This window comes from Aptenodytes patagonicus, chromosome 3, assembly GCF_965638725.1.
Source record: "Aptenodytes patagonicus chromosome 3, bAptPat1.pri.cur, whole genome shotgun sequence".
Lineage (NCBI taxonomy): Eukaryota > Metazoa > Chordata > Aves > Sphenisciformes > Spheniscidae > Aptenodytes > Aptenodytes patagonicus.
In genome coordinates, this window is record NC_134951.1 from 18,827,083 (window position 1) to 18,971,261 (window position 144,179).

General features: G+C 42.7%; 1 long non-coding RNA gene across 1 annotated transcript; it reads left to right on the forward strand.

Moving 5' to 3' along the window:
* The first annotated feature begins 45,226 nt into the window (after window positions 1-45,226).
* LOC143158969 (uncharacterized) lies at window positions 45,227-92,020 on the forward strand. Its single transcript, XR_012995081.1, has 4 exons — window positions 45,227-45,365; window positions 45,896-45,978; window positions 89,788-89,893; window positions 90,720-92,020. It is a non-coding gene; the product is annotated as an uncharacterized LOC143158969 (long non-coding RNA).
* Window positions 92,021-144,179: the final 52,159 nt, after the last annotated feature.

The window sequence follows — 144,179 nt, forward strand, 5'->3', positions numbered from 1 at the left end:
GCACTTAGATCGATGGTAAATTCTTCAGGGAGCGGCATCATCGTTTTGTTCCAGATTGTGTCCATGCTGTGCCTCCTGGGCTCAAAGACATTATAATGATACAGATGGATCCTCTCCACCTCTGCAAGTGACCTGAGAAGGCCAGGTCTGGCTGCTGCTGCTTGGGTGAGCCATGGGGGCAACGCCCATGCCTTCCTCCCTGTTACCCTCTTTACAGAGGTACTGGAATGAGAATGAGAAGAAACGCCAGTGCATCTGCCAGCCTGTCCTGCCTGGCTGGGCTTCATTGTTCTTCTCTTAATTTTATCCTGTAATTCATTCATAAAATCATAGAATCATAAAATCATAGAATCATTAAGGTTGGAAAAGACCTCTAAGATCATCGAGTCCAACCAGCAACCCAACACCACCAGGCCCACTAAACCATGTCCCTAAGCACCTCATCTACTCGTCTTTTAAATACTTCCAGGGATGGGGACTCCACCACTTCCCTGGGCAGCCTGTTCCAATGTTTAACCACTCTTTCAGTAAAGACATTTTTCCTCACGTCCAATCTAAACCTCCCCTGGCGCAACTTGAGGCCATTTCCTCTCGTCCTATCGCTTGTAACTTGGGAGAAGAGACCGACCCCCACCTCGCTACAACCTCCTTTCAGGTAGTTGTAGAGAGCGATGAGGTCTCCCCTCAGCCTCCTTTTCTCCAGGCTAAACAACCCCAGTTCCCTCAGCCGCTCCTCAGAAGACTTGTTCTCCAGACCCTTCACCAGCCTCGTTGCCCTTCTCTGGACATGCTCCAGCACCTCGACGTCCTTCTTGTAGTGAGGGGCCCAAAACTGAACACAGTATTCAAGGTGCAGCCTCACCAGTGCCGAGGACAGGGGCACGATCACTTCCCTGCTCCTGCTGGCCACACTATTTCTGATCCAGGCCAGGATGCCATTGGCCTTCTTGGCCGCCTGGGCACACTGCCGGCTCATGTTCAGCCGGCTGTTGACCAGCACCCCCAGGTCCTTTTCCGACAGGCAGCTTTCCAGCCACTCTTCCCCAAGCCTGTAGCGTTGCAGGGAACAGTAATGCGAAATTTAGCATCCTAGATGATTTCTCGCCCTCTTAGTAGGCCTCCATACCCTCGCCGGGGTCAGCATCCTCCAGCTATCCACAGCCTACTGCAATCTCCTGCCTCCCCCATCCGTTCCCCCAGCAGCTTGCTGTCCTTTAGCCAGGTTATACATATTTTTTCAATCCCAGTTGTTCATGGTCTCTGAGCACACGGCTTAGCAGAGAGCTACGCTGCCAGCGCTGCGAGACACCCCAAAGGGAGTTTGGCTGTGGCTCTGCCTGTTTTCACACCTCTCTGCAGATGGAGGCCGCGGACCCCGCTCCCATCCCTGGCGCTCCTGCAGGCATTCTGCCCGCCTTTGGCCTCCGCTGTCAGAACAACTTTGGCAACTGCCACTGCTGGATTGCATCACTGTGCATGTCTCCCAGGTGGCTGCAGCTTTAAAACTCGCCTATCATCCTGTCTATCTGGTATTAGGTTTGTATCTTGCCTGTCTATCCGGGGTATTGACTTCTGGGCTGCTTTTGCGGTTTTAATTGCAGTTTGGGCATGGCAGCACTGGGATGTGGGTGCTACGTCAGCAAACGTAAATCCCGTAGTTGTTCAGGCTTGGACTGTGTTTTTATGGCATTGCAGGAAATGGAGGTTCAGTGCGCCGGAGAACAGCGGGAATAGGTGACGTGGGAAGCAAGGCGAGCGCAGCATCCCCACAAGTGCCTCAGAAGCCCCTCGAGGGAAGGGAGCAATGTAGCTAACTGGCACCATCGAGGAGATGGCCAGCTTCCCCTCCCATGATTTATATGGGGTTTACGGTGGGGTGTGGCCAAGTAGGGTCGGTGGGAAGCAGGCACATACAGTTACATGGGATTAGTGAGGAGCAGACAGACGGCAGCGCAGGACCGTGCAGGGGAGCCCGCACGTGGGACGGCTCAGCCGCAGAGGCAGCTGGCACCGGAGCGCTGATAAGGAGGAGAAACAGATGGCCACGCAAGCCCTTACACACGCCTTCCTGGTAGGCCTGCTGGAGGCTGGTCCACATCCCTTATTCCCCAAACAAAAATAAATCTTTTCCCTTCCCTTGTTTGAAGACTTCATGTGGCTCATTAAAGTTTACTGCCATAAACATGCTCTTGCAGTCCTTGCCTGGGTACATCTCCGCCGCTTGTGAATGACACAGGATCAGTCCCATTTGAGCCTCTACCATGCTGTTGTGACACGGTTACAGAGCCCTTCCCTTGCTGCTGCAAGTCTGCAATGTAAAAACAAAAGGGGGAAAGAGGACAAAAGAAGGAGAAATACGTATTACATAAGATCTGCCCAAAACAATTCCAGAATTGGCCTTGATACCAAGGGGAGCGTGTAGCAACTCATAGGTGTGCAGAAGTTAACATGACAGACTGCTGAGCGAATTTCGTTTAAGAGGTGTTCTGTATCGCTGAGGTAAGAGCGGTGCGATGTGATGTGGCAGTTGCTGTGGAAACCCTTTGGCTATACTGCGGAGAGCAGAATACAGCGCAGAAGGTAAGTGGAGCCTAGGTAGTGCCTAGGTGTAGGAGGCAAAGCTCCAGCATTCAGCATCCCCTCTCTACTGCAGTTCATTGCTTGCAGGCTCGTGTTATGCAGCTTTGTCTGTTCTCTGTTACTACACAGGCACCACGGGGATGAGGTTTGGAAAAAGCACAGAATGTTTCTAGTAGTGCAGATGTTTTCAATGAATTCACCCTTCAGAACTGAAAGCGAAGGAGGCCTGGAAGGGGAAGAGTGTTTGTAGCGAAAAATACTCGGTTCCTCCATATGTAGACCCAACGTGAGCCTGGGAGACACTGAGTGCCCCCTGTGAAGTGACAAGTGCCCTCAGTCTTCACCAAAGTTCTGCTGAAGGCGGTGGGTACGTCGGCATGGCAGTTGCAGCAATGACTGCTTTTTGGCTCGGTAAATTAGCCTTTGTGGCTGCGCTCTGGCTTCTACAGTACGCACGATTCAGTATCTCTTTAGAGGCTTGTCTGATGAAAAGGGAAAACATTCAGCATCTTGCCAGATCAGGGCCTAGATTTTGAAATATTTTTGCAGGTTAAAATGAGAATGCATATGCATGGGCTTGTTTTCAGGCGAGCTGAGCACTTGTAGGTTGCAGAGTTGGGTGCAAATTTTAGATGTTCTGAGTCTCCAGAAATCAGTCTCAGAATGTTTTTTTCCCTGATACTATCCTTATTGCCCTTGCTTCCATCTCCTCTGCTGTTATATTGTCTTTTAGCTATGAAACTGTACTATTTAAACCATTTATAATACTGTTTGTTTGGGAAACAGCATAAAATCTGCTCTAACAATCCAATTTAGGATAGAGTGACTTCCATGTAAAATTAATCAACGGTAGTGAAATCAAGTGGAAAGGCTGTGAATGTCACTCAAAGTAAGGCCCCCTTTCCTCCACCATGGCTCTAACTCAGCCAGTGACCTGGAATCTGGCCTGTTTCACTCACTGTGAAGCCTTTGGGTGCAAATTTACCCTCTAACATGTTCCAAAAGAAGCCCCATGACCCAGCCCCCACAACTTTCATGTCTTAGGGAACTGGTAGGGATGGAAAATTTGTGTAAGGACCCTTGCCACTGTATTATCTCAAATGCTAACCTAATTCTAGAGAGTACCATCAATTGTAATCTTATGTGAATAGGCTTTCTAGTGTTACAATATTTTTGCAAATATTTAGAAAGGTGCCAATGTATATACAAAAAAGTGGGTATGGTTATAGGTCTATCTATCTGTACTTTTGATGCCCTCCCTCCTTATCCCCACATCTGTTTCCAAGAATGTCATACCTGGAAAAAATCATTTCAAATTAATTCAATTTGTTTCAAAGCAGCCTAAGCTTCATCCCGCACAAGGGCCACTCAATCATATTACTGCTCCTGTGAAACTCCTAATGGGACACAAAACAAGTAAAAGTAGATTCAGGTGATCTCACATATTAAACATACTAATTAAATCTGGCAGCAAAATGACTTTGTGAATTTTCTTTAATCCTGTTTTTAAATTAGGCCATATGTATTTTGGCTCCAGATTTCATGTGCTCTATTATCTATGAACTTCCTTTTAAGCATGTCCTGTGGCCAATTCGCATCCAATTGTTTGAAAATCAGTCTTAGGTGATAACTCTGGATGATTAAATACAAAGTGTCTAATTCGGCTTTCAAATCCACCTGTTCCTTTGAAAAGCTTAGTGGATATCTCATATGGGAGGTTCAAAGCTGTACCGATCTGACTATCTCTACTAAAAACCCAAATGTTATGGATCTCTGTGTTTTATGAGAAACTTTCCCTAGAGGAAAATTTGCTTTAGGAAAGTGGGGATGCTTGCTTTAAATCAGTAGTACTTTTCACATTGCTGCTTTATAACCTTACCTGTGGGGGAATATGAGCTTATTTATATAGTTTTGCAGTGACATGCTGACTAACAAGACTAACAAGGGACATACTAACAAGGGCTTCTTCCTGAAGTCCTCTTCTGTACAGTCTTGATATTGAACCCACCCTGTAGAAAGTTGGGCTTGCAGTTCAAGAGGTTTATGTTGTTAGCCAAAATGTTAGTGGTCAGTATCTACTTGAATAAATAATCGGCCATGATGGGTGCACTCTCCTGTTGTGCACATTTTAACTTCACAAAGCCAAAGCTCTAGGTGGCATCCAGTCTATATACCTGAATGGACTCTTTTTTAGGGAGTAGGAGCAAATTCTGTGTTACTTCTGGGACCTAGGATACTGGTGACACTTTGGTCTCTCATGCTTCCTGTGGTATGCTACGGTTTTTATCTATTTTAGTATTGTATCCTAACATTTTTAGTTTGTTCTCAGGTTGTTAGGAATGTTTTGTGGTCTGTGCTTTTTGTGTGTGCACGCGCAGAACATCTATTAATGTGATCTCGGAGGGACTAGACTTGGTGAGCTAGGTGGTCCTGCTCCTCTTCATTGTATACGGCACTCTCCTGATTGCACCAGTGACACAATATATGCAATAAATAATATTTCTATAGCAGCACAGCTTTCACATAACAGATATGGCAGCAAAATTCTTTTCTGGAGCAGCTTTCCAGAGCATCTGAGCCAACCATTTAGCTGGTGTAATCTGTTACAGCTCTGTCAAATTACACAGGACTCCATCAGTTCATTGCAGCAGAAGATTTGGCCACCCTTGTTCCATCAAGAATTAGTGGATGTGAAATCTACCTAGACATACACACAGACATGTAGCAGTGCACACCCAGAGTACATACCAGCATGTACTCATCAGAGCTCCTGTTTTGCTGGGATGACAATCTGGTCTGTTAGAACGAGTTTGTGTCAGCACAGTTCTCTTAATCTCCGTGCTCTTAGTGACTCCTGCACTGGGCAGTAACATCCGAGAGCAAGGAAAAGCTGCCAGAGATACACGTGTTTGTGGGTACGCACATGTGCACATAGCACAGAGACAATAAATGGTACTGTTGAATAAATGTCCTATCTGCAGAGGTGTGAGGTAGTTGCATTACTCAGGAGTGTGCCGAAATGATTGATGCTAAAAATGTTATACCGCTGCACTCCACACAGTGCACATTAAAGAAAAGCCAAGGCAGGGCATATTAAATTTTATTGAGAGTGGGTTTTGCAACTCTTTAAGAGGCCATGTGCCATGCTTCCTTTTTTAGGATCCGACTACCAAAATTAAAACCAGTAAATCTTTCTAAAAATAACCTGAGAAAAACTTTCCCCTATGCGAAAATGAAGCATGTTAATGTCCTCATGTGCCTTGATTTTCCAAAAAAATAGCGCCTTGTTGGAAACCGCAGTCTATTCCCTTTGCATGATACCAAGCTCCGTGTATCACCTCTTCACCTTGTTGCCGATGGTGTGAGACTGGATGTGACCAGTTCTGGGGTTCAAGCCAGTAACATCCGTAGGGATGGGAGGACGCTCTCCGCTAATGGAGACAGAAGACCCTGACTGCGACAGGTTGTCTGAAGAAGTGAACAGGATTTGGATCACTAGATCTGGGGAAGATGGAGTTGTGGGAAGGTGAAGGATTTAAAAGTCAATCAGATACAAATTTATTGCATGGATTTTAATGAGGAATGTGTGCTTTGTGGGCATGGCTGTACACATACGCACTGTTTGCATTCAGTGAGCAAAGACACATGTGAAAGGTGTTTGCATAACACGAATGGGAAGTAGGTAGGGTCATTCTTTCTCACAGTCATGCTCTTTCTGTTTATATATATATAATTTACATTTATTGCAAAATATTATGTACTCAGACTGTGGCATATGTTAGGCTTGCTATTTCACTATTGTATGTTGAATTCTTGGGGGGAGATGAGAGAGGCAGTAAAAATAAGTAGGTTCCTGGGGAGGTGATCATTTCCAGTTAAAGGGGCATATAGTTTGCATAAGCAACAAGGAAAGAGATTATCTTAGAGATTTTGGAGAATTTCCTCTCTGCGTACTTAGAGGCAGAAACAGAAGTGCTATTCAGATCTTTTAAGACTGTACCTTTGTGCCTTCCTCTGCATCTAGAAAGTGCCCTGCCCAATTTGTGCAACTGCAGTTTGAACAGAAGAGTAGCGACCATTCGGGCCCAACTGTGTCTGTTCAGTGGGGTCTAGTAGGTGGTGAAAGTGGAGGGAAGCTCCTTTGCTGTGGCTGGCTAGAACCAAAATGTGAAACCATGGGTGGCAAGGGCAGCCCTGTGCGAACTCAGATAGCTTTCTCATCTCTTAAAATCTCTGAGTCTAGATGTTGGAGACATCCTGATAAAATTGTGGGATACGTACTGCAAGTGCAGGCTGGAAACTTAATGCTTTCTGGAAAAGGTAATGAGTGAAGGCTGCAGCGAACACCAGAACAGCCTTTCCTTCCCTCAGCCCACTCTGCCCAAATGAGCTTTCTCTGCAACCATTGGCAGTAATAAATAATCTTCATCTAAAACATCTCTTGTTACAGCCTTTATTGTATTGGCAGTAAGTGCGTAACAAGCTGGTGCTATGCTAATAGTTTTGTACTGATAAAAATCCAGTCGAGCCAAACACAGAAAATAGTTTTTTAAAATATGTTCTGAAATGCTTTCTTGCAGTGCTAAAAACGGTTTACAGGAGATGTTGAAAACAAAGTGCAAGATGTAGATACCATGTGTTTGCTTTTTAAGACTGGGGTAATGCCTAGGAAAATCTTTGCTTTCGAAATGTGCTTTAAATGGAGGGCCAAATTCACTGCTGTATAGTTGTACAAAACTCCAGCGGAGCAAATGGGGCTGGACCCATTTGCACCAGTGGTCGGTGCAATCTCAAGCTAAGCTCGACGTGGCTGTCTGGCGTCAGTGGGACATTTGCCACGAACTGCGCTAGGAGCTAGAGCCAGGCCCCCACAGGGGCCAGGGCTTCTCAGGGATCTCTTTTTGTTCATCTGAGCCACTTCTGCCCATTTCAAACACTGTGGCCAATTAGCTGTAAAAACAGATGTGCCTGTGATATTTCTCTTCCTCTAAAGGTTACAGCCCAGATCGCTCTTGGTGCTTGCATGGCAGAAAGGCAGGAGGCGGGGAAGAGGGGAAGGAGCAAGAAACCTTTGCTGATGTGTTTGCACATCTACTGAGGCACAAATATGGGGCCTGAGGAGGAATCAGGCTTTTTTTTCAGTAGCAGCCCTTGCAGCATGGAGGATAGGGGGAAGGCTAGGGGAACAGTGGGGTGCTCTTTTCTTCCCCATGTCTCTGTACCCATCGGCCCAGGGAAGCCAGGCACACAAACAGCAACGCTCTTTCTTGGTTTTCACTTCAGACTGCTCCCTCTGGGAGCTGCTGGCAGCTTTGGGGGTTAACCTAGCCTTGAGAAGCAAGTCACCCCGGCAGCTCTCTTCAAGCTGAGGACGTCGGCTGGCAGGGTCCTCGGATGTGCACTGGGAAGGGGTCTCAGTGTGCTGGCTGTAGAGAGAGCCGGGGGAGATAAGCACCTCTGAGGTGAGGTTAGCCATCGCCGATTACACCGGATCGACCTTGGGTGGGCTGGGGCAAGGAAGAGGGCAGCCCTGCAGTGCTCCCTGCACCTCCCTCGCCGCCAGCAAGCCCCTCTGCTCAGGCTGCTGCACAGTGTGAAAACTCACCGTGCAGTTCGCACTCAGGGGATCTTTCCGGCGCTCCTCGGGAGTGCTCCCTGCCAACCCCCTGGGCGGTTCAGCTGGCTCCTCTGGAGAGCCGGCCTCTCAGTTCTTTCCTTGTGACCACCTCTTTTACTCTGTGTGTGGCATCAGAGCAGCCCGCAGGATGTAACTATAGACTCGGACTGTTTAGGGCTGTCATTGCTGCTGGCCAACACATACAGCAGGTTGACTCACGAAGAAGGGATTCTTTTTTTAAATGTAGTTTTTCAGGCTCAAGCTTTTGCACCACAGTGGACAGGGAGTGCCGCTTAACTAGAAAAGCTGCTTTAAAAGAAAGTTTCCTCATTTTGTTTTATGGTGGGCGAAAAAAGATCGTTCTCTTACATGAAATACTATAGGAAGGCCAGAATCCCCTGGGCAGGGCTGGTGGGACAGGGCAGCGGTGTGAGTGAGGAGGGTCAGGCCTCGGGCACTTCCACGCTGCGAGGGCTGGTGAAGCTTTGGATCCCCTCCTGACTGCAGATCTTCACAGCAGCATTCCTTGTGTGACAAGCCTTTTTCACATTTCCCCATTCAGCTGATTGTGGGTGCTGCGCTATTTTAAACCCACATGGAAGTATGTTTTTAGGACCATCTGCTACCGGCCCTAACCCAGATGATACAGTTAGAGCCTGCCCACAGCATCCTCCCCTCCTTCAGACAGTTCCAGGAACAAGCGGTGAGTCAGTCCCGCAGCTGAACTCATATTTAGCTAACCCTGATACCCTGCCTATTGGAGAGAAATGCACAACGGCCTTCCCAGGTGCAAAGCCCCGTCATTTCCATTAGTTAGAAGACGCTTGGAATTTAAAAAAAAAAACACCACCAAAGCAAATGTCATATTAGTGCATCGACTCCTCTTATTCTGCAGAGTGAGGAGAGAAAAGCCATTCGTTACTGCATGGCAGCTCGCCCCTCTTGCTTTTGCTTCAAGGCTGAAGGGCAGTTTCTGCCCTCAGCTGATGGGTGGGCTCGTAGGCCTCCCCTTGCTGTTACCTGTGGCAGTGCTGCCGAGGCAGTGGCTCTCCCTCATGCCAAAACGTCTTTGCACAGCTGGAGCGTGGTTAATTTTTCCTTCGGGCGCTGGGGGTGAGCATAGGCGTCTCCCAGAGCAGTCCAAAGGCCAGTGTTGCCTGTCAGGGTCCCTGCTTTCTCTCATCGAGCAAATGTTAAACACACATCTGTGGATTTGGATGAGGCTCTTTTCCCCCACCTTAGGAGCTTCCTGAGCCTGAAATAAGGTTTCGGCCAATGGATCATCTGAAATACCTTCCCAGAGAGCTGCGTGACTAAGAACCGGTGTTTATAAGCCATTACTCGGTGTATTTTAAACTCCTGCTCTTTGATCCCTGTATGATCCAGCAGCCGCTTTCTGGCCATTTGTCAAAGCCAGCAAAACGTGCCCGGCTCTGTCATCACATTTCTCCTGGATCCACTTAGCACGTCGCACCGTTTGCCACCCAGCAGGTTAATGACCCATAATTACCTTCTTCATATAATGAGGAAAGCTCAATATCTCCACAGTGGATATGCCAGCATCCATCCTGGGCACAGCCTTCCAATGTTAAATGATACCTGAGGCCCTGTCCTGCTCCCACTGAAGCGGCGGTAAATCCCTCACCGCCTCTGCACAGCCACCGACTTCCCAATTCTGTGACACGGAGAAAAAACCCTCCCTCATGCTGCTGGCAACGTTACCTGCAAAATGAGTATGAAACCTGAATGTTGTTCTATTTAGGCTACGAGGTAAGTATTTGTGTGCTTCCATGTATGCACAGATCAGGCCCGGCTCCGAGGAGCTTTCGCTGGTATGCTGTTTCGATCAATGCTGATTTAAATAAGCATCATGAACCTAATTATTTAGTGCTGCTCACATGACACTGAATTTGCTACAGTACCCTTGAGACAGACAGGCTTTATCCTGCTCAACAGAAACATCCGCAGCTGTACCACACTCTGCTTCGGGCTCCTTGGAGTTACTTCATCGTCGCCTGACAGCTGTGTCCCCTGACCATTATCTGGTGGCCGCATACTTCAATAGCGGACTGTATGTACTGTATGCACTAGACTACAGTGTGACCTGACAGCTTGGCTTCCTCTCCCAGAGTATATCTTCTGCTACTCTGTAGCATCCTACAGTTTATCTGTGGTCAGCTTTCTTACCCATTTCCTGCCAGCTGCTACTGGTCTTTTAGTCAGCTCCGTCAGGCATACAGGCAATGGTGAGCTTTCTGAGCCTTTCAATGCATTATTTCTTGGATGTAGGCTTTGCAAAGGCTGCTCTGCAGTTTTAAATACAGGATTTCTTCATATGTAGTGTCATGGCAATTAGGAATGTCACTCTAAGAAATACGCCTCCTGTTTATGACACAGTATTAATTTTATTTCAGTTCTTGCACTGTTGCAGTGTTATGGTTGAGGCTTGATGAGCACAAAATTGTTTCTAGCAACAATGATAACTCATTGCCTCAGCACAAGGATCCCAGTGTTTGGTACCTTCTTCCTTCCTTTGCTGAGTTGTCCCACAGAGATGTTAAAGCAGCTGAGGGCACAAGTCCCTGCTCTGGATCCAGAATTTGGTATTTTACAGGATGATAATTCCTCTGCCTAAGTGTTTTGGAAAATCGCTACTTCTCCAAGCTGTGACCGAGCTGACGGCATTGCAGCGTGGTTCACATGCTGAGCTCAGTTTGGAGGCGTCTCTGTTGCTGCAGCAGGGTGCAGAAACTGCGGAGGGTCAGTTATCGGTGGACGTGTCCCTTGCTCCTGTTGCTCCTGTCAGGTCAGGTCTTAGGTTTACTGTTGGGGCTATTTTGGGAAGCACCCACTCTGGGGCAACCAAGCATTTGGAGTTCAGGGCTATTAAGTGAGGGTTTTCTTTCCTCCCTGACTTCCCCTGGGTGGGAGCTCCCTTCCCGGGAGCGCCCCAGTCAGCCCCAAATGAGATGAGTGTTCAGTGAGGCAGAAATCAGCTCCCCAGTCTCTGGGGCTCCAGCCTACTGAAAAAAAATGGCTTTGAACAGTGAAAGGAGAAGAGCTCAAAGCCTTGCCCAAAGAATTTCCTTTTTTCTTTTCTTTTTTTAAAAGAAAAAAGAAATAATTTTAAACCTTTATGAGGTTTATGAGTCAACATGTAATAGATCCTTATACCGGGGCATGGGGCAGTGCGGAAGTTCCTGTGACTTATATGCTCCTTGCTAAGTCCTGATGCACACCATCAGTAGCTGCGTCCTCTGTGATTAAGCGTAGGGAGGGCATGGATAAGAGCATGGATAAGGCCATGACCATGTCCTGTTCAACCATGCAGGCTAACTGCATGCCTGGAAGCAGGAGTGCTTAGGCCAAAGGCAGAGACAGACCACATGGAAAATCAAAAGGAAGAAGAAATAGTGCTCACGCAGTGGAGTTCACTGCTGAGCTTCTGGGGGACTGAACGTTCATGGCACAGTTTCTCAAATGAGCAGCAAAGCAGAGATGTCTTCCTGCCATCTAAATGGTAGCAGAGATTGCTTCCGTCCTTTCCCTTTCCTTTCCATTCAGTGTTCATTCTGAAACCTAATGATGATAGCTAGGGGTAAGGGTTGTGTTCCTGTTCTGAAACACCTTTTGGAGGAGCCTGTCAATCTCAGCAATACGTTGAGGATGCCTGGAGAGGTTTGTCTCACTATCCTAGAGCCAGCATGTGTGACTACTCTGTGTTCAACGTCCATCATTGTTGCCAGCTTCTCTCCTGGTCACTTTAGTAGACATACCTAGGAAAAATCCAGTCCAACTGAGCACCACAGAATGCTAAGATGGAAATTGCTTGTTAGATCTTTCTGTGCCTGCTGTGTGGCTCCTGCCGTGTATTGAGGGAGTTATAGATTTTAAGGCATTGATACATTTGGCTTATTAAAACTCAGGTTCCAGTGAATCTACTTGACCCAATGATGCAGATCTACCAGTATAACTATTTGTCTCTCCATTATTTACCAGTCCCGCAATTTTTTTAATCAATCAGATCTAGCTTTCAGTAGCAACTTTTTTTTATTTTCTCCAGATAATTGCTAAGGATAGTGAGCAGCACTGGGCTAAGAAGAGGTTTCTGTGGGATCCCATTAGACATCTTCTGAAGATGGGGATGATTCTGTTAGGATTGCCTTTTTGAGCGCTACTGGCTCACCAGCTTTTAATTGATTTAATATGAGGTACATTCATTCTGGATAGTGCTAATTATTTTAATCAGAATGTCGTGTGGGACTGTGTTAAATGCCTCACAGATGTTGAAACCCACAACGTAGACACAGTTACCTTTATCAGCTAAACTTGTAATTTCACTAAAAAGCAACACCAAGCTCATTTGACAAGATTTTTCCACAAAGCCATGCTGATGACTATTAATTACGCTGCCATCTTTTAAGCCTTTTTCAACTCTGACCCACGTGAGCCTGTCTGAGCGGGATGAAGCTGCAATGCAAATGAGACATGGGGGCAGAGGGGACTTGCTGAGCCGTGTCATCTCCAGACCAGGAGCTGCACTGGGTAGTACTAGTCGAGAAAGTATAGGGGAAAAAAAGACTGTTACCTTGTTAACCCTTCCCGTCAATCCACTTGATTCCTTGGTCAGTGATTGCCCAGGCTGCTTTTTTATCCTCTGTAAATAGTGATGCCTCATGAGCTTTTTGCCAGTCTTCTGGAAGTTCTCCAGTGGTCCAGGATGTGCGAAAAATCAACACGAACATTTTGGAGAACTCTGGCACATTTCTTTAATATGCTGGGGTGCAACTTACCAAGTGCTGCTGATTGAAAAATGTTCAGTTTTGATAGCTGCTGTTTAACTTTCCCCTAAGTAACTGATGGAATAGAAAGTGTTTCCTTATCACTGTGAGATAAGAATACATCATCCTGCTACTTTCCAAACACAAACCTGAAATATTTATTGAATACTTCTGCTTTTATGAATCATGACTGACAATTTTGAGATTCCTATCTAGCTGTGGAGCTATCCCATTGTTAGGATTTTGTTTGTTCCTGATATGTTTAAACAGTTCCTCTTTATTGTTCTTACTGGCTGCAGATTTGTGTGTTGGTGCCTTTAATTTCCTATGGTAATTTCCTCACCGCTGATATATGTACACCCACACTGTCAAATCCAGATGCAAGTCCAAAGTCCAAACCACTGAAGTTTTGATGAATCCGGGCCCCTGTTTTTGTCTTGACCCAATACAAACAAGCAGCTATAAAGCTTGGATTGAGATTTAATTTCTGAATCCAGAAGAGCTGGCATGTTTCAAAGCCACTTCTTATTCAGTGGCTCTCAATCTTTTAGCATCAAGATGAGGAAAAAAAAAAAATCCCATTTGTTTCATTTGTGTGAACCAGGAATGAACTGGTTTGTACTACGACAAAAATATTTGGGTTATTTTTTCGGTGGTGAGTGTGGACTTGGCTACAGAGGTAATTGGTGGATGGGGCTGCTTGTCCTCTGCTCCCATGCAGGGCTCAAACCTGTTGCAGAACTGGCTGCAGAGACTAGAGGTTTTGTGCAGGTGGGGAGCAGCTATTGAGTGCGGAGGCCAAGCCCTTGCACTTTGGTCCAGTTGCTGCTGCAGTGTGTATAAATAAGGGAAGATGGGCAATAATGGGACAGTGGGGAGTAATTAATTCCTTGTAATGAATCAGGGCTGAGGCTGTGCACGTTACCTCCCTGTCCTGCTGAGCAGTCAGTCGCAGCAGTGCTCAGCCCTGGGTGTGTGAATAGGAGGGTAAGCCTAAGTGCTGCCCTGCTTTTGAGTTTGGAGGTGGGTGGCAGTGGCATCTGGAGGCATTTGGGTGGGATGACTGGGACTTTCTCATTGCTTCCTCCCAGCTGCTGTGGGAGGTGTGTGGTGTTTTCCCCCCTTCTTGCCACTGTCTCTGAACCAGTGTGCTGCCGTCCACTGCAGTTGCGTGTGGGATGTTGTGCCCCAGGGGCTTAGAAAAGTCCTTCTAGGTAACAGCAGGTGAGTTGTTATTTTTGATTGCAACTGGGTCACCATTTATTGACTCTTCGGCTGAGTAGAGTTATTTAGAAAGTTATGCAGCTGGAAGAACGCTGCAAGCCTGGCTTACAACTCTCCTCTCTTTCCCAGTAATAGACTTTGATTTGCTGTAGTTAATTTCCTTCTGAAGTCTGCTTTTTGTAGATAACATAAAGCACTTGGCATAGTGGTTGATAACTGAATGTATGAAGCATGACATTTTCCTAGTATGTCATATGAACACTTGTCTTTTGTATCGGACCCCATAAACAAGAGTTGACTGAGGGCAAATAGCTTGCTCAGGTCTTGTGGAGAGGCAGGGAGTGAGAGTCGGTGCTGAAGGGAGCATGATGTGGTCACAGCTGCTTGAGGAGAGCATGTGGCAAGAGGAGGCAAAGCCCAAGGGCAAATGATCCCTGTGAGCCAGCTGGTAGCAGCTGAGGTGCCTTATGATGTGGACAGAAAAAAAGTCTTTTGGAAACTTAATTTCCTCCTTACTTGTTCTTCTGTCCAGTGATTAAAATACTGACATGTTTTTCTGTCTCTGGAGCACAGCAATCCACCTCTCCTCCCACCTCCCCCAGACCAGTGAAACCTCATAAATTGGCATTAAGGACCAGGACACCCCTGCTGGGTTTGGTCCTGGACAGCCATGTGGGGCTAGATGACAGTGCCCATGCCGAACCCTCTGGCCAGGCAGTTAACCTCTTGGTTTCTCCCTCACCACCCACAGAGTCCCCATCCCTGGAAATATTTAAAAGACATGTAGATGAGGCGCTTAGGGACATGGTTTAGTGGGCCTGGTGGTGTTGGGTTGACGGTTGGACTCGATGATCTTAGAGGTCTTTTCCAACCTTAATGATTCTATGATTCTATGAAAGAGAAACTAAAAATGATAGCTGGTCTTACAGAGTTCTGGGAAACTTAATTCCTTAGTATGAATAAAGCACTGAGCTCGGTAGCTGGAAAGCATTCTGGGCTGTAAGATGGAGCATTATGTATACCAGTGAATATGCAGAACTGTGCAGTATATTTTAAAAGTAATGAAGCTTCACACCTTCAGCTTTGCTATTAAAGCTTTGCCGAGAGCTGGATTCACACTGCTGCGCTGCTGAGAGATATTAAGGGTGTGTGTGAACTGAGGGAAAATGACTGCCCTTTTCCTTAAAAGCCCTGAAGATTTTACACCAGCAGCCTGGCTCCAGCTAACACAGGACTTGACTTACCCAGAAAGGTAAAGGAGAGAGAAACTGGTCATGTCCTGAAGGGCAGCTGGAAGGATATGGGAAATACATAGCTCTGGTGAGTCAAGTTGAAGATACTTGGGGTTGAATTTTCAGGCCTCCTTTCCTGAACTGTGAATACAAGCTGCAGGCAGGCAAGTATAGGCCAGAGACAACTCAAAGAAATGCTGACTTGCTCATGAAAATGCAGATTTTACAGCTGTGTGTGTAAGAACATTCGCATAGCAAGTAAGAAGCTGTGAACTGCTTCCCTTGATGCAGACTGAGCTTAGCCATCTTCGGTTCAGGCTCAGTTTTAAGGGAAAGTAAGCTAATTACTGATTCTGGATGAGAATCAGGCGTCTGTTTGCATCGAGTTTTTGCATTCTGTTTCAGCTGTACATTTATGAGATATCCAGGGGCGCGGGAACTGAAACTGAAGAAAATATTTGTGGGATTCCACAGAGACGGAAGCTGCCACTGGTTTGCACGTGTGAATTTTGCCAGTGCATTTCGGTGGCTTAGAATGAAAGTCTGGTGCTTGCTCATAATGAAAGTTGAACCTAAAACTGGCCATATTACATTCCCAATGCCCAACAAACTGGAGTATGGGGGCTTAAGGCAGAAGAGAGGGGCAACACCAGGTAAAGATGCTGTTATATTTATTTCAGTGCTTAAAGTTGATTAGAGTTGGGTGAAAATGATTAGCTGAAAGGATTCTGAGTAAACCAATTTAAAATGTAATTATGAAGGGCTCAAGATAGCGTGTGCGTGTAATTATGTTTCTTGCCCGTGTGCACTGTACTTGGTGATTTTGTTCTGCAGCGAGTGGAAGGGGGAGGAAGGGATGTGCAGGGGAATAGCTGCATGGAGAGCAGCCGCTGTTGACGGGCTGCTTGTGCTGGGTTTATCCTGCAATCTGAAGGTGTGCTTTTAGCTGTGCCTTAGCTAGCGCTGAGCTGGGTATCAAACCTGGTGTAACCATAGCAATGTGTAGTTGTGTTTCAGCTGCTCAGAGCTGGGGACAAACAGCTGGGCAGGCGGTCGCAGCGAGCTCCGTGCTGCTCTCCTGGGACGCTCCCAGGCTGTGCCAGAGCGAGCTCCTACAAAACCAGCTTGGGGCCGCCCATGCAAGCTGCAGCGTAGCTTGGGACAAGACCGCTGACGTTCTGGCTAGCAGCATTTCAAGGTTGTCCATATCACCCATGTGACTGGCAGCGGGGAGTAAGTCCCGTCTGGTCAGCAAGTTATCACAGGCCAGCTTGCGTCCACGCTGTTGGGAGCGAAGTCACTCCGGGATGGGCACACAGCATCCGTACCACGTGCTCTGAAGTGAGCTGCATCCGTGGGAATTGGGTGTATGAGTCGGGGGACTTGTCTCCCTCGACTGTGCTTCACTCTCCTGCCAGATGCTGGCCCGGGGCTGGAGCCTGGGGTGAGCAGACCAGCGCAGCGTTGACACTGCACACATCCAGGAGCTGTGCAGGGCAAGTCACATGGACCATGCAGAGGCATCTTTTTGAGGCTGTTGCATCTGGGCTTTCCTCCAGCTGTTTCTCTTCTGTATTCTCATATTACTGAAGACACAAAAGGTCAGCAAATGTTCCTAGCATCCTTCTTACGTTAAACAGGGAAGACAGTGAGGGAGAGAAAGGAGAGAAGAAATCACCGGTGGAAGGTGGACTGTAACAGGGAAGTCATTAAGGGGGTGAAGTCAGGAGTGCTAAAATGCATTTTATCATCAGCGGTGAAGGGACATGATACCAAATGAGCCTGTCTGAGTTAGGTAGTGAGCTGTGCACAGAGGCACATTTAGGATAGAAAGTGAAAGGACACGCTCCGGCTGACTCATGCGCTCATCCATAGCGTGAGAGTTATCCCTTCTGTAAGAGATGCAGCCATAGCCGGGCAGCTGCTGTGCGGCACGTGACTCGCCTTCATCTTACATGGGAACAGAGGGCAGGAAGGAGCCTCCTGGGACAGCATGCTCAATCTCTGCTATTGCATCTTGTAATTCCTGATCAAGCACAATCTTGAAAAATAAAAAAGCGGTGTTGTGCCCACGTTGTTTCATCATTTCCTTATGCTCTCTGTATGTCTGCTTTCTGTAACTGGCCTTAATTAGGTTGTTAGCTGCTTGGGGCAGCAGTGCTCTTCTTGTCCTCTCATCATTTGCTGCAGTGGGCCAGTATCATACAGACTATCACATCGGCGCTTCAGACACATCCACTGACACTTTTTGGACATGGGCTGCAAGATAGAGATGTTCCATAGGGACAGCCACATTTTCACAGCGGGAAACCCATGTTTCTGTTTTGTCCTTTGATCAGTAGGTGCTGGTGTGTGTCTGAGGTTCCTGGTGATTTTTCAGCACAAACAACTAATCCTTCTCCTACTTAATCATTCAGTCAGCACCAATGTGCGCCTCTGAGTAATGGCCTAAAGACCAGAACTTCTAGCCAAATCTTGCATTTTGCTAAAACCACAAATCAAACTTCGAAAAATTGGCGCAATAAGAAATAAAGCTTCCCAATAAAGAGAAAGGAATATTTCAGCTGCTGTCATCTTAACTCTTAATACCTTCTTGCAGGAAAGAACTGTTTTTGGAAGATGGCAAGGGAAATGAAAAGGGGTAGCAGTGCCTACAGCTGATAACACTGACCTGTTTTCCTGGCATTCCTCCAAATGCAAGGCCAGCTTTGCTTGAAATATAGGTGATTCATCAGTTGAATTGCAAGCAGATAGCGTGGTGCAGAAGCACAGTCATAGACACGTTATTATTTCAATAACCTGAGTTTTAGCTGTTCCACTTTAAAAACTAATGAAGCAAATAGTGTTATGACACAGATGTAGGCAGTGAAAATGTGTCAGAGAAAGGCAATTAACCTCTGTACTAATAAAGTCTGTCAAATTAGTAAAATATTTTTGTATATTATAATAGGTAATAAGAAATATATAGGTCATGAGTATTCAATGCCGCAAGCCCTGTGGAATAATTTGTAACTTTGAAAAGTAGATGTAAAACTTCATCAAGGAAAAGCAGGAGGTTTTTATATCTTCTTTGCACAGGTGTAAATGACTAAAAAGTCACAGGGTGACTTTTGCTGGGGTGGGTTGTGGATTTCTCAGGTCCCACTGCCATCATGTCTCTCCTACTGCAGCTAGGGTTGGGCTTTTATTTCCACGTACAGGCATCCTTTAATCACTTACCTGTTATATTATCGGTTCTCTGCCGGACATTCACGGGGCATTCTGAGCTGAAACACGATTGATTAAAAACCAAAGCAAAATGGATTCTGTAATCCAGCTACGTGGCTGGAGAAATAGGATTATATGAGATGGTTGCCTGGAGCAGGAGAAGGTTCCCTCCAGTCCTTGTTCCCTCTCCCTGCCTCAGCATTTGTGGTTTCTCCCACTGAGAGATAGCATGAAGCTGATGTAGAATGTGAACCAAAGCTAGGTCAGTTAAACACAGGCTTGAAATCCTTTGCTAAATCATGTAAAAGTTATTGTGGACAAAACTGACTGCTCCCATGGGAGAAACAGCGATATTTCTGAAACCAAGTGAGCTTCCTAATGCATTAACTTTGTAGGTGTTGTGCTATAACCATCACTTAGCTGCTTCACATTGTATTTTGAACAACTTAGTCTATTGGTGAACATCACATCTGCAGTTCTGTCGGACTGTAATGTCACCAAAGTTGCTGGACGGTCAAACATTGATGGAACAAATACACTGAAAAACATAGCCTGACCTTGTGTATGTCTTTTAGGATACACAGTAGTAAAATATCCTTTTATCTTGTTTGCAAACACTTCAGACCAATGCATTAAGGCACTTCCAGATTAAAACCCCTTATTACTCCAACAACAGTCACCTGTCATCTTTTGTCTTAAAGTGAAAGCTTTACAGTGTTGTGTCTCATATTCACAATCCTCCACAGCCATACCTTGTGCTGGTATGTGTGTGATAAAAGCAAAATTTTATCAAAGGCTTTCATATCTTAACTGTGTCCTACCTCTATACCTACAGAAGTGTTACTGTTAAAGGTGTTAAATAATATTTAAATATAAATAATTAACAACAAACACCTCATATAAGTTATCGTTATTGAAGGGCACGTGCTCCTGATTATGGCCTCTGTCCTTGTGCTCCCCTACACTGTACCCTCTTACCTTTCCTGGCACAAAGGACCTTGTGTGTCTCCCGCACTCCCTACCATGGTCAAGACTTCTGGGATGGAACGTATTGCACTGAAGAGCAGGCGTGGACCTGAATGACAGCCTTTCCCGTGGACAGACAGGCTGTAACCCTCTCCCTTTGCATACGTGTCGTGGTTTAACCTCAGTCGGCAACTAAGCACCACGCAGCCACTTGCTCACTCCCCCCTACCCAGTGGGATGGGGGAGAGAATTGGAAGAGCACAAGTGAGAAAAAACTCGTGGGTTGAGATAAAAACAGTTTAATAATTGAAATAAAATGATAATAATAATAATAATATGATAATAATAATAATAATAATAATAATAATAATAATAATAATACACAAAGCAAGTGATGCACAGTACAATTGCTCACCACCCGCCGACCGATGCCCAGCCAGTCCCCGAGCAGCGGCCCCCCCGGCCAGCTTTCCCCAGTTTATGTACTGAGCATGACGTCCCATGGTATGGAATGTCCCTTTGGCCAGTTTGGCTGTGCCCCCTCCCAGCTTCTTGTGCACCTCCAGCCTTCTCAGTCGGTAGAGCATGGAAAACTAAAAAGTCCTTGGCTAGTGTGAGCACGGCTCACAAACAACTAAAACATCGGTGCGTTATCAACTTTGTTCTCATCCTAAATCCAAAACACAGCATTGTACCAGCTACTAGGAAGGAAATTAACTCTATCCCTGCTGAAACCAGGACAATACGTAAGTCCTTCTTCTGATTTCAATTGAGTTGATTCATATGACTTTGACTAATCAAGTGATTGATCTGATCACCTACATGACCACCCACCAGGGTGCACGTCACCTCTTGCACAGCATATGGGAGTGCCAGTAGTGTTAGCAACTGTGTCTCAATGACACAGTTTCTGGTGCAGCCACCTTTTGCCCAAGCCCTCATCTGGCTGGCTCTTGTCAAATTGTATTCAGAGGCTTAAGCAGCCCTCGACTGAATTAGTCGCTACAAAATATGAAATTTGGCTGAACTTGATTAAAAGAAATGGCAGAAACCATGTTATTTTAATCACAAGTGAGTTGTTGCCTTTGAATTTGTTCTAATTAAACATCAGGTCAGATTAACTACTCAAAGGGTCTTACTTTTTTACCAGGTCTTAAAGTAATGAATAGTTTGATAAGTTCTGAGTTCTTTTAAACAGGCTATTTATTGCTTGGGAAAACAGCTTTTTGTGCTTTTTTAATTACACAGTGAAAATTATATTAAAAGTTAGGTTTTTTACTTCTTATCTATGTTTTAAGAAGCTTTGAAAGGATTAATTAAGCATCCAAACTACCTGCTGAGGTAGGTAAATGTTACTATCATCTCCGCTCTTCTGATGGGAAATCTGAGGCACAATTCCGTGTAAAGCCTGAATCCACCATGTCTCCATTTCAGAAAAAGACAAGGAAGATCAGCACTTGCCAGGAAGCAATTAATAGATTAACAGAAGCAGGTGTGAGTGGCTTTCCCAAGGTCAAACTATAATGTTGTGGATAGACAGTTGCAAGTATTTGAGTTAATGAGTTACCTATGGTGAGCTGAAGTGTGAAAACTCACAGGATACGTGCTCCTAGTCACAAGTGATGTACATGACAGTACAAACTGCCATGAAACTTCGTGTTTGTGGTGCCTTAGGATAGCCTTGCCATGGCTCAGCTGATTTCCTAGGCCATCACAGCATCTTGATAGTTAGTGGTCCTGTGTCCCTGTGTCCTGCCTCCTATGGAGTGATCTGTAGGGATTCAGAAATCTGCTCTGCGGATCCAGGCATGGGAGAGCAGCTAAAAGAGCCCGTTCGGCTCTGGTTGTTCTTGGTAGTATCCGTGGACTTTGATGTTTTCCACACCTGAAATCTAAAACATTTTCTTATACTCAAGGAAGTTCATCACTTAAAAAACACCTCCATCAAATCCAGTCTTCCTGTTCGTTTAGTAGTTTTTACTAAAAATGTCAGAATTCACCATTTGTCTGTGTTTAATGATAAGCCCCTTCAAGAACCATCAGTCATCTGTGGGCTGAAAACAGCCCTTCATTGTGCACTCTTTCTGCTTTCTGTTCATCTGTATCCCAGTCCTCATCAACAGTTTCCCATGGGAATTGTTACATTAAAAATGTAATGACAGAAATGTTGTTTTGTACAGGACTGTTCAGGAAAACAACGAACGCTGTGCAGATGTGTGTATTAAAAGCTCTATATCTCTAGGAAATACACTGCCCTGTTTTGATAGGTTTTTCTCTAAAGCTGTAATTAACCACAGTCAGCAGCATGCTTGAAAGGGTTAAAGGAAAACAGGTTTGAGGAAATACTCAAAACCATGTGTAGGTGCTGCACATTTGGCAATGCAGTTGCATGCATGCTTGCAAAAAACGCAATGGGAAGTGTGTCAATCGCCTCTCTTTGCAGATGCACGTAAGCCTGTGTAAGCAAGATGCTCGTTGCCACATAATTAGAGCACAGGGCTGTGTCCCAATGCCCCAGTTTCTGTTTGTGACCCTGCAGTGGCCCGGCATGTGACAAAAGACAAAGCATTCAACTTCTCCAGGTCAGTGCCATCACAAACAGGGTGACCACACGTCTGTGTGAATCACCCGGTGCTGCAGTATTAAAAGTGCTATCAAGATGCCAAGTACAAAGCTCAGTGTTAGTCACGATGTTATCTTCCTCGCTGTTAAATTTGGATATCTGCTATGTCCAGTTTGAGATCTTGGAGCTTATCTGCAAAGTGCATTGCATGAACACCTGATAGATTGTCTGAGGCTGTGTAACAAATATTTCCCTTTTTTGCTTCTGCTAAAATTTCTCAGGCTCCTACACAAGTCTGTGGAATAAATTTCAGTAAGATATATGACCTACCAGAAACCTAGGTACTTTGCTAAGATGCATTTCTTCAACTCTGCCTTCAGTACTGAAAGCACAGATAATAGCAGACATCAATAACCACATTTTTTAAAAGTTATATATAATGTATGAAAGTATAAATGCATTATATAGCTATATTTGAAAAGTGAACTGCATATATTCATATTTATTTTCATCTATAAAGATTTCTCCCTGGGAGGAGAAGAGAGATAAAAAGAAAGATCAACATGTGACAGATGCACATCAGGGAAGTGGGTTGTCACACTGCAGGGAGGCGTTGAGATATCACAACGATGGGCATGCTACACAAACCTGAGCAGAACAAAATACGCTGTTTGGAAAATTGAGCAGACGTAGAAATCGTTAACTGACTTAGTGAGAAATGGTGCTGAGGTGAACTACAATTTTTAAATAATATGCAATCTGGAGGAGTCTCTGTAAAACAGGTGTTAGAGTTTCAAGTTGAACTTTTTACGTTTGTCCCTAAAGGCAGATCTGTTAAGTTTTTCTTTGTGAGGGTATAGGCTTGAGGGGAATCACCTGTACCACAGCGGTATCCTTTGCTTTTAGAAATGGAACTGCAATCTGCTGCCTGTGCTGCTCCAAACTGACCTTTGAGTCTGCTCTTGCAATCCAGTATCTGTTTTCTGAGCCTAAGCTTTATGTCACAGGCTTTGCAGCAGTCTCCCCAGAGAGCTTTGAGGCAGTTCATCAAAGCAGGTGGAAGGAAGAGTATGTTGTAATAGATCTTTCATTCTTGCATATGAGTAACGAGGAGGAACAAAACATGCTGTCTGTGGACATAATTTTTCTTTAGAAACCAATCATACCAGGACTATAAATATAAGCAATGTATTACAGGTGCTACGTACAGCCTTAAATATTCTTCTCTGGTGCCAAAGTGTGTGTATTGGTGTGATTCTGTTATGGATGGAGAGAAATACTGTCTTTTATTTTTGTGACAGCTCAAATACTGTGTTAAACAAATTACTCCCAGGACATCTCAAACGTTTTTATTGTCTGAGCAGCTCAATCCAAATGATTAGTTTGTGTTCAACTTCCTAGGTAAGTTAATAAGCTTTTTAGAGTACTTCATAATTGCAGTTTAACCGGTGTCTCAGAATTTATGCTTCTGTTTTACCTGCTCGGCATTAGTATTGCTCATTCACTAGTCAAGCACTTATTTCCTAAAGCAGCCCCTTCCCCTTCTCAGTACCTGCACTCTGTTCCCCCTCGAAGCTTCTGGTAGCTCTTGCATGTCCTGAAGGATGCGTACCTCTACCTGGGATAAATTATTCCTCACTGGGCCTATTCCATCAGCATTCAAGAACTTCCAGACACCGTTCAGAAATGAGTATGAAGTTGAAGCTAGCAGCTCTGCTGCCCAGGAGATTGAGTTGCTGTCATATTGCATCTGACTTGCATCAGATCAGAGTTTAGGATTTGGGTGATTTGTTCTTCAGATTAATGTCAATCTGTTTTAAATTAAAACACCCTGGGGCAAATCCTTTGCTATGATCAATGAACTGTCTGGCTGCAGTCAACCAACATTACAACAGACATGAATTTGGCCTCCTGGTTCATTGCCTCATCCCCTACAACATCACTTTCCTTATGTGATTCAGACATCAAGCCTTTGATCCTATAAGTTGTTGACCGTCTTCCACTGAAATCAGTGAGAATGGAGGGTGCTTTGGTGATCAACACCTTGTTCGTTTGGGCATAAGAAATGGACCACATATCTGCTCTACCTAAAATTTAATTATGGTGTATCTATGAGCAGGAAATCTGCTTTGCACCTGTTTTATCACAGGAACAAAAGGCACAGGAAGTATTTGGAAAATGAGGAACACACCTGTGTGTGAGTGTATAACAAAGCATCTTTATATATAATCATTTGCTATAAGTCATTTCAGAGTTGACAAGCTGTTTTTCAACTTCATGTCACCACTGCCTGATGCATCTAATTAGTCCTGTTCTCCAGCTGACAAATATCAGCTGCTCTTTCTAAAACATGGTTTCTCCCTTAAGTACATCCCTCTGGCAAAGTTAAATATTAATTATCCTTTTTTTTTATTTTATGATTATTCATGGGTGCTAATGTCACTACACAATGAATGGGTAAGTCAATACCACAAAATATTAAAAGTGTTGTTTCTGAACTTCTGCAGCAGCCAAAATGTACGGAGCCGTGCTAGAAATGAATGTGGCGGTTGTGGCTGGTCTGTGCCGACAGTCACCCACGTCAGTGGTGAGACTCAGAGCCCTGTGGTTTGGTGGATGGGGGCACTGGGCCTGGATGTGGGAAATGTACCTTCTCTTCCCAGCTCAGATGCTGGCCTGTTTTATAACTGCACAAATCATATCACCTTTTACTCTGCATATTGAAATTGCAAGGCACAGAACAGCACAGATACTGAGGTCCCCAGATACCTCCGCAGGCCTGAGTTGCGTGGACTTGTACTTTTGCTGAGTATTTGCGTGGTGCTAGTCTGCTGGAGCTTTTCGGGGTCCTGCTGTCCTCCCTTCCACCCTTTGTGCCAATGATTATGGGAGCTGGTGGTGGGCTCTACTCTTAACTCTCTGTTGTGCTTTGCCCTACAGCTTCAGTAATTCCCTCTTCCCTAGTCTGCTGCCACCCCTCAGACAGAAGAGCACAGTCCTTCACTGAGCAGATGTGCATCCTCCTCATTGCCACATCAGCAGGTAGCTATTTCACATGGATCCCATTTCTGTTTGTCTGCTTTCTCTCCAGCTGACCACAGCCAGTGTCTGTAAGCCTTCCTTTCAAAGCCAGCCTTCTTTGTATGCTGGTCCTCAGGAAGATCCATATCCATGCCCTGTGAAACGTGCTCAAAACCAGACACTAAGCAGGGAGATATGTTGTAATTGTGTTTCCTGATTATACCAGCTGTACCCACCCTATGACATCCTGAGCTGTTCCCACAAAAATAAAGTTGCCCATCTTGTCCACTTTGCTGCCACACTGACGTGAAGGCTGATGCAGTCATTTTCTTTCCTCCTGGAGGAGACTTTGTATTTGTTCTGTCCAGCTGGATTTGCAGCTGGACTCATTTGCTGGCCCCATGCAGGGGCTGATGTAGCTGTGCAAGCCCTTATCCTTTGTGCCTTTCAAAGCATTATGGGCAACTTTGAAGCTGTTCACTTCCTCAGGTGGCACTTCAGGGTATGCAGGCTCACTTTTATCTCAATGTCTTTTGCTCGCTGCAGCTCGATCCATCTGGCTCTCCATGTGGATCAGAAAGATGCTGAAATACAGGAGGATCTCCTGTAGCTGTTCCCTGCCTTATTCCAGTTTCTCACCTTGCCATTGACCTGACTTTCTGATCTAGCTTCTTTGTGAATGTTTTCTAGCATGACTAGCATTTTCTTACCCACATCACACAGCCCAGCATATCTGCAGGCCAGTGTGCTAGACTTGTCTTGCCTCCCTTTCTGTAGCCAGTGAAGTAGTTGGAGTTCAGACCATAGGACTGAAATAGCAACTGACAGTTGTTAGAGCTTGGGCTAACATTTTTGCAATATGTAGATGAAAAACTCAGTCCTAGAGCAGTATGTTTTAGAAGCCCGGAATGTTTGCAGATATATTCGTTGTAAAGATAAAAATTAATAACATCTGTTTGCATTGCGAGTGTCCTGCTTAGGAAATGGAGTGCAAATAACTATGCCTGGGTACCTGCCACATGTTTAGATTGTGGGTTTATTACATGAAAATTTGCATGTCTCTCTTGTGTTTTTAAGTGTCTAAAAAAAGTGACATCTGATGGAGGTTTTGAAGAATGCTAGTTTTTTTGCAGGTTAGATACCTGCTAAAGATCCAACTCCTGACCAAAAGAAACTGAGGTGCATAGAATCAATGTGAACAGGAAAGCTTCCAAACTGGCAGTCATGGAGACTATCCAATCATTATGATTATTTCCAAGTAATTTAGCATATCTCTAATTATAATATGAGGTCATCTTGATGCAGTATAATGTCTAATTAGACACAATCCCTTTTCAGATACTCGTAATAGATTCCAGAGAAAAACCTTTTGACTCCTCTTATTGGGAGCTTTTAATTCTTAATTTACAAATTTTTTTAAATTAATTTTTTGAGCAAACAGGGCAAATCAATCTATTTGAATTAATTAGCATTTCTTCCTTGGTTTCCTAGCCTTCCTCCCTGTTACTCCTCTTTTTCTTTCCCTTATTTGAATATTACTTTAATTTATTAATGTTTGTTTGCAACCAGTGCCTAATGATTTCAAGCCATAGGCGGGCAAGAGACTGCAGCACAGGAAAGGTTGCAGCTCTGGGAAGGAAGGCAGGCCTGCAGAAAGGTTGTGTTGGTCACCTTCATTTAATTACAAACACCTTCTTGCGTCAGGACTGGTAAGGGCAGCAGCAGAGTTAAGCAGGATTGTGGGGCTGAGGTGGGACAGGGTGGCAGAGTGGTGGAAGGAACCACCACAACCACAGAGAGGGAAAATGATAAGCACCCAAGCAGGAAAACTAACTGATCTGCATTTGCTAAAAAAACATTACAAGCTGAATATTGTTTCACCTTGATACGTTATAAGAAAGTCCCTATGAGATCAGATTTGCAAAGAACACCTGGGCAGTGTTCACAGAAACATATCTCATCTTTATTAGTCAGTGTTTGTCAGCCACTTGCTTTTTCCAATGTTTATACATACCTATTCTTTTACCTTACGCAGATGTACCATATGCTGTGTAGCAGGCAGATTTCTGCTCTAGTGTGCGCTCGCCCTTTCTCCCCTTGGAGCTGTGAATATCTCTAGCCGTGAGAGGCAATGCTGTCCAGTGGTTGGAGCTGTAGGCTGGGCGCCAGCAACTTCTCAGGTTTACTTGTCCTGGTTCCTTTCCTAACTTGTTCTGTATTTTGTGTGTCTGTCAAGCAGTGGAAACTTTTGTCAGGACAGTGGTGTCACAGTGTCATGGAAAAGTGACAAGAAAGCCGTGTTTTTCACATGGTTTATGATGTGAGACACTTTGGTTTTGTTTGGAATGGGAGTGCTCAAAAAACAAGGAACCCTAAGTTAGCAGGTGATTTTGTCTTCTTGTTTTCCTCATCCGTAAAAGATGCATAACAATGCTTATATACCTAACTCCTGTGGATTTTGCGAAGATTAATTCATGTTTGTAATGCACTTTGAAAATAGAAATTGCTAAGTAGCATTAACTCAATCAGAAATTGTTTTTCTGTTAAACAGGATCTTTATCTTTCCTATAACTTGCCTCTGCTGATCTCAGCTTGTACTTAATGTATTTGGAATCAAATCCAATAGGAGAAGCTTAGATTCAGGGACAGAATGACCATGAGAGAGGAGGAGGGTTTTGTAAGATAGTAGATTGCTGCTTGGAGATGCAATCTACAATCTCAGTTTGAGGGCCAGATCAAGGTGAAATAGTGCTCTGGCCTAATAGATGCATTCATCTAATTTTCTGGTCAATTAAAAATCAGCCCAGACAATGCATGAAGACTGGGGAGATTAAATAGAATCTACAGAAATATCTCAGGGAACAAAAAAATACAAAGAAACTAAGTCCTCTATGTTGGAGCAGTAGGGGCAGTCCTAGTAAGAGGCAGTGCCCATTCTGGGAACTTCTCTGTGCTGAATGAATTGTGGTATTCAAGATTACTTCTACACTAGTAAATAACAGGCCAGGGAACTGTTTGCTGGCCCCAAGGCCAGCTCGAGCGTCATGGCTTTTGACCATAAACTCTCTTCCTCTCCCACCCCAACAAGGTGGCCCATCCAAACTGTGTATTGGGAATGGTCCCTGGCTATTGCTGAAAAGTGTCTAGGCATTGTGTGAGGGAGAGCTGGTTGCTGTGGGACAAGTCTGTGCCAAGGACTGCACTGATAGTTGAGCAGCAGGGTGATGCTGTGCCAGTACTTGGGCTCACGCCCTGGCCCTCTTTGGTTGCCTAGTGCAGATAGCCCATATGTCTCTGACTCTCGGCCGCATCCTACTCTTTCTTCAGCCCTTCCTTGAATTCTTGGCTTGAATTCTTGTTTTATTTGTTTGTCTCAGAACAGCATTGCCAGGATCTGAACTGCCTTCTGGAATGGGTCAGATCACCCAGCCCATCGCTGGCTGCTTAATGAGCAGAGGGAGACATGCAGTCCTTTGGCACGGTGGGAAGCGCAGGGCTGTATGCTTGGCTGGATGGTGCGTGAAGATTAAAAGGGTCACTGCCCTGCCTCAACACACTGGTGCACGTACGGACCACGATGCGGATGCATTCACAGGGCAATTCTCCAAGCTGTCATTTCCCAGTCATAGCCAAGCTCTTAGGCTGTAATAACTTTGTAGCAAGGAAGTGGGTCTGAGCTAATAAAATGCCTTCTGTATGCAGAAGGTAATAGAAGTTTGGTAATGCTATAGCTTTGGAAAGTGGGATGGAAAGTGATTATCAAATCTAAATAACTTACTCTAGAAGAACTAACAACTTCTAATTTGCAAAGCTAGAGAGTGTCATGTAGATCATTTGTAGGTTTCCGTGCGTAGTTACACATACAAGTGTATTTACCTGACAAAACACTGGGAAAATGGGATGATGATCTCAAATTAGAGGCTGACTCAGATGACTGGAATTTAATTTGTCAGCAAGTGAAATTAGTAGCAATGACTAGAAGACGTAAAATGACTTTATCAAATTTCCTGCACAGATCTTGTTTTACAGAAGAAAGAATGTACAGCACATAAAAACAACTCAAAATATTACAATAAATGTAAAATGATAGTCACTTTTAGCATATGGCAGAAAGAAATGAAAAAAAAACCCAAACCCCATTGCTTTCTAGAAAAGTGCAGATTGTGTCATTCATGTTTAAGCTCTCCCAGTTCCCTTGAAGTATGGGAGGAGGCCTGAGTGCACAACCTTCTTGTCCTCTTTGCAAGAAAAGGTTTTCAGTACTGCAGATTATTATGTCACATGTGTAAATGAGGCACACACTTAACTGATCTCCTGAACTGGCCTGCCTTTTGCCACAGAAGCCAAAGGCAAGTTTTACATTATCCCAAACCAACCTTCGAATAACAATACCCATTGTATGGCAACTGTTGTTTTTCATTAGGAGAAAGGCGTTCTTCCTGATGAAAGAAAAACTTAACTTTTCAGTCTTGCAAGGACCTCAGAAAGGTTCTCCTCAGAAAGGAGAAATCACAAGATGAGGCCAAAACATTTAAAAGGCTTTGACAAGTTCTCTTTCAAGCTTTGGGGGACTTCTAGATAATTGTGAAATTCATAGACTCTTTCTCTTCTGCCTGTGACAATATAAATTGTTCTGTGATCCGTATTGATAATAGCAACTGAGAGACAGATGATCAGAAGTCTAGTAGAAATCTAGCAATTTTTAATTGCTTGTAATCTTCAATTGAGATAGAATAAATTTAAGGGGACAAATTTCTTAAATGCAAACTGAGCTGGAATGAGTATGATGTCTCCTACTGGGACAGCTAAAATGCAAAAGCCCATCTAGAAGCTAGGAAAAAGGGTTGGGCTATGGAAAAACAGAAACCAGCATTCCTTGGCCAGGGAAGCAGATATAATCATGAAATGATTGTAGACTAGAGAAGCGTTATTTCTCTGCAAGTATATGCCCTCTAATTCACCTGGAAGATTCTTATCTGTTTTCCCTCCTGAAGTGTGCATATCTATCTAGATTACTCATACAGATTATTTTGCTTCCCTTCATGCTTCAAAACCTATGTTTAGCTATTGAAAGGAGGCTTTTCACTTGTGGTTGCAAGTTGCTGTGGAGACTGTCCCAAAGTAGACCTGCTGGCTGTATCCGGACTGGAGTTCAGGCATGGAGATGGGTGTGATCATCGTATTGGAGACACAGACCCAAGCTGTGGGTAGTCACTGGCAGACCTCTGTGATGGGGGGCATTTAGTTTATCTCATTGGGGCTCTTATGTGACACCCTTGCAGCACTGGCTGAAACCTTTCTGCTGCATTGTGTATGGGAGGAAGAGGGGAAGGTGGCATGAACTTGTAAACTATGCAGTGCCCTAGGTCCAAGGCTTAACAAGCCCTCTCCCTGTCTGGCCCCACCTCTAGCACAAGAAATGTCTCCAGTTCCCTCATGCCTGAAATTTTCATGGCCTGGTTTGTACTCTGCTTTGGACATCAGAAAACCAGCCTGAAACCCAGACTGTGCTCCTTGAAAGGTGATCTTTTGAATCTATCCCATAGTGCTTATATGGGATCTACCCATAGAAGATCATGCTTCTATCATGCCTCTGAAGCCAGAACGAAGGAAGGTGCCAGGAATCTGGCTGGCTTTAACTCCTTAAAACTGCTGGTTGAGTGCTCCTTTATCAGATCCTGTAAGATGTTAAAGCTGGTGGTCCAGTGAGTACACAGGAAATCTCTGATGATTACAGAACCAAGGTTAAGGCACACAGAGTAAAATTCTGAGGAGCTCTTTGGGCCTGATGATGTGAGTGGGTAGCAAGCCAGGGGCCTTCCAGAGACCCACCCTGCTTCCCTGGCAAGGTGAAAGGGTGAGTAAGGAAAGAAGCTGGAGAAGGAAAAGGCACATATGTCCCTTTCATCCTGGTCTGCCTTTTTTTCCTTTTGGACATACCTCGAGGGGACAGGGTCTCTTTCTCCTCAAGAGCATGTACCTTGCTTAGGATGAGCAAAGACAGGAATGGTTTCTTCTGTCCAAAGGCTAAGAGCAATCTTGTTGTTTTAAGAACAACTTTATTAAACAAAGTGATGGAAAAATAGGCCTTTGATACAAAAGGCTTAGACCCTCATCCTGCTGTAGCCACTTCCCTATGATAGTATTGTGTGTGATACAGTCTGAGCTTCACATGGTTGCCAACCCTTTCCCTCTATTTTTTCATGTTTTTAAAGCCATTTCAAGTGTGCATGTGAAGATTCCAAAAATATTAATACAAATGACATTAAAAGATGTTTCTGGTGCTCCTATTTAGACTGTTCTTGGCAGAGGGCTGGGGAGTTCAGTTCGAGCTGCCCAGGCTTGCCAAAGCCAGCTGAGCAGCAGGTTCCCCCTCCTCCTTCCTCCACCACCAAGAAGGGGAAAAAAAGTCTGTCAAGCCCTAGATAAACTTTGAAAATGTTAAGAGAAAGAAGTGGAGAACAGTCTAGAAGCCAGATGTGGTGGGGAGAGATAGGAAAAGATCTGGGCTGTCGTGAAATGGTAGAAGGGAAGGGATTTATCATGGGATGGTAGGAAGGGCTGCAGAGGGGATTAAAAACAGGCAAGTGAACATTACTGGAGGCTGATGATATTACAAGGGAAATAGCTGCTTGCTGCTGGCTGTGTAGGAGGCTTGTCAGACTTGGGGAAGTAAAAGCATAGTGCTTACATAAACAGGATTTTATTTTTTTTTTAATGGCATCTGGTCCTGTGTTGCATTTGGGCATGATATTTAGTGACCTACCTACATGTGACATTTGCTGTAGGCAGTGTTGGTTGCTGCAGCTGGCAGGGACAGGAAAGCTTGCAGAGGGGAGCTCTGGAGCATGGGGGTCCAGTACTGTCCAAGCCCTGAACAGGTCCAAGCTGGGTACATCAGTGTCAGCACCAGAGGTGCCCCACTGGTGATTTAAGCCATGTGAGTTTCAATGTTCCAGCTTCAACTTTGGCTCTTGGGAACCACTGTAATGAAAAGAAAATGTGTATTTATTATGAGTGAAAAGGAGTGCCTGAGCCATCTTCAGCAATTTGAAAAAAAGGATTTGGTTTGGCCTTTTTGTTGCACAGAAAAGTGGGGCACAGGGAGGGAGGGAGGGAGAATCCCTGCCCTCTCCAGCTCCACAGTTGCAACCCGGGTGCAACCTGGAATTGCTGTGCCCATGCAAATGCCACAGCCTGAACTTCGGCTTGGCCACATTCAGTGTTGGCCAACTGCTGAGTTTTTCCCTGCGTAAAGAGCCCTGTGTGGCCACGAGGCATTTCATGAGTGAGGGAAGAGACCTAAGTTGTGCCTTGCTGGCTCAGAGGCAGTGTGGGAGAGCTGAGTGGAACTGGGCTGGGATTTAACTGGCATCTAGCAAAGCCCTGTCTGGGATGAAGCCCAGCTATGGCTCCTTGGTTCTCTGCTGCATCCCCAGCCTGGGCTGGATCAGCTCTTGCACACCATGGTAGACGGCTAGCTGCCAAAGGAGAGTAGCCAGAAGGAGGTGTGAGGCAAGCAGCGCCCTTCTACAGCCCACCCTAAAGCACAGGAGGCTACACTGACTGCACAAGCCGTGGGGGTCAGCCCCATCTCTGGGCAATCTGCAGAAGGGAGTGGGTGAGCCCTAGTCCTTCAGTACCGCAAGAGCTAAGGAGGAGCTACACTGAGTCTCATTAATGCCTTTTGCTCCTTATCCAAAGCCGTGGGGTTTTCAGGCTGCAAGGAGCAGCCAGTTTTGTGGAGCATTTACTGTAACATTCCATCAGGCTGTGACCCATATCTGGGATTGCTCAGGTCCTTTCTCCCCCACTCCTGTTCTTTGGCACTTGAGTGTTGTTTTCCTGGTAGTGATGCTCTGCTCTTTTCTTTGGATCCCAGCTGGCGTTTGCTTGGTGTGGACAGAGCGCAGGAAGTTCTCCAAGTCTGTTTCAGAACATCAGATGCCCTTAAAGGTTTGAAAGGCCTTATCAGTCAGTGACTTTGCAAGAGCATTTCAGACATGCTGCAGGATTAATGGGCCAGGTAAACGATGAGCAGATCTTTTTTACTATTGTAGGTCATAGACCCCTTTCTGTTTCAGTGGGCCTAGAGTTTTATTGCATGAAAAGGGATTGGACTGGATAAACCAGCAGTCTTTCCTGAGGACCTAGCATGGCGTGATAATCACACAGTACTGTAGGCAACAGAGAGAATAGGAGCAATTGTATCCAATACCTGAGTTATTGGAACATGCCTGCCTGTTCATGTGAGCCAGGAGAGAAAGATTGTTTTTCCTTTCTGAAGAGGGAAAATTGGAGGGAAGCTGTGCCAGAACCTTTCCAGGTTTAGAGAAGTGGAGGAAACACCTGCTACGCCATCAGCATTCTTGTTAACAGTGACTGCATGAGTGACAGAATCTGTCCCTTCCGGAGATGATTCAGACTCAGAAGACTCTTGGTAGTGATGACACGAACGCCTGGTAGCTCCTGAAAGCAGAACTAATGAGCAGTGCCACTCACTTAGCGTATGGTTTGACAACAGATGCACATGTTGGTAATTAAGTATTTGGCTGCATTACATTATTTTATTTTTGGATTTCTCAAACACACACCCATCGCAATCTCTAGACACATTTGCATGATTTAAAAGCATTAAACTTATATCGTAACAGAGGTAGAAAAATCAGCATAGGGAAACTAAACCCCACTTTTCTGAAGGGCTCAGTAGCACATAGGCCTTCCTGTGCACCCCAAACCTAGGAAACATAGGCTCTGTATGGCAAAAATATACATAGGGAATAATCCCAGGGACTCCTCCCATGTTGAGCGGAGCTATGCCTGTGGTTTCAGACCAAACCAGTACACAAGTCCTGGACCAGAGTTTTCTTCTACTGTATGATCACATCCATTGCTGCTTGTGACCCAGCAAAGGCTTGGAATGGCTTTGAACTTCATGAACTTCATAAATACCTGAATGCAATTATACCTTGCAGTGCTAGAGAGCAGGTTCAAATACTTCATCTTAGAAGAGATATTCTGGAATGTTTTATTCTGTCCTTGCATGCCAGCAGTTAATGTATGTCAACACATTAATGCTGACCTCAGCTACAAGCTGCAAAATATGTACATAATGGTTCTTGCTGGAGGATCTTGCTCCCAAATTTTATACCTTTTCTAACTCAGTCCAGATACTTATTCAAACTCTCCCTTGGAGCCCATGCAGCTTTGCTCTATGTATCAAATGTACTGGAGGAACAGTTGCCCTAGACATGATGGAATTGCTTCTCAGCCCACTCTACCCAGGTTTCTGTGGTGGGTTGTTAAGGAGGAATTAGGGTGCATCATAAGGGCATGATGGTGAAGCATACGATGACCGGGGAGGTGACCTGGTCCAGGAATAGTGCATGACATTATGGTTTTCCCTGGACATTATCTTACAGGATAATACTTTCCTTTTGCATGAAAGTTAGGAGCTGGGCCAACTATGTTGAACTTTAGTTCATTTTGAGATTCTGAAAGGAGCAGAACTAGTGAGAAGACCTGTTCTCTATCCTGATGTTAGTAATGGTACGCAGCAGAGGTCTAAGATCTATTGGAATATCCTTGTAAAACCACCTGTGAAGTGGCTAAATATTTTGAATGTCTGGAGTCTTGTCTAGAAATTCTCAACCTTGTTTTACTATTCAAAGAAATTCCAAGAATTTGTCACCACTGCCTCCAAAAGTGTAGTTGTTCACAGTGTGCCATCTTTCCATGAAAAGATAAAGTAAAATCTCTTTGTTTTGCTCTCTATATTTGTAAGCATGGTTCTAGAGCTAAAATTGGAAGATGCCTATGCAAAGATGCTATTTTACGGACTGAGAGGTGTATCTGTGTCTCTTTCTGTGTCCTTTTTCACTGGCTGGAAAGTCTGCCTGTGTACACCAGAAAATGACTACAGCTTAGACTGAAGTAGAGGTTAGCTATGCTTAATGAAAAAAGAATTTAAGTCAGCGCTGACACTGAGAAGAACATTTAGAATCTTGAAGGAGAAAGACAGAAATGAGAATACTAAGAAGAAAGGTGTGACCAGGCAGCTCCACCTACAAACTGTAACCCTCCAGGGCAATCTCAGGTTTCTGCTATGTACTAGCATACAAAACAGATTACATCCTGACCTAGACTGCAAGCATGAGAGTATTGGAAATCTGTTGCAGGTGTTTGATGGTAAACAGTGTTTATAGCTGCCAGGATGGAAACATTTATGTGTGTGAGTGAGTGCAAGTGGAGGGCAGGCCTCAAACTTTCACCCCATTACCTTCACATTTCGGTTTTACTTTGCTGAGTACTAGATGCCCCGTGATTTCAGCCTGCTAGTGAATTTAAGAAAGCACTGACAATTTTACTTGAGTATGTCCTGTGTTGAAATTTGAAATGCTAGAATCACCTGAGAAGTAGTGGGCTAATTTATCACAGGAACAAAAATATACAATGGAGACTGAATGGAAGAGGATGAGTTCTGACAGGCATGCCTTTACTTTTTCAAGCAAGTATTTTTTGCTTGGGTGGGTGGTGCATTAGTTATATATACAACTCATGCTTTTAGCTACAGCAAAATGTGAGAAGACATAATAATAGCTCTTCATGTTAAGGCTTCCTCTTTTTTTCTTTTTTTTTTTTTTCTTTTTCAGTTCAGTTAGTTTGAGACTTTAGATTATCCTCTTTCTGAGAACCGGGGGAAGTATTTTTAATACCTCTCAGTGTGAGTGGTGACTGGGCTGCCCTTAGCCTAAGATGAAAATAGCAGTGAATTTACTAGGGAGTTGAGCCAGAAGGTTGGACTTCTAGTGCAAGGCTCCCGATTACTGCCTCGCAGTGGTTCCCAGTCAGTCAGGAAGATAAAGAAAACAAATGTATCCATCCCAAATACAAGGCAAATTCACCTTTGATGACTTAGTGTGTGAAGGGCTAAATATGCTCTAGTGGTATCTTTTTTCATAGGAAAAAAAAAGTAGTATTAGGATAGCCAAAAGGGCAATGTGTTTACTAAATTTTTGCTCTACACATAGTGGTTGATAATTGCCCACAATGAAACTGTAGCACGAGCAGGACTAATGAACCTGTTGGTCTCCTCCGTCAAGGCTGTGTGCAGGCTGGGGTGGGCAGGGAGGGGGCAAGAGGTGTTTACCACAGCCCCAACACACCCACTGCCAGTGCGTTTTGTGGGTGGGGTGGATGTTAACGAGCTTGTTCAAGTCATCTTGTGCAGCAAACCACTAAGGGAACATCCTGCCTCCTTGGGGTAAAACGTTCCCCCTTGCTTTCCTATTTGGAAAATGCAGTTCTTAATGCCCGCTTGTGCCAGTTTGGAGTAAAAAATACAAGAACATAAAATGGCTGGTCCAGCTCTGTCTTTTGATAACGGTCAACCAGATGCCTAGGGAAGAGTATACAGGGCAAATGCAGGAATATTTCCTTACAAATTTCCTTCCTTCCTAAGCCACAGAAGTCTCTGTCTAGTACCTCAATGGATGTCTGTCTTGTGAATTTGTGTAACTGCATCTTGAGACCATGTACTATTCACCATATCCTTTGGCAAGGACTCCGCCATTTAACTACCAGTTCTGTTGAGAAGTACCTCTCCTCATTTTGGCACTGTCTCCAGATTTCTATTTTGTGTCCCTCATTCTCAGTGAGCATTTCTTCACCTTTTCTATGTCACTTTTTGCAAGAATCATACCCCTTAATTTTCTATTCCAGGAAATGAAACATCTGAACCCCCTGTGCACCTTTGCATGCTCAATGGAGGTTGTGATATGGGGCTGCAGAGGGTCTTTCCAGCAGGGATTTCTTCAGTATAGGCTTAAGATGGCTCCTTCCTTGACTGCAGACCCGCCATATAGGCACTTGTCTTCCTCAACTCCAAGGGTAATGGGCAGTCAGGTTGGCTGAGGTGTGTCTGACCTCAGGGAGCAGTGAAGTCATCCTCATTTGCTTAATGCATGTGAAAGAGGTGCAGGGATGAGGGAGCACAGAGTGGGAACCATGCATCCTGCTCACTTCAGAAGACTCAACAGGTCTGTAAAATCATCCTATTAATAAAAATACACCTTTTCTAAATTCTGAGAAGGTACAAGCACTTTAAAAATCTAGAACAGTTTAATCCCAACACAACATAACGTGAAAAATCTTGAAGTTGAGTGAGGTAGAACTGATTAGAGATCAGGACTGGGGTCTGCAAAGCTTCATTCATGCACGGAGTCCTACCTCCTGCGAGCTGCCCCTGGAGCCCCATGGGGGGCCGGTCAGGTTGGGGAGCAGGGGGCTCAAGCAGGCATTTCCACAGTGCACAGGCTGAGAGCATTTGAAAATCAGAATGCCCAACTTTCCTTTTTTTTTCCCTTTAAATTGGGCAGATGCTTTAAAAAGCAGACATTTCTTCTCTAATTTGTAGCTGTTAATTCATTTATAAACTACATGTGCTTCACAAGTGATTATGCTAATGTACTTAAGACTATTTAAACCCTTGCACTGATTAGCCTAACCATTCATTTTAACGACATTGTCCAAATAAGATGTTATCTTAAAAATGTGTCTAACAAAACTCCATAATCACAAATATGCTATTCTATTGAATGCAACTATTGGCTTTACTGAGTTCAGCCACTTACACTTTAATTTTTAACATTCTGTTTTGCTTTGTATTCATGTATACTATAGGGTGGGACTAGGCTGGTGGAACACATTTAATGGCAAAAATAACCAGTTAAGTTTATATTTCATCCTGTCTCCAGGCAAAAGAATTTGTGGGGGTCACACTCAGCTCATGCATGCAGAGGAGCAAGCAGGTTGTAACCCCTCCGAGGCGGGTGGGATGCACTGGCTCTCTGCCGTGAATTAGCACAATATGGCCCTGGCCCTGGTTTCTGCTCTGAGGTCTGCCAGGTGCTATGGGGCTGCAGGCAAATCACTTAGCCCAGCGGGTCTGGTTTTCCCCATCTGTATGGGGTAATGATGCTTAGCTACCTTTGACGTTTACTGATGAGAAGTGCTATCTGAGTCATAGGCGTTGTTATTAAAGGTATCTGGAGTGATGATTTCTTTGGGCAGCTTCATGCTGAAGGTGGCTGAGGCTATTCTGGGCAGGTTCCCCTGGGGCTGCTGTGGTGTCAGTGCCGTCGTCTATTGTCATTTCTTGATTAAATGATCCAGGGAGTATAAAGAGAAATGAGGATCTGTGCTCCCTCTGTACGGCTCTGAAAACAGCAAGGGTGTTTTGAGTGATCTGCCTGACGTAAAAGACTTGTTGCCGGCTTGCAAAAGGTCTTCTGCCAGCAGAGTCCCAGGACGTGACTGCTGGAGGGATAGAGCTCCTGCCTTTCAAAGCAAACCCATTCTGCCATCTCTAAGGCGAAATTACAGCGCTCTTTTTGACATTTTTATTGGTACATCTTTTAAGAATCTGTCTTAAGACGAATTTATATTCAGAAGGTTTTTGGTTGTGTGTTGCTACATGTCCCTGGCATGCTGTGAAGTCAGGAGGGCCGTTCTTTTGAGAGGGGTCTGCAGGGCAGAGCCACCTGGTCCTCATCTGTCCTGCCAGCATCCCAGCCACATCGGGTACGGGGCAAGGCCACGTGTCCCTCCAGCCCCGGAGAACTCGGAGGAAGCTGAGGGGGACTGGTGGTAACGAGGACAGGCGCTTCTAAGCCCTTCCGTTTGCTTGGGCTGCTTCTTCCTCTCTGCACTAAGCACTCTCAGCAGCAAACATTAGAAACAGTTCACTGAGCTCTGGGCTTTGTGTGAAATAACTGTGAAGGTCAGAGTAAAACACAACATACTTAACTCATCTGAAAATTACCCTCATCAACAGCATTGTTTATGCCTGATAGATAGCCTGAGCGCCAATTACGGTTGTCATTTCCTGAGGTGCCATCCGGGCTAGGTGTGCAGGGTGGAGATACAGAGGGAGGGAAGGGGCTCTGCCACCGGGGGTGGGGGGGGTGGGGGGGGGGGTGGCAGCAGCTCCCCAAGGAGCTGAGCGGCGGCTGCCTGCCCCGCGCCGTTAGCATCCCGCGCCAGCTCACCTTGGCATCCTCTAGCCTCCTCTCTGCAGCAACCTCAGAATTATATCACGATTTTTTTTTTTTTTGAGATTTGGTGCTGATGGTGCTGTGTGGAACAAAAACACCGAGGCGTTTCCTGCCCCAAGATGGCCACTCTCTGAGGCACAGCCACTCAGGCAGGGTACAGAGAGAAGGTTGGCTTGTGTTGTGGTCCTTGTTTCCCTTTGCTATCAGGGTCGCGTTCACAGAGTCAAACAGGGGTCATCCTCTTCTTCAGGGAAAAGCTGTGTGCTGGGGAGATTGGCAGAAGATACAAAAGAGAAGGAAATGTGGGAAGATAGCGGCTGGCCTGATCATGGAGGGTGGGATGCAAGAAATACAATCAAGCACAAAAAAAAAAAGAGGCAGAAATGAAGCAAGGGGAGAAGCGAGGATCTTGAAGGGGTGATAGACAATGACATTTTGATATTTACATCTTTTTTTGTGCCCGATACACAGTAATTTGTTTCTGGGAGACTCTTGGTACCCTGTGCCCTGCTTGGGTACACATGCAGGAAATGGATCTAATCTTGTCCTAAAAATTCACAACTTGCATTGACTATTTTAAGAACTCTGATGAGCAAAAGAGAGCAAATTCATCCCAGGATCCACGAGTGGCATAAAACTATAAGCTCTGCACAGTAGCGTCAGATAGTACAAGTGGGGAAAAAAAAAAAAGTTCGAGATAGACATCTGTATATCTAACACTATAAAACTGCTTTCAAACATGTGCTGTGGAAGGAACCCATGGAAGAATCTACGCTACTTCGCTAAAATGTGATATTTAGAGACTAGTTTGCCCAAAGGGGCAGTTGCTTATACACATGTGGCCCCGTCAAGCAGAACCCCTGCACCCGCCCGTTGGGAATAGTGACACCTGTGCAAGCGGGTGCTGACTTTTGCATACACAGAAGCTGCTTTTAGGGTGCATGAGTGCAAGCACTTGTCCCTGAACATCTGCAGGTGCGGCTGCATGCAAAGAGACAAAGGGAAGTTGAAAGGAGGCAATAGTATGTACCCTTCATGGTAAAATTCATGAGTCACTCTTCAAAATACTGTAAGATTCCATGTTTTCAGGCTTTTCTCTGCAACCAGGAAGGCCAGAGTTTCGAGGACAGCAGGTAATAACTTCCAGGAAAGAGGACTGTGAGCCCAGCAAAGCATGGGAGCCGACAACCCTGAATCTTTACCCCCAAATATCTCAAAACAGCTGCAACTGAACTGCCCACAGCACAGATTCGGTATCACACTCTGTGTCACCATTGAAATGTAAACCAGGAGATCCTCTTGCTGTCCTTGTAAGAACGGAGAGTGAAGCAGAGCTGCAGAGCTTGTGGTGATGCAACTCCCACAAGAATGGCAGCACAAACACAGGGATGTCACACATAGAATTACAGAATCATAGAATAGTTTGGATGGACCTCTAAAGGTCATCTAGTTCAACCCCCCTGTCGTGGGCAGGGACATCTTCAACTAGATCAGGTTGCTCAGAGCCCCATCCAACCTGGGGCATCCACCACCTCTCTGGGCAACCTGTTCCAGTGTTTCACCACCCTCAGTGTAAAAAATTTCTTCCTTATATCTAGTCTAAATCTACCCCCCTTTAGTTTAAAGTCTTTCCCCCTTGTCCTGTCGCAACAGGTCCTGCTAAAAAGTTTGTTCCCATCTTTCTTATAGGCCCCCTTTAAGTACTGATAGGCTGCAATAAGGTCTCCCCGAAGCCTTCTCTTCTCTAGGCTGAACAACCCCAACTCTCTCAGCCTTTCTTCATAGCAGAGGTGTTCCACCCCCCCTGATCATTTTCGTGGCCTTCCTCTGGACCCACTCCAACAGGTCCATGTCTTTCTTATGCTGAGGGCTCCAGAGCTGGACGCAGGACTCCAGGTGGGGTCTCACCAGAGCAGAGTAGAGGGGCAGAATCACCTCCCTCGACCTGCTGGCCACGCTTCTTTTGATGCAGCCCAGGATACGATTGGCCTTCTGGGCTGCGAGCGCACATTGCTGGCTTGTGTCCAGCTTTTCATCCACCAGTACCCCAAAGTCCTTCTCGGCAGGGCTGCTCTCAATCCCTTCATCCCCCAGCCTGTATTGATACCGGGGGTTGCCCTGACCCAGGTGCAGGACCTTGCACTTGGCCTTGTTGAACCTCATGAGTTTCACACAGGCCCACTTCTCCAGCTTGTCCAAGTCCCTCTGGATGGCATCCCGTCCCTCTGGTGTGTTGACCGCACCACTCAGCTTGGTGTCATCTGCAAACTTGCTGAGGGTGCACTCGATCCCACTGTCTGTGTCCTTGATGAAGATATTAAACAGTACCGGTCCCAAGATGGACCCCTGCGGGACACCCCTCGTCACCAGTCTCCATCTGGACATTGAGCCATTGACCACTACCCTCTGGATGCGACCATCCAACCAATTCCTCATCCTTACAGAAGTCCAGATAGACGATATCCGTAGCTCTTCCCTTGTCCACTGATGTAGTAACTCCATCATAGAAGACCACTAGGTTGATCAGGCAAGGCTTGCTCTTGGTGAAGCCATGCTGGCTATCTCGAATCACCTCCCTGTCCTCCATGTGCCTTAGCAAAGCTTCCATCTGTTCCGTGATCTTCCCAGGCACAGAGGTGAGACTGACTGGCCTGTAGTTCCCCGGGTCTTCCTTTTTTCCCTTTTTAAAAATGGGTGCAACATTTTCCCTTTTCCAATCAGTGGGAACTTCACCGGACTGCCACGGCTTCTCAAATAGTGGCTTAGCAACTTCATCTGCCAGTTCCCTCAGAACCTGTGGATGCATCTCATCAGGTCCCATGGACTTGTGCACCTTCAGGTTCTTTAGATGGTCTTGAACCTGATCTTCTCCTACAGTGGACAGCTCTTCATTCTCCCGGCCTTCTGCAGCTTGGGAGGTGCAGCTTGAGCACTTGCCCGTGAAGACTGAGGCATAAAAGTCATTGAGTACCTCCGCCTTCTCCATATCCCAGGTAACCAGGTCTCCTGTTTCGGCCCGCATTTTCCCTAGTCTTCCTTTTATCCCCGATGTACCTATAGAATCTTTTCTTGTTGCCCTTGATGTCCCTGGACAGATTTAGTTCTATCAGGACTTCAGCTTTCCTAACCTGATCCCTGGCTGCTCGGACCATCAGCACGGCTTCTTTTGTATGCATGTGTGCAAAGCACAGACTAAAAATGTGTGTGTGTGTGATTCTGCTTTGAGATAAGTCATGTCAACATCAAGCTAGATGCATAAGGGTTAAACACCCATCTCACTGCAAAATGGGTAACGGTTGCATTTTAACATTTCTGCTATGTCATAAGAGAGTGGTTTTTTTCTTAAGTAGAGACATGTGCAGAAAGTATGTTGGATTTTAGGAAGGATTATAGAACAAACTGAAACCAACTAAACCATGAGCACAAAACCATGATGCTTTTTTTTCCATGCCACTAATTAGGGGAGTTAAAAATCTTACCTACTTTCTTTATTAAAAAATAATACCAAGATTTGCACTTTTATGGATTTCTCTGAAAAATTTTCATGGTCATGAGATCCACACCATATTGCAGGAAAACTTACTACTGAAAAGCAAATAGAGACATCTAAAAGAGAAAGATGAGTAAGAAGAGGATCTAGTCTATGACTTAATTGGAATCAATGGGAATTGTGCCATTTGCCTTTGGTAGCAGCAGAATCAAGGCTGAAACACCGGCTGTAGTTTATTTTAGATTGCTGCCTGTCTGAGTTTAGATTTCAGATATCTCCACAGGGTATCTTTTCCTTTAACTATCTACAATTTATGGTGGCAATATATATTCTAAGTATTTTCCTCTACCAGAGGATCAGCTGAGCCTGTAAGGTCTGTGGGTGAGACAAGCCCTTTCCCTTTTTTTCCGAGAGGGAGGTCTGCAAGCTGTGAGTCTGAAGGGGGTGGATATTGCACCGCAGGAGGGTGTGCCTCGGGACCAGGCCTCCAAAGCTGCATGAATACAAAGGTGAGAGGTTCGAGCAAGTTGTGCTACTCAGCACTTCCCAGGTAGTGATATGGAGAGCAGAAGCCAGCTAAGTGGGCTGGAGACGGAGCAGCCTGCGGGGTGAAAGTCTCAGCAGGTTGTTGGCTGAGGACTGAGCTCTAGGGGTGAGGAACCAGTGGGGAAGATGGAGTGGAAGAGCCTGATGTTGCCAAATCAATCCTTAATCTCTTGGAAAGTGCTGCATTGTTGTGAAACAGAGCACAGGGGGAAATACCCTCATGTAGGGAAGAAGGAAAAAATAAGGCCTGAAGTCAAAGAAAGAGGCTTGCAGAAGGCAACAGGGAAATGGTATCCATCTTGGATAGATGTAACAGTCTGTGTAACACTAACATATTTGAGTAGCAGTACCCTTCTTGCTGGTAAATGTATATGATTATCTTTGCGTGATGAATGAAAAATAGTAGTCACTTAGTCTTTGAGAACAAAGTAGTTGCTGAGAAGTCAGCATCTTCTGCAGCCCCTACCTGCTCTTTAATACTGGTTAGTGGGAAGGGACAGGCAGAGATCTCTGCAGAAGGTTTAGACAATCAGAGAGACAGGGAGAAACTAGTGGTGAGCACTTGAGACATCAGGTGACCTGAAGAATAGATAACTTTGCTGCTGGAGGGAGAAGAAAAGTCTTAGAAAACAGAATCCAAGGAAAAAATCATGAATGTTGGGTAGCGGGAAATGTCTGAGGGGCCAGGGCACAAAAGTAACATCCTTGTGGAGGCATATATGGAAACTATGAACATGTGTTGAGCTTTGTAACAGCCTAGTCAGGAATCACTAAAAAAACCACTAAAAAAAAGAGGTGAGGTGCATCTTACAGAAAAAGTTGTGGTTTGCAGAACTTCAAAATTTCCTGGAGTGCTCCTGCTGTGGGTTATTTTGTTTGACAGGTTTGCTGAGGCAGAGCATCATGGCTGTGTTTTCTTCCTATCCCTTTTTATCTGGTCAGAGGAGAGAAATACCGGACATGAAATAGGCACTCCACTCTGCTCCCGTCCTCTCAATGGCTAGGATCAAGCCATTGATCAAGCCTTCGTATTTCAAAGGAATAATGAAAATCCTCACACTCTTTCCCTTATGCACTGTTTCCCACAGGTGAGTGTTACTGAAGGTGCCCAGAGCAGACACTATCTGACATTATAATAGAAAGCAAGTAGTAGGCAATTCTCTCTGCTAGAGCAACCAGAGCTGAAGAGGTAATATAACCTCCTATAATCAAGGACAAATGATGACTTAGATGTTTCTATCCCAATAAATTGTACAACACATGCTCTGTTATCCTTGGGTCTGATCCTGCATTTCTTGAATATTCTAACATGCAAATAATGTTGAGAGGAGTTTGGGGCATGTGGGGAATGCAGCTAAGGTTCAACATGTAAAAGGTGATAGCAAATTATTGCATGAAGCACAAAGGCCACCTGGACTTGTGTCTACAAAGGTTGCAGTAGCAGTAACCAAATGAGGGTTTGTTGAGTTGCTCTGAGTAGGAAGGATGTTTTTGCTTTGCTAAAAGAAACAGTAGAAATTGTGGAGCTGAATGTTAATGAGACCATTCAAAGCTAAAATATGAGTAGCCTATCTCTGTCAATTAATTTGAATAATATCATACTGAAGTTAAAAAAACCCTCAAATAAACCCCCAAACAAACCAAAGCAAAACACATTGTATCAATTTTTAATTTGTTAACACTATTTGAGTGTTACGTGCTTTCTGCATCTCTCTGAGCCACAAAGAAATAGATGGGGTCGATCCCCCTATTATCTGTACTAGGTTCTCCTCCCTCATTTCAGTGTGATTGCATTGTGTTGAAAATGCTTTGGGCAAATGCCTGCATTCAGATAGTCTTTACTGAAACCTCTAAAGAACGAGAACAATTAGCAGTACAGGGGACCATACTATTTACATTATCTATTGTTCAACTTAAAAATTCTGTTTCTCTTTAACAGGTTTACTCTGCGTGGTTTCATGAAGCACTTTTGGAGGAAAGTCGTGCAGGAGGGGAAAGGTTTCAGGAGCCATGAAGTGAAATTTATCTACTCACTGTGAACCCAGAGCCCGACAATTGATTATGGCAAATGTATCAGCCCAGAGGTAAACACGAAGGAGTTTATTAATGTGGGTGGCATGATTGGCATGAAATAAAAATAGTACTTAGCATTTATAAAGTATTATTATTCTGATTCAATTAAACAATTTTAATATAATGGTTCAAACACACAACATCCTTTTTAAAGGTAGGAAATTGAGGCTTATTGAGGCTTAATGACACACACAGGGTCACACCACAAGTTTGAGGGATAAGCAGCTGAATTAGAAGACCTGAATACCATTATAATGTTCTACATTAGATGACAGTCCACAACAAAGAATGAATGGAAATAAAAAAAGGCAGATGGAGAATGAAAGGAAACATGCATAAGTGTTTGAAATAAATATGTGCAGTGGGCAAGAATGAAACTGGTAATTGAAACCTTTGCTCACTTTTAAAGAGAATTAAATGTATTTGCTTGCAGTGCATTTGGAATAGCAGGCTACTGAAAGGGATGATGGGGCCTGTGAGAGAAAGTGAAAGCATTTACTGAGGATGTTGCTAAAAGCTGTACTTTTGCCTCCATTTTCAGGAAGGTATAAGAGGACAGATGGCAGAAATTTCCCAAGGGAGAAAAGAGAATTACTAGAGAAGATCAGGATCAGACCTGCACAGGTGATCATGAAATCGAAATGCCTGAAAACTCAGTTTCTCAAGGTCGATATAACCCATGCCGAGGTAACCAGCTTCTCTGAATTCTGAGGCAAATGGGACAAAATGAGAAAACTGGGAGGTGCTGGAGGACTGCTAAGAATGTAGAGTCAGTGATGACCTATTGAGAATCAAAGTACATCAGAATATTGTCAGCTGGGTGGTTTCTATTTTATGTGTGTTTCTGCACCACAGTCATCAGTGGAGTATCTGAGCACCTTCAGTAACATCAGCCACGTGGTCTTAGCTCTCTCAGCCTCTCCTCCTGGGAGAACAAGTGTGTCTTGGAGGGCCTTGTTTTGGGAGCATTTTTTTGTTATTATTAGTGTGTGTATTGTAGAATATTTGTTGCAACAGGATGGGCTGAGAAATGTGTCTTGTGCCTGAACTGGAAGGTTGTAGGTTAGGGAGGAGACTGCATTTCACAGTATCAGTTGCTCCTGGACAAGGTCTGGTTGGACTGCAAATTGCTGGAGATTTAGCAAACTAAGGACAGGAATTCCTCCTCCCTCGCCATAGCTGTTGACCTTATCTCCAGCTGATTTGCGCCTTCTTTCTCTCCACTTTAGGGATAAAGACCCTTTTCAGACATGACCATCAGACTCCAGCTGTAGAGAGGAATGCAGTTCTGTTCCAGTCCCAGTCTAACAACCACATTTTGTGGGATGTCTTGTTCTTAATGCCGTGGGAGCTAAATGCCTAAACATCTTTAAAATCTGTGTTGACTTTATTCTAATTTTGTCCATCTAGCAATTGCACAAGTGTACACAGTGTCCCTGTGCTTTTGCATCATTTAGGTAAATACTGTAGTATGAAATAGCCATGGGGAGGGTGCTGGAAAAGCTGAAGAGGAATATAGTAAGACAGCTTAAATACTGTGTCATAGTATTTAGTATGATTAGTCAGCATGATTGCGTGAGAAATACTATGTCTACCAAAGAGAATCTGTTTGGTTTTGACTTCTCTGAGGAAATGCAAAGAATTCCAGTGGATTGACATTGTGATTAGAGTTTAACTTATAGACCTTATGGAACAACTGGATATTATAAATGTAACACAGGGTGATCAAGATTATTCAGTGCTGAGCAGTAGGTTCCTAGTTTTAGGGAGCCTCTTCCAGACCAGCGTCCAGAGTGTTATCAGAACTGATCCTTTCTCTTTCTTCTTAGTGGATGTCACAGAGACTTGCCAAGGGAGGCGTGAGCTCTAGGAGATGCTCAAAAAGTGCTTCATTTCCCATATTGTTGGTAATGACTGTTCCTCTTATGTCAAATCCTTTTGTCTGGTCACAACTGAACCGATGATGGGCTTCACAATCATCTTGCTGGATCCTGGCTGGACTGCTCTGGAAGAATTAATGTCCAAAGTAAGAACAATTTTTGGACAGCTACGAAAAAGCCAGAGAATATTTTGAGCTGGTACTAACAAGTTACTAGTGCTGACCACTGAACTGTGTCAGAGACACATAGGCACTCCTGGATTTCATATAGCCTCACTTCTATCTCTCAGAATTTGTAATTTTCTTTAACAAAGAGCATTTTTTCTGACATTAAGAAACCACTTGGAATATCTGTTGTCCCTTACTCTTATGTTATTACTAAGCCTAACTTATAAATATTGAGGATGTAACATAGAGCATGTTACCCTCATCTAAAAGGTGTGAGTACTGATGTAAAAAGTCACTTGCCCTGCAAGTATGCCTGATGTTGCCCACAATACATATCTCTTTGAGGGAAAGAATAGGTGGAGAAGAGATCATGCATGGCTGATGTTGATTGAAGCTATGTTTGTGCCCAGTACAGCAAAGATATTACTCAGTACTGATCTTCCTTGTGAAAATATTACTATTGTAATAGTACCAACATAGCTATGTGTGTCAATTGTCTCTCATGCAAGCACTAGCTGGGGAAGTTCATTCTGCCCCATCACATATGTAAGTGGTGCCTCTTACCTTCATTGCAAATCATCCTCCTATATTTTGCATGAGTGTCAGCTGTCCTTGTGATCACGCTGCTGACACTTCTAACTTGATCTGTCTGCATTTCATTAAGGTAACTCACCAGGCAGTGCTTCTGGATGAAGCTTTGCCCAAAGGCACTCCCGTGCTCGAGGTTAGGTGGGGACGTTAGGCCCAGCTGTGAGCTGTGTGTGATATATCAGGTTCACAAGCCTAGGAATAGCCCTTGCAAGTTTTGCCATGCACTTGAGAAGCTCAACTCCTTCCTGCCTCTGCGTTGCTCACTGCATTTAGTGGTTTAGTGCTGCCGTTCGCACGGGCCTTCCCCATCCCCTTCCCAGCAATGCTGGGGAGGAGAGTTTGTGCTCACACAGCGTCTTAAGTCCAGATCAGAGGTGTAGCTCGCTTGAGTAGGATGCAGGTGGTGGGAGTGGGAGTGTGCAATCGCTCGCAGTCATGCTGGGTGACAGCTAACCAAGACGGCTTCCTCCTCCCACGCGCAGGGCCGAGCTGAAAAGTGCTGTGAACGCAGTGCCGCTTGGATTGCTTTTCTGTTCTCGCTTGCTGTCAAGATGTGCAGGGGGCTTTCGGTTGGAGCAGGTGGGATGAGGTCACGTCCTCTGTACCATGTCAGAATGGGAGTGACGAGCATCTCCCATCATAGTGCATGAGGAGTCAGCTTCCAGAGAGGTTTGGTGGCACTGGCAGTTCTTGGTGTGTTGTCATCCTCTGAGGAGAAAGTTCCCTTTGTTCAGATGTATTTCTTCCACTGAATACTGACCAAAGTTACATGTAGGTATACACCAGCAGCAAATTTGTCCCTGGGGTTTTCATCCTTCAGTTGTTTAAACCACACTCTTATGAATTATCAATGTGAAGTGGGCTATGAAGAAGAAAATTCTATCTCAGTTCAATGTTAGGTATTCTGTATACTTTAAATCAGCTGTATATAAAATGGTCAAGCTCTTTCTCATCTCATGGCAGGACTTTAGTTTCTCCTTGATTAGATATGGTGTCTGGCTTAATGTGTGCTGAGGCTGGTTGAGTGGACCTGGTTACTGTATTTACTTGTGCAGTAATTGAGATTGATACCCACTGAAATCCCAGCAAGAGTTGAATTAAATTTAATTCTATTGCAGTCAAAGGTGCTGCTTTGTATGGTGCCCAGCACAGTGGTCCCTCACTGAGACTCCTCAGTGCACTGGTAATAAAAATAATAAGTAATAAAGCTACAGTTGATAATAGTTTAGTGAAGGTGTGTTGTTTGAATTGGGGTTTACAAGAACAGATCCTCACCACATCTCTTGCCTACCTTTTCAAGGAAATCTTAAAGACCTTTTTTTTTTTTTGCTTTTAAGTCTGTTCTTTTTATACCTGTGATTCTGTGTACATTGTGTATTATGAACATCAAGTATGCACCTCTTTCCAAGCTGCAAACTTCTACTATGGATAGAATGCCAGTAGGGCTAATAAATAGGAACTAAATTTACATTATTCTTTTTTTTTCTTTTCTTTTTTTTTTTGGGGGGGGGAAGCAATTTACGTGTTATGCTTCTGGATCCTAAAGCAAAAGGAAATGTGCTTGACACTAGAATTGGCTTTGTGGCTCCAGTTTTCTCAGCTCTGCACCACCTGCCTCTAATCAAACTGTCCAATTACAGGAAACAATTGTTTTCTTGCTTTCTGTTAAGTGCAGAAATTCATCCACTAAAGGACTTCTTACCAAATGTTGCTTTTAACAAAACCACTTTCACAATTTGTTTTAAAAAAATGTGCTGATGTTTATGTCCAGGATGCATGTTAAAATTGAAATATGGTCACCAAGATCCACACAAGGTGATTCACAAAATAGTAATATTTATCTTAACTGATTGTAGGGTTTGGAAATCTCTATAGTATTGGGAGCAACTCAGTGGACATTAATAGAGTTTCACTATTGTTGTAGTAAGCTGAGAATCAGGCCCTGACCTATAATTATCACGTACATGAAGAGCACTGATAATACAGAAGGGAAATTGGTCTCCCTAGATATGCTTCCTTAATCTGAGACAATGACTTCAGGCTGTTTCTGAGCTGCAAACCTCCCAGGTGAAGTCTTGCTGGAGTAGAATAAAGTAGAATAAAAAGCAGAGTAAGAGGATCCAGCTTTGGTTAACAATGCTTTCCTTGCGAAACTAGATCTCAAACCAAATTATAGCCTTAACACACTCAGTCAGTCTTACAGAAATACATGAGATCACATGGAGAAAGCAAATATACAGCTTGTCCTCTATAATTTTAACAATGACGTTTACGTGTCTTCACCTAACAACTGCTTTTTGTCTGCAAATAAACAGATTGATAAGGAAAATATTAACAATATCCTCTATAATTTAGAAGCTTATCAATTATACTAAAGGTATTTGATTGCCTCACAAACTTTGTATGAAATAAAAAAGACTAAGAGTGTATGTAATGATCCTAGTTAAGAGGCCTATATAAAAAGAGATTTAAAACACAGTAAAATTTCCTTGAGAAGCATAAGACAGTTATTGGAAACTACTGAGTAGAGGAAACATGAGGAGCTACTATTCACTGTCTCATAACATGAGAAGGTGGGGGGTATTCTATGAAATTGACAGTCGATAAATGCAAAACAGATAAATGAGTAACTCGTAGGCATTAACTAGTAAGCCATCAGCATGTGGAATAAATTTCCATAGGAAATCTATATTAAACTGCAGCACAATTGGCAGCATTGCTACAGCCATGTTGAGAGGGGTGATGTACTAAAAACTACTTTTTGTTTCCAAAATGTGTTTAATATGTGTCTGCGTACTCACATACAACTTGCAGTTATGCTAACTGGATCAATAGACTGTGATTTCCTCTGTTAGTTGAATCAATGAGGAGGTGTTTGGTATACACTAGAAAAAGCTTTGGAAATCAGATAGAATGCACTATATGGGAATTTCTCTTTGTCCTCATAACTGTACTTGTCTATGCCTTTTTTTTTTTTCTCCCACATTTTCCAATTTTTCTGCCTTTTAAATCAAGATCAAGAAGGGAACAATGCTGGAGATTTCTATGTTGGCTGGCTTGTACTGTTTAGCAACTTTTTGTTTGTGTGCTGAAGTGGGGGTTGGGGAATATATCACTTTATTCCTGTTATTTCCAAGATTGCTTTAGTCACACTTGAGCGGTTAATCTTGCTGCATTTATATGGATAGTGCAGTGGTATATAAGATAAGAATAAAAATTCAGTAACTATAGAACAAATCTCCATTGCTTTTTAAAGAGAATAAAAGAGAAGAGTAACCTAACACAAAGCAAATGTTGCCTGCAGTGCAGTAAAACCCAGACAAAATCTGAAATGCTCCATAAAAAGGGAGCCAGCATGTTTACCAACTGTTATTACTATGGCATGGGTGCTTGTTTCGTTTTATTGTGTAACCTGTTATTTATTACAGTGCCCATCAACATAGTGACATCCATTCTTCATATGATGGGTGCAAATATATTTTATATATGTTAGCCAAACAGCGTGAACAAATACAGCCTGACTTCTCTGGAGCTCTTAGCTCCAGAGACCTGAGAAGCCAAGCTAACACCCTGAATGACAAGTGCTCATGTCTAGTGGAAAGTAGGTACGAAGAGATGCAATTCCCAGCACTCTTAACATTGCAGTTTGTGCCTATGTCTGTTTCTAGAAGGACATACAAGGTTTGGTCCTAAACCTTGTGTGATGCAGAGAAGAGGATTTGGAGAGCAAAGGAGGTTTAGAGCAGTGGAGAGTGTTACCTAAAGGCTCTTCATATGGGTGAAAAGGAACATAGGTGTGTATATGTTCCATATATATAGATAGGTCTGTATGGAGTTTTTAGAGGTATAAGAAGCTGGAGTGGTGGATATGAAGGTACTGGGGTAAGAGTAAGGTTAGTGGGTTGCAATGCAAGGCTGAGGGGTATTGGTATAGAAGACGTCCTGGCATAGACACTGGAAATGCTGGGAATTGGCAGAAAAAAAGTATCGTACAGGGATAATTCCATCATTATAATTTTTGTCTCTTGTTATAAATTGACCCTGTTTTCCCTACTGAAACAGGGAAAGGTTGTCCTCTGATTTCCAAGTTTCCTTTCATATATTCCACTTGAATGGTCATCCACTGTTGGTGTCTTGCTTTCCAGTTTGAAACATGGTCATCCTGCCAGGTGTGTGTGTATGCACATCTGCATGCGCAGAGGGTTACTGCCAACCTAGCCCTGCCTCCTGTGACCTGATGATCTCTGTGTGGTTGAATGCATGGTTAGGATCAGGGAATGAAAAAGAAATTTTATGCTTAAAGAAAGAAAGAAGGATAAAAGCAGAATTTCAAAGCATCGGGGATTCTGCAGGTCCCATAGTGACACCTCCCACCTGGAAACATGTGCTGCAAATCCTGCGTGCCCGATGGCGGTGCAGCCTTTCCCTGCTGCATGGTGGGCAGTGGGCAGTAGGCAACTGAGAGCTGAGACAGAGAGCAGCGAAAGCCTCAGCCTGCTGTGAGGACTCCTCAAGGGGGAAGGAAGTCTCTGCACATCAGAAATAGCTTTTCTCTATTTCCAGTTGTTTCAGGTACTGGTACATAAACCTTCCAGTGTGCTACACTGGAAGAATCTAAATTACACAGGTCAACCTATGTGGGAGGAATATACTCATTATTATAGTTTCACACTCTTCATCTCATTCTGGGATTATCCCTGGGCAATGAAATTTTTGCACAGAAGAAAGAGGCACGCATGAATGGCCCAGATACCATCTTTGCTTCCTGCCCTTCACGCCCCATCTTACTGCATTTTTCCCACATTTGTCACTATCCAGAAACGTGTTTTGGTGTGGGGCTTGCAACTCATTTAGTCCTACAGGAATAAAAGCCCTGAGTTTAAATATGCATGTCTAACTTTCCCTTTCAGAAAAAAATGGTGAAAAAAAAGACTTTTTTGTGTCACATTACTTAGTTATGTAGGAATGGCCAGTATCCTGCAAGAACTGACCAAGGGTCTAGCAAGTCCAGCAGCCAGCAGGTGCCCCCAGATGGCTTCAGAAGAAGGTGCAAGAAACATGACCTTCGATGCCATGCAGAACATGGGCTGAAGTATCACCATGTTAGCAAAGATTGGCCATGTGATTTTAATCAGGTAATCGCCACGCTACCACTGCCAATGACACAACCTTGGAAGAGGCTGTCGTAGAAACCAGTGACCCTCCTTTTGATCTAAAAGCAAGAGCTATTGGTCAGCCATCCCTGTGGCAATTCCCTTGTGGGTCAGAACGGTATTTGGTTTTGTATTTAACTGTATTGGTCAAAACTGTAATGAGCAAATTTAGCCTTTTTATTCTGGTCACAGTGCAAGTAGTTTCTAGAAAGACATAGCCTGCAAGATTATGATACTGGTCACGTGGCTTTTTGAGTGGGTAGCTGAAACAGTTTAAGTAACCAAAAATAATAGTAGGGAACATACGATAGCTTTTTGTTATGATTTTTATTTCATAGGACAGTCTTTAGCTAGTTATTCATGCTGAAATTCATTACTTTCAGGACTCACAAATATATTTTACGACTATCTAACAGCTTGTCTGCATATTGGAACACAACCTCACAAATAGCAGCACAGAAGCATTCGCAAAATTAATTTAATTAGTATTCTACCAGCTCTGGAGCTTAACTACTGTGAATAGGTGTTGCACAGGCAGTATAGTTTAATGGTTCCTGGGGTTATTTTAACTCAGGACCTAGTTTTTCAGCCTCTATGCTTGTGGAAAGAGGGTCACAAAATCTTTCAGTCTGCCCAGCTGTAAAATGGTATGCATATATTTAGGTAGCTTAACTAAAATTGGTAGCATGCATTGAAATATTTGGATGAAAGCTGCTTTACAGTGTAAGCACAAAGTATTATTATTAGAAACATTATTACATTATCAGCAGTGTGGCTTACAATGAAAAACCATGAGCTTCTGGCTTTAGGAGCAGGGATTTTTTTTTGTTTTAACATAAGTATTCAAGAAATCTAAAATAGACAAAATAAGGACATAGATGTAAAACAAATAACAGTGATGTTAACTTTATTAAAAAGCTTCTTTGTGGTATCAGGCAGGAAGTGAAACTGCTTTCAAACTGCAAATATGTCTCAATCATTTCATGCACCAGCAATCTTTGTAATAGGTTTTCTGTTGGTTTTTGCAAAATGTTCAGATGAGCAGATAAAAGTTCAGACACAAGGGGAAAGGCAGTCATTTTTCTTGGATTTCACTAGCTGTATATTTCATTCCGTGATTCAAAGTGACCTTAGAGTCCGTCTCCAAGAACAGATGTGCACACTGAAAGTTTGAGCCCTAACTATTTTTATAGGGTCATTCCTTTTTATAAACCAGCAGTGCTATATGCTAGCAGCCAGCTAACCGGCTTTGGGTGTTGACTCATGCTTGGTGACAGAGTTCAGTCAGAGATAGCTGAAGTAGAAACAGCTCCCAGCTATCTTCCCTACCCTCTGCTGGGGATGCTGCCTTGCCACAGGGCCAGCTGAACGTGAATGTGTGCCTGCACCCTGGCCAGGGGAGCTTATTGCCTGCTGTACTCATGAGAGCTCCTGCTGATTTCAGGCTGTAAACCCTGCTGACTCAAGAGGGGATACTTGCTCTGCTAAACTGTCCCTGGGCTGGTAGCTTCCAACAGAGGGACAGAGGTGACAGCTGGCAACAGTAAATGCTTCATCCATCCCAGTTAAATCTGCCAGCGAATGTGAATCAACACTTTTAGGTTTTGTGCTACTTGGAACTACTTTTCTGCTCTAAGTATCATGTTATGTTGATCCCAGAGGGTCAAGTACAAAAGTCTTGAGCACTTAGAGATACTAAATGCCCTTACTTGGTGAATTAATGGGGCTTGAGAGCACTTGGCAATGGGACTGCTCAAAAAAACTTCCATTAAAACTGTTGTTTGACAGAAAAATAGTTTTTTCATTAAAAACAGAAAGCTAGAAAACTGAAACTTCAGCTAGCATATTCACTGCTGCACCTGGGTCAGACTCGGAAAGCTCAAGAACTGTGTTAATTAGATATCTCTTGACTCAGTAATTCTTGCTAAAAATGCTGCATGTGGGGCATCTAGAGGAGCAGCAGGTGTTGTGGTAGATTTTACTTGTCTAATCTTGTAGTTTCTAGACACCACCACCCCAGTCTCTGCATTTATTCAACCAACAAAGGTTTATTCTTGCTGTACAAAAATGGAAATAAAAAGGTAGAAAAAGCACATGCAATTCAAAATTTCCAAGGTAATTCCATTTCACAGTGTTCAAAAGTGATCTAGTTTGAACATTTATTGGGTTACATTTCAGTCACATGTTTGTCTAAATTTTGACAAACTGAGCTCTTGGTAGATTGAGAGAAAATTAAGTTTTTTAAAACCTTTGCAGACCTTTTCTGAGGATGAAAACATGTTAATTTTTGTAAGAAGATATATGTTAACAATGTTTACCAGATCTAGACACTGGCCTGGGATTCGGGAGACCTGGATTCAATTCTCTGTTCATTGTATGATTTCAACATATCACTTAGTTTTCCGGTGCCTCACCTCAGCATCTGTAAAACAGGGGTGTTGTGTTTACCTCGCAGAGGTGTTGAGGAGATTGGTACATTGAAGAGTTTGATGTGCTCTACCATGGTTGTATAGGACAGTGAAAAGTCTGAAGGCTGTACATTTGTTGTTCTCTGGATTACTATTCTTGACATTTTGCTTTGCCAAACAGAGAGAATTCACAAAGTTCTCTAAAATCATAGCAATCTGCTGTTCCTGCTCTGTTTGCATGCTCCAAAGCCTGTAAAGTTTTGTTGGAATCTTTGCAGTGAATTCCTATACTTTGTGTTGGACTTTAATGACCTCAGGACCGTATGGACCAATGTATTTATTGTTGTGTGCTGAACGTCCTCACATTTCAGAGGCTGATTTCAAGACTGCTAAGAGCTTGTCAAAATCTAAGTTTCATTAGATACTATGCACTTGTTTGATATCCACAAATTTCACAAGCATGACGCTGACAGGAAGGAAAGGGTTTAGTACCTAAAAAGGATTGGTCCATTTGCTCCATATGCTCCTCAAACTTTTAGATAGCTAACGATAGTAAGGTAAAGCCTACCCATATCATGCTGTGTTACAGGAGGGCAAACAGAACCCTCAGTATCACAGGTGATATCATTCATAGGACAAGACAACTAAAAGGAGGGGATGGAGCCTCTCCGAGCCTTGCAGGGAGTCGGTGGCTGCAGGCTGTGCTCTGGATATTCCAGGAACCTTGATTCATTATCTGTTTGCACAGCATTTGTGAATGCTGTAGAAATGTTTATAAACAAATGTCAGATAACAGAAGAAGTACTTGATGAGCTCTCTAGTCACACAGACTGCAGATCAAGAGGCACTGATGATGATGAGAACCTGAATGATTCCTAACACAATTTAGAGAAAATGGAAGGGCATGGTGTGTTTTGCACCTTAATAAGCCAACTGCTCCAAATGGTGAAGCAGGTTGGAAGTTTTAAGATCATAGGATCATTCAGGTTAGAAGGGACTTTAGAAGGTCTCTTGTCAAACCTTCTACTCAAAGTGGGGTCAGCTAAAAGGTCAGACCAGGTTGCTCAGGGCTTTGTCCAGTCAGGTAGTGAAAACCCCCAAGAATGGAGATTGCACAACCTCTTTGGGCAACCTGTTCCCATGCTTGATTTCTACTGCTTTCATTGCAAAAAAATCTTTTTCCTCAGATCCAGTCTGAACTCCTCTTTCTTACAACTTATGCTTCTTGTCTCTCATCCTCCCATTATGTATCACTGTGAAGAACCTGCCTCCACCTCTTTGATAGCCTCCTCATAAGCACTGGGGGCTGCTGTTAGTCCCCCCGAAGCCATCTCTTCTCCAGGCTGAACAAGCCCACCTCCCTCAGCCTCTTCTCATTGGGCAAGTGCTCCAGCCCTGGTGGCCTTCTGCTGAACTCACTGTGGTTTGTTGATATGCTGCTTCTCTGTCATGCAGATTTACAGGAAGAAACCCAATTCCTTCAAAATCAAAAATTTCCATGGGAAATTTCAGTTTTACCTGTAGAAAACTGTTTGCAGTTCAAATGTGGTCCATGCAGTCAGCCGATGGGCTGCAGGGCTTCTGGCCTCACTGGCTCTGCAGCGTTGCAGCCGTGGTTGGGGCAGATTGTCAGCTGGTGTTGCCAAGGGTCTCACTCAGTTCCAGGACTGCTGAAACATTACTCTGGAGTTTCCAAAATGAGGTACTGTGTAATTTCAGGGAGGAGGATTTCCAAAACTGCAACATTTTCTTCTCTGAATTGACTTCTCCAGTTCCCCTTTTTCCTTCCTCCCCCACCCCCCCACCCCCCCACCCGAGTAATTTCCTTCAGAACTGACTTTGCGTAAGGCACAGGCTGACCCTAAAAATCCTTTTATTTTAATTTACCTAGAAGATTGTGAGAAATGGGCAGGAGACCCTGTCATTAGTAAGGTGTTTGTTTAACAGAACAAAACTATTTCCCTCTTACTGTAGACTTCAGATTCTGAACAATTATTAACTTGTAGCCTTCCCTCTTCCTTCCTTCCTTTTCTCTTTATAGTTGGACCTAAGGTTTTGCATTTCTCTCTTATCTGCTGCTTTCAACATGTTAATAGTGAATTTTTGTGGGATTGCAGAGGCAGAAAGCAGAGGATGTTCCAGAGGGGATGTTAAAGTAACGGTAATATAATTAATTATTGTTTTTTATTAATAATTGTTCCATTATAGATATAATCCTGATTTTTCCCATGCAGGCAAACTCACAGTGTCCTAGGCAAGCTTGAGAAGGGGCTGTGTTGCTAGTCCTGGTGCATCATCTAAATTGGCCTCCTTTCCTTCTCTTACCCTCCCTGTTCTATCACCAGGCCAACAGCCATGTGCACTTGGGAGTGACCCTGAGGTAGGTGACATCATCAGAAAAGCCATACATTTCTGGCTGCTGTGGCTTTGTATTAAGAAAATGAGGCAAAAGGCCAATAAATTTCATTCATCCACAGAAGGCGCCTCACAGCGTGACGTTGAGCCAGTGTACTTCTGTGCCACGGGAGGTTGTAAATGTGAATGCCGTGCTGGATTGAAAAGGGCCTAGAAAATGTTATGAACAGTTGTAACATTTGAAGTAATAAGACAGGCTTAATTAAATCTCATATTTCAGGACATTGGCTAGTCTCTGTAGGGATCAGGAAGGATTTTCCTTTATCCATATACAGCATTTCATAATTGGCCAGGTGCATTATGGAGTTATTGTCTTTCTCTAAATCTGAGGTAGCGATTAAATACTTCTTCTAGGAGTGGGATGCTGGACATGAGCGGTTGGCCTGATGTGGCATGGCAGATTTGGTCTTCCTCTAGATTGTCAATTGCTTTCCCTTGTGATTTTTATTGAGATTCTTGCAATATTTGATGTTTTTCTAGCTCCTGGATGAAGGTAATGACATTGAGCATCTCGGCTCTCACCAGGATACTAATTTTTTAGCCCTCCTATCAATACAGTAAGGTTTGGAAACGTGACTAAAACCTCTGAAACAGAAAAAAAACCCAGGCCATATTTTACTGCATTGTATATTGCATTAGTTGCTAATACTATCTTTGCATGTCTGGACTCAGAGTAACTACGTAATCCATAACCTCATCTTGTAATGAAAATGAATGAATCAAGTGGGATAATGCTCCTGACCTTTGAAGTGCTCTGAGAGATGGATAAGAAGGTGTTTTTTATGCCTGCATGTTCTTCATGGCTGCACTAGTTGTGACTGCAAAACTATTTCTACCCAAACATTCATTGTTCATGTAGCTGGAAGCCTGGAAAGCTTTAGTGTTTTGGGATGGTTGAGAGGAGAATCTAAGCCCAAAGCTAGACGTTTGCGTATGTCTGCTTAACTCCTACCTGGTATGTGACCCAGCTTCCTGGAGACTTAGGTTGCTGCATAGATCTCCCACATTCTTGAGATCCTAACGCGGCCATGCAAAGGGGACAGGCATCTGAAACAGTGGCTCCCTCGATGCAGGGCAGATGTGAGGTGTTGGGTCTTGGCCAGGATGTGCCTGCAGATGTATTCTGTTATCCTGGTGGGAAATGCCGGGGGCACCAGCTGAGACCTTATCTACCACTGAGTATAAAACACTTCTAGCAGACACACAATGCGTTTCTGACTGCTGTGTACAGATACACACACTTTTAGAGTTTTGTATGGGGGGCAGCCACCAGTTATATCCATCAGCCAGCCGCTCGCGGTACCGCAGAATGGGAAAGGTCATTTTACTGGGGCAGAAGAGTGTGGAAGAGGGTCAGAGGAAACTTGACCAGCCTGTTGTATCTTGCCTGGTTGAATGAGGCACATTATAAGCAATCCAATTCCTGTGCTGTATTTCTACAGAAAGGCCAAGATTGCTTTAATTAGAATAAATTTTGTTAAAAGACCTCTTTCTAAAATCCTTTGTAAAGGAGCATTTGCAAATCATTAAGATTGCTACTAATTGTCACTGATCATTGTTCACAATGAACTAGGAGCAAAAATCTGTATGGTACTGGCCATTTCTTAAATAAGGAAGGGCCAGTCCCCACCCTGAAGAGCTTACAGTTATTGCCCAGTATTGGGTGATGCAGGGAATATGAAAATGATCCCCAATTAGTTTAGTGTGGAAGCTTCTGATAATGTTTTAATAATATGGATTTTATGCAAAAATTTAGCTTTCTTCTCAATAATTAATGCTTGTGAAAGGTTTAATATGTATTTATTGAGTATGTTGCGATACTGGCACATGAGCAGAATAATAAGGGGTTGTGTATGCATGAAAGGGTTTTCACCTGCAGGTTGACTTTTAATTCTTTTTTTTAATGCTGAACAACAAGGTTTATTCTAAATTAGAATAACAAGATGGTTTATTCCTCCAGAGTGATGGTGGTAAAATATTTAATTTGTGTTGCATTAATTTCCTCTTAACTGTTTGCGAGACAATGACACAGTGAAATGTTTAGGTTGCGTGCGGAAGTCAAAACTACTTGCTTAGTATGTGCAGATCTTTGTAAAGTAAATTTGCAGCCTATTAAAAAGTTCTTTGCAGAATTTGCAGATTGTCTGGTGCACATATGCATCTGTCTATTAGTCAAATTATTTGCTTTTAAGTGAAAGTAAGTGAAGAAAAAATACTAATGACACCCAGAGCCAGTGCAAAATGGTTTCAGTTTCTTGAACAGGGCACCTAGTTGTGAATCATCATATTTTCACTGTCAGAAAAGCCTGAGTGGTTTTTCCTCAGGGTAACAAAGGTACATGTCAACTGTCTGAATACGAAAGCTCAGTGGAGGCAACACACGTTAGTTTTACCATGAGGTAAACTCCCTCAGGTCAACCCCAGGCAGGGGTACAACACTCATCTTGGCAAGTCACCTCATGGTAAAACTTATAGTGCCTTATCCTCACTATTTTTTTACCTCAGGGTAGCTGACGTGCACGTTAGCTACCCTGAGGTAAAAATGCCGCCTCTTTATCAGCAAGCACCAGCCCTGAGATGCGTACGTGCAGGCCAACACTGTGCTCCCTGGCCATCCCCAGGTGTGACAGTCAGCCTGTACCTTTGTCCACCCTGGCTCTTTGTGCTTCTCCAGCGCTCTTCGTGACAGAGTAAGACCAACATCCCTCGTGAATTCATTTCAACCCACTTCTTTCACCAAACGTGGCTCTTAAAAAGTTCTCAGGCTGTCAGAGGGGCCCTTTTAACTGGTTTCGGAAAGATGTAATATTATTGGAAATCACCATGTGCTGTGTTTTCTGCAGCCCTGAACGTGCTGTAGGCACTGAGAGCTCCTTGCATCATGCTTTTCCTCTTGTGGGCTCTCTCCAGGCTCCTCTGCCATCTACTGCTTCTTCAGGCATTCCTGCTGGCTGCAGTTTTGTCCTCCTATGCTTGGAGTATCCCGATTTCCATTTCTACCGGGAAATAGGGGCTTTCTTATCTCTCTTCTCCCTCTCATTTACTGGAGGTCCCTTATTTGTTCCTGTGCTAGGAGCTGGGAATACGCTTTTCCTTCCCACCAGTCTTATCTCTCAGACAGAGCAAAAAGGAGAAGTAAATTATTCAGTTGCCCACATTTTAGCTGTAATGGGGTGAGAAGCAGATGGTTAATAGCAACTGTTATTTTTCTTTTCAGTATATAAGCCATTGCAGGGGGAAATAAAGGTATTGGTTTGGCTGGGGGGAGGCGATGGATTACACGCATCCTGCACTTTTCTCTTTGGGTGAACGGGTTGTCATCAAAATCATATGGTCTGTGCTTTGATTTGTAGAACTTCTCCTGGACATTGGGCTTGCCTGTAGATGACATTCAAAAGTTCCCATATTACAGGCAGACAGATGAATGCCCTCGAGCTGAAAGTAAGACCTTGCTTGACTCAGAAAACTAATGTCATTTTCCTGGTGGTGTTATTGAAGGTAGTGTTATACTCCTGTGTATCTGAACATGACAGCAGTTACAGCATGGGTAAGTGCTTATAATCAGCTGTGATAGTGTTTATTTTAGAAGTCGAGTGAATCACTAGAAACCTGCTTGCTGAATGATTTTATCGGGGAAAACTGTTGCCTTACAGCTATGTAAAATTACAGACAACCAGAAAATGATGTGGTACCAAGGCATCACAACACCTTAGATACATTCTATGTTCTAGGTATGGAGAATGTCTCAATTCAGCAGGTTTTATTTGAGAGTGCTGTTTGCTTGTCAGCTACTCTTTTTCACTTCTGTCCTAATTTTCCTTCCCCTGATGAGAAACTGTGTTTTGCCATCTCCTCTTCCCCTACAGCTCAGAATGTCTAGTATTCCAGTGTACCTCTGCCACCACTCTACATTCCCATTATTGAGTTATTCTTCAATATTGATCATTGTCTTCTTCTATCACAAAGCTTTAGCAGCAAAGGGCCAGAGTATTCTGATCACGTCTGTTTGACTCCCTAGATGTGACTCTAAGCTCTGCTGAACCTGCCCAAGATCAAACTCTTGGATTTGTTTGTGAGTTCAGACTTCTTATCCCAGGTCCTGTGAGTGATCTCTTCATGTGGGTGGCCTGTGTGCTAAAAGGTTGGGCCTTGCATTTTTCTAGCCAAGTCACGTGTGGGCCTCTGGAATCTCAGAAATTTTCCACTTGATAGAAGGGGACTTCAGAAGTACTGCTATAAGTACTTAGAAATATAGGCTGAGAAAATGTTTCAGTGTGCTGATACCCTACTCTCCTGCCTACTTTTGGAAAACGCTGATATATTTCTTTGAAACTGCAGTTTGGCATACTAGTAGGTGTAGGCTGGTTTTGACCAGGGTTTACTCATCTGTCAGCAGAAATGGCACAAGGTCTTGGAAAGCTGCAAGATGCAACTTTAAACTTGCATCAGTTACATCGGTATGCTTTGTCTTCGGTGAATTTTGAATTGGCCCTTATGTCATGATGAGAGCTTCCTGAGCTTCAGGATGCTGTGAAGGGAACTCTGCCCCTTAGAAATCAGTGTGTTAAAAGTTCAGCAGATGTATTGAATGAATAACTTCTGGATTCCTGAGTTTAAGATGCAAGTCACTGTTTTTGACATAAGCACAGGCTTATATTATTAGAGAATGGCCTCAGCAGAGGCAAAATACCATTTATAGGTGAGAGAAATGGCCAGCTTCCTTTGCCTTTAAGGAGAACATTTTCATTTTTTTCACAAATAGTTATGAGTTTACAGTTCTTGAACACAAACGACTTACGTGAAGGCTTCTGTAAGCAATATGATAGGTCATTAAAGGTCCACAGAGGAGGCAGTAAGTGGTGACAAGTACCTGCAGGTGAAAGCCAAGTAGATAAATATGAGGTACTTTGGCACCTGTTTTCTTATCTAACCTTTTAAGATTGTCATTAACAGTTTCCTGTTTATCCTTCAGTTGAAATCTCTGCTCACCTTGAAGAAGCCGATTGTTCGGTGGGAAGACTCATTAGGAACTGCATCTCGCCCCATCTCCGCAATTGGGCAGTCAGCCCTGAGGTTTTATTCCCAGTTCTGGATTGAATGGCTGCTTTACATAACAAAATGTTGCTGAAGCCTGGTATCTTTGGCCATGAGAACTTACTTGCTTTAAAGCGAAAGTTTGTGTGGTTTTCATTTTTTTTTAAAATGTTTTTTTCTTCTGTTTCTTTTTTTGGGCCCATTTTAAGATTAAAACCAAGAGGTATCTCAGGGGGTTTATGGTTAGCTCACGCTATACAAAATTACACACAGTAGGAAATCTGGGGACTTCTCTCTCTTGCTTCAGTAACTCTAGCAGCTTGCCCAGCAATCCTACAGTGACATGTTGTAAGGGTCATGGGTTTGGAGCAGAGCCAGCAGTGGTGTTAGCAAGCAGAATTCCTTATGACTCCATCATATTTTTTCTTTTTTTTTCCTTCTTTTTTTTTTTTTCACTATTGGCCTAGCGCAGGCAGCAAAAGTAACGTGTCTGAACTCATTTCCTTGTCTGTTCTGTTGGTTACCCACTATCTTCTCCCCCAGTTCAGGGAAAGTGGGGAAGAAAGGTTTGCCTGTGCCCAGCAGCACTGCAGGTGTCTGTCCCTCTGAAAGAGTCCCAGCGGTGTAGGCGTGCTGGAAAGAAAAATCCCCAGTGACTTCACCCAGCTTGGCTTGTGGTGGTTACTCGCAATGAGGTCATTTTTTTTTTTTTGTAGCTCTGCATGTTTAATGCTACATCTGGGTTTTTGCATATGAGTGAAACTGCAGCTCTGGGACTGATTCAGGGAGTTTTCTCTGCAGAGTAGTTTTGGTGAGTAAACACAGATAAGAGGAAGCTGGGTTAATCCAATAACTCCTCCCTCAAGGGCAGGTGCAGCAATGTGGCTGAAGGTACAGAACAGAGGAAATGCCTTGTTGACACAGGTGATCAGAGCAAAGTGGCCAAAATTGATATAATGATATTAGTTTGCAATGCAAAGCTCTGCTTTCTCAAGGCTGCTATTTTCAGCCCTCCATAACACATCTCTGTTCTTTCACCTCCGTTTAGTCAGGTGTCCTGTTGTGGGTGAGTTCCCAGCTCCTCTTCATGATCTCTCGGTAACTGCATTGCTGCAGTGCAGCTTGGACTGTGCTGTGTTAACCTATGAGGATTATTAAAATAAACTCTGAGTCATATTTGAGCTGTACGTGGGATAAGATGGTTATCAAGGTTTATTTTTTCTTATAATTAGGTCTCTTAAACATTGTCTCATTAGATATCTTCTGTGACTGTTGGAAAAGTCCTCAGGGGGCTAGCAGTTGTTTGTTTTCAAGGGAAGTTCACATGATAAATAGCATACAGAAACTGCCACTCCGTGAAGGATTTTTTATTAATGACAATTAACCAGGCATTTTTCTTAACTCCTTGGTTCTTGTCCTGAATTCTCTCCAGCCTTTCCACTGCTATTACAGCTCTGGTATTCTATAGCAAGTAAGAACATAACATTACAACTGTCTGTTCACACGTGGGAGACGCGGGAACTGCATTAAGAGCCCATCAGATAGAAGGGTAAGAGGCTGCTTAGGTTTGTGTGGAGCCACTTCCAAGTTTGGCAAGCTGGGCTGGAGTGCCTTGGCCCGGACTGAACTCTTACTCCTATCAGCACTGCTGGGTTTGTAACGGCTCTAAGCAACTCCTTTCCATCATGTCCTTGAATGTTTAGCATCCAGGCTTTCAGGCATGGCCTGTCTTTGTGGTAGTCCTCTCCTTTCTCCATGCTTGAGGGGCTGCCTGGAAAGTAAGCACTGTATGCTTTCCCCTGCTCTGCAGTAGCGTGAGCTTTCCGTGTTTCCTGTCCCCTGCCCTCCTTTGCTCACGTGGCTGTCCGCTGGCTCACCTCCATTTCTCAGTGCCTCTACCTGATAAGACCAGCGCTGTTTAGATACGTTTTTGGGAGGTGTCGGAAAATATCTTAGGAGACATAGTTCTTTCTTTAGTCATCTTTTCTTCAAACCTCAATCAGGAAATCTTGCTCTTCAAATTCTGCTTCTCCAGTGGTCACCACCATTCTCGCGTCCTCCTGTCTCTGCCCTCACTTCCCCTTCAAAAACAGGAATAACTGGCTTGCTGCTCCCTCTCAGAGCTCGTGGTCCAGTTGGGTGTGTGGGACACCACATGTGAAGTAGGAACTGCTCTGAGATGAAAAAAAAAAGGATGTTGCTGGTCCTCTGTGGCATACCTCTGCCTTTCTGCTTTCCACTGTCAAATTATCTCTAATTGCCACAAGTTTTAGGTGAGGTGGTTAGATAGAGCTAACTGCATACTGTGATCTCTCCAGTGATAGCTTTTACAGTCAAACATTGCAAGGTTTTTCCATTTCTTCCTTAATCTTTTTCCTCTTTGTATTCTCTAATTTTTTTGTTTGCTAATACTGGGATATCTAGGACGTATTTTTAGAAAGACTGGTGAATCCAGAATGCTCACAAATTTTAGTAGAAATGCCTTTTTTTTTTTCCTGCAAAGCTGTGCCAAAGTTGCATAAATTATTTAATACTTGTCAGTATTCTCCTCAATACAAGAGTTTCAGCCATGTAGTCACGGACAAGGAGGAAATAACCTGTGGTATAAGTTGATACTCTTGTATCAGGAGCAATGAGTAGTGAGCAGAGACCATGAAGCTGGAACTTGTTTCTCTGCATGATTTGATGGATTGATCTGTGATTAATCTGCAAACAGGAAGAAAAAGGGGATAATTAATGACAAACATGAAATTTGGAATGCGTAATTTGACTAGTTGAAGCCACAGATTAGCTGTATTTTTTGATTCAGAGACTATTTGGAAAGGTTAAAGCTAGGAGGAGTTCTGGAATAGGCTGCATCAGCAAACTGGTACATTATTTACTCTGGCAAGGTTTTCAGCGGTCGGGAAAGCTATTCCAGGAGGTGTTAGTCTGGGCATGGTCAGCACTGGCTCAGAGTTTGTATGAAATGCAGATTCAGGAGATTACTGGGCACAGAAGCAGACTTTAGGAGTTGTAAGGCACCTCGGAACGTCAGCCTGTTGGACTATTGGATCTGCTGAGACGTTCTGTTCTCCTCTCTGGAAAAGAAGAATTGGCCTGTGCTGTGGAATGACTAACAAATTGTCCCTGAGGACTGGCCAGTTAGGTAGGAAAATGTTATTTACCTTAAAAAAACGCAATGTTTTTTACACATATTCAAGATGCTAATAATAAACCGTCAGTGGAGCTCTGCCGTCCACTCATAACTGTGGTCATCTCTTCTCCACAGTATGACTGAGTGTTAGTGTTTGTCATTTCACCCAAACTACTCATGCACTAAAACTAACAATTTGGCCATCACATCTCTCCTGGGAGGTTTGGATGTGAATCACGGAAGAGGTTTTGGGTCTGTGCCACAAGTCATGGGAATTGTGGAAGGAAATTATTATATGCTAGATTTGTTTTATAGTAAACCACATACTGTCCTAGAATTAGGCCCCTGCTTTACATTCTCAGGAACCAAGTCAAGGAGTTCTAACTCAGATTAAATTCCTCTTGCAATTGGAAAGTTTGGCTGCCCCAAACATAATTTAGGTTTTCACTTGGCTTCTTGTTTACAGAAGAAACATTGCTTTCTCGTGTATTTTCTCTTTGGATTCAGGCTTGCTCTTTCACGTGAAAAATCTGCCTTGATTCCTTGAGTGGCTGGTCAATACTTTTCTTTTGGTACTTATTTCTCCTCTCTTTCATATAGTTAAAGATATTTGGTTGAGCATCCTCACCTCAGATTCTGGTCCATACGTTGTTTTCTTTTCCCCTGCAGTCTCACAGGGGAGGCAAGGGTTATGAACACCTTTCTGGAGATGGCAGATACCTGGGGTAGGCCGCATTTAAGGCTGGGTTTTAGTACATGCTGCCCCAGGAGCTGAGGGCATTCAGTACATCACAGATAAACCAGCCGAAGAGCCAGTGAACTCAGCTGCAGCAGAACATCCATTTGCTATTTGATTGTCCACTCTAACTCCCTGGTGGAAAAAGTAGACTGATAAACCCTGTGCAGTGATTTCCAAACTGCAGTAATTTCACTAGCATGCCTTAAAAAACAAACAACACCTCCCCCCCCCCTAAAAAAAAAACAACCAACCACCCCAAAACCCAACCATAGACCCCAAACTCTGCAGCAGGGAGAGCAAAACTTCCAGGGAGATACTGGATTCATTCTGCCAGAAATGTATTGTCTGCAATATCTCAGGTAAGGTCTTCTGCAGGAAACTAAAACAGTTTGTGGGAAGAACTCTTAAACCAGCCTTGTAGAATCAATGTGACATTTTATTGTTTTGTAGAACTTGCTTTTATATATGAAAAATAATTAAAAGGGGAGTACAATTAAGCTGAAATTAACTAAGGATGGATAGATTCACCATAGGAAGTGATGATATCTGGGGCTTAACAAAAAACAACCTGTCATGCTCATCCAAGTGGTATTTTGAGATATGTACTGAGCTTAAAAGAACTAATATTCCATTTGAAAAGAATAAAAGATACTATTTTGGATCTTATTCTTTTCTGAGGCACAGCTGAATGGTAAAACCAAGCTTTCTCCATACAGATATATGAGACAGAATTCATACTCCACCAAATGAGACCTTTACGCTTCCACCTGCATATTATAGCTCTAATAAACACGTTATCAGCTCATGAAAATGATGGCAAACAGGTGACTGGAGGATTTGATAAGTCAGCAGCAAAGATTAACAGATTTTTCTCAGGGAAAAGCTACGAGAGATTCCTTTATTTAAAACAATTGCAGCATGTGAATTTACTGCACTTAAATTATTACTGGCAATTAGTATGTGTCAGAAAGGTTGCAGCTGGCTCCAATTACAGGTAGGGCTTTTAGAAGCTGAACTTAATTGTATGTGTGATAGTGAGAGGCTGAGCAATGCATACCAGCGTAATGGTGCTCCTAGCGCAGAAAGGAGGGCAAGATGTTATGAGCCGGGACCTGATTATTTTAACTAGGCCTAGTCCCTGCTTCCTGGGAAATGGATATCGTAGGGGAGAATTGCTGGGAATGTAGCAGTTCACCTTGCTGAGCTTTTTTGGGTGATGGAGAGAGCTTAGAAACTATGCAATATATGCAATACTTCTCCTTTGTCCCTCTGCAGTAGGTTTGCCCAATTTAAGGTCTTGCAAGTCATATCCAACCTGGGCTGCATAATTCATCCAGCTCGAGGCCAGCTCCCTGCTGCCTCAAAGTCCCTGCAGCTGTAGGCAGGGAGTGGTTTGCAGGCTGCCTGGGTTTTTTGATGGGTCACTCCCTCTTGTGTAATTGTCATATGTGAAAAACTCTTGCCTTGCACAATGGCAGCATGTTGGACTCTGTGGTATAAAGACTAGTGGACTTACAGCCATGTGCTTGGGATGCTTCCACTCTAGTCACGTTATCAGGATCTTTCTCAGTTGCATGATGGGGCTATGGCCATGCACCTTCACCCTGGTCATGGACGGTCATGGTCATGGTCATGGTCTTTCCTTCCCTCTCTCGTATCTCCACTGGAGGAGAGAGGCTAAACCTTCATTACCCATGTACTGCTGAGTCTTAGCTTCCTTTTTCCAATAGAAAATTGTATCCAGCCTATTGCATTTTGAAATATTTTGTTGGACAATTTCAACTGTACGTTACTACTTCAGCTGAACTTATTAATGAGCTGTAGTATGACTGTATTTGTGTCTCCTTGTTCATTGGCCAGCAAATAGCGCTTGTGTGGGCAGAAGGCAGGCATTCTGCAGTGTGCTCATACTTGGGCTGATGCATGGAGTGCAATCATCCTATTGATTCTTTGTATTGCTCATAAACCCATGTTTGGTCAGCAGGACATCTACCATGAAACTCATTAGAGCTGCTATTTTGGGAAAGCAGGGTGATGTTTCACATACCATGTGCTAATGTGAAAAGGATGCCATGCTTGTAAAACTAAACTGAAACTTTGTTGGAGAAGCATTAAGCATTCCAGCAGTGCACACAGACTGCCTTTCAAGTAATTCCTCCAAAGTCTTCCCTCTTACATCTTTTCTACTTACATCCAAGTTCCACAAATGTTGCTATAATGTTGATAATCTGTTTTAAATCCCTAGCTCTTTTTCTGGGATTTTGAGATGGTAATAGTAATAAAGTAACAACTGGAACCTGGGAAAAGAGAGTCTGGGATTCCCAAACTCTTTCTATGTTAATGCACTTTTCTTTGTATCAGCATCAACAGAGGTACTTACTGCTGTGTGGTCAGCTAGGGTAGTTATGTGGAAATAGTGTTAGTTCATTGTGTGAGGCCTTTGCAAACAGAAGCACTGCTGTCTCTCTGTGATTTGTTCAAAAGCAGCATGCCCATTTTTGACACAAATATATGCTGCCTCTACAGGAAATGATCTGTCATAAGTCCAGTAGCTAATGATCTATTCTGCCCCATTTATTACAGTTCACAGAGTGCCCACAGTGCTGTGGGGCCTGTGGCTTGGAGTTCCTAAGCAGCACCACGTTGCAAATTCATAATTTTCATAATGCAATGGCCCATCCAGTGTCACCTCAACTGGGTTGTGCACTGTTTGTTGCTGTCAGTTCCTGAGCACAGAAGTGCCAACACAGGAGACGGAGATCCAAAAGAAACTTTGAATATGTTAAAGCAACACATGCTACATCCCTTTCCTAGCTTTGTCTCGGCATTTCAAGATAAAGGCCTATTGTACGTGTGAGAGAGATGTCATGTTCGGGGCACTTAGAGCTGTGCAGCTCAGTGGAAGGGGTGGGAACGTTTGGAGGTGAGCTGTATTAGCCATTATTGATGCTAAACCTAACATTTTATTCTGCTTAACTGTGCACAGAGAGCTGAACTTCAGCGTTACTGGGCCCAGACAGGAGCTGTAGAAAATGGGAAGGGTAAGGAGCAGTGCTCATTGAGCATACATCCCTTCTCACAGACTCTCTGGAGGCCACCAGAGGGTCAGGGCAGGGCTGTCTGGGATACTGTAGGGCCATGGGGCTGTCCTGTTGTCACCTCACTGCGAGTGCCCTGCTGGCATTGTCTTAGGTCTGTGAGCTGCCTTCAACCTCTTTGGTAGATTCAGTGTTGCCAGCTCCATGTAGTGCCTGCAGCTCTCCACACACACCAGAGAGCTCCTTTTATTTTTTAAAATGAAAGCAGAGATGCTCGTCTAGTAAAGTAATTGCTGGGATGATTTTGCCTTCTGAGAAACAAAGCATTACTGTTCTTAATGCAAATTTAAACAAATGCAACACTGCTCTTAATGGAAACTGCCATGGGGTATGCAAGAAAGTTCATATCGTGAGAAAACCAGGCTGCTAATGGGCTGTCCTGGGTCTTGCTGGCCACATCTTCTCTTTGAGGACTCCAAGAACTGTACAGATGTCTTTTAATTATACTTCCACAGTTGAATACCCTGCTTAATTTGTGGGAACAACCTCCATCTTAGGCAATTCACTGTGAAGAATGGAGGTTGCAAATAAATTCCTCTCCCTTAGTGGATTTGTTTCATGGAAAAGGTTCTGGGGGAGTAAAGTTCTGGGAGAGTAAAGTTCGGGGAAAGTAAATCCAACCTCACACATGGAACATGTTCTTTCATGTGCAGGCCTCTAATAATTTGTTCTCTCACAGCTCATGTATTAGAAGAACTTAGGAGCAGTACAAGAGACTTAGAGATACAACATTACAGTACTAAATAAGGAAACTCCTTGCCTTTCTTTAGTGTTGAATCCTTCTTCAATGTTTTCTTTTGTCTTTAGTTATTAGAGTCATATCACTTACCAGCATTGCCTGTACAGATATGTTGGGGACTTCTGGTGAGACCTGAGGTCTGGAAGGAAGGCTTTTGTGGTCCTGTTAGCTGTTCTTACTGTGTCCTGAGGCATAGCATTTTGGCTTTCAGGGCTTCTGTACAGTACGCCATGAAACAGCTATAGGAGTAATGACAGAGAGAGGTGTAGTGGCATATGAGAACTGCAGATATGTAAAATTACCTGTAAGTTCTTCAATGAAAAGCACTCTCTAAATGTAAATTATTGTTATTATTGCCTTCAATTACAATCCATTTGTGTCTCTAGACAATGTATACCAACAACGAGAAAGCTTTTCTTCCCTTCAGCAATCCGAGCTCCGTGAAGCTACTCTCAGCTCCGGAGACTCAAAGCTGCTTACATGGGCGTTCTCCCTCTCCCTCACCCACTCCCAATTGAGAATGTCTAAAATGACTTTATTTCTAACAGTTTGCATTACATTCATGATTATAGCTTGTGTGTGAAAAGAAAAGGCTTTAAAACATGACTTGGTTGGACTGCAATCCTTTTTGAAAAATGAGAGCTCTGGTGACAACACCTGAGGATCTTGGGGCTCTGGGAACAACACCGGCTAGTGCAAAACTTGGGATAAAAATAGGGAGTCAGCAATACTTGAGGTGACTTTATTTTTTTTTGTCCCCACCGAAGACAACAGCAACTGAAATGATTCTTACTTGCAAAGAAGCCTCCTTGTATTTCTGTTTTACTTTCAATAACCTGCCTTCTTGTCTCCCTCCATGCCTCAAGCAGTGATAGCATGGAGTTCCCTAACGGCCCAGGTGGCATTTTGAAAGCCATAGGACACGTCTGTCTTCCTTAAAAATCTGTCTAGTGAAAAAGCAGTTTCTTATTTTCACAGGTTTGTTGTCCCCCTGTGTGGGAGGCAGTCCCTATTTTGTTTCCTCCACTGCCATTCTCATCCCCCATATTTCCTTCACAATGTCTTCTCTGTGTTTGGGCCTCAATAGCTGGGCTTCACCCTCCTCGGGGCTCCAACTGGTGGGGATTTGCTTTAACAGCCAGTCCTTTTGCAGCAGGGCTTTTTCTAAGACCTCTCGCTCCCTTGGGAGAAGCTGTCAGCCCACACAGCTTGTCCTGAACAAGGGAATATTTGAAGGTTTTACTTAACTCACTTTCACATTTTTTCACAGATTAGTATTTTTTTAAACCCCGTTATGTTGTTTTAATTGAGTCTTGCCACCAAAACAAATGAACATTGTGTCACCACATCTCAGTTCCTTTCATACAGCCGCAGCTAAGAGAGTTTGGAGATAGTGCTACCTGCAGAAATGTTGAAGCCAATGCTATGTATAATCGTGATGGATTACATTCAAGCTACTCCGTACATAAATCTGGTCACACCAGAACAAGAACTGTGGAAAGTATATAACATTAATGTGTACTCATTACATTCCTCCTTTCACAGGCTCCAAGGCTGTCAGGCTGGCAGGGGGGTGGGGAACTTCAAGTAATGAGGAGTTAGATTTAAACATTTTACTAGAAATCATTGCAGTTCTTCATCAAAAGGGGGGTGCCCTTTAAAAAACAGTGCTTCTGTCATGTACAATGGCTGCTAAGGAGTAATGAGTTCTACGTTTGTTGTCTTTTTATCAGTTGCAAAGAAGCTTTTCTCATTTTTTAAGTTTATTGAAAAAGGCAAGATTTAAAAAAAAAACCTTGCAAACTCTTTAAAATTTATAGTGCAGCTTTCTACTCCCTTTGAAACCAAAGACAAATTTCCTACCGATTTTATCAGGAGCAGTATAAAGCCCTAAAAAGATAACTAATGTTCTTTCTACCTTGTGTGGAAACGTGTCATTGGGTTCTTCCCTGGATGGCATTGGCTATATCTTTACAAGCATACACCAAAGACTGAATATGGCCCTGCAGTTAACATTTTGTTTATTCAATTTGCAGAACATCTACTCAAAATGAAGGCCTAACTGGCCCACAAAGTGGGGAGGAGGAATATAGAGCATGCAGCCACGCAAGGTAGGGTATCTCCCTCCATGACTAGGGGGTGGCCAGACCAGGAGATCAGTACCTGGAGTAACACTTTGGAGCTGCAGGGCCTCGCGTTGGCACTTACATCTCTCATACCGCTCATCTTTCGGAGCTGCTGAGTGGTCAATGCCCCTAAAAATCCTTCTCTCTTTTTCAGGGGAGTAAGTGTGGATTCAGTCATCTAACTTAAGTTCCAGATTTGAAACTTTTGCCGAGGAGCTTGGCTGGTTCAGGTGAAGGATGCCATGTTACATCAGGTATTTTTTGGAGAAGAGTGGCACGTTAACAGCCAGCTCAAAAGGAGGGAATTTCCTTTCCAGGCAGAATGAGCAGGCAGGTCTGTTGCTCATCACCAAGTCTGTGGTTTATTTAACTGTTTTTTTGTGTGCTGAAGGCCCTAGCTGGTGATAGGGCTGCCAGGCTCCATTGCCAGCAGCCTACTGGTGGCACTGGGGCTGATATCTGACTTCCTACAGCTGCAAACACTGTGAGCACTAAGATTTCACAATGCCTGGGACACAACCACTGGGATGAAGGAGAGCAGCTTCTAACTGAATTCAGGCAGTGAGAGAGGCTGTAAGGAAGGGTGGCTTTCTGCAGAAGGGAAAGCTGCTCATCAGAGGAGAGCTGGCCCCTGCTTTTCATTTACAAAGCCCACTGCCCTTGCTGCGTCTATTGTTGGTTTCTTATGCCCTGAAATGTTTCTTTCCCAACTCTAGATACTTTTTGACTTTGTATCTTCCACTTGGGTGTGATTTGGCATGGCGATTCATGTCTCTCTTACCTTTAGACTGAATTCCTGCAATGGAGGATGAGGATGGAGGCAAGTTGGAGACTCAACTTGTGCAAATATGACACTTTTGTATCCTTGGGAAGAGGAGCCACTACCACCCCAAGCCTTGATGTTCCTCCAGGCTATTGGCTGTGGTCTGGCTCAGCAGAGCCATGCGTTAGTTACTACCATCCTTGATTCACCACAGCCAAGCCTTCAAGGCCAGGTCCTGCTCATGCAAGCTCCTGTTTAGTCACCTTTGTCCTGTGATTCATCCACCTGTATTGGCATGCAATTACATTCCTGCCTCTGAGCTCAGCCGTGGCTTGCCAGTCAGCATGCTGTTGTTATGTTAATAGTAGACACTGGGTCCCTCCGTGTTGCTTATTGTTCTGCTGAGGTTTGGTTTTAAGAAATGCTATCCACCTCCCACTTCAGCTAAAGCAAAGGGTGCTGTTGTATGCAAAGAGACAGAATTTCATAGTCCCTTATAGAACTTCATGTCTAGATATAAATAATATTTGCAGTTATAAATAAACATGGAAAATTCTAGCATATTGATAAGCTTCAGCTTTTAGTACTGTTACATTCCTTGACACTCAAGTTTTGTCTCCAATCAGGAATAGGTATTTTCACTGCTGAGATGTTCAGGGGCTGCTTTCTGGTGTGAGCTCTCTCTCGGTGATTCACTTCTCCGGGCTCCTAAGTAGTTGGTTTGCTCAAGGTGTTGTAGCTGTTGTTATCCTTGAGAGTGACACACAGGTCACGGCTGATACAGATAACAAAACAGACACTGTTTAAAAAACCCCTCAGTTCTGAGAGCCGATGTTGTTAATAATCCTTGATCTTCAGTGACTGCTTGCAAGCTTGACAGTGTGCTTCAAGGGTAGACTATTGGTATTTGCAGTTTTAACTAACAGGCAGCTGTGCTGTGGGATGTGTGTTGGGATGTCATTAGGATCAGAATTACTGAACCATGTTGTAGTCTAACCCGGGATCACATCTGAGATTTCGCAGTCAACATGGGACTCCCTCAGATCAGGTAGCTGTTGAAGCTCAAGTTGGCAGTCACAGAAAACAGGAAGAATTTGAAACTGGGGTCGGAGTTGGTGACATGACTCTGTCTCTAATGATGATAGATATGTCAGGGATTTACTGACTTTTTGTACTTACTTTTTAAAGGTGGGCCTAGATATGAAGACTATTTCTGAGTTTTTCTGATTTCTCATCGTAATTGTACTCAACTCAATTCTACAAGGGTAAATTAGCATGGGAGAACCCAGGAAGAAGAGAAACATCAGTAGGACAAAGCAAATACACATAATTTTACAAGATGATATGGACAGATGCAGTCCTACCTAAATGTGAGGGCTGCATCCTTATAGCTTCTGCCACATCCCATCAAGTGAATGGTGCTGTATTCCCTACTGCTGGGGAGAAAAAAGTTCTCTTGTTGTGCACCTTAGTGAAGCTGCGTCTGTAGGACAGGCTGTATTTATTATGTGCATGTTGGAAAAATGAAGTAAAGAAAGAGAAAGAGGTTATAAACATAAAGAAATGTGTACATTTGTTTTCAACACAACGTGCCACATGCAGCACTATCAGGCTAATTGTTAGTGGACTGCATGACTCCAGGCTCAGTTTAAATCTTGAAATTCCAAGACAGGAGAGTTTCTTTTGAACTTGCTGAGTGAGAGACTGAATTTTGGCTGCAATTGAAGCTGATTTCAGATCTGATCCCTGTGATAAAAACATGCATGATAATGGTCCACATCTGATTTGTGATATGCCCCTGGGTACCGCATTCTGTGGCATAAGTTGATAATGCGCCCAGCCGGCACACACAATGCTTCTTGTGTCAAAATCAGAACAGGTATGCAACGATGGGAATGAAGCTTAAGTGTGGAAAAGTTGAACACAGTCTCAGGCTTTTCCCATAGGCATGAACAAATCCCTTGAAGCCTCTGCCTTTCTAATTTTAGTGATAGAGATGGTGCTTTTGCAGGAATTTATAATTGCTGTTGATTTCTTTACTTAGAACTTGCATGACTTGTTTAAACAGCATTGCAGTTCTGGAGTTCTTTTGCAACATCTTTGGAGGGCATTAAAGCAGTATGAAACAGACTAGGCCTGACCCCAGGGCGGTGAGACATGGGTTCAAGAAGTCTTGTTCACTCATTCTTTCTGCAACCCAAGGACAGTCATCATGTTTTGCACCTGGAGTACTAGTTTGTCCAAGGCACAAGTTGTCCCCAAATGTTCCTTGAAAGGATCTACAGGGGTTATGCACATCCCTCTTAAAGGGTGCCTTTGTGTTTCACTGTCACTGCCATAATTGCTTCTCTGTGGGTCCTAGGATATAGGAAAGGATTGTACTTCTTCTGGAAGAGGAACATCTATATACTTCCCTTGCAGCACACTAGGTTAAAGATAACATGATGTTAATTGCCTGTTGCTGTAATATGCTCTGTAATATCCTTGTGGAAAAGCCAGTGTATTTCTGGAATAGAGGCATACTGCAGAAATTCAGTACAAGTTTAATCCTCCTGTCTGCCACAGACTGTCAGCCTGCCCTTGAGCAAGCTAGCTGGTCTCTGTATAACTCAGTTTCTTATAAGTACAATTAAAATAAGGACACCTTCCGATTGTCTTTGTATGCGAGGGATTGTCTTTGTATGCGAGGGTGAGAAGTGCATTAAAGACTGTAAAGTACTTGTAGTCTGCAATGCTCAAGCCATATAAACCATTAAAGTAGCTGTTAAAATACCTGAAAAAATAATCTGTCCAGAAGAGCCTGGGTTCTCCATGAGGTACTGCAGCCATTGCTGAGCCTGCCTGTCCCAGTGTGCTGGGATGCCTTGTATGTCACTGTTAATCAACATTTCCTTTCCTGAAAGGATTTGTTGAAGGAGCACCGTTTTACTCCATCTCAGAAGATGCAGGTTAGCTAAAATCTCTGGGAATGCTCATCACAGACAGTAAGCTTTGAGATGATGCTAATACCTTGTAAGGGACCCGCTAGCCTGAGGATCCTGCTGGTACTTGGGTGTAACTGGTCAGGGCTTCTGTACTGTCCTAGATCAACACACTTCACTGTAGTTCTCCGCATACTGCATCTTGCATCAGAACTGTCCCGTTAAATCAGTGGAATTATTTAAATAAATTATTTTTATTAATTTATTATATGAAAAATTTTAGAGCAAATTCCTTTGATGTGTGATATCCTAATCACACCCGCAGGGCATTAGCAGGCACAAGGCACATCTGAGTGTCTCTAATTCCCTAGTGGTGTGATTATATCTCATAATATTCACAACCCCCTGGAGCTTCTTTACTGGTATAAATAAATCAATTATTTAAGTCAAATACTTTGATCATTAGAAGCTGCCAGTGAGTGCTTGAATGCCTGAGCTGTGCAATTCACCAGGAATGATCTTGCCTCTCAAAATGCTGAGCAGCCGAGCTGAGTGCTACCAGCACTTCATTTCAATCTGCTTTATAAATTAGATTAGAAGTCAGTTTCCAATACTTCATCCTGGATAGCAAGGAAGGGAGAACTTTACAGGGGTGGAATTATGAGATATTGCTGCCAACAGATCCTTTTATCATTTAACACTGCTGTCATAGGTTAAATATGAGCTACTGTTCATATTAACTAATAGCTATTGTACAGAAAACTGACACAGGGATTCCAGCTAATGCACCATGAACCTGGTTCACACACACTGCATCATATTAACTATTATTTGCACATATGGATGGAAAGGAGTTTTGAGTCACTTGGGATATATGGCAAATTAGCATTTTATATCATATTAATGAAGTGCTAATTGCTCCTTGCAACCTTTTTTTGTGCAAATTGAATGGGTCCTATTTGCATTGTCATGTAACTGCTGTGTTACCTTGCAGCACTTTCATAAGGATGAGGCAGTACAGAGTTCTTCAAGGAAAAATATTAGTAATTGTGAAATAATTAGTTATGAAACTGATATTGTTTAAAGTAAAGCAGAAATGCTGCAGTTGACTTTGGTTTAGCTTGGGAATATTTTTTTATTAATAGGTTTTATAAAATATCTTTCATTTTGCATATATTAAACTGACATCTTTACAAACACAGCTCCCTGCTCCAATATTTTCTTTTTCAGTTCCTGTTTGTCAGGGTGTTTTGCATCTTCTAATGAAACATGAAACATAGCAAAAAAAAAAAAAAAAAAAAAAAAAGAGTCGTTTATTGCTGGCCATTTATCTCTAAAATGAATCACAAGTCTGGAACTTTTTTAAATTGTGAAATAGGAAAATATCTCTAAAGATATTGAATTTACAGGTGTCTGAGTCTGACGAAACAGCAGCAAAGTCTGTAAAACAATTTAAGAAATGCTGAAGATGTTACAGTCTTAATAATCATTTGCAGAATCTTGTTAACTATCACAGATAAAATTCTCCATGAGAGTAAAATATAGTATGTGATATTTTCAGCCAGGACAGGTATTTTTGGGGAGAGGGAAGAGGTGGAAAAAATGAAGCAAAAATTTTGAAAAGTAATTTCATGCTAATTCAGGGATGTTTCTATGATTGTGGAGAAAGCATGATTAATTTCTGAAGCCTCTGTGGGGAAGGCACCCAGACAAAATGATATAAATCTACATTAGAGGTTTTAAATGCTTTTGCCAAGAAAAAAGTGAGCTGAACTTTAGGTAGCACAGCCCTTTGCCAGTCAATTCATCCAGATTTAGGGCCTGCACCTTTTCTTTTTCAGTGAAGTATTGGATACGGACAGATTGCAAGTTACAGCCGAAGGCGGTATGACAGCTTTATTGCTGTTGCATGGGCAACATGTTGTCTTTGATTGGGAAATAGGCTGTGGACTTACAGAAAGGTATGTAAAAAGAAATGCTTTCAGATATTTGTCTTATTAAAACAAAGGCTCTTAATACAGATTGACTAGTGTTTTCACTCCCTTTTTGCTGTGTATGCCTACGCATTTGTGTAAACGTAGATCTATGCGTTTATCAAAAAGGTAGTCTCAGCTTGAGAGAAAACTGAATGAAGAAACTGCATGATATAGTCTGTCACAGAATATATTCTCGAGTGTCCTCAGGGGAGGGGAATTAGGACTTGCACCTCAAACAGACATCTTGAATGCTCTATCCAGCTGTACAAACAATTGCACAGGACATTGTCCCAGGTAGGCATGAAGCAATGCAGCAAGTAAAGACCTTCTTGCTCACTTAGACTTAAGAGTGTTTCCAAACAAGGACAAGCAGCTCAGCATATTTTTCAGACCTGAAGCCTAGATAGGGGCATTTGCAAATTGCTTTGTTTTGCCCTCTATGTGATCCTGGCTTACTTGATGTAAAAAATGTGGATCATCTGGATTTCAGCTGTATTCTGTCCACCCAGGGACCAAACCAGAAATACTTGACTATGGTGCTGCTTGCATCCAATTTGTTCTGAACCAAAGGAATTGTATAGGTGAGCTGGACAAAAGTGGCTGTGTGACAACATCTGCTTTTTGCCTTTGCAAAATGCTTTCCACCCTGTCTACGTAAGCTTAGACTTGCTGAAGTCTCTATGGGGAAAAATATTTTCTCTCTTCTCCCCCCCGCCCCTTCTTTCTTAAAAATACTTTGTAGCTCTTGCTATGGCATTCTGGGAGACTTCAGTAGATGATTGTGAGAACACAAATATTATTTTATTGTAAAGTCTGAATGCATCAGCAAAGTCTTACCTGACAGCAGTGCACTGAAGCTTGCTGTATAGTGTGCGTCAGAGCTGAAGTTTTAATGGGCTTGTTAGTTATCACAATAAATGTGGACCCTGCGGGGAATTGTTTACTGTATGTAAGAAGATGAGGAGGTCCTGGGTGTGGACAGGAGAAAAGGGCGATATGGCAACCTCAAGAATTTTATGGGTTTATGTTAAACAAACAGCTGCAGTAACATCAGGAGGTTATCAGGAGCCTGAGGAGATCCAAGAGCAAAACTCTGGTAGAGAGATAGAGGAATCAGATGCACAAACATTCTTCCCTGCTGACAGGTAGGGCTGCACTGGTATATTCCTCTGCTAGTCCAAACGAGTCCGGGAGAGGAGCTGAGCAGAAAAGGGAACTTTTGGTAAATGAGGAAGGCTGCTTCTTGCTTCACAAGCCACTTCCTGTGTTACATGCTCATCTCTTTTCCAGGCATTGCTGACAGGAGTCCTTGCTGAGCTCTGGAGGCTGACACTGGGCTATGCAGCTTTTAAGCTCTAGTTAAGAGTGTAGCTTAAGCTAATAGCTACCAAAAGTCATTAACATGTGGCACAGTGTTCGGCGGCCTGTGAGAAATGAATTCAACTTCACTACGATTCCTGCAATTACTTTACCTGGATGAAAAGACACCCCAGATTTCCTTGATTGGCACAGTTTTTTTGCTGTGCCTACAGAAATAAAGGGCTCTGAGTGAGCATGAAGCAAAGCCAGCAAGTGTGTGCCAAGGGGGGGACTGCAAATCACGCTTGGAGACACCTTGTTGCGATGGCATGGAGGAGACTTAATTTCTGTTGCTGAGATATGTATCTCTTCTTTGTCTTAAAAAAAGAAAATTAAAAAGGAACACTTCCTTCTATGGACTGATGAGTAAGAAGCTTTTCAGACACCTAAAATGAGTAATGTGAAAAATTAATAGTTTGGAGTCCAAAGCAAAGTTTGTGTGACCTCGGAAAGGGGGGGGGGGGGAGAGTGTCTTTAAGGGAATGACAAGAATCTAAAAATATTGATTTCCATTTGCCATGGGAGGGAGCAGGAGAAACAAGCCATTGGAACAAGTTCCTGAAGCTTCCCACTAGCTGGAATGTCGAACAGCAGAGTGAAAACAAACATTTCTATAAGGTTTGCCTTCCCAGAAAAGATTAAGTCCAGTCTCTCTTGCCTTGCACACTGTCGCTGGCAGCATCTGGTCCTGTTTGAAACAGCAAAGAAGGCAGGACTTTTGGTGCATTGATCTGGTACTGGTGGTTTGTGGAAAAAGGGGAAAGACTATGGAGGATGTCTTACTTTGGGAGGGGGGGTCCAGGCTGCGGCAGGGTCCAGCTTGTACACTTGTGAAGGGCTGTGCTCAGCCTCTGGGGCTGGAGAGGGAAGAGGGGATGGTTGTGCTCCACGCAGAAACCCAAGGCAGCACCCTGCCTTCATCAGAGCTCTTCTGGGGTGCCTGCGTCAGGCAGCCCTCTGCCTTTCCCCAGAATCAGAGTCCTCAGTGCAGAGTTCACGAGGCATCCTGAGCCTGCATGATTCGATTCTGCGTTTTGTGTGGTTTCTGTCCAATCGCTGACTCAGGAGTATTGCTCCTGGGTTAGGAGTCCCAGTAAACCCTGCCTCAGATGGCCCACCTTTCCCTTGACAGGGAAGGGTACAGTGTGCGTGTGTGTCTCCAACTGGCCAGGCATGAAGGAAGCTTTGATATTTGACTTGAGAAATCACAGTACCTGTAGCTTGGCGTCTTTGAGAATAATCGAGTGACTGAAATAAGATGATAAATTGAAATTTGGAAATGGAAATGGCTTAAAATCAATGCATCCGAAGGTGACCGGGCTATTAACATGAGATGAACTTTCTTGTGACCTATATGCATGCAAAGATTGACACCTATACAGGATCAAAGGAGCTTATGAAAGGCTAGAGTACATGAGAGGAAGTTGAAAATGTGTAGGTTGTCGATCTCAAGAATGGCTTTTATTAGTTATTGTACATAATAACTATTGTGTCAGAAATGAAAGGGATTAACTTTCACCCAAGGTACTGCACCTGAGCAAATATTGTCTTGCCTGGGTGAAATTTGTGCCAACACAAAGAAGACCTGGTATGAGGCTACGTACTGCTTAAGTCTCACTTAAGTATTCAAAATAAGGATTATGCAGGATTTTAGTGGTGCCAAAATATAAGGACAAATTTCAACCCTTACATTACTACAGCGTGTGAACCCAGAGCTTCTGGAGTAATGTAGAGTCTCACTAGAACACATCAGAGCCGTTGGAAAGTACTTTCTCTGCAGACTGACCACTTTCCAGATTTGGGAGTTTCTCATGTCACTGAACTGAAGCTCTGAAGGGCTGTTAGAAACTAACTGGGTAAGTGGGTTTTAACAGCTGAATGTTTTATTCTCTGCTGTATTTTCCAATGGCTCAAATGCTTTGGTCTATGTGAGCAAGCAGGGGAATATTTTGCTGTGGTCTAGGTTTTTCTGAGAAATACTGTAAATATGGGACCGCACTTGAGAGTTTGTTGCTGAAAGTGTGAATAGAAAACACCCGAAATTTCAGAATAAAAGTAATGAACATTTTCAGGCCAGAGGAAGAAAATTCTAAGACTGGAGAACAAAGGAAACAGTTTTCATGCTGAATCCTTCTGTCCTGATCTGCTTTCAGCAGATGACATCCACCTTTCAATCGCACTCTTGCATCTGTGCCCAGTTTGCACACCTCTTGCTAAATATTTTCCTGTTTGTGGAAGAATGGTGAAATGGTTTCACAAGAACGCAGACCATTTGCTAGACAGCTGTTCCCATATTTAATTGTCTGTCTTCAGTGATAAGGCGTGCCTATGCAATCTGGACTGTAACCGCCAGAGGGGAAAGGAGTAGGATATAATGTACACACAGTATTTTCAGAAAAGTCTTTCTTAGTTTTTTGGGGGATTCCCATATTTATTATGTCTGCCCTTCCTCCTGCCATGACGTTGGCTGAGGGGAAAAGAAATGGGGAACCTCATGGCGTCTTTCTGTCAAACTGCCCCTCCTGTGTATTAGCCCATTTCCAGGGATACCTTGTAGAGATGCCTCTGTTTTTTCCATGTATGTTTCAAGACATGGAGATGGCTAATGGGGTGTGAGAGGCTTGGGGACACTATTGTATAAAACTATTCCTTCTGAGAGGATGTTTGAAACTGCTTTGAAAATGCAATGCTTTTGAGGGGCTTGTGTCACCTGCTACCCCCACTGTAGTTTCCACATCATAAAAATACTTCCCTTCCCTATAAAGCTAGTATTGAACAATGAGCCCTTGCTGTATGGCTGACTACTAGAGTTACTGGGTTAGTTTGAAGGATCATTTTACACTTTTTTTTCCAGATTTTTTTCTTAAATGCTTTGCAACCCAAATGTATTCTGATCTGATTTTATTAGATTCATTTGTCCTGCACTCCCCTCCTCCCCTTTCCCTATTTAATTTGATCTTACACATACAACTGTAAACAGTGTATTTTTATGTCTTGCATCGGTATAGCGGTTGTGTTCTGATCTGAAGCTGATTAGTGATCTGAGGAAGCCAGATCAATGCTGGCTTAGGTAAAATTATCACAGATCTTTCCCCAGTGGCATGCATGGTTCCCTACCTTCCTGTCAATCCAGAGAAGAGCACCAGAGCAAATATTGTTCCTCCTGGTGAAAGGAAACCTAATTTACTAGGTTTAAATAGTACTGCAATCAGCATGTTTCTAGCTAGTGGTAATTATATTGAATTTGCTGGCTGATAAATTGATCCCATCCTACTCCTGTGTGTCTTTGAATATTGTGTTTCTTGTGTTGCCCTGGACAGTATCTACTGATCACAGTGTCAACTGCTTTTGCTTCACAGCCTTTGCCAGCAAAACCTTGGGCTTATGTTTTGCTCCTTTGAGTAGCTGCTAATCAATAACAACAGTATTTACAAGTAAGAATGAATAGGGCTGCTTTTCATGCCAGGAGTCCTATATGCTGCTCTGATATATGAGTAGGCCATAGGGTGGTGATGGACTCCCTTATCCTTCATTTAATATTTGCCTGGTGTAGGAGCACTGCAAAGTAGTTCATTGTCCTCACAGGATCCCTCTGGGGTTGGCAGTACTGCTGTCACAATTTTGCAGATGAGGAAATTTTTGGCAGAACAGAATCAAATTACATAACCAGCATTCCTCTAATATATGTATCAGATGGTGATATATAGAATGTGGGAATTCTACATTGCAGCACCTTATACCTCCTTCCCAAGCTTGGCTGAAGACTTGGCATTCTTCTTGATTTCTGTCCTAGTCAGAATTGCTCCATCATCTGCTCCAAATTAATTTCTGTAGGTTTTCCCTAATTTCCCAAATAAAAATATTGGAACGCTTTTGTGTCATGTTTACAAAGTACATGGAGGTGAGAGGAAGTCTTGGAGGAGTCAGATCACAGATGTTAAAACTTGCACCTGCATGGCTGTGACTGAGCTGTGAGTAAGCACAGAGCAAGCAAGAACCTTTCTGCGCTAGGTGTGTTTCTAGGGAGTCTTTCCTCTCTGTGGTCAACAACTAGTTTTGGAAAGCAGGATGGTTTTCCTTTGGTATGTTTTTGATACATCAGGGCAAAAGTAAGGGAAAATCCATTTCTTTACTATTAGGGGGGGAAAACGTATTTAGGTTTTTTTGAACAACTTGCTCCCATTTTGAAGAGAAGGAGAAAGGAAGAGAGGGAGAAAAAAAGGGGAGACAGAGCACGTCAGAAGTTTTTGTGTCTTACTTATTTCTAGAAAAAATGTCACTAGTGAGCTTATTAGTATGGCATTTTCAGTGGAAATACAGTATTTCTGCTGGACAAAATGCAAGAATGTTTTATCTCATGGAATTTCCCACTCAGGAATGGAACAGTTCTTCATACTGGCACAGCTGCCTCAGCTCCTAATATGGATTTAGCAAGTAGCTCAAAAATACCCATCAGGACCCAAAGACGCAGCTGCTATGGTGGTTTTTCAAAACCTTAAAGGGGCATACCAAAAATCATCAGGAGAAAACTTTGCTATAAAAATTGTTGGTTGCAAAATAGAAAAGGTCCTACATTTTGCCGCTGAGTTATTAGCCATTTGTTTTGATTTCTGTCGCAGCAGGTTCTGCCTAGAATATGCTATGAAGTTTGTTTTGGTTTTGGTTTTGTTTTGTGTGCACTGAGCCCAAGCAAAAGCCTTCTGTGAAGATGTCAGTGCCATTTTGCTCTTAGAGATTGTAGCTTTCAGCTTAATGCTGTCTTGTAATGACACTGCTCTTGTTCATCCTTGTTTTGATGTTCTTTTGATGTAAAATGTGTTTTCTGAATGAATAGGTTTGCTCCTTGTTTATAATTCAAACTGCTAAAGCCTATTTTCACTGACTTTTCAATTATGCAGCATTTAAATCCAGAGTTCATTTTCTTTCAGAAGAATCCTCAGAGGGCTATTAAATACCAAGGTACCACTTTTGGTTCAGGAAGTCCCTGAGTCACAAAGTGCTGCAGAAGAGTGTACTGAGGAAGCATCACTGCATGCTTACCCTGATCTCATACTTTTTCCTAAGTTTGTGCCGTCGGTTAGTGCTGGAGGCACGATAGAACTGTGGTCTCACCTGGTACAGCTTTTTTATGTCCCTATACACACAAAACGTATGTATGTCTTCATTCCTCATGCCTTTTTGGATCTCGCTTACTGCATTTCTTATTATGCAACTGCGAGTCACTTATGGAAAGGTAAACATGTTTTAGGGTAATATCCTAGCAGAACTCCCAGACTGTATCTGTGTTAGTAACCTGGACAGGGCCAGGAGCAGAGGCATGTAGTGATCTGTGGTGTTTAACTGTTAGCACGCTCCATTGCATGGTTTTGCCTGTGCCAGCCAGCACTCTCCCCAGTCGTGTCTGGATATGGGTTAGGGCAGCAACGTGAGCCAGGGACTATTCCAAGCAGGCAGATACGGATGAGGACTCCTCTTTGGGGAGTGAGCAGAAGGACAAGTTTAGCCATATGGACATGGGCTGTGCCATAAAACTTGTGCTCAGCAGCAGGGAATTGGCCCTGGACTGCTTTATTTTCTATTCCAAGGCAGGCCTGTTGATTTCTGCGCCGCGGTGCCAGGCCCTAAGACAGAATGCATTTACAGCTCTCTGTATACAGGACATAATTTTAATGCCTGGCTCCCACTGCAAAATATGTCACAGCGAACTTCAAGAAGATTGTTTATGTCCCCAGAACCTTAAGCTGGAATAATGACTCTAATTTATTTATGCACATTTTGACAGCTTGTTATGTTTTATTCCGTAAAGCTAAATGTGGTCTCAACACCTTGGAGTTATTGCTACTAAGTAATGATACCAGGGAGGGATAGGGATTTTTGTCTCTCAGCAGAGAAGATCTTTTCCACTCTGTAAGGATTTGAAACCACTGTCCTTGTGTCTGCATATCTGTTTGAGAAAGGACAGTGAAACTGAGGGGTGATGTGGCTTAGCTGCATAACTGAGGAGGAACAGATTGACTCTACATCAACAGTGAATGCTTGAATAACCCAATAACCAGTGACCTTAGCGTGGGACCTGCCACACTCAGACAAGAGCTGGGGAACTCTGTCCTAGAGTAGAGACCTGTAAATGCTTGCTTTCTCTCTAATATGACTGAGTTTCTGTTTTAGATCTGCTGAACGATACAGTTTGGGTATCACCTTAGGAGAGACTCAGTCTCTTCTCTTTCTCCATGGAAGTCTGAAAGACAGTTAGACCCCTTCTGGGTTGTATCATTTATGGGTGTGATTGTATGATTTATGTACCCATAGTGTTTCCTGTGTCTAATATAATGAGTTAGGTTTGATAATACATTTACAGCTACTCAAGGTATTCATAGGAGCATTGAATAGTTTTATAAACCAGTAGGATATGATACTGGTAGGTTGTAAGGCAGTTTTGACCAGGAGTTTAAATGAAAACAAAAGAAAACAACTGTAAAACCAAAGTGCTAGATATTGGATTCTGTATGACTTTGAGTTTCTTTTTCTGTTCTCTACAGCAATGTCTATACTATTAAAAAACCTGTGAGGAAACATTCCCAAGCACTGCATTGTCTACACTTAAAGTGTTCGAAAAGTCCCTGGCAGGCTTTTGAGGCCTGGGCCAACTAGGATTCTTCCAAATAATTTATGGGTACCATTCAGGGATTAGCTCCAACCAGGGACCCACTCTGAACAGGTACCTGACCATCTTGTTTTGGAGGCTAAGAGGGTTAGATAGTATGAATAGGAACTATCTGCAACCAGTAGCTGTAATCCCAAAGAACAGTCCCAGGCTTGTTCAATTTTCTAGTACAGATGTACCTAATGCAAGCTTACTTCTATACCATATATATTTGGAAGCAGTGCTGAACCAGGGAAGGGGAGAAAGAATATGTTTCACCTAATCCAGGATGTATGGGGATGACAGAAATCACATTAACACAGACTCTTAATCCCTTGCTGAATATCTTCTATTGGCTCTAAGCAGTAGTAGCAGAAGAAAAATAACATTCATGACAGGCCAGTGTGGATCCCGGGAGTCTCAGTAGGGACTGCTGAGAGACAAAGCTGTAAATATGTCATGATAGACTGAAAAGAAAGAGGTACCACTCTAGGGGGGAACTCCGTGCGTAAGCATCGGCTCATGTTCCCTGACCTGAGTGACAGTCTGTGAGACAGACTGATCATTGCCTTTGGGCTTTAATCCTAGTTTTAATGCTTTTTAAAAAAAAAAAAATAAATAAATTAACGCTTCCTCTTACCCATTACTCCAACAGCACAGTTTCCAGAGCCAAGCTTACTTACAAGTCACATGGAGAACACTAATTACTGCTTCAGATACAATGGGAGGGTGTTACTCTGCTGCCGATACAGATACTCTGATGAGAAATATCAGGTTACCATTCATTTTCTAACTCCTTGATCAAAGGTTTAACTAGGTTTATAGTCCAAGAGAGCATGCTGTGGCCACACTAGGATTCATGTGCAAAGTCATTCGCCTTCAAATTCCAGTAGTAATGGTTTGGTTTTCTCACTCCTGTCCTGAGGGACAGCTGTTAATGACCAAAGTCAACACGACAACTGATCGCCTTCGCAGCCCAAGTGGGGATATCTGCTTGAATATGGAGAGTAAGCTGAATTCCTACTTCTTTTGGGCTGGTCCTTCATATCAGGATTTGAATCTTGTATTGCGCACATCTCATGAGGATGTCATTCTCCAGGTTTATCAGGATGGCACTCTCATATAGTTCTGTAATCAATGTGACAGTTCCCTGGTCACTAAAGTAACTTCCTGGAGAAAGAATGTGAAAACCATGAGTGTTAGTCAGTGATCTAGGGCATTTTTAAGTAATCAAATGCAGCTGAAAATATTAACATGTAAGAACATAGGCCAAATCTTGGCTATAACCTTATCTCAGAACTGTGTAAGAGTACTGCATGCTCCTCTGTCCTTTTTGTAAGAGGGCAGAAATTTGTTCCATTTCCTGAAATGATTGCCGTTCCTGTTGTTAGCAGAGGCAGAACGTGAAGGTCATTGAAGAAATGAGCCACTGGGAGTCTGGTAGAAGTTGAGTTATGCCATCAGTGAACTCTGCCGTTGTCAATCACAGGCATTTCTTTGTGGTGTTTTAGCCTTGGCTCCTAGTCCTAGCCTAAAGTATCTGGTTTCTTTTCAGAAGTGGCTGGTCCTGACACACAGTGTAGATTGCACAGCCTATCTGGTTTTAGGGTCTTGCCTTGGACTCTGTTTCGTCTGGTAAAATACACATAGTTCATCTCTAGTTGTGTCCCCTTTTCGGGCAGGAGACACTGGCAACAAGAAGTAGCTGGTGGAATTCCTGCCAGCAGGTGTTTCATTTTATTTGGCTGCTATAGGGGTTTTTGATATACTAGCATGATTTTTTTTTTTTCCCCCTTGTCTGTGAATTCATGTGAAAATGAATTACGGACCTGAGGCCTGGCCTACATTAGGAAGTTGCCCTGCTTTAAATTAATTCTCTATACAGTCAAATGGGACCTTTGGGTGTTTGGAAAGGCCAACCACCAACTGCTTTCCCATTTTCATACGCTATGGGAAGGAGTTCATCTTCACACTCCTGCTCCAGAGAGACTCACCCTGCAGGACAATGGGGTGGTTAGTTTTCTGGCAGATAAGCAAATACATCATGGCAAACTTGAAAACTCATCTTCTTTTCTAACTTTTCCTTTCATTTTGTTTTACCCTCAAGACCCCCAGTTTCTGTGCCATGAGATACACTGGTGTTTATCTCCGAAATGTCGTCCCCTGATCTTTATTAGCCCTTTGAAACCAAACACACACTGTGCATAAGTTACTGTGCTTAGTCCTCCAGCTAACAAATGACTGGCTAGCTAGCTAGGTAAAAATAAGCTACTCCCTAAAGACTCTAGTCTCTAGCCCATCAGGGTACCTGAGTATACAGAGCTAGAGCCCACAGTAACTTTTAGTGTTTTGCAGTGTATGGACATACATGAAAAGGAGATTGTGACTTTGTATGACCTTTATAAGGAGTTGGCACAAGGTTATATAATTTACTTTGGGCTGTATTTTGCTAGCTTTTGCACATATGGAATAGCATCTTCCCCTGCAATAATCTCACCTATATAACAGTGTCAGAATCTGTCCTACCAGCTGGAGTGAGCTATTTCACACTGTATCTGATATTGTTTCCTTTTTATCTGTTGAGATAGAGTGCTTTGCTGTGTATCCTGATATCCCATGGCTCTCTTTTTGGAGCTCTGTTCACACATCTTGATTCCATCTGTACTCTTGAAGAGGCCCGTTAGGTGGAAGATGTATCTGTCAAACACATGTAGATTCTGGACAGCAGCCCTTTACGGGTCACGCCTTGAAACATTACTAATTTGATTTCAAAGGGAGCTATTACAAAATGTCTTTTGTGTTGTTAGGCCTCAGGAGGAGGACCTCAGTTGGACACAGTGAAATGCTGCATTTGCTATAGCCATGGAGCCCCTTGTTGGAACAGATATAAGAATCAGTCATGTCTTTGTCTTGGAGCTCAGTACGTCTTCAGGAGGAGTCCCCTGATGAGAGAGGGGGACGGCTGAATGTGTGTTAAAAGGTCCAGGGGACAGAAACTTAGTGATCCACAGCATCCATCTGATGCTGTCCAAAGCTGTTGAGCAACCTCAGGAAATGAGTGGAAATCTGACTCTTGTTTGACTATCCTGAGTCCTGAAAGTGTGATGGTGGGTGCAAGAGGGTTGATGTACACATCTGTGCACTCTGTGGCAGTGCTTTGAAGATCCGTCTTGTAGCCTGTGGCTTTTTATGATGCAGTCATGTGCATTTTTAAGACTAAGAATTAGACACCTTTGTGCTTGAAGTTAAGCATGACCGTGACTCATTCAGCTGTCACTCTTACAGACTTGGTGTAAGAACCATATGGATGGGAAGAAGTAACCTAGACCCAAGAAGCAAGTTCACAGATTGCAAGACAGGAGGCCAAACACTGAAACAGCATCTGACAAAAGTGAGTAATTGGTCAAAGTTTCCACTTCTATTTGGTCAAATTTCCAACATAAATTAATCCATTGGCTCAAAGGAGTGGCTTTTCCCCCTGGTAAGCTGTGGATCTTCCCCCACAGCTACTTCATTATTTGCAGTTAGTTACAGTTGCTCATAGGCTGCACAATCTCTGAGCACATTAGAGCCGTAGTAGTAGCCTGACTGGCATTCGTAAACAGGCAACGCTCGGGACTTAGTAATACTCTAACTCAGTGCAGTAGTGTGCCAAAATAAAGGTCATTTCGATTTCATGTTATATCACACAGTTTTGAAGTGACATGTGTTTAATGAGTTTTCTCCAGTGAATGAACGATAGCAAGTATTACACTAATAGGCTTTGATGATATGCCCACAAAAAAAAAAAAAGGCAAAATCTTTCTAAAAACATTAAACTGATATTTTACCAGAGAAAAAAAAACTAGAACAAAGATTCAAACTCCTGCCTCCAAGCTTCTGTAATGAAGAAAATTAGGCTTTTTGGCCCTTTCCAGATGACGGTTTGCAGAAGTTTCACTGTAATTTATTTAAGTGTGCCCATCACTACAGAGATTAAGGCTGATCTTCTGATAGGGATAAGAGAGCGTGAAGGGTGCAAGTTGAGCTTGTCACAGAAGCTGTATCACAAACCTCGTGACAGGACCACTGAAGGAATGGAAAACTATGTGTGTGGAGCCTATAACTGTGAATAGAAAGGTTTGGAGTAGTTTCTGTCTTCTCATATAGCAATGCCTGCTTTTCTTGCCACTCTGCCCAGTACCCCAGCTGATTGTTCCCTGTCATCTTTCTTTCAGGCTACGGACTCAAACAGGCACAAACTGGAACACAGGAAGTGCCGTCTGAACATCAGAAAACACTTTTTCACTGTGAGGGTGGTCAAACACTGGCACAGGTTGCCCAGAGAGGCTGTGAAGTCTCCATCCTTGAAGATATTCAAAAGCCATCTGGATATGGTCCTGGGCAAACTGCTTCAGGTAGCCCTGCTTGAGCAGGGTGGTTGGATCAGATGACTTCCAGAGGTCCCTTCCAACCCCAACTGTTCTGTGACTCTGTGATTCTACGACTGCTTGATCAGGGCTGCTGACATCTTGTCATTCAAAGGCTTAAAGGTGTTGAACAAAATCTGTCACCCAGTCTTGTTCTTGGGAATGTTGCTTTTGGTGTCAGCTTTTTTATTAATTAAAAAAATTAATAGTTCCTTCAGTACAGAATAGGAGGGAGAACTGTTTTGATTCTTGGCGGTGTAGCTTTTGAGTGTGCAGGAGGGACTGTTGCATCGAGACCGTCTCTCCAAGGAGGACATATGAAGACTGTAGGAGGTATGGTAAACACTAGTAAATGGCTGGTAGTGTAAACACTGGTAACGTACACCTTTCAGCAGTTTGCAACAAAGCCTATACCAGTTGGGTTTTGCAAAAGTTGGTTCTTAATATTCTACGTAATGTTTAGTAGTCAGAATGAACTGTCTTTTGAGCTGGTCACACACCAAGTCTTGTCTTCTCTTTGGTCACTACTCCCACTGAAGTCAAACTGATGGTAAACTGTGAACTGGGAAGTCAATAATGTATGCAAAATAAAGTGTCCATCCCCCTGCTCCTCCTGTCTGCCCCCAGTGAGCAATAGGAGTAGGAAGAGATCAGGACTGGTTTCCTGGCAAAATTTGGCATTAGGCTGCAATCCTAGAATGGGGCAGCTAAAGTCATTCTGATTTAATTTCCTTTGGAGACACATTTTTCTGAATGGCACTGGTGGCGTTGTATAGTACTTCATCTTAGGTACACAAACTGCAAAAAGGCTGCTGTGTTGTATACAGATGCTAAATCTTTCTGTGTTGTTTAGCTGATCAATTGCTTTTTTGGGTCAATGGCTATATGATATTATTTAACAGAGGACAGCTAAGTCCATATAAGTAATAATTTATAAAGGAGAAAGAGACCATGTACTTGCTGTCTTAAGCAATATGATGAAATTTAATAATACAACCATTCGATACCACTCTAAATTGTTCTTATGACCTGTTCTACAATGTTTTACTACCACCCAATAATCATGCCAAATATAATGTGATATTCATATTTTTCCAGTACATGGGCATGAGCACTTGCATGAGCTTCCATGATGACAATATTTGGCTTACAAATTATTTTAACAAATTTTGAAGTGTTTCTAGTCATATCAAATTCAATGCCAGAAGATAAACAAAATAGTTTCAGGAATATTTATGATACTGTGCTTGTTATTAAACATAGTTTAATGCATTCATAGTAATAGGAAACTGAAGTTCTTATCTTTTGAATGCATGTGTCATGCAACTGAGAAATCTCTTAAGACAACAAAATACTGTGTCTTTGCTACTTTTCGACTGATACAATGCCCAGCAAAGTTGGTAGAAATTCTCTTCTGAGCAGAGATAGCAGGATAGCATTGCACTTCTCTTCCTTTGTCATAGATTTCTATATAGCTGCGCATACATCGTGTCACAGTTTTTAATTGCCTCTGTTATCTGTCAGGGTAAGTTACTCTTCAGATCCCCTTTTGCATTCTAGGTACACACTGTCATCGCGGTGCCTCTGTGCAGGGTACTGCTTCTGATCAGCCCCCGGCACCGGCACTCGGATATGTGCACTCGGAAGACGGGCTGAGATGCACGGAATCGTGAAAGGGCTGGTGCCAGGGATGTCAGAGCTAGTAACCAGCCTGGCGTTATGGGCCTGGGGGAAACCACCCCCTGGGACCGCAGCTGTGCTGCGGGACTGAAGACAGGTTGGATTGCAGACGTATAGTAATGCTTAAAGGCTGGCTGCGCTTGTCAGAGCATCATGTCTCTTGTTTCACAAGAGAATTGTATGCAGTCTTCGGGCCTTTCATGTCTTGCATTTTATCCTGAGACCCATCTCCTTTTGAAAAGACATTAAAAGGGGTCTAGCATGTATGTCGGTAGGATTTTCTTCCTAGTAGGAGAGAAATTTTTCAGACTTTGCATGCAAATTGTTGGAAAGAGGGGGCACACTGTTATATAAACTTGGAGCATGTGAAACGTGAGAGGAATGTGTTCTGTAAATGATGAATTTGTTTGAATGAGTGATCACAATCAAACAATGCATCTTAATTGTTTTCTTTTCTTTAGAATAATCTTGCAGTCCAGGAAAAAATAATATGAACACCATGAAAACAGTCTCCAAATTTTATTGTTGTAGTTTAAGACTTTAGTGAGATTATGTGCAGACAGTTACTGGGAAAATCAAAGTTACTGCTTCCATAATACCCATGGCTTTGCCAAAACTGAATTTGCATTGCATTTGCAGAGATCCTATATCTATACAAATGGGCTAAAACACCAATGGTGGGGAATTTTCTTTCTTACTTGCCTGCAAAAATGTGAGTCACTGGCCAAAGAAAAAAGGTGTAAATTGTCTCTGTTGTTGCTTTTGACTGATGCTATTACATAGAACTACTACTAAGTTGGCAGTTTATTTTAAAGGTTAATTGGGTTTTTTTAGGACTCCAAACACCTTCTGGCTTGCATTAAACCTCTGTTGTCCTCTGGATGCATCCTCTCTTCATTAGTGCTTCTTTTAAATTTCAAGATGCTATATGCGACAGAAATGTGTATCTCCCAGTGGAACTTCCCATGCCGGTAGGGTTGGATAAAAGGCAGTGCACAGTCCTTTTGGCCTGATCTACATCTAACAATGGGAGCAATTGTGGCACTAGGACACATATCTTAAAAAGTAATTCAGGTGGTATTGGAGTGCTGGAGGTGTTTTTTGTTATACAGAATTGGTTTCAGTACATTATAAGAGGAAAAGGCTCTACTTAGTATTCAAGGAGGGATGAACAGATTGAAAGTTATGTTTGGGATGGGCTCTTGTCGCTACTGAAAATAACTGTGAAGTCTCCAGGGAGTCTATTCAACTCTGCCACATCTATGTTAAAAGGAAACCACGTCAATTATACTGAAGAACTTGGATGAGTTTCACAAAACCACTTCAGTGTGACTTAGTGTTTTATCAGTTTTAAAGAGTGCTGAACTTTTTTCAGACAGGATAGGTATATCAAAAGTAAATAAACCATTCTTGTATCCAGGATGAAGGAAAAAAGTGGGTGAGGGAGGAGCGTGGAAAAACACTGTAAATGTTGTAGGTTTTACTGCATGTAATGGCACAGAGCTGCTGTGTTGGGATTGTGGACCAGCTCTCCACTGTCCTGCTCTGTGGGCTGCAAAGTGGCTGTGAAAGTCTGCTCAGAGTGAACATGTTTCACAGTCCTTGCACAGATTCAAATACCCATCATGTGAGACAGCAAAGAATCAGACCCAGGTATGGGTTATATGCAAATACTCAGTAGACTCCCTTCTAGATGCAGGAGGTTTCCCTGCTCACTGCAAGCAAGATCTGCAGCCCATTCAGCAGCTGCTCCACTTAATTCTTCCATAGTTTCCTTGGCCAAAATCTTTTTCCTTGTGTCTGAAAGAGCCCCTTTAAGATTAACCGTGAAAAATTATTTTTAAGATGTCTTATTTGCCCTCAACAGAAAAACTCTTTATTGGGAAACTGTGTGTCACAAAATGGGAGCTGTGGTTCAGGCTGGGTCATGCTGCTCCTAACTTTTCCCCACATGACTGCACTGTAGCTTGAATTGATCATGGCAAGTAAATTGAAGCTGTTAGTTCATTTGATTGTCAGTTCTGTGTCTGTGCACTAAGTCAGTCAATGATTCTTCTGAAGTGACTGCTACTACCTCACATAGCTGCTCACATGGCCATTGGATGTGCATTGATGGCGCTAATGGAGTCACTGAGCCAAACTCACATCTAGCAATGTCACAGCTCCCCAGATATTGATCATGATGGTGATTTGTTCTGCAGCAGTGTCCTGAAAGCTCAGGCAGTATCAGAATCCAATGTACTAGTTAGTAGCTAGGATGACATAGCCCCAGGGCTGAAGAGGCTACATGAAACTTGAAGGAAGACAGTAAAAAGCAAAACCAATGGTGGTGGTGGTGATACAGGATGTACAGGCTAGCTTCACAGTCATTGAGATTCAGCATCACTTGGAATACCTTAAAAATAGTAAATGTAGTAATGATATTTTAAATATCAAACTTGACAATCATATTTTAATGAAAAAGAACTTTGCTGGCCATTCTGAACCTAGCTAACATGATTAATTTTTTTATGGACGAGATGATAGAGGAGTTTTGATAAATGTTTGAAAGACCAGCAGCAATCTTAGAAGTTAGTCTAGGGAAAATTTTCATTTGACCTGAGTGTAGCAATGGTCCTATTAGATCTGAAAACATCTTGTAGAAAACAGCTGTTAGGTCAGCGGTCCACCTCACCCTGAAGATAGGATTTCTCTTAACTGTATTCTGTCTAGAGATGTGCTTTCATGTTATTTTGAAAGCTAACATTAATTTAATCCTATTTTGTCTCCTTTCCATCTCCTATGCTGCTGTAAATAATCACTCTGTCTCTTGGATGTTTTGCAGCCTACCAGTATTTGTGGACTCACCACTTCTGATCACTGACAACCTCAGCTATATCTGAACTAGTGACATAGAGATGAAAAGCTGTGTATTCCATTACTGACCTTTTGAGAAATACGTTACCCTTCTCTGCCTCTTTTGCATCTAAAGAAAATAATTTTTCTTTGTAGGCTGTTTTTCTTCCAAGATTGTTCTCTCTTTGTCCAGCACTTTCCTTAAAAATGTCTTTGAGACCTATCCTGGGGAGCATAATGATCATCTTCATCAAAGATCAAGAAAGCAGAACAACCTGTGGCATCAGAGAATTATTCCCCACATGTACAATTGGATAAGATGGGATTGATGTGACATCTGAGAATAACTCATTCCTTTTGCAGCAAAGGCATTTGATTGTTATTTGCATTGATAATCATTCCATCATTCTAAGAATTCTTCTAGAAAACAGCGTTCTGTGTATAAACTAAAAACTTCACATTTCTGAAGGTGAGGTCAGTGATGATACTTACCATTGTACAAATGATTTGGGATGATGATAAGTAGTTTGGAACCACCTGACAGTGTGTGACCCAGCCAGAGAAAGGTGCCTGTGGTGTACTGGAGAGAAATGACACAGTTGCGTATTTATTTTTACATTGTGCTGAGATCAACTGCAGGGCCACGAACAAGAATTAGTTCCTTCTCAGAATGAAAAAGAAAAAAAAAGTGTATCCCATTGGGCACCACTGGAGGACCACTTAGCTAATGAAGGTGCGGAGCCTATTGAAATGTTGAGAGTAAGTCCCTTTTCCCTACTGCTTACTGTGCTGCAGCAAGACCATTATAAGACCAAAGCAGTGTATCCATGGGAACGCAGAACTCAACTTTAAAATTTAAAGCTCTTAAGAAAGCAACTGCCTTTTTTTTCTTTTTTAAATAATTTTGTAAGTAGTATTTGCAGAACTTCTTAACAAATGGTCTAAAAATGGTACTTTATTAATATACCTAAGAAACAATAGGTATGTTATAGTACTTAGACAGGATGTTGCTTTAATGAGTAAATCTGTCTCTCGCAAATCAGGATTATTTTGTAAGAATAAGGACTGATAATGTGAATAAGTGTTTTCAGGATCAGATTGCATTCTGCATTGGCAATTTCTCACAGTTAATGGTTCCTCCAGCTAGCCATTTACTGCCAAGAAAGCCCTCCTTATTGATTATTATTGCATATTAATGGATCTATCAGATATTTATTTTGCAGGTTTCTTGGTTAAATTTTCCTTATTGATTTCTCCCAGGGGTAAATGAGATGCAGAAGTGGAAATAGGTAGTCCTCTTCTGCTGGGTCTGGATATTTAAATGTATTTTCAAAGTAACAGATCTATTACAGGAGCATTTGGGGCAGGCATTTGGATTCCAGTAACGTAATGGATTGCAAAACTTTTTATTATATAAATGTGAAGTCAGAAAACAGATGGATGGACCATGTCAAGAATACTAGCATGTAAAGAATCACGGGGCGGGGGGGGCAGATTCCCAGTAGAATTCTAGATACCTGTCTTCGGCACTGTCCATGAAGTCAAAGCTGTGTATGCAAATCAAACTGCACATTTCCAGCTGCCACAGTTGTGTGTGCAAATGGAAATTTAGCAGGCATAAGTTTAGTAGTCCCCTTTAAATTGGTCATGCCAGTATCTGAGAGGTGATTGGATAAGTTTATCAGTGTTCCAGATATAGATTATAATTGCTGCTTCACATTATAAACAAAACCATTAATTGAAACATATCTACATTTACTGAAATGAGTTTCATTCACTGAAGACATTGGGGCATATTTAATGCCTTTTTGCTTTGTGTAAAGACAACAATAAATCTTGCACATTTGCTAATATTTAAATCAAGCTTCAAAGTTAACCCAAATGACTACTTTGATGGAGAAGAAGGCTTTATGCATTCAACTAAAAAATCTCTTTTTTTTACATAACATTTTTAGTTGCAGGTTTATTTTTGATAGGAACTTGTATAAGGACATTGCCTTCAGGAAGAAACATTGGAATTTTAGGGTTGTTTGAAACGAATGTATAAGGATATGATATATGTCATGACTGTGCTGCCTCACATGCAGTTGGATAAAAAGGACTTTAAATACTGCTGGACCAAACCCGCAATAAAACTCTCTAATATTTCAGTGGACATGGTTGCATGTGAAGCTACTTCCAAATGAAGCTCATAATCCTGGACCTCTTTTCATGAGAAGCTGAACATATGAAGGTACTTCATAAAACAAATCGGAATAGAGGACTTGTAACAGTCCATGGAGTTATATACTTTGCTGCGTTGCTTTTGGGACAGCACAAGGCTAGACAGCAAGACGTAATTTAACCTTATGCATGTGTACCAGGATTTGCATAATTGCACTCTACTGCAGTTAAATCCAATGGTAAAACTAACCTGTGGATAAAACAATAATTCAATGAGGGAGGAGGTTCGTGCAGTGATTTTCCAACCTTGTCCTACAGTAAGATAAAATATCAGATGGACAATATTTGCAGAGTTACCATCTCTTCTCATGGCTCTATCAAATTTGGGTTACAAATCCGAGAAATTTAAACTTGAGGTAACAAATGTTGGCGTTAAAAATTTGGTGTTTGCTTCTCAGTAATTATGAGTCGATTTATAGATGCTTTTTTTTTCTCAGAATAAAGTCTGGTTTTGAACTGCTGGAGAATTAAAACAGTTGTTCAGAACATTTGAATTCACTAAATTCTTTTTTGGAAGCACGTATTGGAATCACTAGTTTTTACACATCAGACACTATAAATCCAAAATAGGATCTAAAAATTAGACTAGTCATTACCTAGCAAGAACTGTTACAACTGATTATGCCCACACTATGAACTTGGGAAGCCTACTTTTCATACAAATACTTTTATATGAATTTTCAGACAATGGACACAATAATTCAAGGCTTTCTGCCTTCATTTGAAAGTTAACTTGGATGAAAGTAAGGTCTGCATTTAAAGTGCAAAAGCTCTTCCTGCATAAGTGCATGCGTGGACAGTTCTAATTCGGGAATCAAAATGTCTTCTTGTTTCACTTAATCTACTTTGAAAATAGAAGTGTTTAGCTTAATCCTTCATTGAACTGGAACAGGTCCACTTATTCCAGTCCACCTGTGAGTTATGTTGGAAAAGGAGTAGCTTTTCTGAATAACTGCTATTCATTTCGGAAATATTTTTCCAACTACTTTAGATCTGAGCTTGATCTCAGTTGACATGCATTGCAGCCTTCCAAATTTCAAGTCTAAATTTTGCAACCATCTCATCAAATAACAGAATCTGTTTTAAACGCTCGCAAGACTGGACTCCAAAACTGAATCTAAGCTGTTAGTGAGTATTTGTGACAGAAATGTAACTTAGATTTTGTGGCTTTTACCACTCTCAAACTACAATTAATTCTTTGTTGGCTGTAGGTATGGTAGCAGCAGCATTCTTTAACAGTAAAAATGGCAGTGATGATGGTCATTAATTGAACAAATTAAATCGCTGATTGTTTTGGTACAGAGGAAATCAAGGCAAGTGCACAAATCCCATCAATCTCAGTTAAATGGTGCCATGACTTAGGAATAATTCCCTGAATCAGGACTTAAGGCTGTCAGCTCTAAGGAGCAAGTCTTGTTATCTCCGTGTGTCTGAACTGTGCTTAACCAACTACAACTGTTGTATGGTTGAGAACTTGAGACACAATTGCAAAATATTATATAAACATCTTTTGGGCACTTCAGTAGATTCTGAGAGTTAAAAATAAAATCCTTACATTTAGTCTTTTGAGGGACTCAAGTAATTTTTTTTTTTACTTTTAATTTTTTTTTTAAAACCAGAATTTAAGCTCCTTATGCAGTTTGTACAATGGCTGATGTGCATACCTGGGTTACTCTGAAGGTCAAATACTCTGTATATTGGACACTTCAAGCTGCTGTCCTGCTTAAGTTCCAAATCATTAGCTTAGCAAATGGGAGCTTAAATGTAAGCATAGTCAATGGGGAGGAAAAAAAGTCCGCTGCATAGTATGTCTAGTGATAGAAAAAGCTACAGAATGCAAACATAAATTTTTAATTCAACATTCCTTGATTTAAAAAAGCCACACCACCACCAATCCCCTCCCCCCCTGACAAGCTTGCAAAAACTAGGTCTGAATTCCCAGTGGGAATAATGAGCAACAGCAAGAGTGAATGCTGTGAGAGAAGAATGCAATTGTATTAGGCTCCATCACAATGGGAGGTAAACCCAAATCATTTATAAAAGGTAAATGCTGGCAGAACACAGGGAGCTCAGAGCACCACACTGCAGGTGTGATTTATGAGGCTGGGGACTGGCTATAAATCAAACCCTTTTGTTTTAAATAGTACTGCTTCAACGCAGGAGATCAGTTTACATGTAGAGGAAATGATGAAAAAAATGCAGTACATTGCATCCCAAGAATGTTAGAGAATCAGCTTTACAATGCAACTATCAGTACCATGTTCAGACAATGGATATCTGATGCACAATTTAATGAATGCTCCCACTGCTTGAACAGAGTGCCCCAATCTAGCAACTCAAGTTTGTTTCAAATGTATTAATTATGGGATCTAATTTGTGAGACCAGCTGTTAAAATCATTGCACTTATGATCAGGAATGCATTGGCTATTCCTGTTAACTAGCTAGAGGTGTCCTTTTATGCCACCAAAGGCTCTGCCTGTTTCTGTTACCCATATTTTTCCTTAATTATAAAGTTTTATGGGTCTCATTATTTGGTGGCCTTGTCCTGTGGAAATGGGTGGATAAAACAATTAATTCCTAAGGATTCGAACAGGGAATAGGCATCCTGGAAAGTTCTACACGATTACAGGAAAATACACACCTCTGGCAAAATGCTTTTCTCCCTCTATTGGTTGTATAATTATCAAGTGGAAGAGATTTTAAAGGTAATGATTTAGGAGCAAAATGATTTCTTCAGCTCTGCTTTCCAGATCTGCCAGGGCTTATCTTGGCTGCATATTTTGCATTCATTTTGCATGCATACCATTAGAGCAAACTAGATGCCTGAAACCACACTGTGTGTCCTGCAACGTGGGCCAGAGAAGCACTTAAAAAAGCTGAGAGAGGACAAAAGGCCTACATAAAGGGAGGTACAGCAGTTATATCAGTGTTCAAAGAAATTTATAATGAAACAAAAGCTGAGTGCGTTGCACTTGCACGTATCCTAGTCATTTGATGTAGTGGTCTTATATCAGTAATGATTTAGCCATGTGAATGTAAGAAGTTGCCTTTAATTCACTGATAAGCAGAGTGCATTTATGTCAGCAAGGAGCCAAGAGACGTCTTGTATTGTAATGCTTTATTACTTTCCAAGAGTCCAAAATGCAAACACATGAGCACAATTTCCAGGATCTTTCTGAGGCTCTGATATTGATATAGCCAGCATCAGCTATTGCTGGAGGCATTAATATCAATTGCTAGTGTGAAGAAAGTGTCATTTCACTGAAATAATTGATTTTTTTTCTTACTTATTATTATAAAAACACATCTAGTGCCATAAATTTATGGGGCACTCTATAAATGTAAAAACATATTCCCTGCTTAGTAGAGCTTGCAGTCTAAATTAGACCAATATATGAAAAAGATGTATTGATGATGAACAGAGAAAAGAAAGTGACTGAAATTGCTTTTACCAATTTCTTGAATCTGACCAGGTTTCCAGCTGATAATGGGCCAGACTTTTAAAAGTATTTGGGCTTCTGTTTTCCAAAGATTAGGGTGCTTAAGTGTCTTTAAAAATACAGTCATTTTACATGTAAAATCTAGGGCAACACAAAAAGCACATTATGTGGGAGAGGAGCAAAAATGGCTTTGTGCCTTATGAATCTTGTGTTGTCCTGAACACTAGAGGCAATTTAGATAGATAGCCTTGGAAGGGGTCTGCCCAAGTTGTGTAGTCCTCTCAGGTTGCAGTGCCATCTGTAATCTTTGTAACACTGTGTTTTAACTGGATTCCTGAAAACTCTTTCCATCTTAGTTTTTTTTCCAGGCAAACACTCTGTCTCATTTCTTTGTCATTGTGTCCTGTGAGAGAAATAATTTTGTGGGCCAGAAGTAGTGTTTTAAAACCCATTTTTGCAAACTCTTCTGCCTTTTACACAAATAAAGATGCCACTCAAGGGACCTTGTTGCAACAGTCGAGAAAAAATATAATTAAAGCTGATTTAAACATTGAATTTCTTTGCCATCATAAAGGTTAAATACACGGAAAAGCAAAAGAACATTTATATAGCAGAAACAGTAATGAAGGGTTTACATCTGCAGCCTTCATGAACAGTAGAGGTTGTGGCTTTTCCTATGTACAGTCATCAGGAATAGCTGGTAATTACCAAGTTCAAAGCCTATTGTCTCCTCCAAGAAGCCGACTTGTTTTTTTGGGGTTGTTTCAGAATGACGTGACGTCTGATGGCTCTATTCCTTTTATAAGTCTTCTTGGTACGCATTGAATCCTGACCTGGGATGGAAAGTAATTTTTGTGAACATATTTACAGAATGATGTGTAATAGATCTAGCAAAGGCTGAAGGCTGGTAATAGTGACTGATGTAGTACCACGGAGAAAAGAAACCTGAACACTGCTCTCCGAGGAGGCTGAGCGAGGAGTGAGGTAATAACGGGTTTCATTGCCCAGTCGGGGTTGACAGAAGGAGAGGTGATTTTGCTCCTCAAATTGTGCTCAGAGGACGGGAGACAGTGTGTATTTTACGTATATGTGGTAGGCGATGGGACAGACTTGTTCAGTGATCTAGGAGGCATTGTGCTACATACAAAGGTCTCCTGCAAAGCTGATGAATATTTTTTCCTAGTGCAGGGCTGATACGTTGAATGCCTGCCTGCAAATCTTGAATCCAGCCTTGCCATGGTTTGCTTGCTGTATAATCTCATTAAACCGATGGGTATTGCACCGAGGTAAAGTCACAGGAGAGTGTTTTGTATTCTATGGCTGACAAAGGGAATGTCCTGAATTTACTCTGATGGCGTGGTTTTACTTTCAGGTAGGTGTTGCCATGCGCAAACCATTTTAAAACATCTGCTGCAATGGCTGCAAGAGTGAAATGTTCCATAGGAGCTTATATACACAAGCATGCTGTCTGTGGGCAGGGTGTACAACGAGGGGGATTCATAAACTTTGTTTCTTAAACCTTCCACATAGGAAGCTCAAGTAGGTCACGTATTGAGGTGAGCCAGGAAATGCACATACGTGTGTGATGCAAATCTGATAGCCTGTCTGGTAACTGGGAGTGGCCGACAGAAGTGCATCCCAGTTTGTCAGATGTGTTTATATGTTTTCTGAGACGTTACAGATATAAAGTCTATATCAGAGCTTAGAATCTGACCTTAAAAAGTAGATGTCTTCCAAGATTGTATTCAACTTCCTTGTGATAAGAATTAACTTTCCAACTTAATCAGCATTTGTGACTTGATTCAGCAGAGCACTGACGATGTGAAATTTTTTTTGAAATTTCATTTTCATTTCAGTTTCAAAATTAAGTGAAAAATTTGTAATTCAGAAAAAGTTTGCAGTCATCTGTAACCCTCAGGGTCCATATGCCTGCAGACAGACAGTCCCTTTCTAAGACATTTTTCCAAGATTGTGGTTTTGTAAAATGTAAAATAAATGAACAAATAAACACACACACATGTTTTGACATGCTCCACCATTCCTCTGATATTGCCCTGTAGGATACAATAAAGACATGAGTAATCAGAATAAAGGGATCAGGAATATCAGGGATAAAGACTTTCTTTTATTCCTTGTAAGAATGAAGAATGAAGACGTAAGAATCAGCGCTTTGGAGGATGCCCTGTTGCTAGACCCTAATGTATATTAGAAATGCCACCTTCAGCTGCGCTGCTCATGGAGTTCATAGAATCATAGAATCATTGAGGTTGGAAAAGACCTCTAGGATCATCGAGTCCAACCAGCAACCCAACACCACCACCCACTAAACCATGTCCCTAAGTGCCTCATCTACTCGTCTTTTAAATACCTACAGGGATGGGGACTCAACCACTTCCCTGGGCAGCCTGTTCCAATGTTTCACCACTCTTCAGTAAAGAAATTTTTCCTCACGTCCAATCTAAACCTCCCCTGGTGCAACTGGAGGCCATTTCCTCTCGTCCTATCGCTTGTTACTTGGGAGAAGAGACCGACACCCACCTCGCTACAACCTCCTGTCAGGTAGTTGTAGAGAGCGATGAGGTCTCCCCTCAGCCTCCTTTTCTCCAGGCTAAACAACCCCAGCTCCCTCAGCCGCTCCTCAGAAGACTTGTTCTCCAGACCCCTCACCAGCCTCGTTGCCCTTCTCTGGACACGATCCAGCACCTCAATGTCCTTCTTGTAGTGAGGGGCCCAAAACTTAACACAGTATTCGAGGTGTGGCCTCACCAGTGCCGAGGACAGGGGCATGATCACTTCCCTACTCCTGCTGGCCACACTATTTCTGATCCAGGCCAGGATGCCATTGGCCTTCTTGGCCGCCTGGGCACACTGCCGGCTCATGTTCAGCCGGCTGTCGACCAGCACCCCCAGGACCTTTTCCACCAGGCAGCTTTCCAGCCACCCTTCCCCAAGCCTGTACCGCTGCATGGGGTTGTTGTGGCCGAAGTGCAGGACCCGGCACTTGGCCTTGTTGAACCTCATACAATTGGTCTGGGCCCATCGATCCAGCCTGTCCAGGTCCCTCTGCAGAGCCTTCCTACCCTCGAGCAGATCAACGCTCCCGCCCAACTTGGTGTCGTCTGCAAACTTACTGAGGGTGCACTCGATCCCCTCATCCAGATCATTGATAAAGAAATTGAACAAGACCGGCCCCAAAACTGAGCCCTGGGGAACACCGCTTGTGACCGGCCACCAACTGGATTGAACTCCATTCACCACAACTCTCTGGGCCCGGCCGTCCAGCCAGTTTTTGACCCAGCGCAGAGTACACCTGTCTAAGCCGTGAGCCGCCAGCTTCTCGAGGAGAATGCTGTGGGAGACGGTGTCAAAGGCCTTGCTGAAGTCCAGGTAGACCACATCCACAGCCTTTCCCTCATCCACTAGGCGGGTCACCTGGTCATAGAAGGAGATCAGGTTGGTCAAGCAGGACCTGCCTCTCATGAATCCGTGCTGGCTGGGCCTGATCCCCTGGTTGTCCCGCTCATGCCTTGTGAACGCCCTCAAGATGAACCGCTCCATAATCTTCCCCGGCACCGAGGTCAGGCTGACAGGCCTGTAGTTCCCCGGATCCTCCTTCCGGCCCTTCTTGTAGATGGGCGTCACATTGGCAAGCCTCCAGTCGTCCGGGACCTCCCCCGTTAACCAGGACTGCTGATAAATGATGGAAAGCGGCTTGGCGAGCACCTCCGCCAGCTCCCTCAGCACTCTCGGGTGGATCCCATCCGGTCCCATAGACTTGTGAGTGTCCAGGTGGCGTAGCAGGTCATTGACTGCTTCCTCTTGGATTATGGGGGGTTCATCCTGCTCGCCGTCTCTGTCTTCCAGCTCGGGGGGCCGAGTACCCTGAGGATAACTTGTCTGCCTGTTAAAGACTGAGGCAAAGGAGGCATTGAGTACCTCAGCCTTTTCCTCATCCTCAGTGACAATGTTCCCCCCCGCATCCAATAAGGGATGGAGATTCTCCTTGGCTCTCTTCTTGTCATTAATATATTTGTAAAAACTTTTTTTGTTGTCTTTAACGACAGCGGCCAGATTGCGTTCTAGCTGGGCTTTTGCCTTTCTCATTTCCTCTCTGCACGACCTAACGAGATCCCTGTACTCTTCTGGAGTCGCCTGCCCCTTCTTCCACAAGTGGTAAACTCTCCTTTTTTTCCTGAGTCCCAGCAAGAGCTCCCCGTTCAGCCAGGCCGGTCGTCTTCCCCGCCTGTTCTTCTTACGGCGTACAGGGACAGCCGTTTTGCAAAGTCCGCTCCACAAAGATGTTTGCAGTCTGAACATGGGACCTTTCGCTACAATCCGCCGTTGGCAGCAGCAACTTGCTTCCTCCCCTGCATCTGCAGACCAGAGACATCACTATCTCCCAGCCACTGGCAAACTGAAGAACCCGATCATCCTTATCTGCTCTCAAAAACGTGCACCATGAGGAATGTCCCAGAAATGGTAACTTCCTGATGTGACTTAAATGCTCCATCCTAATATCAGTGGATAGCTCCTCAATTTTTAAGCATTTGTGTGCTTTTTTTAGCATTGATAGGAAAGATGTTCTCTTACAGAAGTAGTTCATTGGTTGAACAGTGGTCTTTCACAGCATTGTAGGAATTAGTGCTCCAGGCAAGAGCACTTTCTGGTCTGGTGTCTGTCTTCAGATTTGTCAGGGGACAACACTGTAACAGCTTGGCAATGGGAAGATTCTTTAAAAGCCCTGATTAGCCCTTAATACAGGTGCTAATTTCTGCCTTTAACGTACCTCTGATAAATTGTTACCATAGTCCAGTGATTTGTAAGGTTTGAGGTAGGCTGTCTGGTGCGGGATGTGAGAGGGATCCCGCTGGACAGCCCATCTCAAACCTTATAAATTGCTGGAAGTAGGGTTTTGGAGCAGGAGTCTGGATTTGTTCGTAATCATGTATACAAGTTTTTTTGTTTAATAGGTGTGAAGAGTATGAAACAGAGTAAGCAAACCATTGCTTCAAAGGGAAATGTTTAAAAAAACACCTGTCCTAATTATTGTATATGACATTAATTTTAATTTCCAATTAAATTCTGAGCTAAAGAATATCTTACACACATGACTTCTGCTGATCACTTGCATATTATTGGAAAGAGCATGTTTTGCTATTTTTAAATGGTTGATTTAATGTCCGTGTAAAGTTTCATTTCTCTCTTTAGTTCCAACCCAGGTAAGAATTTATTTTTTAAACCTCATAAATTACAGAAATTTCCTATTAATTCATCTGGCATAGCCATTGTTACCAATGTTAGATTTTTCTCCTTATGTATTATATAATTGGTGATTGATCCAATTTAGTTCTGAGTGTCAGAACAAGCAGAAACCCCTCTACTTTCCAGAAGCTGCTCCACAACTTTGTAGACTGCGTATATTCCAGTCACAGTCTCTATCTGTGCAAAATTTGGAATAAATGTATTGAAGTCAACAAAGCTGTTTTAGTTTAACATAATGTAATAATAGACTCTGTTCTCGAACTCTATCTATCATTCCAGCACTCGTTAGGCATTCTGGTTTTGTTCATAGTAGGAGCCATCATAAAGAAATTGATTTCCCTCTGTTCACTCATCCAATTTATTGCAAGAGAACTCCATGTTCATTTGCCCATTACACAGCATTTTGTGGAGTGAGAAAAACAAGCCAAAAGAAATCAGCAGAAGAAGTAGTTATCATGTTGGGTGACGCTGTTCTCATTTATTGTTGGTATAAATGCAGAACAGCTCCAGTTCTCCCAGAGGAGTCCATTTGCATTTAGTTGGGTGAGACTAACTCCAGATTATACTCTGAACCCCCAAACTCACCCTCTCTACCCCTATTTGCTGCACTGAGTTACAAAAGAGGCTTCTCATGATCTTGTAGTCTATGTGGTATGATTCCCATTACCTCTGTTGTTCCTCCCCCTCCTTCATTGCTAGTTGTGTTCCCCAAGTTGGGCAGCCAAATAACGTGTCCTCCATGGCTATTAAAATTGCACTATAAATAGGCTGGGAAGCAATATTGTTGGAGCAAAGCAATTGGCACAGTCCTTTTTCCTCTCCCCAGTGGCAAAGTTATTCATGACCACAACGCACCTGGTCTCCGTTATCCGGAGAGCATAACCCTGGGGTTGTTTCTGCAACTGGGTCCCTCACAGGGTTGCACAAAGAATGGTGCGTTTCAATAAGGATGCCACCATAAGTGTGTCGAACATTGTACAAAGGCAATGACAGAAAACGAGAGCCCTCTCCTCCTGCATTGCTCTGCACTATGAACAAAAAGGCATTCTCGGTGGAGCCAAACTGAAAGCTTTCTGCACAGTTGGCTCTGTTAGAAATTTGCAGTCAGGGATGTGTTAGCTGGTAAATCCGTAAGCTGTGAATTGCATAGAGGCTTGACATGACAGTAGATTAAGTGTTTTGCTTTCCCTTTATGCCACTCATTGGCTTCCTGTTTAGCTGCATCACATGAAATCTTCCCAATCTCAACTTCAGGGCCTTCCAGATGTTGCCTTCACTGCTGTGTCACCTTCCTGTACTAGTTTACTAGTTTCATATCTGTCCCCTGCCTACAGCTTTGTGCTTTCTGTCATGTGTTTTCTATCCCTGGCACAGTTTTTCCCCAGAAAACTGATCTGCTTCTGTATGCCAGTAATTCTTTGCCCACCTACCATCCCTTGCTTGGCTTCTCCATCTAGCATCTTTAGGCCTTTAAGTAATGACATAGCTTGGTTTGGTTTGTCATGGATGCTGTATATTTATACATGTTGGGTGGGCTAAGATCACTACTGTTCTTGTGGTGTTGCGTTTTTGAAAGCTGCATGAACAGGATCCCTGTAGACCATAATAAAAATCTCTGAATATATCTTAATTTCAATGATGTGAGGACAGTGGCTGAAACCAGTACTTCATGGCATGATCTGCAGCTAAAGTAATTACAGCAGTCCCTTGCAGATAAACATGTAGATATTGTAGATGAAGTGTTTATGCATTTGTGTGATTCTGGGAGAAAAGAAAAAATTCTGTTTGGAAATTCTGAATAATGGTTTTGATTAAATTAATATTGCAGAGACTTTCCCTTGGGAATGATGATTTGTCGGCAGCTTAGAATGAATCAAGTAAGAATTTTATACAAATGCCAAACTTACTCAAAATGCGTCATGGCTTTGGTAGGGCACCTCTGAGCTGGTGCTAAACTCTGCTTTCAAGTTGGTGGTGAACTCCCAAGCTCCATTTTGACTGGGTGGTTTGAAACATGGTCTCTTCTTTTGGCTTCTCTGGCAGTTTTCCAATAAACAGTCTGTCAGCCTGTTATGCTTTCACAGCTGTATTAGCCGCTTCGGCCTCCCCACCAACTCCTGACTAATGTCAGCTCATCTTTGCTGAGAACATCGGTCCTACTGGAAAAGTGAGTTTACAATTTATTCTCTGGGGATGTGACAGCTGATAGCAAACAGACAAACACTCTTTTGCACTCTCTGCACATCGGTCACTTTTCTACTGAAATAGCACAAGAAATAACACATACACACACATACATGTATGTATATATAAGTATGTGTGCATATTTATGAACACAAAAATGCATATTTATGTACAAAAATGTGTATGCGTGTCTTTCTAAACAGAAGAAAGAATATATATGCTCATTGCCTTTTCTTTCTTCTATTTCCCTATCACTCCCGGGAGTTGTCTGTGTTGGAACCTTCCAGGCAGTCCCCAGTCCTCATGTGGTGCACAGCTTTTCCTCTGAATCACGGGCTCCGTGTCATTTGGTTCCTACTTCCTTACTTGGCCCACTGCCTTCTCCATCGCTTTGTCTTGATTTCTTTCTTGCTCAGCTTGCCCTCCCCAGCTTCTTAATCTGTGAGATTTTATCAAGGCAAAGTATGCACTTCTGTAGGATCGTATCAATGCTTCATTTCATTCTTCTGCCTTTGGGAAAATTCCCAGGCTCTAGCTCCAGCACTCAGTACAGACAATCTGCCTTTTCCTAGATGTTAGCCTTCTTATTGCCATGCCCTGGTGCCCAGACAACAACCCTTACAAGAGACTTTTTCAAAGATAGATTTTTTTTGACCCTGCTTATTAACACAAACTATATTGAAATAAGGTATGGTGAAGACAGCTGGACATAAAAGTACAAGTGATTCCTACACTGAAACTAGGATTTTGTAAGGTGTGTAAACGTGTCCTGGATGACTCCTAAAAGGTTTTAGAAAAAAGACTGACCTAGGGGACTGCAAGGCCCCAAACTAAATTAGTAACTCAGAAAAAGGTGTTGAGCTCTCAAGTTACAAAAAAACCCCCCTCTTAAACACTGCAGCATAGGGACAGTTTTCACTTTCATGTAGTAAACAGGAGTTTCAGGAGTAACTCAGTTTCAAATGAGCCGTATTTGACAGGCAAACTCAGACTGAAACCCGAGTGGAGTGTTTGTGAATACACTTGGGCTGAAACTGAAGAAAAGCTTTCCATGAATCGCTGTAAACGGAAACCACTGTGTTAACCTAGATGGGTGCCCTACTTCCCAGCTGAGGTACCTCCTGCTGCTCGCTCCCTATGGACTAGCACGAAGCCACAAGAGGTGACCTTGAGTAAAGGGCTCTGCCCCAGATACAATGCTGGGAAGGAACATTATTCAAGCACAAACCGCGCTCTGCTCCTCTCCTGTGCAGGGTGGAAGACAGGGGAGGTATAAACCCTTCTGAGCTGTGTCCTTTCTTCTCCCTGCCAGCTGCTCTTGGCATAGTCTTGTCCCCATCCTGCTGATACTATTGGGGTGTCCAGCCTCTGTGGGCAGCACATTTCCCTGCAAGCCATGGGTTGCAGCCCTTGCTTATATGTTCTGTGCCTACATTTCCAGGGGCTGTCAGGGTTGTACCTTTTCAAGGGCATTTCAGTCTCATTTCGTGTTTTCACATCTTCATTTTTTTTGAAAAACAGAAAAGTTACAAAGTGCTTTTTTTTTCCTTCCACCCTGTTTCTTGTAGTCTATAGCCATTCCCCAAAGTATAGCCACCGTTGGGTTGAAAAGTGAGAGTTGTTTAATAATACACAAAAGCCTCACACCATGTTTATTGCCACTGTGCTGAGGAAAATGTTATATTTAGTGCTGCAGGTTTATGATACAGAAAAGGATCTTTTTTGTAGCTTATGGCAAGTTTTTATTTTTAGAACATTTTCCAAAGCTGTAGAAATATTAGATAGCTAGATACATGTTTAATATTTTCCATTGTTGGATTGTAATTCTTTCTGATAGAGAATTCAGCTATTTTTCTTCATGAAACTTGGGGAACTTTTAGACCTCCCAAGTGATTTCGCTATTAATTTAAGTCTGAGCACAGTCCAATATATGTCAGTAGTTCTGATTTGTACTGGTTGTTGCACACCAGCATCAGTGCTGACTGAATAAAATGGAAAAAGCGCAAAGATTGAAGTCAGTGCTAAGATGTGTGGCTGCTTTATTGCTGCCCCTCTTGCCCCCATCAAATCCCATCTGTCTGTATTTGAAATCAGCTGTCCAGCCTGCTGTTGGTCAGACTTCACCCAGGTGCTGTTGGAGAAATTTATTTTAAAATTGCGGGTGTCTCCGTGCAACTGACAGCACCAACCTGCCACAAAGAGAGAAACTGGGACAAAATTGAGGAAAAGTCAAAGAACACTAATTTCTGCAGAACTGGACTCCACTTCAGTTCCTTCACCATCTTTGTGGCTCTTTGCTAGACTTGCACCAGTATGTCCGTGTCTCTTGAACTGGGGAGCCCAGGACTAGACCCAGCACACCAGATGTTTCTCACCAGTGCTTAGCAGAGAATGATCATCTCCCTTGACCTGCTGGCAAAGCTCTTCCTAACGCAGCCCAAGAGGCTCTTCACCTTCTTTGCTGCAAGGGCACATTGCTGGTGTGTGTTCAGCTTACTGTCCTCCAGGGACCTCAGGATTTCTTTCCGCAAAGCTGCTTTCCATCTGGTCAGCCCCAAGCATATACTGGTGCATGGGGTTGTTCCTCCCCACCTGCAGGACTCGGCATTTCCCTTTGTTGAACTTCATGAGTTTCTTGTTGGCCCATTTCTCCAGCCGGTCAAGGTCTCTCTGGATGGCAGCACAAGCATCTGGTACATCAACCACTCCTCCCAACTTCGTATTGTCTGCAAGCTTGCTGGGGGTGCACTCTGTCCCCACCATCCAGGTCCTTAATGAAGAGGTTAAACAGTACTGGCCCCAGTATCAACTCCCACAGTACTCCACTAATGACTGATCTCCAGCTGGACTTCATGCTTCTGATCACAACCCTTTGAGCCCAACAGTTCAGCACATTTTCAGTCCACCTCACTGTCCTTTTATCTAGTCTGTACTTCATCAGTTTGTCTATGAGGCTGTTATAGGAGACAGTATTGAAAGCCCTGCTAAAATCAAGATAAAGTCTTACTAAGGTCAAGACTTTGAGGTCTGGTCCTGTCAGGATCAGACCTTTTCTTTTCTGAGTTATACCACTGTTGAGGTCTTTTGTCCTGGACAAGTCACTAAGTCTCTTTCTGTGCCATGTTTTATGAGGCTGGACCTGAGGTTTACACTTCTATGGAAACAAGGGAGGGATGATCTTTCATCGAAAGTATTTTAATACTGTCAAATATGAGCAGTTTACATAATAAGATTCAGAAGTGAGAGTTAGGCACGGACCATTGATACCAAATATTTAAAATACAAAACTAAAATAAAAGTATTTATAAAAACAGAGCAGTTTGTTAAAGCTTTTGAAATTTATTGAACTTAGCATCCACAAATGTTAAACATGTACAGTTTACCTTTAAGAGGAAAGGCTCTGCAGTGGGCATTTAGCTAGATTTGTACACCTACACACTGCAGATGGTTTAGTTTTATAAGAGATGAAACTGCATTTGGTGGAACTGATTAAATATAAAAACACCACCATCTGCCATTTATTCTAATATAAAATGGTTTGGGCAGATGCTGACATCTTTTGAGATGATTGATTCATCTCTGACAAGTGAAGATTCTCGGAGTGCTCCAGCTGCCCACTGCTCAGACAATACCCGCTTACGAGAGCAAACGCCAATCACCGCACTGTGATTTGGATGTAGCAGGTGAACGAAGGGCACTTTAATAACCAGCAGCCTGGAATTCCTAACTACATCAGTGGTGGGGTTTTTTTCCTTCCCTTTCCCCCCCCCCCCCCTCTCCTACACTTCTGGCCCACATTAAACTGTGAGAATATTTTATGCACACGGTATACAGTATTGGAGCACAGCTACCCTAGCACGGCAATAACTGGAAGAGTGTCAATTTCTGGCACAAATAGCTCTCTTTCATTTTTCAGAGTGGAAAACCATCAGATACTCTCCACATATGCTATTCATTTTAAAATTATTTTTTGCTAAGTGTCCATCAGGGTTACATTTAAACTTCCTGGAGTATTATTTATTGCGTATGACACCAAATGCTTTGTAATAACTTAAATAACAGATGTCTATCTTGTTTTATTTGATAACATTGACACACTCTCTGCTGTGGTATGCTTTAGGGTAGCTTGCTGTAGCATCATCTTTTTAAAAGGTTTTGCTCAAACTTTTCAGAACATGCATGATAAGTTATGGAAGAATGCATTTAAAAATACTCAGGACCAGATTGTGACGTCCATACCGGCACTTGAATAGTTGTTTGCACCAGCAGTAAGTCCTACTGCAGACAGACCATTTCTTATGAAATAAGGTCCTGACCCAAAGCTAGATTTGCGATAACTGCAGTGGACTTTTGGTCCATCTCCAAGTGGGAGAAAGTGCAGTGTAATTAGACCATCATGCAATAAGGAAGCAGATCAAGTCAGTCCTAACGTTGCGAGTAGTTAAACTGCAGGACTCCTTCAGAATATCTTAAAATAGGATGCTCTTTTTGTACATGTAAAATGTAATCTCTGACTGTGTCCCCCACTCAAAAGTATCACTTTGAACAGCTTCTTCACTATGAAAAGTCAGTTATAAAAGGAAGAGGGTCTGTTTATATGAAATGACATGAAAATATGACAGTTTAGTGTTGTGCTTGCAGAGGAGCGTATGGTATGTATATATAAGTTTGGTCAGAGGGATACTGAATGATTGTATTGTCATTTGCTGTTGAATGTATCTGGAGTAATTCCAACAAAGTCTGGAATAACCCTATTGTACACAGAAGAAGTTGGTGCTCCAATATGGGTAAGAAAGCACTCTGTGGGGCATTTTTAAACTATTGAGAGAAGCTAAAAGCTATTTAAAAAAGGATGGATCTTATCATTGGTATAGTATATTTTCTGCTCACCTGTTGCTGAAGGCAAGGCTATAGATAGTGTAATTTCATTGTTTTAAAAAGTAAGGCGTAAAAAATAAGTCAGCCAGATCCTTATCTGGCGTAAATTAGGGTTTGAAGTCAGTGAAGCTAATCTTATTTTTATCAGTTGTACATCTGGGCCAGAGGATTCAGAAATTGTTTTCCTTAGGCTTCTCTTCATATTAACCCCTTCTTTACTTATGATGTTTCCTTCATTCAAAACTTAAGATTCTTCACATTTACCTCAGCCCCCTTTTGCCCCAGGTGCTTTTTCAGCAGGAAGAGGCAATCCGACATCTTGCCTGAGAACAACCTTACTGGCCCTTCCTGGATACTGGTTTGTAGAAGGCACAGATGAATGCTTCCCCCTGTGAAAGGAGGACTCTCCCATCAGAGAGAGTGACTGTGTTATTTCATCTGATGATCTGGGAAGCTGGATGCTTGGAATTGCCTCTGAGGTTGGGTTTACTGCTGTGAAAGAGCAATGTTTATGTTAAACTCAGAAAGCAACACCTCAATTTGAATGTTCAATAGGTTTGATTTTAAACAGTGAAACAGAATCTGGAAAATAAGTGTGTTTTGGAAGTGGAAAGCAAAATCAGAATCCTAATGAATATACAGTACTTAATATATGGAATGCATATCTGACTTCGGGGAAAAGACTTTTTTCTCCATTTTGGCTCCTATTTCTTCTGACATAGAAACATAATACAAACCTAAAGTGTCTAATCCAAGAAACAGCCACCAGAACCTTTATAATGCAAATGATCTGACTGTTCTATAGTGTCTTTCTTCCAGAAGGGTCCCAAAGTGGTATACAAATTACATGTGGCTACATGAATCAGTTCCCACAGCACTGAATTACAGGGAGCTCTGGGGAGCAGAACATCTTTCTACCAGTGCACAGCAGCATTACGCAGCATTTTGGGATAGGAAGCAGAAATACAAAGGGGGCAAAATAACAAAGTAAGAAAAGATGAAACAGATCGAAATTAAGATTCAAAGAGGACAGAGGAAAAGGATAAAATCAGCTCCTTGTTTTTCTTTGACAGTGTCATCAGAGCTGGTGATGCATATTGTTATTGATAGCTATAGCTGACCTCCACAATATTTGTCAAGAGGGTTCCCAGGACTTGGGCAAGGGTATCTGGGCAGGAAACAGCGCTGCTCTGTGTTTCTGCCTCATTTCTCCCTGCAGCACTTCCTCCTGTGTGCCCAAGCTTCCACAAAGAGGACCCTGGTAGAAAGGCGCTGGGGTACCTACACCCTGGCCAGATGCGATGCTTTCAAGGGATGCTCTCAGCGTGCCTGAAACAGGGGCGAGTTTGGCTCCCTTGCCACTTACCCCCCTCCCAGCCACCCCGGCGTCAAGCGGCAGGGTTGACTCATAGAACTGGAGCTGGGCTCAAACCTCACCGCTGCCCTTAGCGGGAGTGCTCTCCTGGCTGCCACTGCTCTGGCCAGGGCCAGATGGAGCAGGGAGAGGAAGGAGGGACCAAAAAAAGGATGGAGGGAGAAAAAGAAGAGAGTTTCCCACAAAAACAGTTAATCAAAAATGAACAGTCCTCCAAAATCCTATTTTTTTATTTCTTAAAAAAAAAAATGTTTTGGATTTCTTGAATAAGTTTAGAAATGGATACCATTTTTTTTTCCTTGGGCTCTTAGGTTTGAAAGTTGAAAGATGAAAAAATCCCTTGCTCTGTCTGATTTTATGTCAGCTGAAAATTTTGTCTGACAAAGCTAAAACTTGCCATAGAACTGAGTTTTGAGTCTGGGGTTTTATGTGATAAGCATTCAAGTATTGTCATTACAACTGTTGTTTCCCACCTAAATTCTGTTAGATTGCCATTTTTATGTTGAAAAGAGGTTTGGTTTTTTTTCAATGGATAGCTTGCAATTCACTCTTGGAGGAAATCTTGTTGGGCTAATCATTTCCAGAGTCTACCTGAACGCAGTGATGGTGGCAGTGCTGCTACTTTGTGCCTAATAGTTCCTTCACTTGTGGGAGACATGCTAGGTAATTAAAAAAGTCTGTAAACAAAAGCTGAGGTGCAGCTTCTCAGCAGAGTGATGCAGAGTGACATTGTGGTAGATGATTAGTCTTCTTGGGAGCAAAATCAATGAAAGCAGCAGTAGTCAGATGTCTTCTGGCATAATTTTTCCTATGTGCAGGTGAAGTGTTTTATGGGAGTCTTAGGAGCTGTCGTTATTGTCACAATTTTCTACTGGCTCTGCAGTCAACATTTACAAAAGTCTCCGACGGATTTGAGTGCACTCCTGTGGATAAAACCCGTGTATGGGATTTAGGCAGGTAGGAAAAATGGAAAGGGGCAGAAATCTCCTAGTTTTCTCCCCACGAACTCTCATTGAAACTTCCCAGGTTTCTTCTCTTGTTGCTGCCCACTCCTTCCTTCCCCCTCAGTACTGCTTATCTGGGGGAAGAATCATGGCTGGAATTTATAAATGCTTCTCTGTTGTGCAAAAGAACTTTGATAGCACGAAATGAATAGCAGGTAACATAATAAGAAAAAGTATCTGGCTACAGCTTTGGAAATGTAAATTCTTTTATCAGTCCCCCTGCTAATTGGAATTGCTGTTTGTTGTTTCACATTTAGTGGATTTCATTATATTTTCTTTGGTAATTAGATATTTTAACTATAAATTAAAAATACCAGACAAAAAAACCCCAAACCAACAACAAAAAACCCTTCATTAAGATGCAGTCAAAGTTGTATATAGCTACGAATTTAATTAAAATAACATTGTTAGAAGGTACTGTTAAGGAAAACAAAGCAAACGAACCAAAAAAATTTGAAACTTGGAAAGAAGGACCTCATCCAGTCCTTCCCAGTCACTGCAAAGGTGCTTGCAATCTGCACTGTGCTTTAGAGTGAGTCCACATCCAAGCGAAGAGCTTGAACGGGGCGGGGGGCAGGTCCGGGAGGAGATGGAAGGTTTTGCTCCTCTCCTTCAGTCACCTGGTGGTGCCTCTTTCAGACTCTCTTCCTCCCACACTGTATTCAGCTCCAGCAGCAGCTGGTTCCCAGCCTGGTGGGGGCTCCCAAATACTCCCTGCCTGTTCGGATACAATAGAGGAGGTGTCAGAAGAGGATTTTTGCATCGTTTGTCGTATGTCCGAATGGAAAAAAATCCTCCCCAAAATTATGTTGTTCTGGGCGGGTGGCGAAAGCGCTCTGTAGACCTGAGGAGTTTTTAAATGGGAAGTCTTGTGAATTTTTCATGCTTTGTGGATTTTTAAAAACATACGTAATGGTAAAGATATGAAGAAAAATTTCTTAAAAATACCTGTGTTCCTCTAAATTATTTCTTAAGGGAAAAATGAGTAAGATGCATCACACTCCTGTGCAGACAGCAAAGAGGAGGTCACAGACCTGCTGCTTGCACTTTCATTGTTACTGCAGAGCTAAGGGCTACCCCAAAATGTATTTAGGAAGACAAATGAGCCTTTCTGCATTTGTAGCTTTGCTTTTAGAGCTAAGCTCGGACATGGCAGAAGGAAAACTATTGCACAAAATGTTCATTCTTTCTGAGGCTGATTTCTATCTTATTAGCCCAAGGAAAGGACAACCCAAGAAGAAAGTACCTTAGACAGATTTGGGTCTAAACTTGTTAGCAAATTAACCTCTGGTCTGTAAGCTAGGCCTGGCAGATAGAAGCAGCAGCGTCAGAGAGATTACGAGGTCTAGAGACGAGTGTATGAAGACAGCTTGTCTTTGAAGAGGAGGAAAAAATCTCATTCCTTACTCACTCATTTAATTCTTTGTCCTGTGTGAACTCCCACATTTATTAAGCTTTCAAACCAAGCTTTTTTTGAGATTAGTTGCCTTGTACCGAAAACATTAGATAAATGTGAAATATACCAAAATCCAAATGAATCAAAAGGAATGACATTTTTCTCCAGCTGAAGGTCAGCGCGAACACTGAACGCATTGCCATGCTCCCAGAATCGGCTTCTTAATTTCAAGTGTCTCTCTGCTACTCAACCTCCTCCCTTTTGTATCACCCCTTCTATTAGTTTAGTAATATGCTGTCATCCTGATTTTTCTTAATTTCGCTTGTGATATTACTTCTCCTTTTCCTCCTCCTATGGGAACAGATTTCTTCTGCCATATGCCCATTTAAACCTAATTGTAGTATCTGAACATCTTGTGTGCTTAGCCACAGCATCCCTTGGGGTTCAATTGAGGCAGAGTATGTATGTGACCTTTAAAGCCATGTCAATGTGAGACTCTCTCAGCACATGGGTCTTTAAAGCCTGGATGTCTATGCTTCATACTAACAAATTTGACCAGCCTGCCTTTTTATGAGGATATCATCATTTTGGGCAAATTCCAGGTTCCATATTTTAAATCAGCATGCAGAGCGCTTTTTAAATCTCAATTTCCCAAAGATCAAGTTCCAGAAGATTAAAAATTAAAAAAATCAAAGCAGTTGTTATTTTATTTATTTATTCCAGAGCAAATTTGTAGTAGTAATTACTTGAACATGACTAATTGGCAATTTGTAAAATGGACTGCTCTCAGTAGCAAAGTTTTAGGTACATCAATGCTGTAACTGTTTCCTTATTATGACAGTTCTTAAAAAGTGTGATAAGGTTGTTATAGGAAACAGTGAAAATTCCCTAAATTGCTGGGGATTATAGATTTTGTATTTGTAACTTAAATAGTCTTTATTTTCACACTTTTTTACATACACCAGAAATACGATTGTGCTGGGTAAACAGTGAGCTGCCCTACTAGTCCTGCCATAATAACGCTATACTGTGCTGAAGTCTCATGAAATCTCTTTGGCTCAAAGAAAGCCTTTTCACAAACATCCTCAGTTTGGATCTTTGTGTCATGCCACGGCATCGTTGCTGAGCTTTTGCCTTCCTAGAGCGTCTCTGGCAGTTCAGCATATAAAGTGTCCAGATTTAAGTGCTTCACTAATGTAGAAGTCCTTAAATATCAAAACTCAGGTGTGTCTCAGTACATACAAAACAAAACATTGCATTTTAGCACTTACATTATAAAGGTTTTTAAAGATACAAATATTTGGGGTCTTAAGGGTATTTTATGATGCAGCTGGCTGGAGAGGCTGAGAGAAAGCGGTGATTGATTTGTTCTCTGAACTAGAAAAGTTAAATTTTAGTTAAAATTGACAGTATGTTCTGGTAACATGAAGGTAACATACATTACACATGTATTGAAATTGAACCTATAACCAGTATATATGACAGAAAATTTAGTGCTAAAATGACACATCAATGAAATCATTATGAAAATACATGATTATGACATCCATCCAAAGAATATTAACTTTGCTCAGTAGTGCTGTATATCATGCAATGGGCTTTTGACTGTTAGGCATTTTAGTTCACCGATTAAAATTAGGCATTTTAGTATTCATCTTCCAGCTTAGCTTGGTTAGTTGCTTTATAAAAAATAGATACATGAAAATTTTGTTATTTTCTAATCCTTCTGATATCATTAAATGAGAATTTCTTATCCAACAGCCTTCAGCTTTGAAAGATTTCTAAATATAGAATTGGTCCCAAATCTAAGTTTTGTAGAGTCAATTGTTTTCTGCTGAGAATGTGGTAAAGGAGAAATTAATAGCATTTAAACAGAAGACAAAACCAGCAGCTGGAGTTGGCAAATACTGTAAGCTGGTTTTAGTCCTTTTCTTGTTTTAACTCAATAGTAAGGAACTGGGAAGAGTAGTAGCCTTTGCAGTGCAGGTTATGAACAAAATCAAAAGCTAGCGGACTTGTCACTTAACGTTAATTCCTAAATCAGCGATCTTTTCCATGTTAATCACTTCCTGCACCTGATTATAGCATCTCTCTGTTTGATGAAGAACTCTATTGATTTTCCTCTTTGAAGAAATATTTGTGAGGGATTCTCAAGGGGAGGAGTTTGAGTAGCGAGTGCATCTTTTGGGAGAGGTAGCTTTTGTAGACTCGTAATGTGTGAAAGCCAAGCTTCACATGTTGACTGTTTGCTGTGTTGAGCTACTGTTAAACCCTGAATTCCTGGAAACCCCATCAAGTCAAAATAAAAGTAGCAGCAAATGCATGATTTCCACCTCCCCTCCCCACCAAACACATTTTTTTTTGGTCTCCTCCTACAAAATCTTTGAGCTGCATTTTTTCTCTTATGCATATTAATTCATAATAAATGCCATTTCTTATGTGCCTTGAAAAGATAAACATCAAAGTTTGTCTTTTCACAGAGGACAACTAACTGGAAAGACAAATGCATCTTTAAGAAAATATTCAGACACAAACTGACCAGAGTACAATACGTATATGTATGTGTAGGGGTGAGTGTCTCGTGTTAGTCACACAACTTTCAAGTCAAGGGCCCCCACAGAGAGGCCCCCTTGAGCGAGTGGCTCTTTCTCTTCTGAGCTGGTTGGCAGAACCTAAGGGGGATGCTGGGGTAAACGAAAGCTGCTCGCATGCGGGCAAGGATCCGACCCCTGAGTTCAAGTGATAATGCAGCTGAGTGACTGCGTCTGCATCAGAGGAGAGTATGCTTACGTTGTTAATACTGGCTCACAGCTACACTTCGATTTTACTCGCTGTCTATATGATGAACTATATTCAAGATTTTTTCCTTCAGTGATATTATCATATTTTTGTTTGATGCTTAAATCAAAGGTATGCTGTCTTTTAATTAATGTTATGTTCTCCTACACATTTTTTTTCTGGCATAAAGGAGGGTTATCTAGAAGGTCAAGGGCCAGAGAGAAAGATGGTATCTTGTAGCTTGAATTAATCTAAAAATAAGGAAATAGATTTTTAGAGAAGAAAACAGTATGAGCCTGGCCTGAATTGGATCAGGCCCAATATCCTTCTGAGGAAGAAATAAAGGGCTTGAACCTTCTCCCACTGAGAGCAATTACAAACCTGCAGTTGACTATAATAGCTGTGTGTGATAGGGGCATAATAAATTTAAGGTCTGAGATAATCAAGGAGGACTGTGTAATCTTCTGATAATGCTTCTGAAAGATGCTCTGGTAAAACGCTAGGCAGGAAGAGTGCTACACTACTCTGTTAATAGAAGAAATAAGCTTAAGCCACTTGCTTGGTGCACTCAGATATAGCCAATCCTGTGAGTCTGATTTTAATTTGGCAGTGATTTAAAATGAAAAAGTTTTGAAATGAAAATCTGTGGAATGATGACTGTGAATGCTGTAACTGCGAGGGAGTGGGGAGGAGGAGGGGAGAGGGAAGAAGTTTTGCAAAGATTTGTCCGATTTTCTGTATAGTACGTAAGAACATTAAAAGGCCATTTTAGCCAAAGGCCTCCCAGCTTGGTGTCCTGTTTTTGACAGACGCTGACAGGAGATGCTCGTGGATGGTACAGGAGCAGGGCACTCACATAGTGTGCAATCCCAGCCTCCAGCAATGTACAGCTGAGGGATTTCACATGAATAAAGTGCTCTTCAAGGAAAAGCTATTGCTATCCGTTTAAATGTCTTCCTGAAACTCACCTTAATCATGGCATAGTTTATTCAAAGACATTCATCAGGCATTTGCAAAATGTAGGGTTCACTGAGTTTAACAGAGTGAGCTAAAATGCTTTATGATCTTAGCTTAAACTAGTTAAAAATATTAGTTCTGATTCAAAACGCCACCGTAGCCATTATGTATCTTTCCACTGCCTTAGGTAGGATTTGGCTCAGAACCTCTATGCCCTCTATTATTTATCAATTTAAAGTAAGTGTGACAATGGCATTTTTTTTTTGCCCTTTTCCTAAACTGCCTGACTTGCAAAGGTGTTGCTATAACCTTGGTTTTTTTCGTGTCTCATCTCTTCTGTTGATCGTCCCTAGTTATACCTCAGCTAAAATTTAGATTTTAGGTTTCAGAAATGAGACATTTTTTTTTTGTCTTGTGTTTTGAATCCTATAAAATAATAGTAGTAACGGATCTGAGAACTTTGTCACTATTTTGTATGAAGGCGAAGATATATACATAGCTTTTCTGCTATAGAAAGCATATGAAGTACTATGTATATGGCAGAATTACCTACCAGTGATAGGAGAATCCTTTGAAAAGAAAACCTAGAAGTTATTTTAGCAGAGAAATAGGCAATATTTTCTGTTAACCGAAATTTGTTCAGAAGTCAATAATATATCAAGTGTCACTGAAGATTGTTAAATTGGGGGGGGTTTAGGTAATTTCTTATAAATTATATTGATATGTAATTTTATATGCAGATTGACCAGTGGTGGGAGTTTTCCTGTCTTTGTTTTCCTCTCTCCTGTTTTGCAGCTTGTGTATTTCAATTGGCATAATTTGTGAACATGAAAATACATGTTGAATCTCTAGTAAACAGCTGATGGATAAGAAAAAATAAAACAAAAATGCTTTAGCTTATTCCAGATAAAGACATTGATGTCCTAAGTTAGCTCTGAGCTAATGTGCTTTAAGTTTCAAAGCTGAAACACATGTGAGGTTGTATGTGGAAATGCTGCTGTGGATGTAATTAGTGTAAATGGGATTTAACCTATCGTGTTTCATACAGGCAAGTTCTGTAACCACCTGGCTAACGTGTATACACTAATCCTTCTCTCCTAATAAGAAGTAGATTTTACACTGAAATTGAAATGAAACATATAAAATAATGCATTATATATAATGAATATATATATCAATTTGCATGCATGTAAAAGACTGGAGTTTTGGAAATCAGTTTTTGAAGGGTCATTTCTCATTAAATTTTCTGAAAAAACTTGGTGGATTAATACACTTGTTTAGTATATGCATTTGTATGAATCAAGATTTTATTTGCAGCCTGAGAGGCTCCAGTGCTTAAGGGAACTACTGACAGCTGAATGTCAAAACCAGTTTCTTGTTAAATGTTATCCTTGGTTGTCTTCAGGAACACAGACTTTCCAGCCAATATTTTTTCTACAGTTTTCCTGGTTTGTGCATCATGTTTTCCTTATCCTTCCCTAGACACAGCAAAAATGGGCTCCATTTTATAAGCACGGTAGTCAGCAATTCCTAGAAACTTGAATATTTGTTTTAAAAAGGAAAATATTGCAAGCGAATGATTAAAAATTCTGCTTTCAGATGTTAATAAAATTTCTATTAGTAACTGGAACCTTCATTTTTTTTATTGCCCACGGTGTTATAACTAAGCTAGAATTCAGAAACACAGCTAGAGTGTTATTTCTTTGGCGTATTGCTTTGGACCTTTGGGGTATGATATAAGGCACGGAGCATTCAGTGCACTGCAGCAGACTGCTGCTTACTGAATAACCAGGGGAAATAGCTGTAGAATGGAGTCAAGGGGAACGATGGTCAGAAAAAATTCCGACTAAACAGATTTGCATTGGCAAATGTCAGATTGCTGTAACCCCAGGATGCATTACCTGTGATGACACTAGCAAAGAGTTTCTGGTCACCTACCCCAGACTAACCAACAGCCCAGTGGTTAGAGGTAGGGCGAGAAGTGTAGCTCTCCAAAGGGACCCCTGAGCCATTTTTGTCATGGGCCTCTCGCTTTCCCGAACACAAGTTGTTCTTGTTTGTACAAATAAATATACCTTGAATCAGGGAGCAAAAAATGGACTTTATACAGTGAAAAACTCCATGGGAGGTGCAAGATAACGATTGAGATTTCCTCTCCAGTTAGTATGTGATTGTTTATACAAAATGAAGTTAATCCAACGAGGGAGATGGATAGAGCTTAGTCCAGAATACCCCTGAACCAGTGACTCGGGCATTCAAATGGGAGATAGAAGATTAAAGTTTAAGCCCAAGCCTGCATCTAACATCTCCTAGATGTCCTCAAACTACTGGGTTACAGTTGTTCCTGTGGTGCTCTGCCGCCTTCTTTTGTTTCGTAAGCAAAATATTCAAAGGATATCAGTGGTGCTCAGAAATCATCCAGAGCCAGTGTTGCTTAGTGCCTGGTTTCTGCTGTCACAGCCCTGTGGGGCACAAGCCTCTGTACAACACAGCTGCTCTTGTAGATGCCTGGATATCCATACCTTGTTTCCCATATCGTCCCAGACATAACAATAGGAAGAGAAGAAAACTGCCAACAGTACAATTAAACAAAGAAATAACCCCCCTGCCACCCTTGTAACATATCTCCCATTGTCTCCTGTGTTACTGGGCAGTTTGCCTCTGTGATCCCTTTGGAGGCGTATGGACCCCTAGGCACTGTGTAGGTGGCCAGCACCACTCTTGCTGGAAGGTCACTAAATCGTGGGTGTTCCTGACACGGAGCTTGGCCATCCCTGAGGCTGTTGCCTGTCCGAGATCCGAAATAGGGCAAATTTGGACCTACACATCACCCTCTTGAGTGGAGATACGGTGTCTGCCTCCCAGAGCAGGACTTTTTAGCCTTAGGTCAGACACCTGAGCTCCATATGCAATGTGTAGGGCAAGCTGATGCCCCAAACCTGTTTTTACAGAGATCAGGACATAAACTGGGAGTGAAGGTGGTGAATGCCTGTGCTAGCAAACAGCAACTCCTCCTTCCACTTCTCACCATCCTCTGCCAGCCTGAGATGTTGCCTTTGGTATATCAGGGTATGTAACTCTGAACGGCTTCCCAGGTGCATGTTTTGCCTTGGGAAAACTGGCCCATTCTAATTTTTAGGAACCAGCTACCAGCAGAGACGATGACAGATTTGCTGAGTGGACCCCGTGGTGAGAACCGATGCCCAGGGAATGGGACGTGCGGCTTCTGCCTTTACCCCTCCACACACTGCTCACCCCCAGGAAAGGCCCCAACATTGGTTACGTTGGTTACAGCCCTGCGTCCAAGTGAGTGAGCAGTGGGACACTCTTCACTTCTCCTCAGTGTGGGGTGGGTGTTTTGAAGACCACATTGCTCCACATAAGGCTTTTTTTGTGTGTCCGACTCCAATAGTGCAAGTCTATGTATTACCTGGTGCAAAGTTGTGCTTGGCTTGCCTTCTGTTGTTGTGGAGAGGGTGTCTTTTAAGTACCCCCTTCATTCAATTGGACCTTTTGGATTTCTTTTTCTTCTGTGCATTTGCCATCTGAGTAGTAAATGAACAGCACTGAGGAATGTGAGCCTCCAAATGACAGAGCAGCTGAATCAAACTGGTTCATGCTAGAGCTGCCATCAGTTTGGCTCCAGGTGCAGAATGAGGACAGTTCTGAATTCCCAATACTGATATCACAGGAACATCGGTTCCTGCCCTCAACAAGAAATCTGTTGAAAGGACCCTTGAAAGGATCTCTCTGCAGTGTTTTTAACAAATCTATTTACTGGAGGAAGAGTTTACCCCCACGGGTGTTTCCCCAAATTGCAGTACACCAAGAAGTGAGCTGTTGGCCAAGGCTGGCTGTGAACTCTGTGTCTGTCCACCAAAACCATCAGAGCGGTGGACATGAACGTCAATAAAGCAGTCCTGGTTTACTGCTGCTGGGAGTCTGGTCCAGCATCTATAGCTTTTCACCCTGTGGGTAGTGTGGGCTAAGTAATACCACAAGGAAAGAATCACAGCTGGATCCCAGCTTTTATATTCGGGGGATGGGGGGGATGTTTGCATTTCATTAGTGTTAAGTTTGCCATTTCCAAGGATTGGGAAGAAAAATCTCTTCCCTCTTTGCTAGAACATAGAGTGGTGTTTACTTTCTCATTTTGAAATTTTCCCATCTTGTGTAACAGCTGTGCTAGGGCAGGACTCGCTCTCTGCTGAACTGCTGCTTTTTTCCTTTGGCCTTTGTTAAAATTTCTGATAAATAACAGACTGTCTACAGCTGTTCAAATGATGTTGCTTTTTCTAAGTGTCACTTCGGTGTTCATTCCCACCAATGTGGGCTTTGCTTTAGAAGGTAAATAAGGGACAAATAGGGCTTGCTGTTGAGTAAAATTGAACATGTGGGCAGTAGGAAAAGAATCTGAAATGTGAATTGCCCAAGCCTACAGAAGCCATCCACCTCCGGCTGTGATGGAGACACTGTGGCATCTTGGCAGCATTGATGTGTGCAATTTTCTTTAAATAACTAGTGGGTTTTTTGTTTGCTGCAGTTGGTGCTATTTCTTCACATTTTCTCTTTCAAAGGTAATCTGCTTCTAAGAAGTGATTAGTGCGATTTGTACACGGAAGGCTTCACTGGGCTTTGAATTTTTGCAGTGGCATTAGCTGTGCTAGTGCTACTGGGCTCACCACTGTAATAAATAGTGAGAAGATAATATATGTGACTTACTAGTATACTAATCTATTGTTATAAAGATAACTTTGTATAATTTATATTAATCCATGATTTAATTTATCTAGAGGCTTTCCCTAAAAACTATAAAATCACAGTTCTGGAATAAAAGGATCTTATGAGTGGGAACTGAAGATTTTCTTTTTCACACACCGTATCTCTTCTTTCCACAGCAGGAGTTCTGTCCATTTCTTGCCCTTAACCCTTGTGTACAGATCCCTGTAAGAAGCTGAAGGGCAGAAATTGGTCTGCATTTGAAAAATGGATCAAACAATTTTGAAGAAAATATGAATGCAAAGTTTTATCTGTGCTTGAGATGAGAAATTGAATTTCTATAGTAATATTTAGGTGAGTTTAATACTCAGATGAGTTCGATTTATTTCCTGTTGCAAACTGCTTATAAAGGCAAAAATATGTAATTTATAAATCCAAAGAAAGAAAGAAAAGGGAATGAACTGAAGTAACTCAACTCTGTCCTTTCCACAGCTGAGGACACAAAATAATAATTGTTGCTTAGCTAAATTATCACACAAAAGAACAGCAAGTCATTCATTTCCACATGAAAAAGCACAAAAATAGGGTTTCTGTAAGACTGATTGGAAGCTTTAAGATGAGAATGTCAATGTTAAGGTTTCTCCTTAAAGGTGTTAGATTTGCTTAGGCTGAAATCGGTCCAGCTTTTGCACAAGCGTAGCTAGCGTAAACCCATAGCAATTGAATAAATGGAGAGTCAGCACCATGGTTTAAACAACTTTTTGACAAATATGATGGGCCAGATCCTCAGCTCTTCTCGCTTTTATAAACCTTTCTCAAGGTTGTCAGAGTTGAAACAATTTACGTCATATATAAGCCAAAAGTTTTGGGGCCAGTATAGTACCAGTACTTACTGAGAGATGACAGATCCAAGGGCCCTGTAATTCTCTGGCCGACTCCTTAAATACAGGATGCTGGCTAACAGCAGTGCTGCAAGGCAGATAGATATCATTCTGTTGGAAGACATCAAATTCTGGTGCTTTTGGAAAGAAGCTGGGGTTGTCGGTTACAGGGAAATCTCAAAAAGGAACTCGAGAATTTTGCGAGCGTGTGCTTCAGGTTTGCTCAACATTTTGAGGCAAGTGTAAATCACTTCTAAGTAAGCTGCGACGAATGAAATGTTCATAATTACAAGCTGCTAGCCAATCTTTACACTATTTTTGCCTGAGTACTGCTTAAATTTCTACAGCATATTTTATAGATAAAAAAGTGTGACTAATTAATACCTGCAACATCAGTAGACTCATGTAGGAATAACAGTGAGAAGAAGACAAACTAACTCCTTCAGTTGAATATGACCACGATTTCTTGACTTATAGGTAAAAAACTGGGGACCTCAGCCAAAATCTGGATGACCAGACACTCCAGGCACTTCTCACCAGCTCAGCAGAGAGGCCAGGGACTGAATGGAGGTAGAGGTTGAACTATGCTCCGGTTCCCTGAGATGGCTTCTTCTCACGAGCGTTACGGGCAAAATTGTGACTAATGAGAAATGCATGTCCTGCTTGGAGCACAGCTGCCTGTGTTCACTGGATGCGTGAAGACCTGCAGGTCACTTTTCAGTTGCAAGTGTTTTAATGGTGATAAACACTGGATTTTTATCAGATTTTCGGCATCAAAAATGCACATGCAAATTGTTGATCTTGGTTGATCTCAGGACCTATTTTTCCTGTGACAGCTGGGGCCATCTTAGAAGAAAGCAATGATAACAATGCAGTAAAAGCATTTCTCTAGAGCTTTGTAGTTGGTGAGAGAGGATGTTCAGTTTACCCCAGATAGTAGCCATAACGCGTAAACAGCAAGGCTCGTACATGCTATTTTCTCAAGCGTGGTTCGGGGACGCTGACCACTATCTTCTGCTAATAGCAGTGGAACAGCCACACTCTGAACGTTGGACAGATACACATCTAGGTCACCGCTGCCGGGAGCCAAAAGTGTGTGGCTGCAGCCACTCGGTGAATGTATCTTTATGACTGCTGTTGCACATTTCTAACTGTTGTACCGAGGCCCTACATCTGCTAGGAACAAGATTTTTGGTTCAATATTTAAATGCCTTTGAAACTGGGCTTTCATACGAGAGAGAAACTAGGGTTCTTCACTTTGTTTGTGCAAAAGGGTACTTGGAGAATTGGAAGATTTTCTAGGTTCATAGGGTCACTTGATCATTAGCTTTATTAGCTGGCACAGCAACCTTGTTCAGTCTCAGTAGCTTGTACTCTGGTTTGAAAGCAGAAATGAATCCAGGAATACCGGCACTGGTAGGAATCAGGCAGGGCTTTGCTGTGTCAAAGCTGGTGTCGTGTGGGATTTCACCTTGGACTGGCTGGTGTGAATTTTAAATGCGGAGATATTAGTCAGCATCATGGTTATGCTATGTTGTACTTTCATTGCCATGGTTTTTTAATGAAAGGTGGTTTTTATATACCTACAATTGGAAAGCATTCATCCCTGATGTGTACCATCTGGATACAAATATTGTACCTGGAGATTGTGTTTTTAACAAATAATTGTCTTTTCATAATAGGTGCAATAGATAGAGAAGATCTACTCGGGCAGGTAGTCCTTTGCTTTTCCACAGAGGAATTCTACCTTTTGCAATTGAATTGTAATGTTTGCTTGTGCGTTCAATTGAAATGCCCAAAGCAGAATTAGAACTCAGGGGTTCCTAATTACCATTCTTTTTTCATATCAGTTGTTTTTTAAACCATCTTATAAAGATCCTGTTAAAAAAAAAAAGGAAACAAAACCCAACCCTCCCCCCAACCTTATACTGCATTGATATTTGTGGAAGAAAAGCTGCAAAAACACTTTATGCAGAGCATATGAAAGGTAAATGATTTTAATTTTTAACCATAATATTTTACTTTCCTGAAATTTATCTTCTCTCTTGGAGGTTCTGTACAGGAAAAGAGGATCTGTAACCCTTCCACTAGCATTATTTGGAATCTCTTCTAAATTTCTTTGATTACAAATGTCTTGGATACACTGTTGGAAGGATTTATTGAAACAACAGGGTAAATTAAAATATTAATATTTTGGCTTGTGCCGTATCCCCATACTTTCTTACTTGCCTATTTTTCCATGCATATAACGTTCCTATTAACTTCCTATGTCATTATATTCTCTGCTTTCCACAGTAGAATAGACTTTCCTTAACCCTTTTAATTTCAGTAGCAAGCAGAACATGCTAAAAACGTACGTGTGTTTTTGTGTGTGCGCGTGTGCCCGTGTGGCATCCGGTGTTTACACTTTTAGTGGACATTTCACTCTCAGCCTTTTCCATCCCCGATGCTTTATGTGGTCAGCTGTGGCTCTGCAAACCTGGCCAGCGCCCTGTGGGAAGGCATGAATAGCCCTTGTTGTGCTAGCACACCTGTGTTCTGCGCACAGCTGTTTGGTTCACAACAGGGTTGCTGTTAGCAGTTATGAAACGTTTTCACACCACCCACCCACTATCCACTGGTTTATAACATTTGCTGGCACTTCTGTCCAGCTTGAACTTGTTTTTTTTTTTTAAATTTAAAGGACACCAGGATACTTTATGTATAGGAATAACAAGCCAAATTGGCACAGCACCTTATTAAAAATATTCCCTCTCTCCCATGTCAAAGATTACTCTTTTTCTGTCTGTGGTAAATCTGCAACTCTAAGAAAAAATTGTTTCTATTTATTTTACTTTTTTTTTTTTTCCCTAGTTATCAGACAGTTTTGTGCTGGCCAGAATTTAAACAGGCTGGAACATTACTTTTTTTTTTTCTACATATTGTTGCAGATGCAGAGTCACCCATTTGTTCTACGTTTTATCTGTATGTTATAATAGGAAGTTAAGACACAGAGCAATAAAAGGCTACCCATATAGCTAACTTTTTAAACCACCAGAACTGGTTGGATGGATAACTCAACTCTTCTGAAAGGAAGATGGCTAAAAGCTCACTTTTCTGGTAGTCTAGATGACGTCAAATCTCCAAAATGGAAAACTGAGCTAAAAGAAAAAACTAAACACAAAATGAGGTGGCAAAGTGAAGCAGGTGCTCCATATGGAGGGGAAAAAAGACAAATTAGCTTAACGTAAAAACTGCTTCATTTCTATAGGAGAATGCTATTTAAATTCATAGACTAGAAAGACAGCTGAACTCTTCTGTGTAGTTTTATCAGCTGTGTTTTGTATCTCTCCATGACACAGTATGTGGCTCTTTTCTGAAAGCAGGACAATGTGTTTTGACAGCCCTTGGCAATGAGAGCAACAGTGAGAAAAGCAAACCAAAGTGATTCAAATTAACTCGAGCTGGCTGTTGTGAAGCTGGACCATCCAAAGCATTTCCCATGAATAGAGAACTTCAGATATTGTAAGATGCAACATAGCAAACTGGGTTAGAAACAATGAGGAAGGGCTGCTGCTAACACTGCTTACCATGCCGCCACCTACAGAAAACATTTTTCTTTGGTAAACTACAGGGGCATTTAGCTCTAGTCCTGTTTGACAAGGTTAACAGATCCTACACCGAGCTCTGTTTAGGACCCGCAGGGAAAACAGCATCAAGCAGAAAGGCAAAGCTCAATTAAAGTTGCATTAAGTAACCTTGACCATTTCTGTAGAGGATGGTTTGCATGGGAATTTGTTGTTCTTCTAGATCACACGTGTGTGTTTATTTTGCTGTAATGTGACTGCTGATGGCTTTTATTTTTTAAACACTTTATTGCTGATCAGAATGAAAAATACTGAAAATTTATTGTACCTTATTAGTTTTCTAATGTCTTTCGAATTCAAGAGAGGCAAATGTCTTCAGTAACCTTAGAATTAAGGATTCTCTGCTGATGCTAGAGCAATCTCCATGAGGTCCAGTCCTGCTCACTTGACTCACAGATGACTGGTTTGAAGAATTTGAAGTGGTCCAGAAAAGAAAACCCTTAAAAGTTCATCAAAGCTGAAAAATGTGATTTCTGTCATTCACTTCCTCTTCTGGTCTTGCAGGACAATCATTTCCTTTCATATTCCTTTGCTGCTGGTAAGAACGTACTATTTTCTGAGGTGTACAGTGCTATCACCCATCTCTGTTTTGTGTGCCACAAAGTTACTTTCTCCCATGTTCTGACTTCCTAAGAATCTTCCTTTTACTTAAGATCCTTTCATTTTGCTTCTCTTAGAATCATAGAATCATTAAGGTTGGAAAAGACCTCTAAGATCATCGAGTCCAACCGTCAACTCAACACCACCAGGCCCACTAAACCATGTCCCTAAGCGCCGCATCTACACGTCTTTTAAATACTTCCAGGGATGGTGACTCGAAGCTGGTGAAGGGTCTGGAGAACAAGTCTTCTGAGGAGCGGCTGAGGGAACTGGGGTTGTTTAGCCTGGAGAAAAGGAGGCTGAGGGGAGACCTCATCGCTCTCTACAGCTACCTGAAAGGAGGTTGTAGTGAGGTGGGTGTTGGTCTCTTCTCCCAAGTAACAAGCGATAGGACGAGAGGAAATGGCCTCAAGTTGCGCCAGGGGAGGTTTAGATTGGATGTGAGGAAAAATTTCTTTACTGAAAGAGTGGTTAAACATTGGAAGAGGCTGCCCAGGGAAGTGGTTGTGTCTTCTGAGTGTCTTCTCCCATCTCATCACCAAATGAATCTTACTTTAGATATTTCCAAATATCTGTTGTTTTCTTCTCGTTTCCACACCTGCCCACATTTGACTTTTCTTCTCATACCCATTGCCTTCCCACTCTCATTCCCAGCTGGAAGACCTCCTCTTCTCATTGTAATAAAACTTTTTTTTTCCCCCTTATGAGTGACAAGGAGGACGGTAACCCTTCTACTGGTATTTCAGTCCCTCATGATCCATAATAGATTTTATCTGCACTGTGCCCTGTGAAGCAAGGAATTGTTGCAGATGCAAGAAATTAAGTGATTTGCCCAAGGTCATAAAGAAAGTTAATGGCTAAATTAAGTCCAAATCTTGTGGATCCTAATCCTAGCTGTGGAGGCTGTAATAGCAATGGTGAGGAGGGTGGAAAGTCCAGGCAAATGATTTGTATTCCTTGTGTATGGCCAAATATGACACAAATAGAGGCACCCTGTTCCTGACGAGGAGAGGCGGGAGAGGGGGACATAATTCATGCTATTCAGATTCTGCTATTTAGCATTTGCCGATCCCTAATGGGATATTTGCAAAGTATAATATTTTCTAACAGCTGTAAGGACAAGAGAGCCTAAAATTTCTCCCTATACATAATATCCATGAAATTGCATTGAATATTGTAATGATGTGTTATGCTGCCATTAGCTCCCTGTGAATACCTAATTTGGAAGGTTAATGAAATTGACAAATGTGTGTACTGTACGCGCATTGTCAGTACTAGTTAATGGCAACTTTCACATTTTTATTGGGAAAATTATATAAAACTGAAAGTGACAATTATTGTAACTTCATCTTTTTTGGAATCTAGCACAGTGTGCAGTTTATTTAAATAGGGTTGTATGTGTTTTAAATTTGTATACCATCATATGAAGTCCTTTGCTCATCATGTGATTATATACTTAATTTTTCTATGAATGAATGCGTGTATTGTGGTCTTTTATAGCATATTGGGCCAATTTTTTTTGGTTTTGTGTGTATTCCACACTAAAATACCGTAAGTCATTGTTTTCTTGTTGGCTCAACAGTGCTTGATTACAAAACTGGTGCCATTTAATTCAAAGAGACATCACACATCCAAAATGAATTTCCCCAGGCAAGGAAAGTATGCTAGAGTACACTGGAAGAGTACACTCTTGTATTTTCTGTAAATGATTGAGCACCATAAAAGGTCACTTGCAGCTGCCACTGCTTCCATGTATGAATTTGATGAGATCCTTGAAGTTTGGCCCCTAAATATTTCTATGGGTCTAGAAAGTACTTCTTTAGGTCAAGGTCACATTTTTAGGTGTAAAGAGTCTGACTTGAGATCTTCTTTTGGTCTAAATCTGTTTGATTAGACCGAGCTTCACATAATGAATGATCCCTTATGGTCCCGGGGATCTCAGATTCATCTGCTGGGAAGTGAGAAGAGACATTATGATAATCCTCTGTGATACACCGCAGCATGGATGACGTTGCCTTACCTGAGCCTTGCGAGCTGGAAAAGGGTGGATGGATGGAGTGAGAGCTGCACAGGCCACTTCCCCTGCTACTTAATTTTTGGGCATCTCTTCAACTCCTTGTGCAGTTTCTTCTGAGGGAGCAGGTGTCACAAAGGAGGGCTGCTGCCCCGAGGAGAACGTGTGTGTCACTTCCAAGAACAAAGCAGTCTTTTAAACCCAGTGCTATATTGAGCCTGTGAGTCATGAATCTTTAGATCAATAACCAAAATGTTTTTATATGTGGGGGCAGCCCCAAACAGAGTGACTCAGCGCCAGCAGTTCCGCATTCAGCACACTTCTGTGCAGGATCTGGTTTCAGATGACTGATCGCAGGAGTGGGGCTGGGTGTTGTGTGGAGGCTGAGGCGCTGCTTGTGGGCACAGCAGAGCGGAGTTTTCTTTTTGATACTCAGCACACCTGCCCCTCATTCAGCTTCACGCAGGAGCTGTGTTCTCAGGCTGTCCCAGATGCCGCCTGCAAGTCAGCAACCTGTCTGGTCATCTCTGGTGTTTTTTATAAGGTGACTTGGAGGCCTCGAGGTTTAAGACGTTCTGAGGCTTAGATTCTCTTGTGGCTTTTCCTCCTTTTGTTATGTTGTATTAATAAATACATGTCAGAATCTGGTGGAAGAATACATCTATTCAGACCCTTTGTTGCGGATGCCACAGATTCCAGTAGTCTAAAACTCTGAAGAGTGATCAAATGCTTGTCCCTCTCACACTTGACAACAGGGACTCCTCCTGCTCTTGCTCCAGTCCCGGTGGCCATGTCACATCAGGCTCATGGTAACCTTCTGAGAGAAGCTGGGGTCCACCAGTCACCCCATGGACCTCTACCCCAAAAGCACAGATCACACTTAAATGTTTACATCAGCTGTGCTTGTCAATGTATACATTGATTTGAAATAGGAAATTTGGAGCCTGGAAAAGCTTCACGCTGAGATTTGTCTTGTTATCTGGGAGTGTTTTGCTCCTCTGTGGATTAATGATTTACTGGTAGCTCAGTAAAGGATAAGGGATGTCTGCACCTGGCCTATTGAAGGCACATTTGCATTTGAAGAAGTTAGGTCAGTTAATAGGGACTGACCCTGATAATAATAATCCAGGGAAGGGACACTGAGGAGGAGGGGAAATGAATTTGAATTAACCTTCACGCAAAACTCCAACAAAGAGTACGGGGTTATAAGTTAGCCTTCCTCCTTGGCTACAGGTTCCCTCCCGTCGATATATATTTGGGATGTGCGTACAACAGCTCTGAGACCCTGGGCACGTGGCTCAGATGTGGTTTAGATCTTGTTTGGCAGCATAGATACAAAGTGAGGCAGGGAGAAGGAAAGAGAGAGTGGTGGGCCTTTTGGACTTGATTTTAGAGAAAGTTTTCTTTCCTTTTTGCCAGCCTTATGTTATAAAACTCTGCAACTGTGTTGCTTATTTTGGATTGGATAAATAAGCACTTTTCCTTGGTTTTGACTTAACTTGGCTTGCGCTGAGGATGATTTCTAATGATGGCAAGCATAAAAAACCTACCCTGAAAAGTGGTATATAGGCACAGTCTAGTAACATCTAAGTCCCCAACACATTGCTCCACAATATCCCATGATACAGAAATTGCCACCTCTGCGTGGGACAGTATGGGAGCTGGTAAAGTAGGGAGACTATACTAATGTAGAATTTTTGGTTGACCAGCACAAGACAGAAAAGGTCTTGTGCACACACAGGGGGTCAAAAAGCATATTGATCCTCCAGTTTTGGGTTCCTCTCCAGGGCTCTTGGGGAGCACATAAAAAGCAGGTAATGTGCGTTAGCTTTCCTTTGGGAGCTCTGCTTCTTGTATATTGAAAGATATTTGGTAGTTCCTGCAGGGCTGAGCATATGCATTTGATATGCATATGAATTCTTCTATTCTTTTCTGACCGATTTGCTTCTGGACTGTGTGTTTGCAAGAGGGAGATTGATAAGATTGCTGCTCCTGAATCAGATTTACTCCAAGGTCAGGAACTAAAGTTATGTACTGTTAACTCATGAAATTGGAGTAACTTGGAGAAAGAAAGTAATCATGAGGAAATATTTCAAATTAAATGATTTTTCCTCAAGAAAGATAATAGGACCATCAAATTTTTAGAGCTTTTTACCTTTTCAAGCAGAAGTAGAAGATTAATGGTGAGTTATTTCAAGAGAGGATGCTGCCAGGGCACCATAGGGACTGGGGGCCAGGAGTGGTGGGGGGCTCCCTGGGCAGGGAACAAAGGAGCTTCACCGTCCAGGGCCTGTCCCACCACCCCCAGCAGTGATTTCTTCTAGGGAGTTTATTTGTGCTCTGAGGGTAGTAGGTGTGGAGCCCTAGCTCCTCAAAGAACATTGACTTTGTCAACAGCTAAGATGCTACCAAGAGAAAGGAAACCTCTCGAGAAGAATGATCCCTTGCCTTTAACAGAAAAAATTATGCTGGAAATTTAGCTACAAGCACAGAGGGGATGCAGGGCAGTAGGAAAAAATGAAACTGAGTAACATAACAGAAAGGTCTCCTGATATCTGTGGAACATAACAGAAGTCCCAGCTATCAAGCAAGTGTGGATAATTATTGATTCATTATGATTTATTTCAACATCCAGTGAAAAAACTCTCACTGAATTCAAGAGTTGCCAAACTGAGCTCAGGGAAAGACAAAATAAAACCCCAGCCAGTAGAATTTGGAGAATGAAGGTTTCATTTATTTTCTTATAAAACCCGCCAGGTATAACATACAGAGAACCATGTTATACCTACCCTTTCCCCAGCTTGAGACACACCGTTAGGGAATGTGTGATACCTGAAGTGTGGGAAATGGTGCTACACTAGAAGCAGAAGAGGCAAAAATTAGAGTTTACAGTCCTGGGAAGGGTGATTATTCTGTCGCTTCTTGAATGTGTTTGTTTCATCTGTGAAATTCAGCATCTTTTCCTAAAATGTCTGTACTGTGCAAAAAAAAGAGAAGGGGTGCCATTTCTCTGAATGAGTTTAGTACAAACCATAGCTCTGCCTATGCAGCTGTTTCCCAAGCTAGAAGACAAAAGAATGCTTTGGCGCTCAAGAGCGAAAAGTCTTGATAAAAAATCATGGTTTAACCTCTGACTTGCTAACCTTTGATTTTAAATGCATAAAAAGGAGGAATACCTGTCACCAAAACAGTTTTATTGAATCAGGGAGATACAGACAAAATAACAATGTTTTTGATGTGAATTTGTGCTGTGGTACCTTCTAATTGGGAGGCAAAAATTGAAATATTACCTCTATCTGAGGTTGGGGGGCAAAAATCTTACTAAGTCCAACCTACCCATATTTCTCTGCTAATCTTCCGCTTTCACAGCTGATGAACTAGCACCCAGGGTATTTAGCTTTGTTCAGACACTGACAGTATGGAAGTTTTCATGGCTTTCATGGTTCTTCTGATCTTCTCTCTATCCTTTAATTAAATGTATGTTGGACATACCATCCAGCTTTCAAAATTTCCCTCAATTTCTTCCATGACTAGGTTTGTCATAGTCAAACCAGAAGTTCAGCCAGGTGGAAGTACTCTATCCGTTGTCTACTCCAAAATGGTTCAGACTACGTAGAATTAACTTTCCATAACTGCCATCAAGTGTTAGCAGTGTCTTTCACAATCCACTTGTCATCCTTGTTGCCTGGGTAGAAAATCATCTTTCTCGATCATATTCAAGGTATTCAAGTGCCACAGGGATCAGGAACAGCATTACCAGGGAGGTAGAGGAGGCTGTCAGCTTCACACCAGCACTCCCTGACGAGGTGCAAGTCCTTGTCATAGCATAGTATGTCACATCCCGGCTGTGCTGGCGGCCAGCGTATAAATGCTGGAAATAAAGAACTGTGCTTGTCCCAGTCTCTTTCCTTCCTCTGTGTGCTCTGTGGCTTTAGCTCACTATGCCAACCTTTGCTGGGCTTTTAATTTGTTATTGTTTCCAGGAGAAATATTGCTGTCTGAGCAGGTTAACCCTATAGGAGCATGTTTTGGCTGGCAGCTCTGTGGGATACAGGCAGCATGTGGAATACAGGGCATGAGGGATGCTCAGCACCCAGCATTATAGGATTCTTCTCTTTTCTTGACTTTGGTGAGTCTGCCTGGGTGAATGAGGCTTACCTGTGGGAGTTGTAAAGTATGTTGCTAAGCTTATTTTTGGTATTTCTTTTAAAAATCTTCTGTGCCTGTTGCCAAACATGCGAGGTTTGTTTTCAGACTCTAACTTCTCAGGTAAAGCTGTCATGTTTATTCCGACTCACTACATCAACATGTAAATATGAGATTTTTGTTTACATTTATTGCTTTTTGTGTACCTTTATATAGCCTGGAAATATTTTTTTCAAGGCTTTATTCATTTCCCAGGTATGAAAGAATGAGGGAGAAAAAAATCACTGTATAACTTAATCTCAGAAGATGCTTTTGGGCTCATGTATTGGCTGTGACACAGTGGAGTATGGTTAAACCTGGGACAGATTTGGGTTTACGTCTTCCGGGATAACTAACAACCTTAGTTTTGACCATCACTTGACATTAAAAAAAAATTTCCACTTTTCAACATGAAAGCCGTGAGTCATCCTTGAAGTGAGTGTCACCCGTGTAGTGCATTTGAGGAACAGTTTGGGGCAGGCTAACTTGCATTCACAGGTTCTGTAATCTGTCATCCACTTTGCAGTACTTTAACTTACAAACATTTTCACAGGCTGCAGACGGTGGCTCTCTGCTCGGATTAACCACAAGCTCATTCTGCTTCACCACAGTTTGACCTCTCCGATGAGCCACACATTAATGTGTTTACAGACTGTGTATGTATAGCTGGCTATAGACTTGTCAAGGCATGCACAGCACAGAAATTTTTTTTATTTTCAAATGTGTGTGGTTTTGGCTGTGATCTGGCTGGTCACTTATTCCTGGTAAATGATTTTCATGGTATCAATTGGTCAGTGTTGAGCAGTGCTGTTAAATATTGGCCTATCATTTTCAAAAAAACAGAGAAGATAATTCATGGGGGATGTTACAGGTTGGAAAAGACCTTGAGAGGTCATCTAATCCTGCCATGTTGGCTTAAGGTTGGCAATCTGAACCAGTTAGCCCCCCTGCTGTCTGCTCCAGCCCACTCCTGGAGACTTGTCCTGCTCCCTGATGTCTGAGTGGGGATGCTCAGCAGCCTCTGACTCACCACAGTTTATTGGAATAGACCTCAGTTTAAACTATTTTACTAAGGCAAGCCACAGGCTGTAGAATCCAGGCAAACGCTCCTGCTTCATCTCCTTGACTAGGGGGGTAGGGAGGGGCAGAGCAGATAACTGAAGGTCACGACTGAGCTAGGACAGTTGAAGCTCTCTGCCATGGCACATGCATTCACATCCTTGGCTTGAGCTTGTAACCGCTGAGTTTGGGCACCTGCTTCTCAGCTGCACCAGGTCTTTCATAGCTGACGTCAGCAGAGGCTGTTCTGAAGCGAGAAGCAAGCTGATCCTGCAGTCCATTAAATTAGTACCTGCAAGTGGCCCCTATGACTGGATAAATGATCAAACGTTTCGGGGAGACTGTACTGTGCCACAGGAATGCATGTTCTTACCTGAGGCACCAGGGCTTAGTGCAGCTCATGAAGCTACTCTGGCATCTTTGCAATGTGCTGCAAGGTTGGTATCTCCAGAGGATGATGGACCTCACTGCTGGTGAGGGATGTGGGTGCTTCCACATGCTCTTGCAATTCTCTCCATCCTTCGTAACAGCTCCATACTGGAACATGCTCTTCAGAGCTGCTAGCCCGTTGCTGGCTGCACCTTCCCCCAGTGAGAGATGAGCAGGAGGAAAGCTTTGATGCCCATCCTGCCAGCCCATCACGGAGTGCCAGCTATGATACATTTGGTTGCTGCTCTCTACAGCACCCAGCCCCACATGGTGTCTGTCCCCCCACGCAGGGATGTGGGGTAAGTGGACTGAGGGATGTAACATCCTCCTCCAAGGCCAGGCATAAGTAGATGCCCCTTAGTCACTGCCTTCTGATCCAACTTGGTTTTTAATTTTCCATTGCTGTAATTTCAGAGGAGGAGATTGTCCAAGTGGTCAAAGAAGAGCAGTCCCAGGAATTTATTCAGGGAGTTCAGCTGATTTATTTTTGAAGTGCACTTTCTCACTTGCTCTGACATGAGACATGCAAAGGTAATGTGCTCCTCTCCCTTTCTCTCTTTTTTTTTTTTTTTTTCAGCATGTAGAAACTTGTTATCGGTTTCATTGTGCAGATGAAAAACTACGTCTTGAGTAACATCTATAAATGTCACAGGGCTGGGGTTTTTCGAGTGTTTACTGAGAACATATTATGTTTTAGTGTCTCTATCATAAATACCTTTTTGTTAATCTTTCACCCTCACTAAATCTATTACAAGCTTTAATCAACCTTTCTAAGCAGTAATAAAATGTTATCAGCAGTTGGCAGAGATTATAAGTGACAGACCCTAATGTTTTCTAATGATTGTCATTATTTAGAAGGTTGTTTGTAATTTTACAGAAAAATAATTAGATCTATTGCATACATTTGAAGAGAGGTGGAGTGTGCCTCCTCTGATAGTTTACTCTCAAGAAATCTAATTTGTAAATAATTACTTAAAAAGAAAAAAAAAAAACAACAAGCCAAAGCTGAATGGAAATTCAAGATATGTTTAGGCAAATGCAGGCTGAAGAGAACATGTTTTATGCTAAAAAGACAGGATATTCCCCAGATGAATACATACAGTTCAAGTTTTCACGTATTATCAACAAGATCTGAAGTCTGAATTTCCAAGAATACATCTCCCTCTTTATCAACTCGTCACCTTGTTACACACACAGAAATAGGCTTCATTAAACTATTATTTTATATTATGCAAATTATTTTTCCATTTAAGAACAAGTCAATACTCTTACAAGCCATGTGTCTGCAACTGGTGAAGTGAAAGGTTTCAAATGGGACATAAATGAAGGTGAGATTTTCTTGGTCCCCTTAAAGTTTAAAGGGTTTGTTGTTACCCCCCCTGCCCCCGTAAGAGAAGATCCTGTAAGCACTGTGTTCTGTCTGAATTTCAGATTTGATATACTCAGATGAGATGCATTTCCCTGCATTCTCAATGGCATGACTTTGTTTTAATTTTTACTGTCTTGATTCATGGCATTGCTGAATCTGGAGAAGGTGCAGCCACAAGTTTAGCACAACCTAAATGTGGGGCTTGTGCTCCAAGCATGGCGTTCAGTCAGCTGTCCCCACCTCCTGTCTCCCATGTACCATGAGTTCACCATGATGAAATAGCTCCCCAGCTCCAGGCTCTGCTGAGTCCCCGAAGCTGCAGAGGCATTTTACTCCACTTCTGGTATGGCCTTTGGGCTTAAAGAGGACCACAGGCAGGACCCAGTCTTGGGCAGCAGCCTCGTGGCATCTCCTTCTCCCTCTCCTGTTTTCTCTTCTATTATATGACCACAGATATGTGTCTGTTGAGAAAGGGCATCTATGAAGCAATGCATCAAATTCTTGTGGTGAATATATCTACAGTACTTCCAGTGGAGACTCTCCAGACACATGCTTGTCCCTGCAAAACTGAAATCCTTGCCAGTACCAGGCAGGGAGTCTTTTATAGTTTAATGTTGTTTCATGCCCAGTGAATGCTCACTGCTGACCTGCTTTCAGAGGGTATAAAAAAATCTGTGCAGGTGTTTAGGTCTCATGGATGTGTATGCACAAATAAGCACGCACACATGCACACACATATACACAATCCTTTAGGCTAAGTGACCAGTTTAAGCAGGAGTGTGGACCAAATCAGATTAGTGTAACTGAACTGGATCTTAGCTTTATAATCGCAGACCTCATCCAGCCTGCTTTTAAGGCTCGAACTTGAAACTCATTCCCCAGGTACACCCTATTCTCTGACTTCAGCTTGCCTCTTGCCCAGCGTGAGGATCAGCCATGCACTCAAGATGAACTTGGGCCTTTTTTTTTGCAAATGATTATTAATGTCTGTGTATATTTTGAAAAGTTTGGTTTATTTCTTGTGGTGGGTTTCTGTTGGCCAGTGTAGAATTGTAGAATCATAGAATCATTTAGGTTGGAAAAGACCTTTAAGATCAAGTCGTCCAACTGTAAACCTAACACTGCCAAGTCCACCACTAAACCATGTCCCTAAGCACTACATCTACACGTCTTTTAAATACTTCCAGGGATGGTCACTCAACCACTTCCCTGGGCAGCCTGTTCCAATGTTTAACCACTCTTTCAGTGAAGAAATTTTTCCTAATATCCAATCTAAACCTCCCCTGGCGCAGCTTGAGGCCATTTCCTCTCGTCCTATCGCTTGTTACTTTGGAAGAAGAGACCGACACCCACCTCGCTACAACCTCCTTTCAGGTAGTTGTAGAGAGCGATGAGGTCTCCCCTCAGCCTCCTTTTCTCCAGGCTAAACAACCCCAGCTCCCTCAGCCGCTCCTCAGAAGACTTGTTCTCCAGACCCTTCAGCAGCCTCGTTGCCCTTCTCTGGACATGCTCCAGCACCTCAATGTCCTTCTTGTAGTGAGGGGCCCAAAACTGAACACAGTATTCGAGGTGTGGCCTCACCAGGGCCGAGTACAGGGGCACGATCACTTCCCTAGTCCTGCTGGCCACACTATTTCTGACACAAGCCAGGATGCTATTGGCCTTCTTGGCCGCCTGGGCACACTGCCGGCTCATGTTCAGCCGGCTGTTGACCAGCACCCCCAGGTCCTTTTCCGACAGGCAGCTTTCCAGCCACTCTTCCCCAAGCCTGTAGCGCTGCATGGGGTTGTTGTGGCCAAAGTGCAGGACCTGGCAACTAGCCTTGTTGAATCTCATAGAGTTGGCCTTGGCCCATCGATCCAGCCTGCCCAGATCTCTCTGTAGAGCCTTCCTTACTCTCAAGCAGATCCTGCCCAACTTGGTGTCATCTGCAAACTTACTGAGGGTGCACTCGATCCCCTTGCCCAGATTGTTGATAAAGATACTAAACAGAACTGGCCCCAATACTGAGCCCTGGGGAACACCACTTGTGACCAGCCACCAACTGGATTTAACTCCATTCACCACAACTCTTTGGGCCTGACCATCCAGCCAGTTTTTTACCCAGCGAAGAGTATGCCCATCTGAGCCATGAGCAGCCAGTTTCTCCAGGAGAATGCTGTGGGAAATGGTGTCAAAGGCTTTACTAAAGTCCAGGTAGACCACATCCACAGCCTTTCCCTCATCCACTAAGCAGGTCACCTTGTCATAGAAGGAGATCAGGTTAGTCAAGCAGGACCTGCCTTTCATGAACCCATGCTGACTCGGCCTGATCACCTGGTTGTCCTGTACATGCCACGTGATGGCACTCAAGATGATCTGCTCCACAACATTTCCCAGCACCGAGGTCAGACTGACAGGCCTGTAGTTCCCCAGATCCTCCTTCCAGCCTTTCTTGTAGATGGGCGTCACATTTGCTAACCTCCAGTCAACTGGGACCTCCCTGGTTAGCCAGGACTGCTGATAAAGGATTGAAAGTGGCCTGGTGAGCACTTCTGCCAGCTCCCTCAGTACCCTTGGGTGGATCCCATCTGGCCCCATAAACTTGTGTGTGTCTAAGTGGTGTAGGTGGTCGCTAACCATTTCCCCTTGGATTATGGGGGCTTCATTCTGCTCCCCATCTCTGTCTTCCAGCTCAGGGGGCTGGGTACCCGGGGAACACCTGGTCATACTATTAAAGACTGAGGCAAAGAAGGCATTAAGTACCTCATCCTTTTCCTCACCCTTTGTCACTGTTTCCCCCCGCATCCAATAAAGGATGGAGATTCTCCTTAGCCCTCCTTTTGTTGCTAATGTATTTACAGAAACATTTTTAATTGTCTTTTACGGCAGTAGCCAGATTAAGTTCCAGCTGGGCTTTGGCCCTTCTAATTTTCTCCCTGCATAACCTCACGACATCCTTGTAGTCCTCCTGAGTTGCCTGGCCCTTCTTCCAAAGGTCACAAACTCCCTTTTTTTTTTTTGCTGAGTTCCAGCCAAAGCTCTCTGTTCAGCCAGGCTGGTCTTCTTCCCCGCTGGCTTGTCTTGCGGCACATGGGGATGGTCTGCTCCTGCGCCTTTAAGGTTTCCTTCCTGAAGAATGTCCAGCCTTCCCGGACTCCTTTGCCCTTCAGGACTGCCTCCCAAGGGACTCTTCCAACCAGGCTCCTAAACAGGCCAGAGTCTGCCCTCTGGAAGTCCAAGGCAGCAGTTCTGCTGACCCCCCTCCTTACTTCTCCGAGAATCAAAAACTCTATCATTTCGTGATCGCTATGCCCAAGACAGCCTCCAGCCATCACATCACCCACAAGTCCTTCCCTGTTCACAAACAGCAGGTCCAGCGGGGCGCCTTCCCTAGTTGCCTCCCTCACCAGCTGTGTCAGGAAGTTCTCTTCCACACACTCCAGGAACCTCCTAGACTGTTTCCTCTCTGCCGTGTTGTATTTCCAGCAGACATCTGGTAAGTTGAAGTCCCCCCTGAGAACAAGAGCTAGCGATTGTGAGACTTCTCCCAGCTGCGTATAGAATATTTTGTCTGCCTCTTCATCCTGATTGGGTGGTCTATAATAGACTCCCACCATGATACCTGCCGTGTTGGCCTTCCCCCTGATTATTACCCATAAGCACTCAGCCCTATCGTCACCATCATTAAGCTCTAGGCAATCAAAACACTCCCTAACACACAGGGCTACCCCACTGCCTCTCCTTCCTTGCCTATCCCTTCTGAAGGGTTTATCGCCATCCATTGCAGCACTCCAGTTGTGTGAGTCATCCCACCATGGTTCCATGATGGCAACTATATCATAGTTTTCCTGCTGCACAATGGCTTCCAGCTCCTCCTGTTTGTTGCCCATGCTGCCTGCATTAGTGTAGATGCACTTCAGTTGGGCTATTCATCCTGCCACCTTTTTTTGGGGGAGAAGCCCTAATTCCTACGTGACCATTCTCAGGCACTTCTGTGGTTTCTAACACATCCACAACCCTTGCATCTTTGCTGCCGCATGGGTCTCCATCCCCTACCTCCACTGAGACGGCAGACTGAAGGACCTCGCTAGCACACTGTCCCTCAAACACGTCATCACCTCTTAGCCATTTCTAGAGTGTTATGCTGACTGCCCTTTTTTGTCTCTAGTGACCTCTGTTTCTGCACATCCCAGAAACTTCCTTGTTTAATTCTGCTTACAAAAAAGGATATGTTTAAAAAAAAAAAAAACAACTGATTTTTAGCTACTTAGTAAAAACTAAATGGTGCACTTTTTCTAAGCAAACTAGACATTTTTAGCAATTAATTTCTTTTCTCAAACTCTCCATTACCCTGGAGAAGGATGTGCATCCTAAAGATATTATAAAGTAAG